Here is a 144,179-nt window from a genome sequence, read left to right as displayed (position 1 = left end):
TCCAGTATTCTGCATTCCTAAAGAATGAGCACCACAGGGATGATCCAAGGTCTTCTCCCAAGATTTGCAATATCTGAAATTTCTGAGACCATGACTTCAGTGGCCTCTGAGTGCCTGAGTAGCTGATTACAGTGAAACAATTATCTGGGATCTCCTGTAGAAGCAGAGTACCCTCGTAATCACTTCCCACAGTAATTTTCTACATCCTTGGACCTGCAGTGGGTGTGATCTTGCAAATTCCTGAGATATCCTCAAACCTTCCTTTTTATGGTCTCTGTGTGAAGCTCTTAGCATAATTTTAGCAGTTGTCATCTCTTCAAGCAAAACTTTCTTGGATCAGGTTTTATATGAGCTTTTCTGGTTAAACTGATAGTTTTAAAAAAAATATAATTATTTTCTGCTACAAGTTCCCACAGTAAACCTGGCTCAATGCTGCCAGAAATATCCATACCACTGACTAAATGCTATTCTACCTTGAAATGTCCTCCCCCAGATTAATCAGTCCATCACTTTTGAATTCAGCCTCACACAAAGACTCAGGACATGGGCAAAATATGGACAAGTTCTTTATATAACCTAAGTGTTCGCTAGTTCAATTTCCAATAGAGTCCTCATTTACCTATGAAACCTCATGAACAGTCTGCATGTCCTATTAGCATTCTGGTGTTCTGAGTTAATACTAGAATTTCCAAAAATGTTACTTGCAATATTTTAAGACTTTTTCAGCCTTCATTTCTAAGCTTTTCCAAAGGCTTCTGAACCACATCATCAGGTTTGTCATAAAAATGACCCAACTTCTTGGCACCAATTAGTTTTACTGAGGTATTATATTGCTGTGACAAAAATATCCAACAAATAAAACTTAGAGGAAAAAAATTTATTTATTCTCATGGTTTCAGTGGCTCAGTCCATAGATGACTGATACCATTGCTCTGGGACAAAGTGAGGCAGCACACATGGGGTAAGGGCCCAGTGGAGAAAATCTGTTTAGTTCATGGTAGAGTCAGGAAGCGAGACAGGATGCAGAAAGGGGCTGCAGAAAAATAACCCTTCCATGGAATACCCTATTGACCCATCTCCTGTACTTATGTCCCACCTGTCCTCATTCATCATTTATTCCATTCTAGGAATGGACTGATTAGATCATGTGTCTTACAGTCTAGCTTTTTCACCTCTGAATATTCTTGCATTGAGAGAGGAGATCTGGAGGAACCTATTATCCAAACCATAACAATAACTTTTCCTAACTCTAAAATCTCTGAAAGCATAGGATAATATTGCCCAAGCATGATCCCTTTCACTGCAGTTAAAGTGTTTTGAATTTATCTCTAAGATTCAAAACTAAAAGTCTTCTGTGCTTTGGCTTTATGGGTTAGAACAGGATTATCAGGAAGAAGTCAACAACTTCTACCAGGTATTATGTCATCATTTGTGGTGGGCAAGTCAAAATGCAAAATATATTTTTTAATTTGAAAGGATGATGAAGCATTCCTAATCTTTTGGACCCCTACACAATCAACCAGTGGAAAATATATCTTGAACCTAATTTCCTGGAGTGTATGAGGTTGTATCTATATTTTATTTCTATAATCATGAATATTGATTCAGTGTGATATTCTGCAACAGGCCAAACTGACCTAAATATTTTAGGAATAAACATTACAAAGGTTAGAAAAGTTTAGTACACTTTTGTAAATATGTAATGAATTATTTCCCAACTAAATGTGAAATATTTTAGATCATGCTCCCTGATAAAGGTGGAAAAACAACGCATTTTCCTGATCAGTAGCTATGTACCAAGTATCTGAGGCCATGCCAATTCTCTCTATTAAAGATACCATAAGGGTATATCAGCTGCAATTTTGCCTATGAATTTTTTGATTTTTGTCATAGTTCATTTTCCACATCTATTTAGTTATTTTGAGAAAAAATAAAGATACATAAAATGATAAGGACTCTTGTGTTTTCTCTTGTGACTGTGGACAACAGGATTTTTCAGAGCCTTCCAATTTGCCTTTTTTGTATAATGAAAATTCTTAATCTCAGTCCTTTACTCTTCCACTATATATAAACATATACACAAACATATGTATGAATTGCACGTACACATATGTATGAATAAATGTTTAAGCTATTACCAAATATGTACATATGCATGGTCCAATTACACATTGTTGGACTAGGAAAATTTCCACTATATATGTACCTAAACCTAATGTAAATCAAAACCAAGCCAGGACTACATTATTTACATTTTTCCTCATAAAATTCCTCTTCAGTAGGGGTGCTGTAGTGTTACAGGAACCCTTCAGGTATTGCCATCAACTAGGAATAAATATTAAAAAGTCCTGAAAATCTGTGGTTTCCTTTTTACCAAGTGTAATATTATTTGAATAGTTATAGTTGCCTGTGGGGTAAACTAGAAGATCATTAGTGTATGCACTTTTCATTGTGTTTTAGAATTCTTCAGTTAATGATTTCCAGGTTTGAAAATTTTTCTACATTCAGAATCTCAGCAAGAGCTTATGGTCAGACTTAAAGGAAATAGTGAAAGTAAAATAGAGAGGACTTATGTACATTTCTCTCAGTTTTTTTGATGACTGCATACTACAAAATTATAGTACAATATCTTTTTTTAATCACAAAATTTAGAACAACCTTATCTTTATGTGCAAGTTTCTCTATATAAGTTGAATTAAACTCCTATATCCATTTGGGGAGAACTGACATCTTTACTAGGTAGTACTCATGCTGTTACATCCATCAGTACTCCATTCTTTATTATCTCTAAATAATATTCTATAATATGAATATTTTAATTATATATTTAGTAGTTGGTGTATATTGGGTTTTAACATCTCTTGTTTGATGTTACTAACATTTATATGAGTTTTTGTGTAGACCTACATTTTTATATATCTTAGGCTTACTTTTTTTTTATGGTGCAGAATATTGAACTTAGGCCCTATGAACATGATGCAAGCATGCTACCAACTGAGCTATATCCCCAACACTTAGGTATACTTTTTGAAGTGAAATTTTTGGTCATATGATAATTTTATGTCTATTCATTTGACAAAATGTCATCTTATTCCTAGGGGGCTGTACCATTTGCCACCATTTTACAACAGCAACATATTATTGTTCTGATTTGTCTATATCCTCATCAACTTTTGCTATTAACTAACTTTTTGATTCACATCAGTTAGCAGATATGAAGTGATATTCAAATTGGTTTTAATTTGCATACCTTTGATGAATAATAAGTGAGTATATTTTCATATTCTAATTATATCAATCATTATCATGTCTATCTTTGAGAGAGATCTATTCAAAATCCTTGTCCATTTTTTAATTGTGTTATCTTAATTATTATTAGTTGTCAAGAATTTCTTACAGGGGCTTGGGTTGTGGCTCAGTGGTAGAGAACTTCTCTAGTATCTTTGATGCACTGTTTGATTCTCAGCATCACATATAAATAACAAATAAAACAAATGTCCATCAATAACTAAAAAATGTCTCTTACATATTCTAGGTGCAAGTTTCTTGACAGATATATGATTTGCATGTTTTCCCATTTTATGTATGATCTTGTAAGATTCTTAGTTGTGTTCTTTGAGTTTTTCAAATTGTGATGTTCAACTTATTTATTTTTTCTCTTGTTATTGTGTTTTTGGTAACATATTTGGGAATCCTTTGTAAGTTCAGTGATATAAATATTTGACTCTATTCCAATTTTTTTCTTTCAAGAGTTTCATAGGTTTAGCTCTTTTACTAGCCTTCTTGAGTTTCTTTATTGCATATGGTATTAAATAAAGGGTTTTTTTTTGTGTGTGTGTGTGTGTCTATATAGTTACCAAAACACTCTTCATTTATTTTTGAATGTTTATAGGTGGTATTTAATTTTTAAATTTTCAACCTGTTGATTAATGGTGTAGAGAAATGCAGTTAAATTTTACATGTTTCTCTTAGACCTTGTAACTTTTCTTGATTCACATTCAAATATAGAACATTATTTTTGTAGAGGTATGTTCAGATTTTCTATATAGAAATTTGTTATCTGAAAATAGAAACTCCAGTGAGTACCTTTCCTGTTGAAATTTTTTGGTTTATTTTCTTGTATATTTCCCTGAATATAAGTTATAGTTTTATATTTAATGGGAATGATGAAAGTGTACATTCTGATGTGGCTTCCAGAAATAGAGGAAAATAATTCATTTTGTCATGCATATAATGTTAGTTTTGTTTCAACTTTACTAAAGATATTTTTAGTTTTCTAAGAATTTTCATCCTAAAAATGTTTACTGTTTCTGAATAATTTAATATACTATTTACTATTAAATAGTTTTCATTATTAAGTAGGTTTATATGACAGATTATGTTGATTCATTTTCAAAGGTTGAACAGGACTGAATCCCTAAAATAAATGCTAATTTGTTCTGCTGTTTAAATAAATTTATACATTATTTAATTGTATTTGTTAATATATTTTTAAGGTTTTTGCATCTATATTATGAGAGATATTGATTTATAGTTTTTTGTTATATTTGTTAGTTAAAATATTATTATATTTCTCTAATTCTGAAATAGAAATAACAATAGATTTATAGAATGATTGGGATGGGTTCCCTCATCTTCAATCTTCTGGGAATATTATGCATAATTAGTATTAGTTCTTCAAAGTTTAAATATTTAGCAATATTTCCCAGTAAAACAATTATATCATTAAGACTTCATTTTTGTGAGGTTTTAATTTTTTTCTTAATTGGCCTAGCAGCATTAAAATCATCTATATTACAATAAATTGTAATGACTTATACTTTTCCAAATATTTTCATATTTATTTAAATCCCCAAATTCACTTGTGAAAATCATTCCACAATATTCTTTTCTTATAGTAAAGAGTATCAATAAAGATATACTCTATTTCATTTCTGATATTAGTAATTTGTGTCCTGCTCTTTCTCTTTTGTCTTATAGAGTTTTCTCAGTTTTATTAATGTTTTACAAAGCCAGCCTTTTTAGTATAATTGCTTTCATCCATTGCTTTTCTTTATTTGAGAAAAACTGAACAAACACATTAAAATACATTAATGAGATACAATGTAAAGTTTGATACATGTATACATTACATAATGTTTATATCATATTAAATTTATAACTTTGTTATGGTAAAAACTTTCAAAATCCTTTCTTCTTGTTTTTCAAAATATACATTATTGTTATCTCTAGTCAGCATATTGTGCAGTAGTACCCTGCAGCTTCTCATTCTTAACTGTAACTTTGTACCTTACTGATCAACCATATCCCATTTCTCTATCCTTACTTTCCCTAGCCTATGATAGTCATCATTCTATTCTCAACTTTTATGAGATCAACTGTTTTCAAATTCTACATAAGTAAGGTCATGGGATGCTACACAGGCCTGGCATATTTGATATAACATAATTATTTCTAGTTTTATTCATATTTTCCCTAATAACAGTATTTTATTATTTTTATGACTGAATAGTATTCTATAGGGTTTATGTACTACATTTTCTTTGTCCATCAATCTGTTGATGGGCAGTTCAGTTCTTTCCATCTCTTGACCATTATAAATAATTCTGCCATAAACATGGGAGTTCAGAGATCATATAAACATACTGATATAATTTCCTTTGGTTATATACATAGTAGTGGTATTAAAGTATTAAATGGTAGTTATATTTCAAATTTTTTTTAGAAAATTTCATACTGTTTTATATATAATGCTTGTACTAATTTGCATTACTACCAATAGTGGGAATACCATAATTGGCATTTGTTCTCTTTAGTCTTATTTTATTCTCTTTAGTCTTTTTAGTGATAACCATTCTTAATGGAATGAGATAACATCTTACTGTGGTTTTAATTTTTATTTCCCTGATTATTAGTTATGTTGAGTATTTTCATATGCCTATTGGACATTTGTATGAGAAGTGTCCATTTAAGTCTTTTGCCTACTTATTTATTTATCCTATTTAGTTCTTGCTACTCTGTACTCCCTAGAGTTGAAGGATTGGTGATAAAGGTAAATCTTTCCTCACTGTTTTCTTCAATGTATCTTTTCTTATTATTATTACTTAAACTAGGCAATGTGTTCTCTCATTTGGCTTCCACTATTTCTTGTGAAAATAGTCTCATGTGTGAGTTACTGTTGGTATGTCTCTTGAAATGATATTGAAAGTTCAGATCTTTTTTAAACCTTGTATTTTGTCAGTTTTTTTCTGACTCTGTTTCAGTTGGAAAAACAAATGTTACCTTGTTATTGTTAGGTGGGTATAAAAGTTCAGGTTTTTAGTTAGCCTCCACTCCTACCTAGGAGGTTCAGAATATTTATTACTTCTGGGGAATGTGGAGAACAGAATCCTGATGAGGCCTTCATTGACACTCTCTTCATGGTAATAAAGAGCTGCTTTGCTTTTAGTCCCTCACCTGGCCTTAACTTTCACCAGGAGGGTGACCTCATTACCAATGAATATTAAAAAATTTACTCCATTAGGTAGCAATTGGTCCATTACATATCCACTGACAATGCTCTAGGGGTGAGTAAAGGACCATGATACCTTAGGACATTAGTGATATCAGTGGTAGAGTAGGACTGGAAAAAGAGAATATGTATGATGAAGTCCTGTCTTCAATTACATGTTTGTAGGTAAGTGCTTATTATAATAAATCAGTGATAAAAGTTCTGGCTTTCTTCTTAGCCATTTCGGGTACCACTTCAATACTGGGGATGCTGTGTCTGGTTATAGCCTGGCATAAAGAATGTCTAGGTATTCCGTTCAGAATTTCTACCAGAGATGGGTATGAAGCCAGTGTTTTGCATGTATGTACATGTGTGTTTTGTTAGCTTAGAATGGCTATTATCTAAGAATATTCTGTCTTGGTAAGTTGCTTCTTGCTTTGGCCTTTGGCTAAAAGGATCAATTAATCAGTCTGTTCTTCCCCCCCCCCCCCCATTTTGGTGCCTCCTTTTTCTTTTTCTTTGTTTTGTTCCTTTTTTAAAATTATTTTTTCTCTTTGGTTATACATGCATTTGACATATTATACATATATGGAGTATAACTTCCCATTTTTGTGGTTATACATGATGTATAGTTATATCTGTCATATATTCATACATGAAGATAGAAAAGTTTTGTGCCATTCATTCTATTGTCTTTTCCATTACCATTCTTTCTTCCTTCCCTTCATTTCCCTTTGTCTAATCCAGTTAACTTCTGTTATTCCCTTCCACCCCCTGCTTATTGTGAATCAGCATGTGTATATCAGGGAGAAACATTCGGCCTTTCATTTTTTTTGGAATTGTCTTATTTCACTTACCATTATAGTACCCAGTTCCATTCATTTACCAGCAAATTGTATCATTTTATTCTTCTTTAAGGGGGAGTAATATTTAATTGTGTATATATTTCACATTTTCTTTATCCAATTATCTATTGAAAGACACCTAATTTTATTCCATAGGTTGGCTATTAAGAATTGAGTTTCTATAAACATTGATGTGGCCTTGTCACTATGGTATGCTGATTTTAAATTGTTTGGGTATATGCCTAGAAGTGGGATAACCAGGTCAAATGGTGATTTCATTCCAAGTTTTCTGAGCTTTCCAGAGTGATTGCACCAATTTGCAATCCCTCCAGCAATGTATGAGTGAACCTTGTCCCCACAACCTTACCAACATTTATTATTACTGGTATTCTTGATAATTGCCATTCTGACTGAACTGAGATGAAATTTTAGTGTAGTTTTAATTTGCATTTCTGTAATTGCTAATCATGTTAAATATTTTCTTTCATATATTTGTTGACCAGTAGTATTTACTTTTCTGTGAAGTATCTGTTCAGTTCCTTTTCTCATTTATTGATTGAGTTATTTGTTTTGATGCTGTTCAGTTTTTTGAGTTATTTATAGCATTAACTCTTTATAGCATTAATCTGGAGATTAATGCCCTGAGGTGCAAGTGGCAAAGATTTTTCTCCCATTCTGTAAGCTTTCTCTTAAGGTTCTTGATTGTTTCCTTTGCTGTGAAAAGCTTTGAATATCCATCCCATTTATTGATTCTTGATTTTCCTTCTTGCTCTTTAGGGGTCTTGTTGAGAAATGCAGTTTCTAAACTGACATGATGGATATTTGGGCCTATTTTTTCTTCTACTAGGTGCAGGGTCTCTGGTCTAGTGCCAAGGACCTATCCATCTGTTCTTGGACTTACTTTCTTTGTACTCGATCTGCACCTGTTTTTCTTTCCAATTTGCCAACTTCTCTTGCCTGACATTTACATGGAAGAAATGGGGTTAGAATCTTTATCATTTTTCCATTCCTCATCAGTCTTTTTCTAACTTCAACTTTTAGAGTTTTATTGTGCTCTTTTTATGTGCATTGTTTACCATTATGTTATATACTTATTGTAAGGAACAAGGAAAATTAAATATTCCTACATGCAGAAGTCCTGTTACAGAATTTGAAAATTAATGGTGATCTCTTTACTGAAGGAACTTTACTCTATTTACCAATCATCCATTATTGGTTTCTTCTGATTGCACAGAATGGTTAAAGCCCTAGTTGACGTTCAGATATTCTGTGTTCCTTTTATTTCCTTATCTCAGTAAGTGCCATTTTAATTTTTTCACTGATTATTACATTATACTTGAGTCTGATGATTGAGACCTTCTAAATGTTCTCTTATTTTTCATGGTCCTGTTCTATCTATCAATATTATTAATCCTTGTTCACTAATGACTTGTGCTACTATTATTCTGACTAATTGAGGTTAGTTACAACTACAATTTAGTAATTTTGTTATTAGTAAGAATTTTGTAATTGCTATTGTCTCTCCCATCAAGTCATTTTAAATTACTTTTCAAAAGAGGTATCCTATGAGACATTCATATAATCAAATCATTTAACAGGAATATTGATGTGATATAATATATTAATGACTTTTGATTCTGCCACAGAAATCTTGTTATTTATCAGACTTAGTTTGGGGCACCACTTTTTAATTCCCATAGATATAATCCTAACATCACATCCATAATCACTTCTTTCCAGGATCTTAAATTTCATATCTTTCACAGAATGCTAGAATTTTACTGAATTCTATTATTTATGTTTTCTTTTCCCCTTGATCCACCATTTCCATAATTCTGTATATATCCTTAGCTCTTGCCTTTACTCTTATTCCTGGCATTGTTATTTTTTTGGGAGGATGGATAGTTAATTATAGTAGATATATGACAGAAAGAAGTCTTTCTAAAAGTGATAAGTATCATGAACCATACCAAGGCAAGTACTCAAAGATATAATCATATCTTAATATAGTAATTGATACATAATTATAATACTTATTTCAAATTTGAACAACTTAGTTTTTTTCTGTATATCATGGAAAAATACTAGAGAAACAATACCAAGCTCATTGAGTTTTATGAGATCTAGTATTTGCTTTAAATTTACTTTATTTTGAATAGAATAAAAGAAATCACTTTCACAGTGCCGTAAACCAAACAAAATATTACAATTCTTAAAATAAGATAAGCATTTATTCTATGTATTTGGAATATGTCAGTTAATGTGGGACAGGTTTTATATGAGAAAAAAGGACTTTAATTTTTTCCAATAGGTTTTAATCCTTCAATTACAAAACTTACAGTTAGTTTTCCCATTCATCTTCTATGATATAAGATATTTTTTCAATACATATTTCTCACTTTTCCTTAATTATTCTTTAAATTAAAAAAGTATATCTTTAAGCACTTTTATTGAAATGAATGTGTGATTCATAAAGCTCCTGTGAAGTGGTTAGTGTAAGTTTAGAAGGAATGGCCTATCATTAACTCTTGAGTATTCCACTGAAAAAATATGCTCTTAGAATGTAACAGAAAATTTAAAAATTGTTTTTTATAAATGTAAATTTCCATTAAAATATATCTAAAAATATGTCAGTTATCATTTCATTTATGGATTTCCATAACATTTATAGTATAACTTCCAGAATTAAGTCACTATTTTAAAAAGTCATCAACAAATATATCAATTTTTGTTCTGATGTACTATGTTAAAAAGAGTCACAATTCCTTTGATTTTAAGGAATTCATATCTGGTAAAGAAAATATGCAAAAATAAGTAATTTTATCTCAATTAGCATAATTCAAGTGGTAAGCTAACATAAGAGTAAAAGTAAGATATGAAGAAATAGAGAAAGAGATGGAGCAAGATGTTAAAATACATCTGAGAAAGGAAGTAAATAGAGAATTGAAATAGAGGATACGTTTCCTGGTCAAATCATAGTAACTGTGGAATTTTGCTGAACTAAGAGTATAGAGATATTATGATGCCATGTTTTGGTGTGCCGAAAATATGTGTAATTAGTGTGAATTAGGCATGTCTCCACTCTACATACTGAGAGAAGAAGAGAAAAAAAAGACCTTGTAGATAAGTCTAAGGAATTTGGATTTATTTTTGAATATTAGTGGTTACCATAATTATGTGATGAAATAGACTGGTGAATTTTGAAAAGTACGAATTTCAAACATTCCCCAAATCATCTGAATCAGAGCTCTTTTGGAATATTGATGAATCTTCGAGAAACCAATTATTGGATTACAGGAACACCATAATTTATTGGAATCATTAGTGAATTCAGGTATCAAGGGTAATTGAAAGAAAAATATCCTCTGATATGTACTTTGTAAAATATACAATATTTTGAAGTGATTGGGAAGAATCTTGTTAGTAGAACTTTAGAGTGAATATGAGCACTGTTGTAGGTAAAGCAGTTGTCCTGCAGTGATATTCAATTCTAAACCTCAGGACCTATAAATATATTACTTAACATGACAAAAGGGACTTTGAAGATATATTTTTAGGAGCTTCTTCATATTGGGAAGGTTTTTCTGGATTAAGCAAGTGCATCCAATGTCCTTATAAAGAGCTTAAAAGTGGCAGAGGTAGGGCTGATGTAATAGCAGAGTAGATCAGAATGATGCAATAATAATAGAACTTAATTCATCTATTCAGACTTTGATGATGTAAGAAAAAAATCATGAGCTAAACATGTGAGAGGTATCTAGAATCTGGTAAAGTGAAAGGAACAAATTCTCCACTTACACCTCTAGAAGGGAAGACAGACATATCAACCCCTTGATTGCAACCCTATGGGGCTCCTTTCAAATTTTTTACCTCGTCAAAAGAAAGGTAATATGCCTTTTTGTTGTTTTAAGTCACTGCATTTTGTGGTAATTTGTTAAAGAAATAATAGTAAACTAGTATAAGCATAGACTTATCTTTGAGATTATTCTAATTTGAATCATTGTTTAACTATTAGTCAATTGTGTGACTTGTTGACCCTGGGACCTACATTTATAACCTCCCTGTTTTGTCCAGTTTTTTTTTTTGCCATTGTGATGAAAAGGCCTGAGAAGAAAAATTGTAGAGCAGTAAAACTTTATTTGTTGCTCATGTTTTCAGAGGTCTCATTCCACAGACAACCCACTCCATTGCTCAGAACAGAAGATGAGGAAGTACATCATGTCAAAAGAGGAAAGCAGCTCAGGATATGAGGAAGCAGAGCAATCTCTGACTCACCAGGAACAAAAATATACCCAAAGATATGCCTCCAGGTACCCACCTCCTCTAGTCACACCCTATCTGCTCACAGTTACCACCCAGTTAATTCATTCAAGTGTCTCAATGCTCTGATTAGGTTAAGGCTTTCATAACCCAATTATTTTATCTCTAGATTTTTACATCATCTCACACATGGGCTTTTGGGGGTATCACATACCTAAATACAAAACAAAAACAAATGCAAAACACTACCTCATTATTTTTTAATAAAAATACTGACAAAATTTGAAGAATAGTACATATTTTTTAAAATAATCAGACATATCAACCCCTTAATTGCAACCCTATGGGGCTCCTTTCAAATTTTTTACCTCGTCAAAAGAAAGGTAATATGCCTTTTTGTTGTTTTAAGTCACTGCATTTTGCGGTAATTTGTTAAAGAAATAATAGTAAACTAGTATAAGCATAGACTAGTTAAGTTCTTGCAATATGTGATGTAATCCTATCATAGTGTAAGAGTTAAAAAAGGAGGATTGCATGTACTTATAAATCATTCATTCAAAAACTGTGGTACACAGCAGTTAAGGGAAGATAATGCATCATGACAAAAATATTTATATATCTCCATTTTCCAATACTGGGCAATATTAACTGAAGAAGTGTTTCATTCATTCACTAGATATTAATGAGCACTTGCTGTGTGAATGTGTAGGCATTTTTAAGTGCCAATGAATTAAAGAGACAAATTACTGCTCTCCCGGAGATCATATTTGGGGACTAAGATACAAAAACCAATTAATGAATATAACATGAAGCAATAATAAGTACTACAAAAGAAAATATAGCAGAGAAAAAAATAAGAGATGATATGGGTGAAATTTTAGAAATAAAGGTAAAAAAATGTTTCTCTGAGATGATCTCCTGATGATAATTGAAATTGGCCCTGGAAAGATAATTTCCTATAGGTCTAAGTTAGGTTAGATGAAATTTTTGTGCTGCCTAATCATTATAATAAAATGCCAGATCTTTGAACCTTGCAATTTGACCATTGTGCTTCCCAGCAAATCTGGTATTTAAGTAAAGACTGAGGTGCTTGAGGCAGAAATTCTTATGAGTACACAAACTGCATTGAAAATTATAAAGTTGGTCATTCATGTAAAAATATTTACTTGGGGAACAGACATGGAGATATAATGTCTGCCCCTTCCAGCAAACTTCTGTAGCTCTCTCATACACACACACCCATGGTTAAAACACATCACCTCTTACTGAAGCCTGAATTGCTGGGTCAGATGTGCATGCATACTGAAGAAAACTTTCAACTCTAGCATTCATTGACCCCTCATATGCATTTTAATTTTTAGGTTCACAAACTATTATTAAAATCTCTTATGTGCCATGATTCCTAAGAGAATAATAATAAAAAAGTCTAAAAAAACGTCTACCAGGAAAATTTAAAAATACTTTCAGAAAAATAAAAGTGAAAACACTAGTTATGAACACTATGGGATATAGAAAAAAAATTAAAAATGGAATTTATAGCTAAATCATATATATATATATATTCAAAAGACAAAACCAGAGATCCACCCACACCTGCCTGCATGGGACGAAGGCTCACATTAGAACTGGGTTGACCTTCCACCAGCAGATATGTACCAGAGCCAGCTTCCAGCAGCACAGGACCACCCCTCCTGACCAGCAGACTACTGCTGGAGGTCAGGGGGACCTAGATCAGCCTACACCTGCTCAGGACCCAGGTTCAGGGTAGGTTTGAGTTCACCCACTCCTCCAAATGGGAGCCTAAGCCTAACCCACTTTCCTATTAGGACACTAAAATTATCGCCATTGGCTTCCCCACACAGTATTCTTTATCATTTTGACAAAATAAAGAGTTTAGAAGTAGTTGCAACTCAGAGCAGACATCCCAAAGAGTGTGAGGTCCACCCCTTCAGCCCCATCTCTATAAGACATTGTTACTTTTTGGGGCACCTCAACTATTATCTTGAGTTACCTCAACTATTGCCACCACCTTAAGTTACAATAGCATACATTGAGGGACACCAGCAGGGTCTGGAAGCCCAAAAACAAGATGAAGTACAGACAATCTGCATGGGTACTACAAGAATGTAGGGTAGAAACTGAAGTATCTCAGATCCACACCACGAAAGGAAGATACATACACAACAAGAAAAAACAAGGGAGTAAAGTGCCCCAAACAAAATAATAGAAATCATGACAGTAAAGTTGATGAAATTTCAGAGAAGGAGTTCAGAAGGTTCATTATTAAAATTATCTGTGAATTAAAGAATGACCTAAATGAGCAAATACCGGCAAAAATTGATCACTCCAACAAAGATATAAGAGAGCAAATACAGGTAGCAAAAGACTACTTCAAGAAAGAGATAGAGACTGAAAAATAACCAGTCAGGACTCCTTGAAATGAGAGAAACAATAAACCACCACCACCACCACCACCAACAACAACAACAACAACAACAAAAAACTCAATAGAAAACTCAATAGAAACCAACAGACTAGATCACTTGGAAGAAAGAATAACAGATAATGAAGACAAAGTATACAATCTGGGAAATAAAGTTGATCACACAGTGATGATAGTATACAGAACATCCAAGAATTATGGGACAACATCAAAAAAACAATCCTAAGAATTATTGGGATAGAGGAAGGCACAGAGTTTCAAACCAAAGAAATGCACAATCTTTTCAATGAGATAATATCAGAAAATTTCCCAAGCATGAAGAATGAATTGAAAAACTAAATACAAGAGGCTTACAGGACACCAAATGTAAAAAATTAAAACAGACCTACACCAAGGCACATTATAATGAAAATGCATAGCATACAGAATAAGAATAGTATCTTAAAAGCAAAAGAAAGAGGAATCATATCACATATAGGGGGAGAAAAATTTGTCTTTCAGAAGATTTTTCAATCCAGACCCTCAAAGCCAGAAGATCATGGAAAAACATATACCAAGCTCTTAAAGAAAATGGATGCCAACCAAGAATCTTATATCCAAAAAAATTAGGTGTTAGATTTGATTAATAAAAACCTTTTATGATAAACAAAAGTCATAAGAATTTACAACTAGAAAGCCTACACTACAGAACATACACAGCAAAATATTCCACAAGGAGGAAATAAAAAACAATGATGAAAATCAGCAGAGGAAGGTATTAAATTAAAGGAAAATATAATCAGAGGAGAAACCAAGTCATGGTAAATACCAAAAATAACCAAAAATGGCTGGGTATACAAATCATGTCTTAATAATAACCCCTGAATTGTTAATGGCCTAAACTCACCAATCAAAAGACGTAGACTAGAATATTGGATCAAAAAAATAAAAGACACAACAATATGCTGCCTCGAAGAGACTCATAGAAAAAGAAATCCAAAGACTATAGGTGAAGGGTAGGGAAAAATCATACCACTGACATAGACTATGGAAGCAGGCAGGATTTTCATCCTCATCTCAAACAAAGTAGACTTCAAGCTAAGGTCAATCAAAAGGAATAAAGAATGGCACAACATAATGCTCAAGGGAATCATACACCCACAAGACTTAACAATTGTAAATATATTTGCCCCAAACAATGGAGTGTCTATGTTTATAAAAAAAAAACTCTTCTCAAGCTCAAGAGTCAAATAAACCACAATAAAATACTTCTGAGTGACTTTAACATACCATTTTTATCACTAGATAGATATTCCAAACAAAAGCTAAACAAATAAATCATAGAACTCAATCGACAACTTAGACTTAACACACATATATGAAATATTTCATCCTTCAATGTGAGAATACACTTTCTTCTCAGTAGCACATGGATCCTTCTCTAAAATAGACCTTGTATCATGCCACAAAGTAACTCTTAGCAAGTATTAAAAAATAGAGATACTGCATTTTATCAGATCATAATGAAATGAAATTAGAAATCAATGATAAAATAAGAAATGTGAGCTACTCCAACAATTAGAGACTAAATAATATGCTACTGAATGAACAATGGGTTGCAGAACTCATCAAGAAGGAGATTAAAAGATTTTTACAGGTTAATGAGAACACAGATATGACATATTGAAATCTCCGGGACACTAAGAAAGCAATTCTAAGAGGGAAGTTAAGTGCATAGAGTTCATTCTTTTAAGATAAGAAAATGCCAACAAATAAATGACTTAACATTACATCTCAAAGGTCTAGAAAAAAAGTACAAATCAAAACCAAAACAACAGTAGAAGAAGGAAATAATAATTAAAATCAGAGCTGAAATTAATGAAATTGAAACAATAGAAACAATTTTTAAAAATTGACAAAACAAAAAGTTGGTTCTTTGAAAAAATAAATAAAATTGAAAGGCCCTTAGCCATGCTAACACAGAGAAGGAGAGAGAAAACTCAAATTACTAACATAAGTGATGAAAAAGGAAATACAGAATATAATTAGAAATTATTTTGAAAACTTGTAGTCCAATAAAATAGAAAATATTGAAGGCACTGACAAATTTCTAGAGTCACATAATTTGCCCAAATTGAATCAGGATGATATACATAATTTAAACAGTTCAATTTCAAGCGACAAAATAGAAGATACCATCAGAAGTCTTTCAACGAAGAAAAGCCCAGGACCAGATGGATACACAGATGAGTTCTATTATACCTTTAAAGAAGAACTAACACCAATACTCTTCAATTTATTTCAGGAAATATAAAAAGAGGCAGCATTTCCAAACTCATTCTATGAGGCCAATATCACCCTGATTTTAAAAACCAGGAAAAGACATTAAACATTTTTTTTCAGTTCAATATCTTTAATGAACATAGATGCAAAAATTCTTAATAAAACTCTGACAAATTGAATACAAAAACATATCAAAAGGATTGTGTACCACAATCAAGTGGAATTCAGAGATGAAAGATTGGTTTAACATATGGAAATCCATACATATAATTCATCACAACAATAGACATAAATATAATAATCATATGATCCTCTCAATAGATGCAGAAAAAGCATTTGACAAAATACAGCACCCCTTTATGTTCAAAACAGTAGAAAAATAAGGAAAAATAGGAACATATCTTAATATCATAAAGGATATTTATCCTAAGTCTGAGGCTAACATCATTCTAAATAAAGAAAAATTTAAAGCATTCCCTCTAAAAACTGAAACAAGAAAGGGATGCCCTCTTTCACAACTTCTATTTAACATTGTCCTTCAAACACTGACCAGAGCAATTAAACAGATGAAAAAAGTTTAAAGGAAACACATAGGAAAAGAAGAACTTAAATTGGCACTATTTGCTGATGATATGATTCTATACCTAGAAGACCCAAAAATTTCCACGAGAAAACTTCGAGAACTAGTAAATGAATTCAGCAATGAAACACGATATAAAATCAACACCTGTAAATTAAAGGCATTTCTTTATATCAGTGACAAATCTTCAGAAAGAGAAACAATAAAAACTACCCCATTTATAATAGCCTCAAAAAACAAACAAACAAACAAACAAACAAACAACAACAACAACAAAAAAAAAAAAACCTTGGGAATCAAGTTAATGAAAGAGGTGAGAAATGTATATAATAAAAATTACAGAACACTAACAAAAGAAATCAAAGAAGACCTTAGAGATGGAAAGATCTATCTTGGGAGGTTAGAAATGATGGTGGAATGTGATGGACATTAATATCCAAAGTATATGTATGAGGACACAAATTGGTGTGAATATACTTTGTATACAACAGAGACATGAAAAATTTTGCTCTACATGTGTGATATAAACTGTCATATATAAGTAAAAGAAAATTAATAAAAAAGATAAAAGCCAGTAATTAACACTAAACTAACACCCACCCTAAAACATTAGAAAAATTAGACTAAATTATACCAAAGTTAGCCAAAGGAAGCAAGTAATGACAAACAGAATTTGGCAAAGGAAGAAATAAGAAAATTATAAAGGAAATCAGCAATATTGAAAGTTCTTTACAAAACTGACATATTTCAAAACTTTACCTATATTCACAAGAACAAAGAATAGAACAGTCAAAATTTCTAACATTGGAAATAAAGAGAAGGCATCATTTCCAAAGTTTTCTTAATGATAATGTGCATGATTAGTGTGAGGAATAAATTTGATAAATAAAATGGATACATTTCTTTTTTGTTAGTTATTTTTATCTTTACTTGAAAGTAGAATACATTTTTATATAATTGTACAACCATGGAATATATCTGATTCTAATTAGAAGAAATGGGTACATTTCTAAGAAAAACATTGAACTATAGAAACTGAATCCAGAAAAAAATGGAAAATATGGACAGATGCAGAAATGTTAGATATTGAATTAGTATTAAAAACTTCGTAAAAAAAATAATCCAAGCTAATAGTAAAAAAAAATGGCATGGTATTGGCACCCAAATGAACATGTAAACCAATGGTACAGAATAGAAGACACAGAGGCAAACCCACATAAATACAGTTATTCATAATAGACAAAGGCACCAAAAACATACATTGGAAAAAAGATAGCCTCTTCAACAAATGCTGCTGGGAGAACTGGAAATCCATATGTAGCAAAAATAAAAATAAACTCCTATCTCTCATCATGAACAAAAATCAACTCAAATTGGATCAAAGATTTAGGAATTAGACCAGAGACCCTGTGCCTAATAAAGTAAAAAGTAGGTCCAAATCTTCATTATGTTGAATTAGGCTCTGACTTCCATAACAATACTCTTAAAAGTGCCAGAAATAAAATCAAGAATTAATAAATGGGATGAATTCAAACTAAAAAGCTTCTTCTCAGAAAAAGAAATAATCAGTGAGGTGAATAGAGAGCCTACATTTTGGGAGCAAATTTTTGTAACATGCAGGTCAGATACAGAATTAATCTCTAGGATATATAAAGAACTCAAAAATCTTAACACCAAAAAAATCCTCAACAACCCAGTCAAGAAATGGGCTAAGAAGCTGAACAGAAACTTCTCAGAAAAAGATTTATATTTGATCAACAAATATACAAAAAAAATGTTCAACATCTCTAGTAATTAAAAAATGCAAAAAAACTACTGTAAGATTTCATCTTATGCCAGTCAGAATTGCAGTTATCAAAAATACAAACAACAATAAACGTTGGTGAGTATGTGGGGGAAAAGGCACACTCATTCATTCATGGTGGGACTACAAATTGGTGCAACCACTCTGGAAAGCAGTATGAAGATTCCTTAGAAAACTTGGAATGGAACCACCATTTGACCCAGCTATCCCACTCCTTGGTCTATACGCAAAGGCATTAAAATCATCATACTATAATAACACAGCCACAGCAATGTTTATAGCAGCTCAATTCACAATGACTAAACTGTGGAAGCAACCTAGAAGCCCTTCAATAGACGAATGGAAAAATAAACTGTGGTATATATACACAATGGAATATTACTCAGCATTTAAAGAGAATAAAATTATTGCATTGCAGGTAAAAGGATGGAGCTGGAGAATATCATCCTCAGTGAAGGAAGCCAATCCCAAAAAATCAAGGGCCTAATATTTTCTCTGATAAGTGAATGCTGATCTATAATGGAGGGATGCATGGAAAAAATGGAAGAACTTTGATGGGGCAAAGGGGAGGAAAAGAGTTGGGTATGAGGGCAGGAAATATGGTGGAATGAGATGGACATCATTACCCTAGGTACATGTATGACTGCACATATGGTGTGATGTTACATCATGTATAACCATGGAAATGAAAAGTTGTTCTGCAATTGTGTACAATGAATCAAAATGCATTCTGCTGTCATATATAACTAATTAAAATTTAAAAAAAAACTAAAGTGATCATACTGTTGCATCTTATCCTATATACTCAATATTTTTAGCTACATACTCAATATTTTTAGAATAATTACTATCAATTAATTTCCAAAAACTGGAACATGAGGAAATATTTCTAATTTATTCTTTGAGGCAATTATTACTCTGATACTAAAAACAAATAAAGATACTATAAGAAAATTATAAATCAACTTAAGAATGTAGATGTAAATATTAATAGCAAACCAAAGCTAGCAACATGCACAAAAATACACACCATGAGCAAGGAGAATTTAACCTAGCAATGCAAACTTGGTCTAGCATCTATAAATCAATCAATATGAACATCACTTAAAAGTAAAGAACAAAAATCACATAATGATGTCTGTATATGCATAAAAACTATTTGGAAGATACCACCGTCCATTCATGACAAAATTAATCAACATTTGTGGAATATAAAATAATGAAAAACACCAAATATGGAAAACTTACAGTAAACATCACATCTAATTGGAATCATATGAAAATATTCTCTAATTCCATTTGAAGTCAAGGATATCTACTCTTGCTACGTCTATTTGACATCACTGCAGGTTCCAGTCAATTTACTTAAGAGAAATAACATAAAATCAATCTCACATAGAGAAGATATCAATTTATTACCATTTGTAAAAGATATAATAATGTATATAAAAATTCCTAAGAAGTATACTAAAATCTATTTGACCTTATATATGAGTTTACCAAGACTATAAGATAGTAATTGATATTTAAAATTATATTGAATTTCTGCATTCTATCAAGGAGAAATTCAAAAACTAAATGAGGAACCAAGCCTCGTTACAATAACATCAACAGGAATAATGTATTCAGGAAGATTTTTAAGAAAATCAGTGTAAAGTACAGTGGTCACAACAAAACACTGTTAAAAGAAATTGAACAGAATACAAGTAAATATACAGATATCCTATATTTCTGGTTCAGATTTAATATTGATAAAATAGAAATAGTCTCATCTAAAGATTCAATACAATCCCTATACAAATTTGTGCTTCTTTTGGCTTGGTAGCAATTGACAAGCTGATTCCAAAATTTCTATGCAATGTAAAAGTCCCAGTAGAGTTAAAACAATCTACTGATTGATTAAAATATCCCAATTTCAAAACATAAGTCATAGAAAAAGTAGTCAAGAATATGTGGCATTTGAGTGAGGACAGACATATAGATTAATCAGATATAATCAAGAGTTCACATATAAATCCTCACATTTGTGGCAAATGATTTTGACAAGGCTTGAAGAAAATTCAATAGGGGCAAAGTAAACTTTGCAACAAATTGTGCTTGTAAAATTGAATATTCACAAGCGGGAATAAATGGAGTTGAATTTCATCCACACACCATACACAATGACTCAGAATAGATTATAGGATTTAATGAAAAAGTCGAGTATTTAAAATTCTTAGAAGGAAATAATGAGTAACTTTGTTACCTAGCACCAAGCCACACTTTCTTAGATATAACACCGAAAGTACAAGTGATAAAAGAAAGAAAATATCAATTAGATGTCATCAAACAAAAAATTTCTGTAATGTTAATTATAAGATCTAAAAAGTGAAAAGTCAGTTCACAAAATTGGATAAAATATTTGAAGACTTTTTATCAAATAAGTCACTTGCATCCAGGGTATATAAAGAACTTTTACAACTTAATAGTAAAAAGATAAATTATCAGTTACAAAAAGGCAATACATTTGAATAGACATTTATTGAAAGTAGATATTCAAATTACTTATAAGCCCCTGAAAAGATGCTAAATCCTATTAGGTAAATGCAAAACAAAACCATGACATACTGATTCATACCCACTAAGGAGGGCTATGATAATAATATTTTAAAAAATCATATTGAAGGTGAGAATGTAAAATTTTTCAGCTTCTATGAAAAGCAGTTTTTTAAAAAAAATATTTTCTAGTTGTCAATGGACCTTTTCTTTTCTTTCTTTCTTTATTTATTTATTTATGTATATGTGATGCTGAGAATCGAAACCAGTGCCTCACACATACTAGGCAAGAGCTCTACTACTGAACCATAATCTCAGCCCCTGGAAAGAAGTTTTGATGTTTTTCTATAGAACAACTTTATGATACAGACTGTCTTTCTTTCTGGAAATAGACTGCATTCTCCCTTGAAAGTGAATCCCTTGCCTTACTCCAAAGCATCTCTCACTTGAGATAACCTCCATTTTCCTTCCCAAATAAACCTCTGTCTATATGCTTCCACTCCAAGAACTACTTTATAGTGTAGTAATTTTGCTTCAGACATATACCCAAAAGAATTGAAAACAGGTATTTAAACAAAAGTTTGTTCACAAATGTTCATAGCAGCATGATTCTCAATAGCTAAATAGTGGAAACAGCAGTTTCCATTAACTGATTAATAAATTAAAAACCTTGATATGTGTACACAATAGAATAGTATTTAGTTGTAAAAAGTGAGGTACTAATACATGGTTTAGCATGAATGAGCCTCAAAAATATTATGGAAAGTGAAAGATAAGTCACAAAATACGATTTATTTATTTTTATTGACATGACATGGCTGAAAGCAAATCTACAGAGGCAGAAAGCAGGTTTTGGTTTTCTTAGGGTGCAGGAATGGGGCAGGTTGTGACAAGTGACTCCTAATAAACATGTGGTTTCTTTCTGGAGTGATGAAACTTTTCTAAAATAAGTTTCATTACAGTTACATACCTGTGAATACACAACCACTACTGATTTATGTATCCTAAATGCATTTATTTGTGATGCATTACTAATAAATTAATAAAGCAGTTTAAATAAGAAAAATATAGTGAATATAGCTTTCCTTATGAAAAAAATTTAGGTCATCAGTTAGCTGGCCACTCAGTTATAAGTGCATCGTGTCTATATTACTCTTCTAGCAATTTTATTCAGAATGTAAATTATTTATTTCCATAACTGCCTCTTTCTTTAGACTGTGAGATACTCATAAATTATGACTTTTTATGTTTTCCTTCTTTTATTTCAAGCTCTCTCCTGGAACATACAAAAATAAAGCATTAGCTTCCTAAATATTTTATGAAAACAAATGTTTTTCCTTGCGCCTTGCTCCATGAATTTCTATTCTGACACATTATCTGTGGGGCCAAAATGCTCAGGCAGCCTTAGTGAGCCAGTCACAAAGTCATGTGGAGCTCATTTTTCTAGAAAATGGAATCTGATCTTCCTATGTGTATAAGAACTATCTTACTCAATTGTTTTCAGAAAGATGATACGCATTATTATTGAAATTTAAAAAAATGTTGAAGAAATTTAAAAATAAGCATCTGAAGCAAATTTTTTACATGATAAAAAGCTAAAGATATAGAGCCAGGTAACATCTGTAATCTGACAATAGAAAACTAACAACAAAAAAGAAAAAAAGAAAGAAAATTATATATCACAGATTTTCAATGAAAATTTTGTTTTCACTAGTGAATATCATATACTCCAAAGAACAGGATTTTATGAATAAGACTTGGTATGTTTATATAATTTTTCTCCAAGAAATAAAATGATGTCCCTAGAATAAATAAAGTATAATTTGACTGGTTACTGTGTTTCCTACTTAGAAGTGTTAATGACCTAAATTTGTGCTGGTGTGAAGCTATTTCTTTTTTCTTAAATGTCAGAGAATCTCAATATCCTTTTTTGGGCCTGAATAATAATCTGCCTTCATTTTCTCTTTACCTACATTTACAGACATTTATATAGCATCAAACCAGATTAGGATAAGTGAGTGATCACCAGAAGGTATCTCAATGAAATAATTGTATCAGTTATGATGAACTAAATAGAGATAGATGTATTTCCTTAAATAATTTTCTTCATAGTCAAATTTTTAATCATCAGAAAAAAATTGGATGGTAACTTTTATTCTTCTAATTTATACACTTCTTATTCCTTGGACATTTTCTTCTTGTTTAGTGATTTTGGACTTAGTTTTCAAATTTTATATAGAAATATCAAAATAAATTTACTCTTATTTCCCTTTAAATAGTTCTCTTATTTGTGCCAGTCTCTTGCCACAGTCATTAATTGTGACCAAAAATTTCAACTGTTTTTTTTCTTACCCTTATCAGCCCTTCCCATGCATATTTCTCTACTACCTCTGGAATATTGAGTTGTTCTATTTTCATCCTGCAGTGTTTTTTATTTTTTTCTTTTTGTTTGCTTTTTGTCACTTTGTTATTTTACTTCCCTATTTCTGATGTTTCTCAGTCTATTCCTCTATGTCAGATCCTACAGCATCTCTGTGCTCTCTATTACCTTATATATATGAGAAACATAGTAGTGTCTTTTGAAAAGTTTCAATAAGCACAGAGATATGTTGTTGAATCCATTTCAAACTCAGAACATTAGTATAAAAACCAAAAGCAATGAGAAGACATAAGATAAGAAAAACATGGAAAAGAAGGTGAAAAAATTTGATGAGAGTAGGATATGTGAATACTGGGAGGAGGGGGGATGTACAGTGCAGTGCATAAGAGAGAAAGTTAAAAAGTGAAAAAGCAATGAAGACACAAATAATTACTCCAAGTGTGGAAGATGTGCCCAAAAAAACAAGAACTGGAAGTGAATAAATACGTGGGAAAGCTTGAAAACTGAGACTGCTTCTAAAACTCTTAGTGAAGGCTGATTGTTCACTCTGTGAGCTTATCAAGAGTTGTACCAAAAGCTTTTGGTGTTGAAAGGCTCTCAGTAGCTGGAGTGGAACCGGCAGCTTAATGGCTGCAGAGCGGCTGCCTGCACTCTGTGCTTTGGCCCTGCAGCCCCCACACAGACACCATTCATAAATGGCCTCAGTATTTCCTTCCTCTGAGAAATTCAATGTGGAAGCCTTAGTTAAGAATAAAAAGCCATTATAAATTTTTTCTCCATGAATATGGATAAGCTTCAACAATACTGTGTTTTTAAAACACACACACACAAACACACACACACACTCACTACATAGTGGAAACTAATAAAGACTTTCACATGGAATTGTTGCCACCATGCATAATTCATAGAGAAGAAATTAGAAGAAAGCAGGCAGACATTGACTTCCTTTAGTTTTTGTTTAATTTTTTTCTGACTTTTAATTTATTCCTCTGGGGGAAAATGCTTCTCTTGTGTTCTATTGATATTGTTTTGTAGTAAGTTTTAAGTGTCATCCAGGTTTCCTTATTCAATCTAAAATCATACTTTATGTTAATTTTACTCTTTATTATTTGTAGTATAATTTGTTTTTAATCATCATCTTTTAGAGAATTTCATTTAGGACTCAAGAACCATTATCCTTCAGTGATTCTACAGTATAATGAAGCATATTTACAACACAATATTTTTCTTAAATCTGTGGATATAATCATCATATGTATTTTCAAAGACTGCTAGAATGTCTTCATGTAACTGAATTAAATATAGTTTAATTAAATTAAGAAAATTAAATTACTCATTACTAGTAATAAATTTAAGCTTTAGAATGCTTTTGAATTGGAAAAGAATTTGAATATCTGGCTTAACAGCTTCATTGTGGTATGAAATTAATTTGCATTATACATATCTCACTTCTTTTCAATAAATGCATAGATGGAAGACAGAGTGAGAGAGATAAGAAGCTCTGAAAAACCACTTTTAAAGTTTATTAATTAAAAAGAATATTTTCCATGGTGAACAATTGAACTAAAACATGATTTACTTATTGAAGAAAAATGTTCGATTATATAATAACATTGAATAACAAATCATGAAATATCTGAAAAACATTATTTTCTACAGGTCATATAGTTTCATTATATTCCAATATTAATGCTAGAACTATTGTTTCTAATGCTAATAAATTCATTTTTAGGGGACTACATAGTTAAAGGAAAGGATAATGACAGGTAAAAACCAGAAGTATAACCTTATATTTCTTCCATTACACCTGTTAATTTTGCTATTCTGAATTTGTAATACCAGGATGATTTTACATCTCATTTCCTGCCAAGTAAATTTTCACAGCAGATAGGATCCACCATCTATTTTTTTAAAAATTGTTACGGATTCCTAAAATATATTTTTGAATATATATAATTTTGTAGTATTGGACAACACATCCAAAATTTCTCCCTACTTGACACCAGTTGCATTCAATTTTATAGTAAGGCATTTGTACCTAATTGTGGTGAGCCGTTCCTGTGGACTGTGGTCGCCATTACATGATGGCGCTGGCTCCGCTGTGGTCTGTGAAGGACAACTCCATATCAGAGAGAGTTGGCGTATTGTCAACTCCTTATCAGAGAGAGTTGGCGTGTTGTTTTCTAGCACCCTGTGAGAAGGGTCCACGTGGCAGCTTCACATTGGGGTTCGCGGTGCTTTATTAAGGCTGGGAGGGGCATCCGAAAAGTAGAAGAAGAATTATTAGAAGAATGTCAAGGGCCTGAATAAACTGCTGAAAGAAGATTCCTGAGTTGCGTCTTCCTTGCGGGCAAGGGGGTCGTAACACCTAATAGCCTTGGTGTGTTATTTTGTATCTTAATTGATCATTGAGTCCACAATATCCAGTAGATGGTAACTATCAGCTCTGAAATAACATTATTAAAAAGTATACTAAAATTGGGTCCTCCAGAAAGCCTCATATATTTCCTCTCAGAAAAAAATTAATTTCTTAATAGAATTTTTGCCATGGAAAGGGCTCAACAATGAGGTTTAGAAAGAAAAAGAAAATTCAAAATTTTAATTAAGAAAGATAAAGAAACAAAGGTATAAGGATATATATGCACATAAAAGCACACAAACTGAAACTGTAAAAGTATGTGGAACACAACAGAGAGACATGTCACAGAATCAGAAAATGTGGAAGTATTTGATGTAGTCATTTATTTCTTAAGAATCATTTATTTAAAACGGTCCTTTTCAAGTTTGCCCTTTATAGGTATTAATATCATACTTATCACATCAGTTAAGCATGTTACTCTAAGATGAGAGAAATTTATCTCTGATAAATTATCCATACATTTCTAATTATAATAGAAAGTGTTCTTATCTTCAACATACATACCAATTAGGTTTCCATTTTGCAATACATTGGAGGAGAAAGAATGGAACACTCTTATTTGTTTAGTTCTTAAGGACTTTAAATATTTGAATATTGTTTACAATTATGTTTGATTCAAAGCTGTGGATGTTACAACCATTCTAGAACTTGAGGAGAATCACTATATTAATAGTTAAATGTTAATATAGACATACTTTATATTATCTTGGATAATTTGACTATATAAATATACACAATTTAAATTCATTTTGTGTATGCATAATTAGTCTTAAAACTATAAATTGCTAATAATAGCTATTTTAATAGCATTGCATAGCATTTGTTTTAATTCTATTGCCTTACACATTACCAAATTGAAGTCTCATTTTAATATTGTAAGTGGTGAAAATGTACAAATTTCTGAAATTAAAACTACTTTTAAGGAGTGTAACTAGCTTATATTCACATGTTAATTATAAAGATTATATAGTCAAGTAACTATAAAAACATAGTAAAGCAAAAGCAAAAACAAAAAGGCACCAATAAGTTTAGTCACTGAACAATGATTTAAACACCTAGTTTTAATTTTTAATACAATTCTAAGTGTATAGTAACAATGAACACCAAATTTAATTAGGGGCAAACTTACTTTAGTCTTTAAGAATCTTTTCTTTGAGGTATAATTACTTAATTTGAATCATGACTTACACTAAACATCTCACACCTTGGTGTGTATGTGAAAGCTCTTTATTCTGTCAGAAGATAGAATGTGTAATAAAAGGAACATAATTTGCACATGATTTATAAAAAGATAGTGATCAAATGAAACCAAATTTGGCAGCATAGGTTCATCACTTTCCAAGAAAAAAAAAAGTGACAGACTCATAAAAATAAGTTTCTAAGCTATGTAGCAAATCTATCAAAATAAAATAGATAGATGCAGCCAATTACCCATGGCTAGAAGGAATTAATCATGAAGACTACAGAACTTACCCCTTGTCAGGATTACTAAATATGAAGCAATATTCTGATTTTAATTTAAATTTATATATGACTTTGCTTACAGAAAGTGACTGTGATTGTAAATATTGTGCTATATATTTTATTTTAAATTAGTTCATTGATGTTATGATTTTAAAATATGAACTCCTGAGGGATGGTTTAATGTAACTTTTCCACAAGTTGTCAATCCATTAGACAGATGAGATTTCTAGATACGAAATCTAAGGTCTAAGCCCTGGTTTGAGAAGGCAATGCTACACTAAAGGACCCTTAGAAATACCTGTGTGAATTCTGAACTCAATGAAAACATCCTCTTCATCTGTAAAAATGTTAACCTTTATTTTAATCAAAAACAGGAAAATTTAGAATCAGGAGAATAATAGAGAATACCCAGCTGACTCAGTATTTTTATAAAGAAAGTAGTTCAAATTTAAGAATGACCTTGTATAGGGCATCAGTAATAAATATACTAAAGATGCAGGAATTTGGCTTCTGACTCATTTGTACATTTCAATTCTTGCTTACATGCATGTAACTGGCAACATTTACTGATTATCTAAAAGTCCAACTTCATGGACTGGGGAACAGTCTACAGCTTCTAAGCTGTACTGGAGAAAACATGGTAAAAGGAGAATGGAGTGGTGTTTGCTATGCTTTGTAGTCCAGTAAATGTCCCACTAAATTTTTATAAATATCTAGAGAAATTTTCTTACATTTTTATCCAGGTAACATGTATGAGGATATTATTATGGAATTGTGTGCAACAGCAGTGTGTTGGGATACATCTAAGTCTTACGAATAGAGGAAAAAAAAAGTAATACATGATAAATACATATGATAGACCACTAAGCAGAAATGAGTGAAAACAACTGTATATATAAAGTATATACAGTCCTAAAAGGATAGACCAAAATATGGGATAAAATCAATGACTACATGAGATACTTAGAATAGCGTTTTATGCAAATATAAACCATGACCAATTAGACAGCTTGTATTTTATGATATGCATGTGGTACTGAGGTTCTTGTACATTGAAGTACCAAATCTATTAGCATGGGCACTGATGGGAGTGCCTTCTCTTTACAATTTCAACTGGAAACCACAACAAAAGGTGTTCCAGGCTCCTGTCCTCCATTCTGTGATGGATCATACTTAAACCACCACAATTGTGTGGAAGCCAGCACAATCCTCCCATTGTCAATTTGGCATCAATATACACCTCCAATTAATCAGATTTAATATTTTAAGAAAACAAAGCATCATTCTGATGATGATATAACTTTTCAATATAAGGACAGTTCTTTTGCACCAAACACATCTCTAAGCACTAAGCCATTTATTTTCTTTTTAAATCACAGTCCTCATACATATTTTAACATATACTGATACTAATAACCTATCATTTATTATTATATAGGAAGACAGTGGGGAAGGAAAAATTAATTGATGACAAATACATGCATGACAAGTAAGCATGAAAATGTCCACAGTTATACCGTATCAGCTGTTGTAATACATGCTCATGCTCATATTAAAATTTTCCTTTTATTTTTATTTTTTTGCCACGAATTCCATCACTCTATTGGTCTAAACCTTTGAATTATTATTACTCTTTTTCCAGTGGGGAACCCAGGAGGGCCTAAATCAATATTTCCTACTTAAAATGGTTCCTGAAGTGTCCATAAAAATATTGGTCTTGCCTTTAAGCAGCAGGTCATTCTTTGGAACACTTTTTAATTCTTTCTTATCAAATTATAATTCTCAGAAAATTGTAGAACTGATTTTTAGCCATGCTATCATTAGCTGAATTTTTTTATATGGCTCTATTCTCTTATAGAATCAGCTAGCTACTCTACCTTTCACGATTTGGGAACATAAATGTTAATCTCTAATATTGGCAGATGTGTGTGTGTGTGTGTGTGTATGTGTGTGTGTGTGTGTGTGTGTGCGTTTTGCTTTTAACTCAGTAATAATTAACACCAGAATATCCTTAGTGACATGTTGGGTTTGTGGCTCAGTGGTACAGCACTTTCCTAGAATGTGTGAGGCCTCTGGTTCAATCCTCAGCACCACATAAAAAGACAAATAAATAAAAGGTATTGTAGCCATCTGCAATTTTTTTAAAAAAGAATATCCTTGGTGAAAATAAGGGCAAACTGGTATGATCATGTGTAATGTTCACCTTTGCTATAGTGAGAATTTTATCCTTAAGCACATTCATCAAAAACTGAATTATATAGAAAGAGAATGACTAATCTTCAAAATAATGTTAATTTTGTTTCTGTGATTATGGAGAGCTTCTTCTGTGGTGGATTTCTTCTGGTGAGCGTTCACATTGGACATGGAAATTTTTTTACTCTACATCTTTCAAAAGGCCATGCAGATATATTTAACTCAGAATTTTAATGTTCAAATAATAGTGCTTAAAATACCCAACTAACAACCATTTTCAGATGCTCATGAGTCAGTGTACATCCATATATCTGATCATTTCTTTTTCCAAACAGAGTTAATAATCATAAGAACTTCTTTAAGTCTTTTCACTAAGGATAAATCCATCCTGTGCTAAAAATATACTGCTTCAAACATCAACTCTAAAATGGTACCAAACTACCAAATGGAGCCACCTGAAAACAACTCCATTAATTTGTTTCCAAATCTATTAGGCATACATAACTGTCCATCTACACTAAAAGCTGCAATTGAAAGAAGTTTGTGAAAATGTATTTTATTTCTTTCAACATTTCTTCTACACAAGCTAAATGGGAATTTGAAAAATGTGAATATTCTTGCTATCCTTGTGTCTCTTAGGTTTTTGACTATGATTCTAATCTTCTCAGATCTTCTGGAATGTGCTTTTGCTTTTGGTTTACTCTTTTCATAGGGACATGGAGTTCCAGGGACTTGTACTTGGCCTTTTCTATCCCATGGTCCTCACTTCATTTATCATAAAGTAATGTTAGGATTCTGACCATTGTGAAATTTAGCTCTTCATGTTGTGTACCTAAGAACTAAAGATAAACCCCAGAATAAGTGATGATATCTATTATGTGCACTTTGAGATGGACCAGAACAAAATATCCATTTATCATCTAACTACTAATAGCCCCTTTCTCTTATGGGTGCAACAGGGTAGAGTTCCTGGTCTCAGGAATAATGTCAGCTGAGAGGGAGTGCTAAAAAGTCCCTGAAAAGTTTTTGATTTTTTCCTTCCCCAAAGCAATTTTACACTGGGAAATGATTTCAGGTTCCCCTGAGGAACTCTGAGAGGAATGTTATACTTTGTAATTGTGGCAATATTTTAAGGTCTTGCTGACATGGTCTTTGCCTCCCTTTCAAGGAGATCAGGGTGTAGAATTGGCTCAAGTCTGAGAATTGAAGTAAGGATCCATAACTCTTTCATTCCGATGTCAAAGAGACCATTACTGACTTCACATATAATCAGAAAAGAAAGACGATTTCAGGTTTTCATTTTTGAGATTCTTTTCCAGAAATCATTTCTGGTAATTACAAATGTGTCAGGAAATGTTCATTCAGGGAAAGGAAATACTTTCTATTAATTAGAAATGATAAATATTTTAATACAGAAGAATAGACATTTATACTATCATTTAAAAGACTGAGTGAATGAAGGTCAGAGAAACTATCTCTAAAAACCTTAGCTTGTCATTAAAATTTTGACAAACAATAATACTTATAGCAGCCAAACAGATGACTCATAAAGCCTCAGCATGAAAAAGAAAATATCTTGAGTCTCCCTAGTTCATCTGCCACTTTTTCTGGAGAATAATGGCTCCTTGTTGGATGATTTTAATCTACAATATGAATGAAAGGAAGTTATGGAAAACTGAGTTCCCAACATTTTTGCAATGAAAAAAAGGCTTGAAAGTTGGCAGTGGTAATGCTGCATTAATCACAAACCACTCAACATAAATAGAAAATGTTATCTATAGGAGTTCCTGGTCTGTTAGATTATATGAAGTTATGAAATTCCATTTTTGCATACATTTGCTTTTCATAGAACTGATCAGTGCATACTATTACTTTAGCATCTGGAATAGTGCCTGCTATTTGGCAGATAACAAGTGTGTATAATCAATTATATGAAATTATATCTAAGTAAAATTTTGACAGAAAATATATCATATATGAAAATTCAAATTATCTTTGTAACTCTTCTGCTCTTTCATTTCTAGATTTAGACAATATACAAAATAGTTTTGACAATATATGAAATTGACTTTCAAATATTTAAAAACCATTTTCTTTTTATTTTTTTAATTGGTACCAAGCATTGGCACTTAACTACAGAGCCATATCCACAGCTATTTTTTATATTTTATTTAGAGACGGGGTCTCACTGAGTTGTTGTGGTCTACACTAAGTTGTTAAGGCTGTCTTTGAGCTCTCTATCCTTCTCCTTCAGCTTCCTGAGTTGCTGAGATTACAGGTATGTGCCACCATGCCAGGCCCCTATTTTTGGGGGGTCTATTTTTCTGTAAGCTGGATTTCCTATGCATTAGAATCATCTCATAATATCTGATTTCAAATAACCATACTGTTCATTTTTAAAAATTTATTTCAATTAGTTACACATGACAGTACAATACATTTTGACACATCATACCTAAATGGAGCATAACTTCTCATTCTTCTGTTCACATATTATATAGAATCACACTTATGTAATCATACATGTATATAGATTAATACTGTCCAATTAATTGTATTATCCTTCCTACCTCCATACCCCCTCTACTCCATTTATTCCCCTCTAATTCAAAGTGTCTCTATGTTTCCCTAGACCCCTGATGATTGTGAATTAGCATCTGAATATCAGATAAAAAATTCAGCCTTTGATTTTGGAGGACTGACTAATTTCACTTAGCATGATATTCTCCAGCTCCATCCATTTACCAGAAAATGCCAAATTTTAAATATTCTTTAAGGCTAAATAATATTTTGTGTATAGCACCTCATTTTCTTTATCCATTCATTGGTTGAAGGACATCTAAGGTTTGTTGAGTAATTTGGCTATTGTGAATTGAGCTGGTATAAACATTGATGTGGCTATGTCACTATAGTATGCTAATTTTAATACCTTTTGGTATAAACTGAGAAGTGAAATAGCTGAGTCAAATAATGGCTTCATCCCAATTTTTCTGAGGAATCTCCAACTGCTTCCCATAATGGTTGCACCAATTTGCAGTCTCACCAGATATTGATAAGTGTACCTTTTCCCCCACATCCTTGACAACATTTATTTTTACTTGTCTTCTTCATATTGCCATTTTGATGGGAAATATGAAATCTCAGGTTTTTTTTTTTTGTTTGTTTGTTTGTTTGTGTTTTGTTAGCCGGCATGGTGAATATTTGGGCCTACTATTTAAGTTTTTATTTTATTTTTTATTAGGCTCAGGGTCTCTGTCTAGTGTGTAAGTCTTTGATCCACTTTGTTGTTGTTTGTACCAGGGATTGAACCCAGGGGCACTTAAACACTGAACCACATCTCTAACCCATTTTTGGTATTTTATTTGGAGACAGGGTCTCACTGAGTATCCCAGGACCTCACTAAGTTGGTGAGGCTGGCTTTGAACTCAAAATCCTCTTGCCTCAGTCTCCTGAGCTTCTGGGATTACAGGCATGTGTCACCGTGTCCGGCCTTTAGAGCTGTTTTGATTTGTATTTCTCTAATTGCTAGAGATATCAAATGGATTGTTCTCAAGTATTTTTTTATTGATTGTATTTCTTCTTCAGTGAAGTGTTGGTTCAATTCCTTAACTAAATTATTGACTGTATTATCATTATCATTGTTATTATTATTATTATTATTTTGGTGTTGAGTTTTTTGAGTTCTTTATATATCCTGGAGATGAATGATCTGAGTTGCCCATGAGAAAGATTTTCTTTCATTCTATGGGCTCTTTCTTCACATTATTGATTATTTCCTTTGCTGTGAAGAAGTGTTTTAGTTTAAATCCTTTCCATTTATTTATTCTTTATTTTACTTCTTTGGTTTTAGGAGTCTTATTAAGGAAGTGGGTTCTTTAGCTGACATGGAGAAGATTTGGGCCTACTATTTTTTTTTTAAGGCTCAGGGTCTTTGTCTAGGGCCTAAGTCTTTGTTCCACTGTGAGCTGAGTTTTGTGCATGGTGAGAGATTGGGGTTTAATTTCATTTTGTAACATATGGGTTTCCAATATTCCTTAGCACTTTTTGTTAAAGAGGATATTTTCCTCCAATGAATACTTTTGGCACCTTTGTCTAGTATGAGTAATTGTATTTATGTGGGATTTATCTGTGTCACCATTGTTCTACATGTCTGTTTTGATGCCAAAACTATGACATTTTTGTTACAATGGCTCTGTAGTATAGTTTAAGGTCTGCTATTGTCATACCTCCTACTTTACTTTTTCTTTTTTTTTTTTTTGCTAAGGATTGGTTTGGCTTTTCTGGGCCTCTTATTTTTTCCAAATAAATTTCATGATTGCTTTTTCCATCTCTATTTTTTTCTTTTTCTTTTTTTTTGGTAACAGGGATTGAAGTTAGGGACACTCGGACACTGAGCCACATCCCCAGATTATTCTGTATGTTATTTAGAGACAGGATCTCCCTGAGTTGCTTAGGGCCTGCTTTTTCTTGAGGCTGGCTTTGAACTCATGATCGTTCTGCCTCAGTCTCCCTAGGAGCTGGTATTAAAGCGCACCATGGTGCCTGGCCTGCTTTTTCAATTTCTATTAAGAGTCTCATTGTGATTTCAATAGGAATTGCATTAAATGTGTGTGTAACTTTTGGTAGTGGCCATTAATTTTGACTATCCAAGAGCATGCAAGATCTTTCCATCTTATAAAGTTTTCTTCAGATTCTTTTTTAGTGTTCTGTAGTTTTCATTATAATGGTTTTTAGCCTCTTTTTAATGATTAATTCCCAAGTATTTTCTTTTTCCTCCATCCTTCTCTCCCTCCTTCCCTACCTCTCTCTCTCTCTCTCTCTCTCTCTCTCTCTCTCTCTCTCTCTTTCTTTCTTTCATTATTTCTTTCTTGATACTATTATAAATGGATTAGTTCTCCTTATTTCTTCTTCAGTGAATTCATAACTGATGTATAGGAAGGCATTTGATTTATGGGTGTTTATTTTATAACCTGCTATATTGTTGAAATCATTTATGAGTTTAGAAGTTTTCTGGTGAAATTTTTTGGATCTTCTAAATATAGAATCATGTCATTGACAAATAGTTATAGTTTGAGTTCTTCTTTCCCTATTTGTATCCCTTTAATTTCTTTCATCTAATTGCTCTGGCTAGACTTTCCAGGACTATGTTGAATGAAAATGGTAATAGAGGGAATCCTTGTTTTGTTCCAATTTTTAGAAGGTATGCTTTCATTTTTTGTCATTTAGAATGATGCTGGCTTTGGCTTAGCATAGATAGCTTTTATAATGTTGAGGTATATTCCTACTATCCCTAATTTTTCTAGTGGTTTGAACATAAAGGGGTGCTGAATTTTGTCAAATGCTTTCTCTGCATCTATTGAGTTGATGATATTATTCTTATCTTTAAGTCTATTGATGTGATGTTGAATCAGCCTTTCATCCTTGGAAAGAACCCTCCTTAATTGTGGTGCATTATCTTTTTAATATGTTTCTGTATGTGATTTGCTGGAATTTTTAAGGAATTCAAAGTTTGTGAGATTTTTCCCATTAAGAGCCTTAATGGGAAAAATCTCACAAATGTAACATCAAGTAAAATCTACACAGATGGAAAAATCACTTTTAACTATTCCTTTTACTGATTTAGACATTACATCTCAGTTCTCAAAATATTTATGAGCAAAAATTGAATCCACCTTGGACAATGGGGCAAGGGAGAAAGGCTGTCATTGAGCTTGTGGAACACAGTTGGTCTCTGAAGGATGCTTATTATAACCCAGGGCTAAACACCTGCAGATGATGAATAATAGTCAAAGAGGTTAAAAGCTAATAGAAAAAGAGGAAGAACAAAGACTGTGTTAGACAGCAACAAGGCTTAATATATATGAATCGATTGCTTAACTCTACCATATAACTGGGAAATTTCATAAATAAATAAATCCTGGGGAATAGAACTTTCAAAAAAATCTGTCTTAGGGGACAATTATTATTTGCTTCCTTAATATCAGTTTCTCTTTCTTCCCATAACTACTTTTCACTTGCTATTTCATCTTTCTCCTACTCTCCATCAACATGACTTGAGACTAAGGCTTTCTTCCAGGGACAAGTGTGTAGCAGGTAATCCAGGCATAAATTCATTCTGAAGTAACATTTCCTGGCCATCTGATTCATTTAGGGTGAACACATAATCTAAATCAATCTGGCCCAATTAACTTTCATTTTAGGCTTTTTCAGACCACCTAAAGAAAAGACCTCCATTGCACTGGATTTTGACCACCTAGGTATCCACATTTCTTGCCATTATTCAGAGCTGCAGTGTAAAGAAAACACAATTGGAGGAAGTAGAAAGAAACCAGGAGCCAGTGCCATCATTTAGGTTTGTGCTTACACAAGTCAATATATTCCCTTGTTACTTAAGCCAGTTTGCATTGATTTTTCTATCACCAAAATATTAAATATAGAGGCTAAATGCATTTAAGCAAGATTATAGAACAGCATGAAAAGCAAATAGACATAGGTTAAGAAAATGCTGAAACTTTTGTTTAGTGAAAGAACAACTTATCATATTCTACCATCCCCTCAGCAGTTACTCATTGAGCATAAACTTCTCTCAGATGAAAATTCTAACAGGATCATGATTTCACTTTGCATTATGTGCCATAAAGTGCCCTGAAATCACTTTAAGTTTCAAATACTGTCTTGAGTCAGATAAAAATATTGCCTAGTCCGTGAAATAATTAAAATGATAACTTGGCCTTCATGTTCAGTCTTTTTACAAACTTTAGAACAAAAGCCACATTTTTTTTTCATGTTGCTTTCTCTCTTTATTAAGTGTAACATCAGAATAGGATGTTGAGAGGCAATGAGATGTAGGATGATCTTTGAGGAAATCAAGAAGAGGAAAACAATTTATTTAGTTGCTGCTGCTAAGACAGACATTGATAGGGAAGAATGCATTTCAAAGGAGGAAGAAAAACAGACTCAGAAGATGGTTAGTGTCTCCACCATTGTTAGCAGTACCTCAAGATAGGTGGCTAAACTTTAGTCTCAATTTGAGGTTCAAGCCCACCTTTTAGATTTATGGTGATAAATACAAGATCAATGGGTGCAACAGGTCAAGTACATTGAATGAATGAATTGAATAATGAAAAGATAACAGCAAGATATTAGGAATAGGGCATTCCATTCCTTTTTAGTGATACAGAATAAACAGAGTAAAAGCATAAGGAGAATAATTACTCAATTTGAAGTGTTATGATTTCCCACAATGTGAAATATGTAAAAAAAGATAAAATCCATATTATAGTTTTATTCCAAAAATTATCTGTCTTTACTAAGAAATGTGTTGAATCTGGAGTTAACCATTTCTGAGAAAGGAAGACACTAATTCCTTTTGAGTTAAAAGATTGTAAGATCTCTGTGAGCAGGTAATAATTTAGGCATACCTAGGAGCACATTGACAGGTACTTTGCAAATAGACTCAATATCTATCTCATTAACACTCTCAAGCCAGAAAACATGAATACTTGCCAGGTAACCTTTATAAGCAAATGCAATGACTATCAAAGATAGCAACATATTTGCTTTTGTTAAAAAAATTACTGTATCTATTTTACAAAGAATAGCAAATTAAAATTCAGTTTTATAATTATTTATTTCCTCAAGCCAGTTATTATTGTGCATGGTTGCATATTTTTCAGCTTTTTAGGTATTACATTGATGTACTTTGTAAATATGAGTTAACAACATTTATTTTTTTCAACTGAGTTGAAATTTTAAGGTTCCACTATTAAATATGCCTCAGTGAGAGAAATATCAATAAGTTGAGCCTAATTGAGATTAAAAAAATGAGAAACTATTTATTCAAATTATGCATATGTCTAATTGAAAAGAACAATTTTTTCCCACAGATGGGAATATACAGGCACTTGTGTATGAAATATATTCTTGAAAAGGTAATTTTGTTATTTTTTGAAAAGATGATATATTTGATTTGAATCAAAAAATGTACTAAAAAGATTACTATAATAAAAATAATAGAAAAAGCCAAAGTTAATTTCATAGCTAGAGTTTAGAGATCACACTGAGGGTTAGTGTACATAAATTATCTATGGGTACATACCAAATTACCAAAAATACTAAATAACATAAAGGCCACATGTGGGCCAGGTGCAATGGTGCATGCTTATAATCCCAGAGGCTCAGGAGACTGAGGCATGAGGCTCCAGAGTTCAAAGCCAGCTTAAGCAATGATGAGCAACTCAGTAAAACCCAGTCTTTAAATGAAATACAAAATAGGGCTGGGGATGTGGCTCAATGGTTGAGTAACCCTGAGTTCAATTCCCAATATCAAAAAAGAAAAAAAAATAGACCACATGTGTATTATCTTCCAGTTTTTGTGAATCAGAAATCTGCATGTGATTTCATTGAGTCCTTCACTAAGTCTCAAAAGGATACAATCAATGTGGTTGCCATGCTGCATCCCTCCCAGAGCCCAGGCTCTTCTTTCAAGATCAAATGGCAGCTAGCAAAGTTTAGTTTCTTATAGCTGTATGGCAGAGTTCCCATTTTCATGCTAATTTTACCTAAGGACCAATCTTAGCTTCAGGGTCTTCCTCAGCTCCTTGCCCTTTCATGTCCTCCTGTCACAGATACTTTTCACAAAGCACCTCACCTATTTGAGGCCAATAAGAGAACATATCTGAACCCCTGAGGGCTCCAGTCCTTCTTTTAAAGGGCCAACCTGTTTCAGTCCTGTCATTCCAAGATAATCACTCATTTGACTAAGTCAGACATGTGATTAGAGACCTTAATTACACCTGCAAAACTTATCTTGTCATATAACACAATGAAAGAACTGTAGGAAATGGCTTCTTAAATATTTTTCATAAAATATCTAATTCAAATTTTAAATATTCCGATTTTTTCTAACATGTTTATATTAAGCATCAAGCTTACTGAACATTGTCATTTGTTTTGAAGAATATTTATTATTGATAAAAAATCATTATTTTTCTTTAAATCAGCTACAGGAAAAGTAAAAAATCAGATTCAAGGTTGTATATTAGAAGTATTTTAAAATACAACTTGTTTCTTCCTTACTTGTGAAAAAGGTTTCAGCATTTTATTCCACATTTGTATACACATCACCTACTTTTGATAAATCTTATGCATATACAGATGAAAACAATTGAGTGAAGCTAGAGATGCTACTGCTGTTATACAGATGAAGCCAAGCCTAGTCTTGTTACTGTCTATAGCAGGTTTGATTAGAATTTCCTGAATATTTTACTGGATGTAATATTCACAGTTAAAATTTAATATAAGAAATCTACTGTGTGCCAATGACCAATTTTAAAAATAATAAATGTTGTACTATGTTATAAATATTCTTTTAATCTTTTTAGAATAGAATTTCCACAAAGGTCTTAAAGAGATTGTTTAATGTGGTAACAACTTACATACTTTACAGGTTCAGCAAAATCTATGAAGATCCTAATTGATTTTTTTTTGTACTGGGGATTGAGCTCAGGGGTATTTTACTATTGAGCCACATCCCCAGCCCCTTTTTGTATTTTATTTAGAGACAGAGTATCATTGATTTGCTTAGTGCCTCTCTTTTTTGCTGAGGCTGGCTTTCAATTTGTAATCTTCCTGCCTCAGCCTCCTGAGCCACTGGGATTACAGGCAAGCAAACATCACGCCCAGCTCCTGATTGATTTTTGTAAATATGTTATTTATAAACTATGTGTGAGCTTCCTCAACCTAAAAGACATGTTATTTAAAAAGTTCTTGGAGAAATATATTCTATTTTGTCCAAACATCAGCCAAAGTATTATTTTGCCAACATTAGTATAATGATTTTCTTATGTTAAAGCAATTTTACTTTTGTCAAAATATCAAACATTTTATATTAATACAATTATTCTGTGATTTAGATAACACTTTTTCAGTCTATTCATCAGCACAACAGTTTTGAAAGAAAATTTAATCATATCCAAATTCAACATAGTGTTATGAGGATTAAATGCACACACTTTAGAGATACTGTTTTGAATACTTCTCTTACATCTTATAGCTAAATTTTGAGCAACTTCCCAAAGATAATCTTTAAATTGTTACTGAGATTGTGCACTTAAAAGCATTTAGTACAGTGCCTGTTTTAGGGTTAAGTGTTAGTAAGTATATATTGATAATATTATATTATCATCGTGTATTTAGTAGAAAAAATAATAATGTTAATGAGAAGTATATACAAGCTATTTATTGTATTTATAAAATTTTACAATTAAATATTATAACACACAATTTTATAAAGACAATTATGACCTGGAGGAATTTGTTAAAATTTAAGTGCTGAATCTACAATAAAAGTAAGGCTATAAATGTCCCTCAGAATTATTAGCACTTAGGTTTGAGATTTCTTATTCAGTGAAGTTACTTAGTTGAGATATGCTAAAAAAACTTACTTTTTTTCTATAGAGTTTAATTTTTTCCAGAGGTGAAATCAGTGTTCTTCTTTCCTAACAAAAGCAATACTATAAACAATTAAAAAAATAAAGTAAGCAATCAGAGATTCTGAAATCAAAGTTGCCTTTGATTGATAAATAATGTTGAATAAAATAAAGCAATGCTCTTTCATGGAACTAAGAGATTTATATTTAATTTAAGAAGAACATAACAGACACTTAACACATATTTGATGAATGAAAATACAAAAGGTGTTTGTGTTGTTAATAAGAAACCTATCTCAGTATGTTCCTTCTATATTATGTATCTGTATCTTTTTCAATATTGAACATTAAGGAATTAGATTTGGTGTAATTTTGTCAATACCATAAAATTATATATATGTACAATATGTTTATATAAGTGTATAATTAATATTGACGTTTTCATGTCAATTTGGTTTTGATTTTAAAAATTTTCCTCTTTATCAGATGGGTTTCTTTATAAAATAATCTAATTTTATTAGGAAAAGGGAAGTAATAGTTTTACCACTTAAACCATTCACATAAAGAATTATTATCACTAGATCCTATCTTTTTGTCTGTTTTACTAGTGTGGAAACATGGGACTCTGAAATTACCAGTGTTTCTTACTGTGTCATCTTACTCTTTAGTATTTATAAATCACCCTGAATATAGTTTGCAATGTAGCTACTATAAATACATTATTATAATTCTATCATGAATCTTATTACCATTGATTAAAACGTACTTTTTCTTTAAATTTCCCATATTTTGTGTTGTGGTTCTCATTTTATATGTTAAAATGTTAATTTGATTATAGTAAATGAGAACAAAATCTTCAGAACCAGAGAATGTTTAATATATGGGGAAAAAGCTCTGATGGTCATCATGAATATTGTAAATTTTAAATAGATTTTTTATCAAATAATTGGTTATGAATAAATAACATGTTAATTTTTTAAATTTTTTTGTTGTTTAGTATTTGCTACAAATTTTTCCTAATGAAAGAGTTATGTCTGTAAAGTTGAAGTTCAATAACACCATCACCATGTTTAATGCGCTTGATAAGACCAGAACTTCTGGAGAGATGAAGTAGCAGTACCTCTCCCCATTCTACCCTCAGAGCTTAATGTAAAAGAAACTTAAAAAGAAAGTGAAACATAGAGAGAAGAGGATAGAAAGGCTTCGACTCCTTGAACTTAACGAAAAAAAATATGAGTTTCCTGTGTATTTCTTTTCATCATATTTTCTTTATAGGATGCTAGAAAAGCTGGCAAGCTGGAAACACCAGTGACTTTAGGGAAAAACATATGAACAATGAAAGGTCCCCACAAGGTTTGCTCTTGCATGATAACAAAACCAAAAAGGGACCCTGCAAAGACAAAAATCTTTTTTGATAATTATTGCTCTATGTCAAAGAAACACCACAGGAAAGAAATGCTATCCAAAATGCCAGCTTTCTATCTGTCACCACACTCTACAGAGGAGTCCCTGAACCTATAAATGTCTGCAAATATAGTTTCAAAGGTTACACCATGTGTAGCTTAGACTTTCATCATTACTCAAGAGTAATGAGGCATAACACACACTCTCAGGTCAATGACTCCCTGGGTGCCTGAATCCCCAACTCATTTGGAACAGATGAAGCACTCTTCCTCTCTGTGCTGAGACGATATCAAATGGGACCTCATGGAGAATCTGTACTTTCACCATCACCCAATTCTAAATAAGCCACTCACCAGAGAAAACACAAATAAAAGTTGGCTACTTAGCCAATAGGGGCTTTAATGGGTAGCCATGATTTCACTCCTACACTAAGGAACCAGGAGAACCTCCCTTCTAAGTTTCAACAGAAACCAGATCCTGAAGCTAGCTCCTGTGAAGCAACTACTTGAGCTCTTAATTTCCCATGAAGGAAAAAGAAAACAAGAACAAAAAGGAAATTCTAAACTTGATGAGAAAAGACATTTAAAGACATCAATATTGAAAGGAGAGGTATCAAAGAGATGTTCTTAGTGGGAAGCAACACCTTATATTTTCTATTCTGAAAAAAGGGAAGGTCAAACCTGAGATCTATATCCAAATAAAAATATCTTTAAAGATAATGATAAAACCAAATAATTCTCAGATAAGTAAATATAAAAAAAGTTGTTACTAGAAAACTTACAGTAAAAATAATAAAAGAAGTTCTCTAAACAAATAAAATTATGACAGAAGTAATACTGGGAAATCAAGAAGAAAAAATTAAAAAAAATTATGAATATATATGTACAAATAAACAATTAGTGCAATTATGTCTGATATATATTCATTTGACAATTGAGGCAAAACCAGCATGCTAATAAAGTTCTCAAAGAATTTACAAAATATTTAAATAATTATACTATAGCTGATAAAAGGTAAAGGTATGATGTACTAGTCTTCTTTCTGTTGCTAGTAAAATAGCACTATAGGCTGAACATGTTTTAAGACAAAAGTTTTATTTTGAATTATGGTTCTGGAGGGCCAAGTCTAATGGGCTGCATTTGGTGATGGCCTTTTTCTGGCAGATCATCCCATGGTGAGAGACAGGGAGTCCACATGCTTATGTCCTCTGCCCTCCTTATAAAGCCAACAGGATTAAATCATGGGGGCTGGTTCACTTGGATGATCTTATTAACATTAATGATCTCCCAAAGGCCCCTCCTGCTTCTGCTAAATGGTGACATCAGTAAATGATGATTTTATATGTATTTTATATACAATAAAATATATTACGCATCTTAAGCATATATGTATATAATTCCAAAATGTGTATCTCCAAAATGCTATACATAGAGAAACTCAGAAATACTACAGATAGAGTAAGCCACAAGTAGACAAGAAAAATAAAATAGAAATAATGAAACAAAATGAGAAAACAATCAAAATTAAATGACAAAACCCTATAACATATTAATGATTACTTTAAGGGCAAATAGTTTAGGCTTTCAAAGTGGAAAATTGTATCTATAATTTACCACCAGCTACAAAGTAAAGTAATGGTCAAACTCTTAATGGATTAGATCACAAGTAGGAAAATTAAGGCTTCCATTGAAATGCATTTCATTGTCTGTTTTTGTATTTCCTGTTTGCAAAGAATGACTTTTACAATTTTAAGTGACTAAAAGATTAAGATAAAATTATTTCATGACACATAGAATGAGTAAAATTCGAATTTCATTGTTTAGAATTTTATTGAAACATAATTACAGTTATTCATTTACATGTTACCTGTGGCTACTTTTTGCACTCTAATACCAGAATCATTTATGATAAAGACTCATAAGCCATAAAATAAAAGATATTTAATACTTGTTACTTTATAGTGTTAGTTTGCTAATCATAGTTTTTGATGTTTTCAGTTCAATGCCCACATACAATAAATGTATGCTCAGAGAATCTTCACCTTCACCCTACCTTAATACTGTATTCTGATCTTCTTCATTTTGTAATCTTGAGTAATAATCAGAAGATTCATTGAATAATTTTAATTTCATAATGAGAATATGTCAATATGGGGATTTTTCAACACAGAATGAGACCATCTCTCTGATTGATTAAACTGATAATGTGAAATGCCTATTTGTGATTACAAAATTTTTTTAGAAATTTGTTAAAAATTGGAAGACAAAAATCTAACCACTTAGCAAAGTATGAGGAATTACACAGATTATCTGTACAGGGGAAATTATAACAATCAGTATGCAGAATTAAGAAAGAATGAATCTGGTCTTCAATTCACTAATATCAGATGGACAACACTTAATTTGCACAAGTGACAAAAAATACAATGAAACTTTGAAGGCAAAGATCAACATTTGTGAATTTAGACTTAGATCTCTTTTAAGTTAATCATCTATTATTAAATAAGCTATTTTCCTTTTATGCTCTTAATCAAAGTACTTGAGAACAGGGATGCAAAAAACATTTTTTAACCACCATGGGTAGGACCATAACATTCAGAAAATTCCTACAGGGCAATATACCTTGCCCTGTATGAAAAACCATTTCTAGTTCTCCTTATAGACATGATACCCCTGATGATCAGGAGCACATCTTTGTTCATTTTTTATGTATATGACAACATAGTAGAAAATACATAATTGGTGCTCAATGAACAACTTGTTCCATGAATAAGAGAGAAGGGAAAATGGTCAAATTCACTGTTTTTTAATAAAGTATCAACAAAAGAATACCTAATTTAAAATATCACTTGTCAGTGTTACAAAAATAAAAATAAATGCAGTCAACCATTCACAGGCTGACATACAGGACTCTGTAGCTTTGTTTTTTAAATCATCTCAGTCAAAATAATTTAAAAAATATTCTCACAATGTTTGAATTGTGTGGAATAAACCTCCTAGAAATGTTTTTTTCTATATTCTACTAAATAGAAAGCTGTATTATTATTACAAAAAGTGTTGATTACAAATAAAAAGGGATTTCTAAAAGCAGAGCAATTACAAAATAAATAAATGACTTGAGTTTTTGCCAGTGAACACTAAGACAGGTGAGAAACAAGGTTTTCTAAATTAATAATACTTTTTCTAAATTAGGTTTACTAAATTCATAAAAATAATCTTTGTTATAAATTATAGGAATTGTTTTTTATAGTTTATTTTTTTAAAAAAATATTTTACCAACATTGGCTAGATTAAAAAAAATCTGTACATGTAGAAAAATTAAACCTATATCCTATTTTTTCTCTTTCTAAATTTTTATTTATTTTTTCAGTTGATAATTTATATAAAAGGAGGACACTCAAAACAGAAAATTGTTTCAAAGTACATTAAAATATAGACCAATTTGTCAATGTAAATAGAACACACAAAGACAAATATTGTTGAATGGCAAATTACAAGGGATATTACTAACAAATAAAATTAAATTTTACAGCTATTTGAAATCTATCTCTGGGGTTGAGATTGTAGCTCAATGATAAAGCTCTTCCTTGCATGTTTGAGGCACTGAGTTCTATCCTCAGCACCAAATCCAAATAAAAAAAAAGGTGTAAAAAAAGAATAATTATTTTTAAAAAATATATTTCTGCTTTAGGATAAGTTCATGAACATGATTCTATACATACTCAATTGAAAAATCATAATGTTACACTTATACTTGTAGGTAAGCTAAAAGTAAATATTAATGATCATACCCTTATTTTATTTCACTGAGCACAGCTTAAAGATTAGTTTTAAAAATGTTTGAATTTGACAGTAAATTGAATTGTGTATATAATTTTCTCCATATGAAATAATTTATTCACAAAGTAATGGTTATTTTGGAAAATGTCTTACATTAGAAAGAATGCTATGTCACTGGGCCAAGTGGCACGCACTTGTAATCCCAGCATCACAGGATACCAAGGCAGGAGGTTCATGAGTTCAAAGCCAGCCTCAGCAACAGTGAGTAGCTAAGCAAGTCAATGAGACTCTGTCTCTGAATAAAACACAAAATATGGCATGGGATGTGGCTCAGTGCCCTTGAGTTCAATCCCCAGTATTTCCCATGCACCCCCCCCAAAAGACTGCTAATTTTATGTCACTATAGCAATTGAAATTCTGGGGGAGTTTAGGGCAAGAGATATCCTAAAGTTAACCGAAGTTAAAAAATGTCCACCAAGACACAGGGATAGATATGGGCATGGCACTAATTTGAGTAAAAACCTATAATGAGCTATGGAGATTGTTTTTGGAAATATCAATTTTGGGCTTCATCCGAGTAGAAAACAATCTATATTGTCATAAAACAATGAGAACCATTCAAGGGAGAATGGGTAGCCCTGGGAAAATATTCAGAGAAGAGAAAAGAGCAATGTCTTCAGCTGATGCTGACCTAGACAGTCCCTTAGCTTTTTTTCAATTCACTTTCCTCACATGGAAAATAAAATATACTATCAACAAACTAATATTATTATATATCTAACAATTTATTTTAAATATTAAATGATAAGATAGACACAGTTTATTTATGTGTGTCAATTTTGTATCTTGATACTTTACTGAATTGATTTGTGAGTTTGTCAGAGAGTGAAGATTAAACACAGCAGCCTGGCCTACACATCCCTTTTTTTTTGGACCTGGGGGACAAGGATTATGACTCATACTTCTACCTAAGTTTATAGAGCACCAGAGCAATGTGTGCAAGGACCCCAGAATAGGGCACAAAGGGTGGAATATCATAGAATTGCACACAACTCTTAAGAATTTGTGTCCCAAAAGCGCCAATGTTCTTATGTTTTGAACATATTTTCTATTTTCAGTCTATTTATATTCTTTTTTGGGTGTGTGTGTGTGGTTTTGCAGTTTATGTTGGTAATTTTGCTGCTTAAAGGCCCCCCAGGCATAGTGTTGAAGTGCTATGTACTGTGCAAAAGCACAATCAAGCTTCCATGTTCCTCCAAGAGGAAATACATATGTTAGAGAAGCCTCATTTGCACACAAGTTGCAGGATGTTGTCCTTGATTTCAGTATGAATGAGTCAACAATCTGTATTAAGTAAGGAATATTTAAACAGAAACAAGTGTAAAATTAGTTTTGTATCAATTGATTGACAAAAATGTGACTAGAGAATCCCAGGAACCTGACCCTATGTTTCCCCAGCATCAACAGCTCCTACTACCTAACTCGGTATTCAGTGCAACATTGGGCAAAGTAATGTAATTAATTCCAAAACCTGGAATCCACTGTATGTGTATATGTGACCAAAAATGGAAATCTTCCCTTACAAGTTGTTCAAGTAGGAGCCCCCAGGGGCACTTCCTTCCACCTTTCACTGATGTTTGCTTTTTAATAATCCTTGTGCTTGGCAGGTTACTTTCTAAATTTTCTAGAGACAGTAAACAAAATCACCATTGTCCAAGACCAGACAGCAAATCTTTCCTGAAAGGTGGCAGAAAACCCACCTCCCAACATGTGGTGGCTGAAGAATGATGCCCCCGTCATGGAAAAGCCAAGGCAGATCATCATCTGAAAGATGGAATATGGCTCTCAACTGCAAATTCAAGACCTGGACACAAGAGAAACTAGCTACTACCAGTGTGTGGCCATCAATGGGTTGAAGATAATTACCACCATTGAAGTCTTCAGTGAGTCTGGACAGCAAAAGCATGTTGATTCATGGATAGGAATGCTCACAGCCACCAAACAAAAGATTGGTTCGCTATTTGCAAATGAAATACACAAATCAACATGAAAGGAATCCAATAAAACCATTCCCCAAAGCTTTCCTCATTGAGCACAGTCCTGGCTTAACCTATTACACATTTACTAGTATTAACAGAATATAGATACAGATGGAGTGGTGTGTAAACATGGAGCCTAGAAAAGAATCCCAGAAACACAAGATGAACTGGATCATTCAGTGGAAAAGCCACATTTCAGCAGGTCAGGTGTCCACGGGGTGGCTGGCTACACTGCAGATAGCCAGGTGAGTGTTGGACTCTGTCACACAGGTCTCAGCTAACTTGCTTTAGTCTGTGCCAAGATTTTGTAAAACTGCATGCACCTCCCTTCCTCATGCACACCTGGCCTAATTGGGGCAAGAGAGCAGAGTGCTTGTCACATGAGGTTAAGGAAATGAATGGCAAGAAATAATGCATTCCTTTTGTCCCAGTTGTGAGAAGTTCCCAGGCTATGGATGCCCTAGACCTGCCTTCCAGGTCTACACCATTGCCAGCTACAATTAGTAAAACAGGCTTTGTGTGTAAAGTTTAGATGAGGAGGGAGAAGGGACTACAGCAACTCCTGAAATAGCCTTCAAAATATTCACATAAACAGACACATCCCTTATTTTTTGTTGATGTTTGTGTTGTTTTAATGATTTCTGAAATCATTGGCGTGTCCTCATGAGCTGAACAGAATCCAAGGCCTGAGGACAACTGGCCACAAAAGAACTCATGGGCTCCCACCATGTTTACCCTCTGCATGACTAGAAAGCAGTTGTATTCTGGATCATGCAGTATTAACAACCTTGTTTTTTGCTTTATAATTTTAGGTGCAAATCACAGCCTTAATCATAATTTTCAGTAAGTATCTGTTTTCCTCAAACCATTTTCTGATACTCCATTTCAATTATGTAAAAATCTAGGTTTTAAATTGAACAGACTCCTGTCTTTGCTGAAATTGCTAAAATTTGGCTGGGCATTACACAAGGATGGAGATGTGCTTGTTTAAGTTTGTGAAACTTTCACATTTTCCATGTTTTCATGTAAAGGAAAAATGTCACAAAAATAAAAAAAAAGTCACAAAAATTTAAAAATAATTGCTTTCAGGGGTTTTGCCCTTTCAGGACAACTGAATGGAGTATAAACATACACACCAGATTGTCAGGACCTCCAGGAGAAGCCTGGTATAAAGTATGTTTGCAAACATGGAGATAGTTCTTCACTGTGAAATTCCAGCCCCACTCACCTGCAGTTTATAATTTTAATTTTATTTATTTTTTGCAGTGGTGGGGATACATCACAGGGCCTTTCACATAGCAGGCGTCTCTATTACTAAGCTACATGCCCAGCCCCTGCACATGGAGTATATAAAGAGTAGGGCACTCCCTACTGTCAGGGTCTCAAGCCACCTTATAAATGAAAAGGATGAGACACACAGCCAGGCACTCATTCCCATAGCCAGCTGCTGACTTAATCTGCCTTCGGAACTTGGGCCTCTTTTATTCCAGCACAATGGCTGACCCAGTGCCACTGAATTAGGAGGTTCTCATCTGAACTGAAAATGCTGTCATTAGGTACAGGGAGAATTACTCATTTCATTGTCATTGTTTGAGACAAGGAAAGACTATGTCCCCTTTGTTTCCCACACAGCCTTCTTGGATAGCTATGGCTTCACATTCAGCTTTTCTGAGCAGTATCATGAACACTGTGTTGTCAATGAACTTCTCAGTCTTTGCTGGTTTCTGTTTCCCTGAGGCCTCCACAGGGTGGTGTGCTGTAGGGCCATGTTGGGAGTGTGGGTAGCCTACTTCAGAAGGTCTCTGCTGAAATATAGTGCTAGAGCAAATCCTTAGTGATCAATCCTACCTAGGATGACTAGGCAGAGAAGTTGCATCAATCACATACTGATGGGCTTTGGGGAAAGCATAGGTCCTTCAGAAGTTATTATTTTTTCTCTAATTTATGTCTTTACACTAATATATTTTATAATGACTATATTTTATTTAATATTATATTATAAATATATAGTAGGGACTGGGGATGTAGCTCAGTTGTACAGCACTTACCTAGCACATGTGAGGCTGTGGGTGCAATACCTAGCATTGCAAAAACAAATAAAAATAACAAATCCTATTATAAATATATACTCTTACAATATATATATATATATATATATGTAATTGTAACAATATATAATTTAAAAATATGTAAATATTTCACTTAGTATTATAAAGCTAATTTATTATATAAGTGTGAACTATTTTCATATATAAGCTACATTATACAGTTATATAATTAAATATTTATATGAAATACTTCATACCATTTTTATGATAATTTTCTTCTCATTTTAAATTTTGGGTTAAATCAGCACATTCATGTAAATAATTTGGGCACTTGTAGTATGGCAAAAGCTTCTTCCCTTGTCAAATTGAACCAGACCAATGTTTGTGTGTTGGGGGGAATATTGTATATGAATGTACCTGGAGAAATATATCTTCTCATTTATTTATGATTTACTAAATAAATGATATACTTAGTTAGCAGTTTGTATTTAGATATCTTTCCATGTCAGTGTATTTTAAATTTCCCTGGTAATCTCTTTTCTTCTTTCTGAACTTGTGCACACAGCATGTGACTATTCCTATAGTGATTGGCATTTCTAATGGGCCCATTTGACAGTGCTACACTAATTTTCCTGGCCATGAGTCTTGGGACCTAAGGATAAATTTCTCTAGGACAGATTCTGAAGAGTAAAACATACTAAGGCACATTGTACATCTTTTTTTTTTTAAATATTCTTTAGTTGTAGTAGGACACAATATCTTTAATTAATTAATTAATTATTACGTGGTTCTGAGGATTGAATCCAGGGCCTTAATCATGCTAGGCAAGTGCTCTACCACTGAGCCACAACCGCAGCCCACATTGTTCATCTTTTTATGTGGTAGTCTTTATCCACAGATTTGCTTTTGAAAGTTTCATTGCACTCAGTCAGCTACAGTCTGAAAATATAAAATGAAAGATTCCAGAAATAATTTATAAGTTTTAAGATATGTGCAATTATGTATAGCATGATAAAATCTCATAATGTTCTGCTCCATCACCTAGAGTATGAATAATCCCTCTGTCCAGTATACCCATACTATATATGCTACACACCCATTAGTCACTTTAGTTAGCCATTTTGATTATTGGATTGAGTGTCATGGTGTCACAGTGCTTATGTTCAAGTAACACTTATTTTACTTAGTAAGAGCCCCATGGCACAAGAGAAATGTTATTGGCAATTCAGATTTTCCAAAGAGACATGGGAAATGATAACTCACTCATTGCTGCAGGACTCTTGAGTCCCTCAGCCTCTATGGAGGGCAATCTGGTAGTTTGAGTAATGTCCATGGAATTAACACTAAGTTACATATCTGGGATTCCATATGTTTATTATGTTTTATTTCTTCTCTTTTAAAATAAAAGTGGCTCATTTTCACTATCATGTGCCCATCTTCATGTATTGCATACTGAGGCAGCAGGAGATTAGCAAGGTGGGAGTGCTTTCTGAAACCTCAGCATCAGAACTCTCCTGATCCCTCTTATTTTGGGGCTTAATAAACATCAAGCAATTCCAAGATTTCGACCATTCTCTACCCACATACTCATGACCCTGAAATCTCCATTTCCAACTCCAAATTATCTCCCCATCTCCAGGCTTGTATATTGAACCACATAATGACCATCTCCATGTGCATGATTTAAAGGTCTTGTGTAGTCAGAGCATCTAAATGGAACTTGGATATCTTCTTCTTTCAGCTCCTTTCATTGCTATTTTGGGGGAAATTGTCACAAGCATAATTCAAACTTCATCCTAATTACAGAAAAGTAGCACTACAAAGAAAACAATTGAAACCTCCTTACTGATATTCCAGTAATTAAAAATGACTTCAGGAGAAACCAGACTGCCTTATCGCTGGTAAGTGAACTCAGGCAAAAGACTGACATTCTGCATTTGCCGTTAAAGTCATTAGACCATCAGCCTTATCAAGTTCAGTTCAATTTGAACAGAGGTTGAAGTAAGAGAGAAGCCAGCCTCAATTTCCTTTGCAATTCCACCTTGTCATGATGTCTGTTTTCTGGAAAATTAGCTGTCCTTGAATCTCGTAGTGAATAAAAAATGTGTCTTAATACTTGAGTGTGTGTTGCCTTAGATCAAGGGTTTTGCCTTATATACCAACAGCTCAAGTACAAGATATATTCCATTCTTATTATACTTTCTCCAATTTTCCCCCTAATAATCAGACTTCCTCTGTAGAATAGGACAATAACCATGCTGGTATAATCTCATGTAACACAGAATCATTCCTTGGTCATTTGTGGCCTTTTCCTTCCAGGATATAATATCAGAGAGTGCATGGTGTCAGTGTGTTCTTTAACAGTGAAGTAAATTTTATTCATTTGGGTACAAACTCTTTTCTCATTATATAGTTTTATTTCCCTGTGACATTAAAAAATAATTCATAAAAAACATCTTCCTAGCATTTTGTTGGGGTGGTATGGCACTTTGGGGAGAATTTGTCATCTTAAGACTATCAAGTGTTTCATTTTCTGAATATGGTACGCATTTCCATTTAATTCAGGTTTTCTTTTCTTTATGCGATGTTTTGTAGTTTGACGTGTGAAAATCTTGTTTATCTTTTGTATTTGAGCCATTTTACAATCTAGAGTGCAGTGCCATTAAGTATTATTGGTTCATAGTGCTGTTACATCCATCTAACTCGAGTATTTTTTATCCTCCCATGCTGAAACTCTGTCCCCATTAAGCATTAACTCCCTAATTTTTCATGGTAAACACCATTATACTTTCTGTCTCTGTGGATTTGACCACTATTTTAGGTGGATTTTAATGTTATTGCAAGCTATTTGTGTGTATTATATATATAATGTGTATGTATATATACACTCAAAACTTGCAATAACATTGCAGCAACAAATTAATATTTTAATGTTGCAATAACATTAAAATATCAGTTTGCAATGTTATTGCAAGATCAATTTGCAAATTATATATATATACATGTACAAAGGTATATAAATTTTATTTGTAAAATCTCGCTCACATAAATATGCAATTGATTCTTGTAAATTGAACTTAATTTTGTGGCCTTGAAAAATCCACATTAGATATAATCATTTTTAAGTATATTCCTTGGAATAGTCTCTGTGAATTATGACATTGTCTATGACTAAGTAGAGATTTTATGTCTTCCTTTCTAATCTATATGCCATTTATCTATTACTTATGTATATCTAAATACCTATCATCAACTTACCTACTTATACCTATTTGTCATATTTTTCCTATTGAGATGCTCAGTGCCAACCATAGAAATGTTGGTAGATGGAGCTGGGGTGGGGCCTCAGTGGTAGAACACTTGCCTCGCATGTGTGAGGCACTGGGCTTGATTACCAGCACTGCATATATAGTAAAGGTCAATTGACAACTAAAAAATCTTTAAAAAAAATGTTGCATAGAAATAGTGCAGTCATCATTGTCTTGTTTCCTTTTAAGAGGATTTTTTTTTATTTCACCTTAAGTAGTATATTCATTGCATGCTTCTTATAAATACTCTTTATATTAGATTATATTAGAAGTTCTTTAATTCATTTATTTGGAGTTTTTACAATTAACTGATGTTGAACTGATCTTTTTATATCGATTAAGATAATTTTATGGTTTCTCTATGTCTGTTTTCATTGACTTTTCTTTTCTTTTTGGTATATCGGATTGAACCCAGGGCACTTAACCATGGAGCCACATCCTCTGTTTTTTTTTAATTTTTTTTTAGAATTTTGAGACAGGGTCTTGCTAAGTTGCTTAAGTTATTGATAAGTTTCTGAGGCTGGGTTTGAACTTGCCATGTCTTTGCCTGAGTCTCCTGAGCTTCTGGGATTATAGGGGTTAGCAACCATGCCCAGCTGATTGACTGACTTTTGAAGATTGAAATCACTATATTCCTGAAGTTAACCCCAATTGATCTATTATGAATTTTTAAAAATACTTTCAAAAATATTGTCTGTGTTTTGTTAGATTTAGTTAACATTATGTTTAATATTATGAGGAGGGTATTGCCCTTATGATTATGAGGTATATTGATCTGCATGTTCTTTTGATGTCCCTGTTAGATGTTTGTAGTACAATTGTGCTAGCCTCATAAAATGAATTAGGAAGTGTCCTTTACTCAGTATGTTCTCTTAAGAGTTTTTGTACACTGCTGATATTTCTTCTTAAATGTTTGGAAACATTTACTAGTTTCCCTGTTTTAATTGTGTGAAGGACATTTTTAACAACTTCTGGAAATTAACTACAATTTCAAGTTCCTCAAGAGATTGAGAGTTCTTCTGAGTTTTTCTTTTTTTTTTGTACTAAGTTTTGGTGTTTTGTGTTCCTTGAGCAATTTGCCTTTTTTTCCATTTCAATATGTTTATTTATTTGTTCATAATGCTTCTTATTGTTAAACACCTGTAGAGTCTTTGGTGATATTCCCCTGTGCCTTCCTGTTATTGGTGATGTGTGTTTTTCTCTTTCTTAATCAATTTTTTTAGATGTTAGCAACTATGGCAACTGTTATTGGTGAGTTGTTGTTGTTGTTGTTGTTGTTTTTTTGGTACTAAATACAAGAGTCATTTAAGATTGAGCTACATTGCCCATCCTTTTAATTTTTATTTTGAGATAAGAATTCACTAAATTGCTGAGGCTAGCCTCAAACTTATAATCCTCCTGCCTTGGCAACCTCAGTAACCGGGATTACAAGTGTGCATTACCACATGCAGCTACATTAATTTTTAAACATTAACTAATGTTAGGCTTTACTTATTTTCATATTATTTATTTTCTGGTTCATAGATTTTTGCTCTTGACTGTAGTGGTTTAATTATTTCAGATTTAACTTGCTCTTATTTCTAAAATTCTTATGGTATAAACTTTTTCTAACTTAAACATTATAGCTCTAAATTCCTAGTTATACCTTCTAGCTGCCCCACAATCTTTTGATATGCTCTACTTTCATTTTTTATATTGTATAGTTCTGCATTTCATTCTTTGGCCTGTCAATTCTTCAGAAGTTTGCTATTTAATATGCAAAAATTTAGAGTTTCTAAATATCTTCTTTTTATAGATTTCTAATTTAATTATGTGTAATTAGAGGATTATCATTTTGATTCTTTTAAATGTTTTGAGGGTTGTTTTATAGCTGCACATGTGATCTGTTGAGGTGCACATTCCTTGCACATTCCTTGTGAACTGAACAGATGTAGGGACTGTTCTGGTTGAGTATATTGTTCTATAGATGTTTATCAGGACAGGATGGTGATTAGAGTTTTTGCCCTCATCAGTTTCTTTACTATTATTTAACTAGTTTCATTGATTGGTTCCATAAATTCCATTGATTGAATTTAATGGGTATTAAAATTCCAGCTACCATTGTGACTTTCTCTATTTCACTGTGGCTTGCACTCTGGAGTTTCTTAACATTCTGTGAAGAATGCTGAGTTTTTTAATTTCGTATTTCTGGGAATTGCTAACAGCTGGCTTGCCACATCCTCAATATTTGTAAGCCTGGATGTGCCAAAATGTGTCTCCCTATCACTAGGATTTGTGCTGAAATACTGAGTGCAAATAGTTGAATCCCTGTCTAGATAACACCACTTTGCAGCACACGATGGCCTTTGATCATCATCAAATGGCAAATAGCACTGTGATCAATGGTACTAATATGCTGTTGAATTGTTGCCAGATAGGAGTCTGAAGATGTCCCTCAGAAAGAAGAAGGGGAGCCTTAACTCAACCCTGGAAGGTTTTTTGTTTATACCGGAGAAAAGAATTTCAGGATGTGTCAGAAAGAGTCGAAAGCAGACATTTATTTGGGAAAGCAAGGAATACACACTTTCAGGGACAGAGAATGTGGACTGTCTTGGAAGCAGACATGCTTTTTGGTTCTCAGATTCTTTTTTTAAAGGGGACTATTTAAAGAGTGAATGTGAGAAGTAGGTGGGGGTGGCCCAGTCTGGCAAGACCAAGATTATTAATCATGCAGCATAGGGTGCTTCACCATGGTCTATTTGTCAGGATCTTTAGATTGACAATATTTAGTCATAGATAATACTTGAAATGTACTCATATCATAGGTCTCAACAATATTTTCTCTTGGCTTTATTTAGTATAAAGAAAATATATTGTATAACCTAGCAATGTACATAGTCAATAGTTATCTGGACCTGCAATACTCCAAGATTTTAGGAACTTTAAAGAAATTTATGTCCAGAGGAAACCAAACTTTGGGAATAAAGATGATAGTGTTTATAAAGCTTATCATTTAAAGTTAGAGATTCTTTCCCTTCTCTGTTCTTCTCATTTTTACCTACTCATATTTCTTCTAAGCTATTTCTGAATCATCTCTAATGGCTGAACTTTGAATTATTAGCCTTTGGTTCATTTGGTTTATGGAGTAGTCTGTTAACGAATGTATAAGTGTCTTTTTCCTCCTGACATGTTTCTCTTTGTTGTTCTCAATTCATATACTCATCCACTGCTGTCTGGGAAAACCTAGTGGTCTTTTTATGGTAGGAATAACAAAAATGTTAAACTTAAGATCCATCTAACATTTTGGGGGTGACAGTACTGAAGACTGGACCCAGACATGCTTTATCACAGAGTCATAGCCCTAGTTCTTTTTTTAAATTTCTTATTAGGGTCTTGTGAAATTCCTTCCTGTCTCTAAGTTGCTGAGGCTGCCCTGGAACTTGTAATAGTTCCCAACTTCCTGACTTGCTCGAATTATAGGCATGCACCACTATGCCTGGATCATCTAACTAATTTGACATTTTACAATTGTGAAAATGTAAAATCTGTCCTGAAATTAAGCAGATCATTTGTGCCAATTGTGAAGATAGTGTCACTGTTCACACACTCATGGTGGACAAAACGGGGCAAATTCTAAAATAAATTTCTTCTAAACCTGTCACCATACTTGGGTAATAAAGTTTATTCCAAAGTGGCCTCTGTACTTGGTGCACTGAAACCATCAAATAAATTGTAGCCCAACATAATTTTAGGAATTAGCTTGTAACCAAGCAACTAAGATTCTGCCAACCACAGCACTGCAGCTTAGACAATCAGGTGCTATGGACTAATCTGACCATGTACATATAGTCAGAAATGCTGACTGCAGCCAATCAGATGATTTCTGATAGGGCACTTTCTTTTCTCTGGTGGTGAGTGTAATCTGCAGAAGTGGTAGGGTTAATCATCTTGGCTCCCAAGTACAACCTGGTGCTAGAAGCTTTTTTTTTTCCTTTTTCCTTGTCTTTCTTTAGGCAAGCTTTGCCAAATTAAGTTTTCTCAATTTTTCTTAAAAAACAATTCCCATCTAGGAACCACCGTGAGGACCTGCCTGTATTCCTTGTGGCATATGGGGTGACTCAGAGACTATTTTCTGACTATCTTTGAGCCATCTAGGAGTAGACAGCTGCAGTAACCAGAACTCAAGAAGAGGCTGCCTTGGGAATAACTGCTTTCCCATTACAGAGTTCAAAGATAAACCACAGCTTGAGAGGCTTGGGGTGGGGAGGGAAAGTGTGACAGCAAGAATACTACTTGATGAAACAGTCCAGGGGAAAACTGTGAGGATGAGCCAGAGGAAATACAGGAATGAGGCCCAGGAAACCACAGGGAATGCCAATGAAGGAGTCCCCTCTGAATGCATGTCTAATCCAGATAGAATCCTTATGGAAACAGGGAAGAGAGCACCCATCAAGTGATGTTTTCTTGTTTTTTTACTCTAGGGTAGATGTTGGATTTGAAGTGGTCAGAAGACAAGATCACTAAGCCTGACTGCTGGAAGAGGTAGATGTACCAAATGCAAAAGGAGAATTATATTTTCTACTTGCTGGCTAGGCTTTGCAGGATTCTGGCTAAACTGGCTGTTTCTGAGACAGAAACTTTATATTTCAATGCAGTGTCCTGTATTGACTATAATCCTGAGACAGGCAGTGTAATTACTGCAATGAGATCTCATTCCATCCCTGTAGAGAATCAGTGGATATTTCCTTATCTAAACATAAGCAGGTAAGCCATGGGGCCCCTAGATTTCACCCAAGGATTGGAACAGGTGTGTCTATGCAGTGTGGAGAGAACAAAGTCAGTTTTGAAGACCTCCATGAGCACAGCTTGTTCAGAGTCAAAGCAGCAGTAACTGGGATTACAGAAAACAGTTCTTTAACATCAAAGTAAACTAATAGAAACACACAAAGTATCATGTTCAAAAGACAATTTGAAAAAAATAATTTAAAGAATTCTCTTTTTCTTAGAACTGTAAATCTCTAGTTTGTATTAAACATTAGCTTTTGTGCTAAAAAATCAATTGCTTGATTCTGGAAACTATACATCACAGTTGTGTGTATTTATTTAACAAGTAAATGTTATGCAGTAAAAATAAAAACAATTGTAATATAAAAGTCCAGTTAAGTTAGTAATAATAATGAAATAAAATTTAAAAAGTGCCACGTCCTGCTAACAGGAACCGAGTCCTGTGAGGGACGTCAAGGTTAAAAAAAATAAATAAAAAACACAGGACACCAAGGTTCTTCATCCAGGAGGAAGTGTGCATGCGCTTTATTATCAAAGTTTGTTCCCTTATATACCTTCTATAACTGCAGTGGAAATTTAACCAAAACAGGGGAGGAATAACACCTGCTACTCTTGGGTTACCGTGACCGTCCCTTATCAGGAAGCTCCAAGAAGGCCAAGATGTTCCCCAAAAGGCACATATGTCTGAGGCAGATAAACATGAAACCGCAAGCCTGCATCATGACCCTGTGAGCTGGTCACTTTGACATGCAGAACAAGAAACTGGGGGCTGGGCGGCCCCAGGGGCCAGGAAAGGCCTGCTACCAGCAAAAAATGATAATATCAAAATTATCCAATAGGAATTATGCATTTTAATATTGTAACTCATTTCCCCTTCATTACAATATCATTAACATTCATTCTCATTTTAGGAAGTGATGTTTGGAGACACTGAGTGACTTATCAAGTCATAGACCTGGAATGTGGAAAGTTTCACTCCAGGGATCACAGTGTACAAAAAAAATTTGGGTACCGAATGAAGTTTTTCTTGATGTTGGAATTAGGTATGTAAAGAGTTACTAGCAATGGATTATGACAGGAATATAAAAGGGTGGTGGGATGGTCTTGCTTGCAAAATTTCAGTGGATGTCTGTGTGGTTGAGTGGTTGCTGTCATAAAATGGTAGAGATTATGATAACATGAGGGAGCCGGTGGCAGCAATTTCTGGTACTAAACAAAATTGGGGAAGAGCTACAGACATAATGAGAGTGAATGAGGGTGAGAAAAGCTGACACAAAAATGGTCTGGACTGCAGGGGTGTGCCAGCCATGTTTCCTAGAGAGCTTAGCATTTTCTAATCCCCATTCACTGTGGCTGGAACAGCATTATTTTATAGCTTTCTGGATATAGATTCACCTGTGTAGTTGTGTAACTGTGGTTCTCATAAGCATGGGCCACAATTTTATGGGAAGATGGGTGTTCTGATCAGGACAACTCAGCCCAGCAAGGCGAACATCCCTGAATAATCTGTGAGTATCCACAGAGATCTTCACCTTTTTGGAAAATGCAGCAATCTACATTAGCCCTGGAAATAATTACAATTGATTGTATTACAAGAATGGTTATGAATGTGACTGACTTTAGAGAACACAGTCGAAGCCATTGTGATGGTCTGGATCTGGATGTCTCATACTGTTAAGGTGGTGAGAAGAACAGAATGTATAGCTATGTCTGGGAAAGCTGGATGAATTTTTTCCTGTGGGAGTTCTTTAGAGGTCAGAGTGCTTTATACTGTTAACAGCATTGTAGTCTATGAGGGGAATTGATTCTAGAGATAATATTGTAAAATGCCTCCCTGGACAGGGCTGGTGGCAAGAGAAGGAACAGAAACATGCCCCCTCCTGCTTTTGACTGGTCTGTTGGCATTGCTATCTGTAGCACTTGTCCCCTAAGGAGCCTTGTTGTGCCTGTCCAGCTCTCTCCCATTCAGAATCTTCCACTTGTGTCCATGAGGACCCAGCAGTGCCTGGCCCAGGGCCATATCTGCTTTTCCTCTTAAAAGGAGAATGAAAGGCTCAGAAAAGGCCTGAGGTGGCTATACCCACACCCTGAGGGCCACTCAGTTCCAAGTACAGGAAGGATCTTGATAGGCATGGAAGTAGAACTCATGCTATGTTTACTGGTTCAGTGGTGCCTCCTGGAGCAGGACCCCTACCAGGGAATGAATGAGGCCCATGGAACAATGTCCAAGTCTAACTGTGTATGGGGCACAGCATGGAACACAGTAGAGAAATGGATCCCCTCTCTGCTTTGATGATTTTCTGCTTTCCCATGTGGACAGGCTCTGAGAACAAAAAATCTGGACTGGAAGCAGAGCAAGGTTCAAAAGGGACCAGTCCTGATCTGTTCCCTGACACAGGAAACTCCAAAATTTTGAGTTGGTCACCTATGGGTACAGATCATGTCTGATTGCATTTTCCCTTAGAAGTATATGGGACAATCAAGGACTAGAGCTCTATGACTCTAGGCTGGCTCCTTGGTCATTTTAAGTCCCAAATTCTTCCAGGTAACATTACTAGAGCTATGTATGTATAAATGTCACTAGGCTACAAGTCACAAGCAGAGTGCCCTAGTCCTGGCTTTTTCATCAATTGTCAACTCATTTTTTTGGAATTCAAGAGGCAGTGGTGTATAGGCTTATTAATATACCCTTCAGATATCTATCTTTTCTACTTGAAGGATTTGCTTCCTTTTGCATTTGTGTCAGAACTAAAGGGGCTTCTCAAGACCTGTGGTCTGGGAGCCAGTGCAGAGGGAGGCCTCACTTCCTCTCTTGTCAGGGACAGAAACTCCCCAGCAGGCACAGGTACACAGCAGGAGCTACTTGACCAGATTTCAAATCAGGGCTTCACTCTTCAAAGTCCAACCTGCAGGGGACTAGACTGAGAGGCCTTTGCTAGGCACCACGCTCTGGGTGGAAAGTTCCATGAGAATCTACCTAGCAAAGGTACTGAATGGAACACCACCTTCACCATCACCATTTCCCATGAAAGAGACCAGGCACCTGTAAAGAATAACAATAGTACAGAGGAGACAGAGACAAGATGCAGAGTCAAGGAAGGTGGCAGAGTGGCTTTGAGACCAACAGCCAAACTTTCTTTATAATCAATAGGTTATATTAGGTCATTAGTAACATCACCACATTATTGTTTAGAGTATCACTAAGGTTGTTTATTTTGTAGTTACATTTCACAGTTATAATATGCAATGTTAGGAGCTTTGTGCAGTTCTCAAGAAAGTCCATTGTCTGAAGTTACTGTTAGGCAGGCAGATTCAGGAGCACCAGAGCTTGGTGAAACATTGTAGTTATCAAGCAAATAAGTTTTTTAATTCCCAGGAGTTATGTGCCTAAGATTAAGGTAGAACTGATAAGACTCCAGCATAGAGGGCATTACTATATCAACTGGGCATACTATCCCTTTGCAAAGAAACTTTTCCATGCACCAAGCATGCCACAGCTCTGAAGTCATCAGGGACCCCGATCCTAAACACAGGACTCCTGCAGCTCCACCTTTTTTTTGTTTTTTAAGGCCTTTTTGGATGAATAATATTTGTTTTTTGTTTAATGCTGGTGGAGGCTAAAAATAATAGGGTAGACATTAAGAACAGCAAGCACAAAATAACAATCCCAGCATTAGTAAATAGCCACCTATGAATAATTGTTTGACCCAAGTAAAGTTGGGTAACCATGAAGTAAGCTAATCTAATAAATCTAAATCTCCATTGTCTTTTCGGACTTCATCAATGATATCTTTAAAGTAATCTAACTCCTTTGAAATAGAATTACTGTTATCACTTAAATTCAAGCAACACAAATTAATGAACTCCTGACATCCTTATAATGTAATAATAAAAAATAATCAATTGTAGCCTGATTATCAAGTATGGTTTGATGGTGTTGTTTTGTTCTACATTAAGCATATTAATTGCCATAGAGGTATGATTTTTTTATCATAGCACAGGCCAGTTTTTTAGCTGTTTTGGAAGCCCTAACAGCTAGTCCAGAAATACTCACTAAGGAAAATGTTAAGTTATGCCTTAGAGAGAAGGTTTACTGAGTTATCACAATTTTTATCAAGGGAAATAGACCTTTATAGAAACATTGCACTGGATGGTGACCTATTAAATCCTGTGGGGATAGTAAGAACACAGTCTGCTAAGACAACAATGAATACCATGAGATATTTTTGTAGGTATGTAACAATTTTAGCCAAGTAAACCCAGATATTATGATGAATTTTGGAAGTCAAGGAGTCTGACTGTACTGAATTTCCACAGCTGAGGTACAACAACAGAAAAATGTTATCATTAAGACTAAAGCATTTACAGAATTTTGTTTGAGTTTAGCAATCAAAGAAGTAACAAGTCTTCTGGAGTACATTTTAACCCCATTTGAGACAACTGTGGAACTGATGTCAGACCAGGACAGAAAGAAAAGACCACTGACTCCAATTAAAATCAAATTAAAGCAAGCTTATTATTTTGACTGGCCAGGCTGCCTCTCTCACCAAAAACCGTGGGAACAAGACAGCACTAAAGCTCTCTTCCAGCCCAGCTTTATACTGTACTCACTTCCTCCCTCATCAGGGACAGAAACTCCCCAGGAGGCACTGATACACAGCAGGGGCCAGTGGCACAGAAAGTTACATAAAGGGAGGTTACAGATAACAAAACTCTGAAGAGCATAATACAAAGGCTAGTTTACATTTTTGCTGGCCCCAAGATCAGAATTTATGAAGGTCATTATAGCCTCAGAGAAGGTCGTTATCTGGCCAGGGAAGGCCAAGATTTGTGAGGTGTCACTAAAGTTTAGAGAGAGCTGCTATCTGGTCAGACAGAGCCAGGCATGAGTGACTTCAAGGTACAGGCAGGAATTCCAAGCAAGTTTGAAATTTGTAGTAATTTATAGTAAAGCTGAAATTAGCTTTTTATGGCTTTGTGACAAGATGTCTCCCAATTTTAAGAGGGAATCAGGCTGGGTCTATCGCTAATGCTGTTAATGATTTTATATCCCCCCAAGTTACTGGAAGTCTAGAATCTTGGGATCCTCTTTCAGTATATCTTTTATTTTGAGGAGAGTGATCATTGTGGGATTCTCCTCATCCACAATCAAACAGAACTTGGGAATCAGGCTCCTGATCTCCATTTATAATTGATAAGTCTCACACACCAAGCTAGAATCCAAACTGGTCCTATTGGTGTAAGCATAGCAGTCTATCCTTTCCCCTGTGTGATCAGAGACATAGATTCATGTTGTCCTGAGTCTGGTAGAAACCTATATATTACATAAATTTTTGGTGATGGCTGTTTGGGAATAAAATGTCTATCCAAAACATATAACCAATTGTGATAACCAATATAAACTTTGTATTGTATTTTGAGTGCATTAACTATAAATATAACAACATCCAAAGCATTATTAATATGAGAGAGCCTAGATCCCCTTTCTTTCCTTTTTTTAAGGCAAGTTTTAAGAGTGTGGAGTGTTTGTTTCACCAAAGCCTGTCTGGTAGGATTATGACAAATTTTATAATTTAAAATTATATTTTATTGATTACAAAATTATGAAAAAGCATGAGATATACATGTAGGGCATATCCATTTTTAAATGAATAGGCTTGTCCATGGTGGCAAAACAAAGTAACAAATGAGAAATGTAAATAGATACCTTATTAGACTTTTGGGAACTAACCCAGATGAACTTAGAAAGAGTATCAATAAAAATGTGAAGAAAGAAGTAAGGAGTCTGGGGTTGTGGCTCAGTGGTACAGTGCTTGCCTAGCACATGCAGGGCACTGGGTTCGATCCTCAGCAACACATAAAAATAAAATAAAGATATTGGTCCAACACAACTAAAGTAAAATATTTTTTAAAAAGAAAGAAAGAAAGAAGAATGAAAAAGAGGGAAATAGATAACATTCATTTGTCAAAGTGTATTAGAACATAGGACTTGTGGATTTACAGAGTTTTACATGGGGTCTCAAAAAGTGAGAACAGTTGTTTACTATAGCATGAACTGTTGAGAAGAGATGGAAAACATTTTTTTAGTGATCAAGCATTTTGATGAAAAAATCCATAGTATTTAACAGTATCTGAAAATAAAGGACAAAGGGATTTCACAGCTTTATCTGTATGAGCATTACCTTCCATCAAATGTCCAGGAATCGTGGTGTGGCTGTGTATATGAGAGAGGAAGATAGAAGGCATATGACACTGTAAAATAGTTTAAAAGGTTTAAAAAAAGAGATAGTAAGTTGGAATCCAAATGAGGGCATAATATGGCTATAAAAATATGAGGAACAAGTTTAGTTATATAATAAGAATCTGTAATAATGTTTAAAGTAGTAGAAAATAGTCTCTTAGTGCCAGGACAATTGTAGCTAACTCAACCAGTTGTAGAGAGATTTGAGATAGGGTATAATAATTAGTCAATTTATCATGAATAAGAACAGATATTATTTTTCTTTGTTTACTTTTATCTGTATACACCTTTAATCCATCTACAAGAGGAATGCAGAAATTAAGGAAGAAAAGAAATGTATAACCTTGTTGTAGGTACAGATAAGGCAAGGCACCAAAGATAGCATGAAACAGTTTTATTTAGCTGCAGTCAGGTTCAGAGGGCACAGCTGCTGGTATAATCAATCAATCCCCTGAACCCCAAGTTTACGTAGTTTTAGAATTTTATACCCAGCATATAAGGGGAGGGGCTCAGAAGTTTACAGTCTGCAGAAGTTCACATAAAAGCAGGTTTGTTTTTTTCTTTTTTCTTTCTTTCACTATTTGTGCAAGTTTCAAGAACAACACATGAGAAGGGGAGAGCTTCTTCTCCATATTTCTTCCCAGCCAGTGGCCAAGTAAAACAGGGCAACACGAAAATTGGAAGTTTACCTACATTAAACCCTTTAAAGAGACTCTTTTCCTGACAGTCCTAAAATCAGCCATGGTGAAGATTTCTGGAGAAGCCCAGTTAAGACTTTTCTATGGAGACAAGGGTGTGCCACTACAACCTGATATAACAAAGAGAATTTTTCATCATGAGGCATGTGGAAATCAATTGGTGCTAAAAAATGTGTTAATACAGGGGCTGGGGTTGTGGCTCAGCAGTAGCACACTTGCCTAGCATGTGTGAGGCACTGGGTTCAATTCTCAGCACCACTTACAAATAAGTGAAAATAAAAGTCTATCAACAACGAAAAAAAAAGTTAAAAAAATGTGTAAATACAACTTGATAGTAGAAAAAAATATATAAGTATTGGAGATAAAATGTGTTTTCATAAGTAAGGAATAAAACATGAATGCCCATGTCTATTAAGTATAAAATCTAGTATGGTCATCATACTAAATTAATTGAGTATACATGTCAGTAAACGGAAAAATATCATAGACAACATTTGACCCAGCTATCCCACTCTTTGGTTTGTACTCAAAGGACTTAAAATCAGCATACTATTACAACCACATCAATGTTCATAGCAGCTCAATTCACAATAACTAAACTGTGGAAGCAAACTAGATGGTCCTCAATAGATGAATGGATAAAGAAACTGTGGTATACATACACAATGGAACATTCTCAGCATTCAAAGAGAATAAAATTATGGCATTTTCAGGTTAATGGATGGAGTTGGAGAATATCATGCTAAGCAAAGTAAGCCAATCTCAAAAAACCAAAGGCTGAATGTTCTCTCTAATAAGTAAATGCTGATCCATAATGGGGTCAGGGGAGGTATGAGAAAAATGGAAAAACTATGATTGGGCAAAGGGGAGGGAGGGTGGGGAGGGTGCATGGGGGCAGAAAAAATGGTGGAATGAGTGGACATCATTACCCTAGGAGCATGTATGATTGTATATATGGTGTGATGCTACATCATGTAAAACCAGAGAAATAAAAAGTTGTACTGTAATTGTGTACAATGAATCAAAATGCATTCTTCTGCCATATATACCTAATTGAAATAAATTAATTAATTAAAAAATTGGCTAAGAGTTACAAGTGTGGATTATGACTGCATGATCCTTAGAAAATAAGAGCGTACAGCAGCCAACACATGAGCTGTCAAACAGTGTAAGGCATGTGTTCATCTGTACAGAATTATGTATAGCAATCGCTTTACTTAAGTGGACATGTAATTGACTCACCTTTTCATTATTTAGCAATTTTGTACAAAAAATAGTAATTAATTTGTAAGCCCTACCAGAATATTTCCTAGCTTGTAGTTTTTCAAGAATATTACCTTGTTTTTCTTATTTTTTTTAATTTCATGTGGTTCTTGTTTTCATATGTGTGGATCTATAATTAGAATTGCAGTGTTTAAAGCTTTAACTTTTAGGAAAGAGGAAAGAAGAACTCTGCATGCTGGGCCAAGAGGGGGGCCAGAGCTTCTGGAGGAAGGGGCCTTATGGAGAAGGTCATGTGGCACGCATCAGGGTGAGGGGGTTTCTTCATATGGGGTATGCTATTTTGAAGAAAGGAAGTATTTCTCCCAAGACTTGGAGTAGGCAAATTACAAATCAGTTTAGCTTTGTGTTGTACACTAGTTTACAGAAGAAAATATATGAATATAATGTTAAAAAGAAAACACCAACAACACAAAAGCTTTTATGATGGATTTTGTAAATAGATTCAATACGGGTGACCTGTTCTTTAGCTGTGATCTTACCACTTCAAATAGATGTAATTTGAATAAATTTTGTATGGTAGAGGATCAATAAAATGATTTTTTTAAGAGTTCAAAAAAAAGAGAGCACCCTAAGAAGGCCCATCTCTGACAGCCACCTGAAAGCTCTCCTCTGCACTAAGCTCTGTTTTTGGACCATTCAGCTCTAACTAATTCAATCCTTTTCACCCCATGAGAGCAGGGAAGTGACTTGCATAGTCATCTAGCTTTGTCCTGAAGCCTGAAATCTTCAAAAAAATTGAATGTTTTATATTGAGGTAATTTCAGTTACACACCAAGTTAGAAATGGCGATGAGAGACCTCTGTGCCCTTTACCCAGCCTTCCCTGTTGACCTCTTGAAACCCTGTGTTGTGGCCCCATCAGGTGCTCACAGCTACAGTTAGGATGCAGAAGGCCTCCAGTGCTGAGGGCCACTCCTCTCTTCCTCTTGTTGTCCACCTTTGCCCTTCACCAGCCTTCCCACATCCTTAACTGCTGACAGCCTTGATGCTGCCCTCCGCTGTATCATCTGATCATCTCACCAGTGTTACTTGACTAGACTCAGGCAGTGTGTAAGCTTTTGGATTTTTTAGTATGAATTTCTGAGGAATCATCCAAACTCCTGTGTGTTGACAATTTATTTTTCTGTGCTAAGTGTTGTCCTGGGCCTTGTGTGCACTTGTCTCTTGGCTTGACCATTTGCTAACTCATCTTAGTTCAGGAATCCCCAGGATGTTGAATGACCTCCCTTTATATTATATTCTCTTTAATCAAGTCTTCTCAACTCTTTTGCCATTCTCTGAAAGGACTATCTGTTTTCATCATTGTAGAGTTTTAAGAATACCTTAAACACTCAAGGTAATAGTCCTTTGCTCAAAGTATGGTTTGCATTTTCTTTTTTTCTTTTTAATGTGGAGATACTGTGGATTAAACCTGGGGCACTTTATCACTAATCTATAATCCAGTCCTTTATATTTATCATAATTATTTTTTTGAGACAGGGAGTCTCACTAAGAGCTGAGGCTGAGATGATCCTCCTGTCAGCTTCCTGAGTAGCTGGGAAGACAGGCATGGCCACTTGCTTGTATTTTTCTCTCATTCTCTAACTTGTCTTTTCATTTTTATTTATTTTATTTATTTGTTTATTTTTGGTATTGGAGATGGAACCCAGGGGCACTTTACCACTAGCCACATTCCAAGCCTCCTTTTTAATATTTTATTTTGAAACAGGGTTTCAATAAATTGCTTAGTGTCTCACTAACTTGCTGAGGCTGGCTTTGAACTCATGATACTCCTGTCTCCGTTTTCAGAGCCTCTGGGATTACAGGCAAGCATCACCATGCCCAGCTGTAACTTGTCTTTTTATCCACTGAACTGGTTAAGCAGAAGTTTACCAGTTTATTAATCTTTTCTTTTCTAGATTGCTTTTCTTTGTCAAATCTGAGGATACTTTGCTTAACCCTTGGTCTGAAAGATTTTCTTATTTAGTTTTGTTTTCCTAAATGTTATGGTTTGGTTCCAGAACATCCCCCAAAGCTCATGTAATTGTGCAGCATTGTTCAGAGCTGAGAAGATTGGATTACAAAGGCTCTGACCTCATCAATTGCCTTCTGTTCTGCATGAAGGCCAGCAGGCACACTTTCCAGCTGGTGTCACGGATGAAAGAGGGCATGACTAAGTAAACATAGACCATCTAACAAGTCTGTGGCTTCTAAAAGGTGGCAGAGAGGACAGGGATTCTCCGTGAGCTGAGACAACCCTCAGGTTCTCTTTGGAGGGAGAGAAGGTACCAGCTGAAACCAGATGTCAGGAGAACCTTGTGCCCTCCCTGTGCTCAAAAAGGAAACAAAGAAATGTGGATTACAATGAAACAAAAGGTGTTCAGTGATATCTCCTCAGACCCTTCGATCCCACCTCCACTTCCCAGGGCACCACCTTCTTCTTCCCTCAGCCCTCACACTTGCTTCCTCTGGGCCATCCTCAGGAAAACCCTCCTGGGTCATCCTCTGTCCAGCCTCTATAGTTAGTCTTGGCCCTCTTTTCTCTGTGATGACTGTTGATGTACATTCCAGGGCCCACCTAACAGAAGACTGGTGTCGGGGGGAGTGGTGATTCATATTTGGATTTTGATGATAGGAATGTTAAGACCACTAGGCTCCTCTCCAGCCTGCACCTCCTCAGGCTCAATAGGGAGAAGCTCCTTCTATCACACATCAAGCCCCTCTGGCCCACTCTTTGGAGCTAGACTTGAAACCTGCTTTGAGCTCAAATCAAACCTTGTTTCTAATGTGAACTTCTCCTCAGTTGAGGTGCTGCTGTTGAGGAGTCCAATTTGCCAGAAATGCCTCTCTTGCTTTTCCTGGCTTGTCTCATTCAGACCCTTCACTTTCTGGACATCTAAAATTATATACAAGTCACCATATTCATTAACAACATGTGAGGTGATATGATAGATGGTTTATATAAACCATGGTGGCTGTTCCTACTAGGCGTGTATCAGGGATGGTGTGCAATGGATGGAAGAGGTTGATAAATGTAATTAAACTATACAAATAAAGATAAGGCCATGGCTTTGGTAATCAAGGTCATGCACAGTTTTACCTATAATTGAGATGGTTGTCTATTTCATTCCTGGGTGGTGCACTTATTCTTGGAGTGGCATCGAATAGGAGGAGTTACCCAACAAGTAAGACTGCTACACTACCTGGGCTGTGTCCATTCTAAATCACACAGATGGTCAGAAAAATAAGCTTTACTATGATGTATGGCCACAAGGCTTTCTAATCATTGCATTGTGTTGGATTGGCACAAAAATGCTCATGAACAAATAAACTGTTTATCCCTAAGGACTTTTACCAAATCACTAAGAAAATAAACTTTTCTGTCACCACAAGTGTTTTTGCTTCAAACACTACTTGTTGTACACAAACTACTCAAATTCTTTTTATTATAGACTTATTTTTATTATATTTTATGAGATATACTTTCCTTCAAAATCATACTCTTCCCCAAACTTTATCTAAAGATGAGCTAGTAATTCAAATCACTGTGGACTACTTTGCAAGCATTCATGCATGGCGATCTTAATACCTGAGGTGAGGTCTACATTGCCATGAGAAACTGGAGTGACACATGCAAGTAAGTCTTTACTGGAGTTGGTAAAATTTCTACTCTGTTCATGATTTATATTTCCACATTCATGGATATTTAAAAAAAAGGCCAAATATTTCATCAACATACTCGCTTTCAATAAAATACACAATTCTATGTTACCTTTTCTCTATATTTTCTGTTCACAGTTTTGAAACATTTTGAACTCATTTATTTCTACTGCTTTGAAACCATCAACTCATCCAATAAAAAAATATTTTCTTCTGCTCCAGATTAACCATGCAAGTCACAAGTAAATCTGGGGTTGGAAATATCCTAGAAATATCAGATAGATCAAAGCTATTTAAAAACCTTCAGTTACTTATGTAGGCTTTTGTGTGTGTGTGTGTGTGTGTGTGTGTGTGTGTATGTGTATGTGTGTGTGTAGGTTACTAATCACTATGGTGGACAACTTCTGAGTTCTGATTATGCATCACTACTACTTTGTATCACAACCCTCATTTTGGATATATCTCAAAAGATAACTTTCTGCATGATCTTGAAGCAATTACACCTCAGGGCAACATTATAGCAAAGCACTTTCAGTGCTTGAGTTCTCAACAGGAAAAAAAGCATGTCTTGATCATTCCCCACAACTACATATTTTTTAAAAATTAGTTCTACTGATGTATAATTTATTTACTATCACATATACACATAAATCTGAAATTCTGTATTTTTCAAATATATTCAGACTTTTGCAATGATCCTCACTACAATACTTCATTAAAAGAAAAAAAGAAATAGTTCTTAAACTCATTAGCAGTCACTTTCAATTCCTCTTTTCTCCAGCCCCAGTCACCACCAATCCATTTTCTGCCTTATGGATTTGCCTATTATCTTATGATCGACACAGGACATTACATTCTATCTTTTGACTGGCTTCTTCACTTGATGTATGTCCTCAAGGTTCATTCATATTGACATTACTCACTCCATCCCAAGGGTGAACAATATTCCACTGTGTAGCTATACCACATTTTATTGATCTTTTCATCAATTGATAGATATCTGGATTATTTATAAATTTTGGATATTATGAATAATGCTGCTATAACCATTGTTGTCTAAGTTTTTGTGTGTGGAATCATATTTTCATTTACATTGGTTACATAACTAAGAATGGAATTATTAATCATATAATAATTCAAGGGATTAAACTTTTGAGGATATGCCATACTGTTTTCCAACCAGGATGTATGAGAATTTCAATTTCTCTACAATGTGGCCAAAAAATGCTTTTCAAGTTTTTTTTTATTATTATAGACATCCTAATGATAATTAGGAACCTGTGATTTTTATTTGCATTTCCCTGAGGGATAAACATGCTGTTTAGTACATTTTCACATATCTAATGCCATTTGTAATATTTTTATTTTGGTAAAAATATAGTGTTCTCTTTATTCCTGATGGTAGTAATTTGAATCTTATTTTTCTTGTTCAGTATAGCCAAATGTTTAAAATTTTATTCATCCATTTAAAGAGTGTCTTTTAATTTCAAATAATTTTCTCTAATCATTTTATTTCTGATTCATTTAATTTTCCCTAATCTTTATAAATTCCTTTATTATATTTTCTTTGGTTTTAGTTTGCTCTTGCTTTTCTAGTTGTTCAAAGTCACATTAGGTTTAAATTTGAGATCTTTCTGCTCTTATAATGTAGGTGTATATAGCTAGCCTTTTTACTCCCAGATTGCTTTCACTGTATCCTAACAGTTTTAGTAAGCTACCTTTCATTTTCATTCATTGAAAAGTACTTTGTAACATTTTTTTTTCTTTTAGATATTAGTTCTGTAGGAGCATGTTATTCAGATCACTGAATTTTTCAAATTTCCTCATGTTAACTGATTTCTACTTTTCTTTCCTTTTTTTTAATCTTTGGAAAATATACATTGTAAATTAAAATAATTTTCAAGAGCTAAGGATGGGGCTCACTGGTAGAATTCTTAGCAGGTGTACAGCCCTGGGTTCAATCCCTAGTGCCACAAATACATAAAATAAATATTTTTTTTCAATTTACCATGGCATTTTATGGCCTAATAATATATAGTCTTTACTGGAGCGTATTCCAATGATGCCTGAGAAAACTATGCATTCTGCTTGTGGTGGATGAAATAGAAATGTCTGTTGATACTCATTGAAATCTCCTATCCTTCATACATCTCCTGTCTAGTATTTCTATCCATTTTTTTAAATCTAGAGTATAGACATACCATCTACCATAGCTGAATTTCTATTTCTTCCTTTATATATTTTTTGATTTAACTTCATTAGATTTGTGTCTCTATCATTAGGTATATATAAATGTATAATTGATAATATTCCTGTCAATTTCTTTTAATGAAAAATGGCTTATTTTCTTCATGTAAAATGTCCCTCTGTCTCTGGCAGTGTTCGCTTGAAAGTCTGATGTTTCTAATGTTTGTACTGTCACTTCAGTTCTGTTTGGGTTGTTGGTTCAATGTATTGTGTATCTGAATCTGGAATGTGCCTCCTGTAAAAATCATATAACTGGATCACCGTATTGATGATGTTGTTATACATTTTTATAATCTGGTTTTTGTTTGAGGTTATAATTATTGATCAGGTAGGGTTTATAGCTACTCCTTTTTTGTTTTCAAAATGCCCTGTCTTTTTATTTCCTGTTTCTTCACATTACCTTTCTTAGTCTTAAATAGACATTTTATTACAGGGATTTCATTATTTATTATTTACTCTACTGTATTTTAAAAGTTATTTTTCTTTTAGTTTTTTTTCCATAGGAATTAAAGATAATGTTTTGATTCAAAATATCCAATTTGGATTAATACCAACTAAATTCTAATAGTATACAAGAACTCTGACCCCATAGAGCATGTTATGGTTCACGATGTTGTGAACCCCAAAAGTTCAGGTGTGAGACAATGAAAGAAGTTTGGAGGAGAAGTGATTGGGTTATAGGCTTAAACTAATTAGTGAATTAATTCCCTGATAGGGATTAACTGATTGGTAACTGGAGACAGGTTGGTGTGGCTGGATGAAGTGGTTCATTGGGGGTATGGCTATTGGGTATATATTTTGTATTTGGAGAGTGGAGACTCTCTCTGTGCTTCCAAATCACCATGTAAGTTGCTTCTCTCCACCACCTTCTTCTGCCAAGATGTTCAACCTCACCTTGAGTACTGAGGAATGGAGCCAGCCTTCTGTGGACTAGGAAATCTGAAACCATGAGCCCTCAGATAAACTTTTCTTCCTCTATAGTAGTTCTGGTCAGGTACTTTGGTCATAGCAGTGGAAAAAGCTAACCAAAAGAGAGCATCTGTTCCTTTGTGCTATTATCTTAAAAATTACCAATTTAAATAATATAAGCTAATCAATACCATTTTACTGATATTACATTGTTGCATTTATTATACATCAGATAGAAAAAAAGTTATAAATAAAAGTACATTTATACATTATATTTTCCATTGCAATTATGCTTCCCAGATTCTTAATTTGTAAGTTTAGATTCAAGTCTAATTTAGAATTTAATTCAGGTCTAGCCGTATGAGGAAGTCCCTTTAGTATTTCTTATATACCAGTAGTTAGTGACAATCTGTCATCTGAAAAACTAATTTAAGGGCTAAGATTGTAGCGCAGTGGAAGAGTGTTTTCCCAACACATGTGAGGCACTGGGTTTGATTCTCAGCATCACATATAAATAAAAAATAATAAAAGGTATTGTGTCCATCTACAACTAAAAATATAAACAAACAAATAAATAAAAACAAAGCTAACATGGATAGTCTTATGGTTTTATTCTGTGAGCATGGTTTTGCTGGATATAGAATCCTTGATTGATATTATTTTTTATTCAGCCCTTAGAATTTGTCCCCTATAGCCTTTTGTTCCACATTGTTTTCAGTGAGAATTCTGTGTTTAGTCTTATTGACTTGTTTTAATCAACTGTTTTTTTTTTTCCTGCTGTGACCACAAGACCCAACCAGAACAATTTTAGAAGAATGGTTCTATTAGAGCTTATGGTTTCAGAGGTCTTAGCCCATAGAAGGCTGGCTCCATTCCTTAAGGCTCAGGATGAAACTGAACATCATGGTGGAAGAGTGTGGCAGATGGAAGCAGCTCACATGGTAATCAGAAAGCAGAGAGACTCTACTCTCCATATACAAAATATATACTCCAAAGTCATGCCTCCAGCCACACCTCACCAGCTTTCACTCACTACTTAATTAATCTCATCAGGGATTAATCTACTGATCGGTTTAAGGCTATGACCTAATAATTTCTCCTCCAAACATCTTGCATTGTCTCACTCATGAGCTTTTGGGGAACACCACATCTAAACCATAACATTGACTATCCTTTCTTCATGATGAGTCTTTTTTTTTCTTTTTTTTTTCAAGATTCTGCTTTTACTTTTGAATGTTTGATTTTGGTGTAACTGTATGTAGGTCACCTTTGAGTTTATCCTTCTTAACTTTTGGTGACCTTGGGTGTGTAACATTTTTCACCCCTATGGGAAGTTTAATGCTATTTATTCTTCCTTTCTTCTGTCCTATGTACACTGCTGTGTATAAGATTTGGTATGCTTGCTGGTGCCCCATGAGTCTCTAGGGAGCTTTTCACTTTTTATTCTTCATTTTGGTTATTTGAAATTTACCTATCTTTGAATCTGCTGGCCTATTTTGCTGCTTGAATTTTTATTTTTGGTCTCAAGATAGAAGCCAAGAGTGTATGGAACCCAGAAATGATTTACCACAATGCTATTATTTCCTCTGATTTTTCTTTTTTATTTCTCTTTTCTCTTGCTTTTTTTTTGAGACAGTTTCTAGCTTAGTTGCTGAGGCTCTCCTGAAACTCGTAATCCTCCTGTCTCTTCCTCCTAAATCACCAAGAGTACAGGTATGCTCCACCATACCTAATTAGTTCTCTAATTTTTTATAAAAACTCTACTGAATTTTTTATTTTAGTTATTGTACTCTTTAATTCTAGAAATTCCACTTAAAATACATATTTCATCTTAAATTATTTGTTTAGTGAAATATGATTGTTATACTTTATTCATCTTTCCTTAGCTTTGTTTGTTTTTAGTAGTGTTTTGAGACCAGTAAGTAAGGCATCCTACCATTGGCTGAGGAGCTCTCTGTGTGTAGGTTGAAATCATAATTTCAGTGTTCTAGTAAATTATAATGTGCCTTAGCCTTTGCCTTGTGTTAAGGCAGAGTCCCAGATCATTGATATTAGGGATGCCCTTTCCTGAGCATACACTTAGTTGTGTGTGGTCCTCTACATCAATAATACAAAGGCTTCAAAGTCACTAACAGACATATTGCTTCCCGGATTTTCCACTTATGCTTTTTGAGCAATGACATTTGTCTCAACTGGTATGAAGCCTCAAGTAGTTTTAATGTTTAGCAATTGTTTTTTATCGCTTTGCTGTTGTTGTTTGTTTGTTTGTTTGTTTTATGATATGCTAGAGATGGGTTCTTTTCCTTTGTCAGGTCAAATGAAGACAAGGTCATGAATGAGGCTTTTCAAGGTAAGGCCATGAATGAGGCTTTTCTTTCTGGAAAAGAAAGGTCAAAATAGCAACAGTCGATTGCAGATGCAATTGTTTTGGAAAGGGCCAGAGCCATTCTGAGTTCTCCAGTGTCTACTAGAATGATGTTTTCCACAGTTGCCTTGGTTGCAAGGCTGCTGGTTTCAAAGCTACCACAAATCTGTGGCAAGGATGATGTTAAGAAATTCAGTCCAGACACCATACCATTTTTAGCTGTTTATTTTCTCTTGGATAAATGTTTCTCAAATCCCTTCATGCACTTAGTTAATTCCCAAATCTCTTTTAAAAATGATTTCAACAAATTCTGCCAGTGTTTTGACAGGATGGGATGATCTCAGAAGGCACTCAGTAGAGAAACCCCTGGTTCCTGATGGCACTGCTAATAAGAAATGGAGAACTGGTATTCCATCATTTGAAAACACGAGAATATAGGGCTGTCTGTCTCACCTGTCTGCATCTATTAAGTTCTATGCAAATCTGCCTCTGGCTTCATTTCTTTGTGCTCTGACCCAAGTTTTGAAATACGTAGAAAAGAAACTAACTTTCACCATAACCTTGTATTTTACCTTAACATATTCTGACAAGGATTTATTTAGAAAGGCCACCTTAACTCATTTTATTCAGTGTCCCAGATATTATGTTTGACAAATGTCCTATTTATAGGATGGCCATGTAAGAGATCCTATATTGTTTCAGTGTCCTATTTATAAGACAATCTATTTTCATTCTGAATATAATAAATGTATATAAGCTCTACATTATGATTTCCAATCTATTTTAATTCACCTGTGTCAAGGATCAATTTCATTGAAATATGCACAGAATTGAAATTTTGGGACTTATTGAGTTAAAGTTATTATAAAACTTAAACCTTTATAACACAGTAAAACACATATTTGCTGATGGAGGATTTTAGCCATCTCTTCCCCCCAGGGAAATTTTCTCATTCTCATAATAACATAATACATTAAATTACAGACAAATGTTATTGTTCATTATAAAAATCAATAAAACTAAGAAATAATATAAATTTTATAATTGAACAGATAGTTGCAATAAATAAAGCATTCCCTGATATTGTGATCTATTCCCTTAACAAGGAATGCATCCTTTATGATCATTTGCATATAATTTAATAATCTAAGCTAACATGGTTTATTTTTCTGGAAGCTCTTATCTTTAGTTCTCTTTGTTTACCTGATTTAACAAGATTACTGAAAAATTTTAAAATGTGGACTACTATATATACCACATGGTTTTGTTTTTCACTGTTTATTTGTCTAGATCTACTGGTAAGATGGCATACTTTTTTGTCAACATAGTTAGAAAATTTTATGTGGATTAATGTTTTTCTCTTATATTTTTGCCTGGTACTATTTATCATTGACAATAAAAACAGTCAAGACATAGTAGTAGAAAATCAGTCCAAACAGTTAAATGCACTTAAATTTGATTCTGAGAATCATAATTAGTAGTAGATAAATACAAAAAATACACAATTTAAAAAGTGTGAAAAATTTATGAATTTGTGTCCTCATCTCTAGAATAGCTCCATATAGCATGACTGTGTTGATTAAATTAGTTTATATATAACAACAAATGTGTAACCTCCAAACATAGATATTTTCTCTTTCTTTAACTAAAATTTATGAATTCTAGAAATGGTAAATAAAAAAGGGAAAAATTGATTTTCTTAGCTGACTAAAAGTGAGACTTGAAATAATATTTTAAAAAATGATTGGAATGAATTATATTCAAAGACTCTGGGTTCCTAATTTCTATTATTTTTTTCAACCAGTGAATTATTTGTTTTTGCATTTCTTTAATGACAAGTATCAATTGAATCTGCACTAAGTGTCAGCCACTGAGGCCTTTTTATCTATTTGTACTGCTAGAACAAATAAAATATGTTTTGGGAGGCTAATACAACAAACATTTATTTATCCCAGTTCAGGAGGTTTGAAGTCCAAGATCAAGGCTCCAGGAGATTGGCAGGGGCCGCTTCCTGCTTGACAGCCATCTCCTTGCTGTGTCCTTTCAAGGAGGAAAGAGGGCAATAGAGGTATTTATGGGTTTTTTTTATGCAGCCATTAACCCAATTCAGGAAGGCTTCCCTCTCAGAATGGAGGTACTTCCTGAAAACCCCACCTCCTAACAGCATTGTAATGGGAGTTAGGATTAAAACCTACACTTAAATTTGGAATCTGAGCCCCATAATGATAATTAATAGTAAAACCCTAATATGGGTTTTGCAAAGAAACAAGTGTCCTGTCCCTTGCCTAAGGACATAACAGTAATGAAAGGGGATGGTTTCTGCCCTCTAGAAGATTTCACTCTAGTTGGAGTATTAGACAATAACAGCACCCAAAAGCCTCCTTTGTTAAAATTAAAATAATAACAAATGTCTACAGGCACATAAGACCAATACAGACAAAGATGTAAACTAACTATAGGAGGAGACTTCATGGAGTGTGGTCCCACAAGACCTTATGAGGAGGGGACATTTAAATCAAGACCTAAAGAACAGGAAGTGGGAGTTGCACCAAATCCTACAGAGCAAAGGCCAGGCATAAGAAAGTAAAAGGGGCCACGTGCAAAGTCTCAAAAGAAAAATCTTGGCTTCAACATGAAGCAGGAAGGAGGTCAGAGGCATTGGACTATAATACACACTTGGTAAACTGGTGTGAAAAAAAAAAAACACCCAAAACCAAAACCCTGAAATTTGGCAAGAGCCAGATTAGGCAGAATCTCTTAACCAAAGGAGTTTGGATTTTGTCCTAAGTGCGGTGGGACAGCAGGGGTGTGACTTGAGCTTATTTATGTTTCATAAAGATGATTCTGGATGCTCTGTTGAGATTGCCTTGGAAAAGGCCAAATATGCATACCGAGGGACACAGCCTCACACCCCACATGCTGCCTCCAGAGCGCTGTGAGGGATGGAAAAAGAGCCAAGATCCTGTCATATGGTGGCACAGAAGCTTGTGACCTAATATGAGCCCTCCAAGGGTCTTTGATCACCAGATGGTCGAGAGACCACCTTTTCTCTCCATGCTGCCTGCTTAGTCTCTGCACAGCAGCTGCCCAGAGCCTGTAACAGCATGTGGGGCTACACAAAGGATGGGACCTAGATAGCAATGCCAGGTTGCTGTACTTCAGGGACGACTACCTAAATGTGATCGTTTTCATAAACAAGATACAATTTTATATTCAGTATGTGAGATGGTCCAAGTGTAAGAATGCTCCTGGGATGAAATAGCCAATGAGTATGAACAATTCAGTTTATCTAAGAATATGTATTTTCTAAGAACATTATCGAATGGCTACAGGTTATAGACTTCTTTTACTTATTTGTATTTGTCACATTTGGTTGGTGCCAGGTATCTTGTGAGCATTTGTGCTATCTATAAAGGATTATAACTCCTCGATGTCTGCTGATCTCAAAAACTGAACCAATTGATCAATTAGGATAATCTTGACCTCCCTTCAGCATTCTTTAATCATCCCACTAAAGGGTTTCAGAGCTAGAGCTGTGTTGTCACATTATGCTTCCACAGGAACTGTAAAGAATCAGGAGACCCGAGAGTGGAATGAATTTAACCTTTAAGAAGAATGTTATTGATATGCTGAGTCAATGTGAGCAATGACCACTTCTGTACAGTAATTAGTACAGGACTTCTGTTTTGTGCTTGCTTTGGCTTGGATGGTAACAACAGAAAAAAACACAGAGAAAATTAAGGAAAATAAATGAAAAAAGACAGTGACATAAAAGCTTCCTTTAGATGATTTGATACTTGTACAAAGATACTACTGGACTTCTTGCTTTATTTTTTTTTGTTAAAAAATAAAAAACAGACCATAGAATTGTTGACCCTGCCAAAATCTATCCATTTATTTAACAAGATGTCAAACAGAGCCCTTGGTTTTTGCTAGAGATCTGACAGTTACAAATTTGCCAAGATCATGTGGTGGACCACTTGATGTCTTTCCCATGTGTTGGTAAGAGGCAGTTCTAGAACACAAGATAGAGGATCCAGGCTGAAACTGCAAGTCTTTGTGGACTGTCAATTTTCCATTTTTAAATTTTCATAGAATGTCTGTCCCTTTGCTTATCTGAGAGCAGTGGAGGAAATGGTTCAAATTTAAAAGGCCAAGGTGACATTTATAGCCAGAGAATCTGCTTGTACTTGTAAAACCAAACAAACAAGGACCATTACAATATAACACCTTGAGGAGTCTGTTCCTAAAGGATCCCAATTCATTTCCTGAAGTGTTTTAAGACCTTATTGTTGATTCAGGATAAAACCACCATAATGCAGTCTGGCCAACTCCAGGGGGAGTGGGTCTCAACAGGATGAACAAGTCATGTTCTTCTCTTGTGGAGGACCCTTTCTGATGAGGGTAAGCTGGGGTTGGAGTGAGTGATTGCTCATATCCCCCTGTACTTTGTCTGGCTTTGCTTAAGGAAGCTTTTATTGTTATTCATATTTAACATTGACTGAAGGCCAACAGTGCTCTAGGTAATGAATACAAGATTGAGCTAGTTCTGGTCTTTGTCCAACTGGATAATTTCCAATTATACAACTACAAAATGCAACTTGCACTGTATAAATATAGAAAGAAATAGGACAATTTGGGAGGAAAAAAAAAAAACAAGTATTTGTTACAGTTCATTGACCTCTTGCAAATCCCAGACGAACTTTCATTATATCTTAAAAATCTTTCTAAAGACAATCACTCATATTCTCCAATTTGGCATGTATCCTTAGCTCTTTACACTTACGTTGGAGCTACTGGGAATATATGCTGAAGGTGGTATAGTAAATTACTGCAAGCTTAATGAATTACTCAAATGTAATCCATATGAAGGATTATTATTAGTTTCTTTGGAAAAGCATCTAGAGGTGACTATAATCTTCTCAAAATTTTACTTATTCAAATTTTTCAGAATATCTTGTTTAAAACAAAAATTAAAGGAAACAGAAGCTGATACTAAAATGACATACTTTTTTTTCCCTGATATTCTTCCTAGAGGAAGAAATTATTTCGTGCTAAGACTTCAGAGGATGAATATTGGTTCTTCTACTTGCTCTATATCTTTGAAAAAGGATTGATTTACATCCTTTCTTTTTCCAATTTGCTCCTCTAATTGATATAGCACTGGATGAGAATAATCCATTAATAGCCACAAGTGCAGTTTGAAGGGAAGTGGAGCCATAGAAAGCATTAAACTATCAGAATGGATGTATTTTATTTATTTATAATTATCCTGAAAGAAACAGGTTGTAGACATCCATACATCATAATCTTTTATAAGATTTTGATCCTAAAGCTTTGTGAGTTTCCTTGACACATTATGTATTTTAGGATTTTCTTGATAAACATTGAAAATTCCTGAAAGTATTTCATCTAATGCCAAATCTTTTTAGTGACTCTTTTTTCTTTTACCTTTCTTCCTTCCTTTCTTTCTTCCTTCCTTCTTTCCATTTTATTTTCTGGCCTATTTTTAAGGCAAGGCACATGTGTTTTCCTTTCTCAATGTGAGTCTGTAGGGAAAGAGGTTGTTCCTTTCTAACCTGGGTGTCTTTGGGTCTAGAGATCCTGGCACAGTAAAATATTTTGTTGAACTGATTGGATTTTTCTGATGGAATTTTACATTTATTTTGAGAAGTGCTTTACTTTAGAAAATGTAATATCTTGATTCCAATTTAGTTTGGCTTAGAGGTGATTAAGGGTTTAACAAGCAAGATAATTAGAAAGTGATTTTGCCCAATATTATATGGACAATGTATATAGAATACCTTCTGGTGAATTATGGTAATCATATGGAATAAACCTTTGTCATTTCAGCTGCCATCACTTTTTCTCTTTTAGAACCTACAGTTAAAAAAGGAACATGTTAATTATAAAATTATTGTGCTAAACACTAAAGAGTCAAAGGTCAAAATGAAAGCACCATGCAAATTCCTCACCCAGAGAAAAGTTCCATTTACTTCTGAATCTGTATACTTCTAGCCCAATTGACCTTTATTCACATTTAGTTTATATGGAATCATACTAGGCATGCCATCTTATTATAGGCTTTCCTAATGTAAGTGCCTTTTACATGCCAATAAATATTCTTTATGACAATATTTTTACATCTTCTTATTTAATCAGGATTTTATCAAACCAATTTTCTACTCTGTGACAATTATACTTTATAAAATGTTCTCTATCACAATAGAGTGATAAACATCTTCGTAGCTAGATCTTTGTGCATATCCTTCACTAATAATACACTTTAAAAAGTATGCCCAAATATATGTTTTTCACTGTCACTAATGAGTCATAAAAACATTAAAAATATGGATCTAAAATAATCACTGCATTTTTTTATTTTTGGAACAGCAGTTCATAGCTATAAATCATAAAAAAATGTTTACCTAAAAAAACCACATTGGACTGACAGATTTAATTTTGTAAATTAATGTCTCCACCACAACATCTTGGTTGCCAACTTCTATTTCAAATTTCTAGCCTATGCAATTGATTCGTCATCAAGCATTAACCCAATGCCTGCCACATGCCAGGCTCTGTTCTAGGATTAAAGAGAAAAAGATCATAATGTTTCTGTTGAAACTGCTCATAGTTTCATAGGAATAAATTTATTTGTGTAGAAATGAAGTAAATTTGTGGAGGAAGAGCGAAGTTAAAGCTTACATTTGTAGTAGTCTCAGCAAGAACACATCAAAATGAATTTGTAGTGATGAAATACTCATACATAATATAAATAAAATAAAAGGTACTGAAGGACTAATTTAAAATTATTTAGTAATTTCTTAATATTAATATTACCTTTAATTTTTTTATCATTATGGCTAGACACTAGAATCTCCACAATGCTTAGTATTTAACATTCAAACTTAAGTATCAGCAATGCATAATGAAGTATAACAGGGTTCTCTGTAGGCAATAAAATGACTGAATGAATGGAGATGTGAAATGCCAAAACATATGCAATATAAAAACATAATTTTCTACTATTGACATACCAAATAATAATTGATAAAACTCTAAAATATAACCCAACTCATACATCTTTTAAGATTTATGTCTATGTTGGAAAATTTCCATCTATGTTTTGGTTTCCATCCAAAAGACAACAGCTAGTAACAGAAATTTAAGTGTCATATTTTGGATTGTGCCTGATTTTTTTTTCTTTGCCACATTCTGAACTTGATATATGAAATAATGAATCTCAATACATGTAGACTTTTGCCATTGATTTATGTACAATTTCATAAGAATGCTTTACCATCATCTATTTTAAATTTTCTCTAAAAGTTCCTGGTAATTTGCTTTTTAAAAAGACTTTAAGTTCAGGCCTCATAATAAGGACCACTTGAAGTATAGAAACATTTTGATGTTCCATAGCCCTAGAATCAGCAATATTTTCACTACCATATTGATTCTTTCTAATCAATGTGGGGGAGAGCAATGTCAGTTTTCATTTCTTTGAACTAAAGTGAAAAATTGCATGGGCAGAATAGTTCAACAAATAATGCTCACGTGCTATTGGCTGTCGAAGAGTTAGAGAAAGCCAGGATCAGCTCTTTGCTGCACACCACACTAAATCAACCAGATCAGGTGGCTCTTGTCCATTAACAAATGCTTGTATCTATGCTATGTAGACACAGTTATTTTATTATTTTCAGAATACAGAATACTACATGCTTAGTAAGGGAAAGGGAAAGCCACTTTCACAATGTGTGCTTTGACATTTCTTAGGATAAGTTTTTGTCCGTGGGTTTACAGGAGTGAATTTAGGTTCTTCCATCTCAATAACTAGGGGTTTTGTGAAGGCTGAATATAAGTTCTGTTGGCAGGCCAGGTGTGGTGGCACATGCCTGTCATCCCAGTAGCTCAGGAGGCTGAGGCAGGAGGATCTTGAGTTCAAGGCCAGCCTCAGCAATTTTGTGAAGCCCTAAGCAGCTTAGCAAGACCCTGTCTCTAAATAAAATACAAATACAGCTGGGGATGTGGCTCAGTTCTTAAAGGTCCTTGAGTTCAATCCCCAGTTCCAAAATAAAAAAAAATTCTATTGATCTGTTGAGAGAATAGTAAACTATGGATAATGTGACTGTAGTATGTATATCTCGATTCTACTGTTTTAGAATTTGAAGGAAGGATAAAATGTGGCAGAAAAAAATAAACAATAAACACAGCCAAACACAGCTATTTGCTTTTCTTTTTAGAAATATTTATGGAGTTATTCTCCATGAGAAGAAATAAATTTGTATTTATATTCAAAAGTAGTTCATCCTAAAGTCTATTTCTCTGAAGAATAAAGAAAACCTAAGAGATGATGCCAAACTCAGATTCTCCCAAAGTCTGCTGAGTAAACACTGCCGAATATAGATACTTTGAAATATTCATTATGGTAATCTAGAAATAAGTATTTCCACATTTTTAAAAAAATTCTCTCTGCATGAAAGTGAGCAATAATTTTTCCTCCTTGACAAATAACGTCATTAAAATAATCACCAAATACATATTCTATGCTCACTAGTCTTGAGGCACTGGCTAAATATTGAAGAGAAAATATATTTTTAAAAAGAAGTTTCATGCAGCTTAAGGCCTAGATCTCATCACAGGATCTTACAGCCTAATTTCAGAGAAATGAGCTGAACAGAACAAAGATGCCTATGAGTATATGGTAATTTAATGAAGTATCATATACTGTAAATGATGCATGTAATAAATACTCAGGGAAAAAAGTGATCTCAAAGGAATTGAAATATTCAGAACTATTCAGAAGTCTTCACAAAAAAATATTGTATGGAAATTTTAAAAAGGAAACCCTTCAAGAAGATTGCAAGGGGATAATTTGTATGAGAATGATAGGTAGAAAAATAATTTCTAAAAATCAAAACTTACCATGATCTTAAAAGGAATTCACTGATCAATTTTTGTAGAAGACTTCTTGGGTTTGCTAGTGTTTGGGGAATACTGGATTACTTTATCCATATGGGAATAAACTCTGGGGAGGTTATTGAAGATACATGAATATACATTGACAGGAGTGTCCAGTTAGGAGAACAATGATATTGGTCAGATGTGAAATCATGAGACCACCACCAAAGAAGTAGAGATACTACCAGGGACAACTAGCTAGAAGTGGGAGCTTTGGTGATGGTCAACTGTGAGTTTAATCGACTAAGACACCTCTATCTGAGGAACCATTGGAAAGTTTCATTTTCCTAAATGTTGATTTCGAAACTTAGATAGAAATGATGGGTTTTAGAAACTTAGAAAGATCCTGAAGGTGAAAGTGGTAAAGACAGAAGATGGTGACTTTGATTATGATCTTGTGGGATGATGTGAGTAGGTTCCAGCTGGACTGCTGCAGTGCTCAGAGTTATTTGAGTATGAATAGATGTGTATATCAAATCTTCAGATATGTAAATAATTAGATCATTAGACATTTCCACAGAGTCTGTCTCTACCAGTGTGTTTCCAACATCGTAAGAAGGTAACACAGGAGCCACAGGGGTGAGAAAGTTCTCTGCAGGAATCCAAGAGAAACACTCCTCACTACTGAGCTTTGTGCATGGATTCTGTGTGAATCAGGAAGAGTACAGACACTCAGGAGAAGAGATAGAGAATGAAGGGGCAAGGGAATTGAAGAAAGGAGAAACTATGCTACAATGGAACCTCAGCTTAAGAACATTCACCAAAGAGTTGCTTTTGTCCCCAGTTAATAAGGAGAGCTAAAAATGACCTCAACTTTTCATTAAAACTTTTCATTAAAAAGCTAAATATGACCTCAGCTTTTCAAAGCAGACCTTTAAGTGAAAAAAAATACATACAACATAAGTAGAAAAGGAATTATCTACAAGAATAATTTATTCAAACTGACAAATAACTCACTTACTGTTATAGAGCATTTTTTTGGTCTGTTCTTCTATGTGAGAATAGGACAAAAAATAAATAAATAAAAACAAAGACCTAAAGAATGTTAGACTATAGCAATGTACAGATCTCAAATATATATCTTATATATTTATTTGCAATATATAGTTTGTTTTATTATGTTAACCAGTCCTCTATACAGCAAAAAAAACAAGCAGTCTTAATCTAAAAAATATATATTTAATGTGTTATCTACTATTACATGGTAAATTTAAAATATGGAACTCAGAATCATACCAAAGATCAGCTTTTGATTATGTACAATCTTATTATTTTAATAAAAAAATAATTCAGAGCTAGTTGAACAATAGTGACATGGTTATAAATATAAACATAAATCTATAAATTCAGGGGGAAAAATCAAATTACTAAAAAAATTTTAGTACTTTGATTATTATTAGTCATTCCCTTAGAAAGTCCTAAGGACTTCTTGAACAGGTCAAATTCTTCTGTTATTTATGCTCTCATAATCTGTTGTACCTCCTCTTCAAAATAATAACCAGAGTTTATATTTTAAAACATAATTTAATCTATTTAAATAATAATTTTCCCCCAAATGAACTGAAAGCACCATGAAAGCAAGATACTTTAATGTCTGTTGTTGCTCATTCGTATAACCAAGATATCATCTCAGCCTCAGCACCATAGATACTTCAGGCTTAATAGTTCTTTATTATGGGGACAGGGTGGTAAAGTATCCTACGCATTGAAGGCCTGTAGGTCGTCTGGCCTGTTCCTATCAGAATTGCTGTGAGTAGAATTTGGAAACAGATAAAATATATCTCTAGACACTGGTAGGTGTCCCTTTGCCGATGTCTTGGGGGGCACCACAGCTTTGTAGGTTCAAACAGCAATTCTTTATTCCTGCTCTCAGACCGCCTCCACACAGGTCCAGGGGCAATCGCGTTCTCCGTCTGCCCACACAATTCACCTACTCCACGAGGCTATCTCCAAATCCCATTTTAATCTCATGAGAACTCAACAGGAACAAGCAGCAGGAACACTCTAATCCCAGCAATAATCTTCAACCTCTAACTTCCCTAAAACCCATTATCTTAAACTGGCAACGCCTTAAACTCAAGGGGCCGGTTACTTCCTCAAACCTGATCAGCGCTAAACCCAGATCGCCTTGGTCCTTGAGCAAGGTCACCTTATTAAAGCATGCATGCAATGTCCCATTGAATGTCCTCTAAGCAGCATGGCGTATGCTTGGCAAGAAAATTTTGATGCGTCATTCCTACTTGGTAATGGCCCTCAGCATCTCCCCCCTTCTGATTAATTAAACAATAAGCAATGTTGCTTAGGACCGTGCCTGGTAGGTTGTCCAATTCAACATGTGATTCTTACCCGTCATGGGAGAACTGACCTTTACACGTCAGTTTCCTGTCTTAGGTTGAATCCACTGCAACCAGATCAACCCATCACTGACTACTGGTCCAGCATTCATCCATGCTTGTGGATAGGCCTAAGCACCAGTGGGGGGGTGAGGTTCTTGCCTCACCTCTGTTGGCCCCCAAATTTAACCTTGGTGCCAGTGGGGGGTGAGGTTCTTGCCTCACCTCTGTTGGCCCCCAAATTTTAGACCATCACTAGTAGAAGGGAGAAAGATACAGAAATGCCACGACACCAAGCCAATTGATGGCTCCTTTGGAAAAATTGCGTCACTTGTGACACCATCAGCAAAGATGCCAGCATTACCACAATTAACATGGGGTGCGGTGGCAAAGAAATTGCATCACTGGTGACACCATCAGCAAAAATATGCCAGCAGTACCACAATTCGCTGCACCAGATGATAGTTCACAATGCATGCAACTGATATATAGTCCAGGCAAGTTCTGCAGGCACTTCAAAGTGGAAGAGTCTATCAATATGGCCATTTCCTCCCAAAGTAAATCAAATCCTTCATTGAGCATTACTTGTTGAGTTATATTCATTGATGCATCAGTTTATACAGTTTACTGTGGTAGCTATCATAGAAGCTGTAGTTTGGTTTTCTTAGTCTTCACCGGCACTGGGATGGAGATGGGAATTCTGGCAATGATGTTAAAGAGACATTATCCTGAACAGAATTACTAAATATAATGAAAAGGAAAAGTGAAAGTAAACAAACAGATCTGTTAACCACCTTTAAAAACAATCCTTAACAGCTGTTTACCTAATTTAAATTATTAAGCAAACAGATTTTGAAAACAATCATTAAGAGCTGCTTACCTAATTTAGATTAAACCACTTAAATCACATGAATAAAAAAAAATTCGGATCCATTTTTTCATGAGCGCTCCTCATATAAAAATATGGACATACACACATACTGACATGCAACATAAAACAGGGCACACATAACATACAACACATAAGACAATAATAACGGCCTTGTAGCTTTACCTAGGTAAAATCTCCATTGCAATGTTTAAAAACTCCACAGTCAAAAAACAAAACAGTCAAAAAACAAAACTGATCAGAAAAACATTAACCTAGGTTTGTATGAGCTCAAAAAATAAAATAGGACTTTATGATGTGGGAAAAATGCGATAATAAAATAGATATTGAAAAAAGGCACCGTGGTTAATCACTGTCACAGATGTAAGAATAGCCAAGCTGGAGCTCTGGATATCAGCTGTTATGGATTTAAGTCAAATCATCTTCTTTTTCTGTAGAAATTGTTTTGGTTAACCTCTCTGGAATCCAAATCGGCTGCTGTTCTCCCTGTTGGAACACAAAAACAGAACCCCGACTCCAGACATAACTGGGTCAGGACCTTTCCATTGTCCTGTTAGAATATCTTCCCAAAGTACCTTAGGCTTATGTACATTTTTTGGATACATATGTCTTTCCGCAGCACTAAATCCTGATGAATCCAAATTTAGAAAGTTTAGAGTAAAAAAAGTTTACTTTTTTTTAGAGTAAAAAAAGTTTACTTAAAAGTTTAGAGTTAAGCATTTCTTGGAGAGGGTACAAAGTTGGCTGTGATGAGGGTCATTGAGCTAGTTCATAGTGGGTTGTTAATAACTATTGCTTAAAGGAATGACTGGTAAATCATCACTCCTTAAAAACTAAACAAATTGTACACTGAGAACAAAACTTCTAGAGAAATAAAATTCCCCCTTACACTAAAGAATGTATATCAAGGCCCCCCAGGGATGTCTGCAAACATAGATACTACTGTACCTGATATACAAGCACAGCAGTACTGAAGTAGTTGATGTGATAATGGAGATAGCTACTCACTGACTAACAGGTAAGTAGTGCATACAGTGTAGACACACTGGACAAAGGGATGACTCTGGTTCTAGGTGGGGAAGACCAAGATGTTTCATCATGCTACCAAGAACATAATGGAACCCAACTTGAAAGTGTTGAATTTTTTATTTCTAGAATTTTTTCTTTAGTATTTTTTTTACTATATTTGACCCTAGGTAACTGAAATATGAAAAACAAAACTTAGGACAAATAGGGGCAAATGTAAATGAAACGTAAATGAAACCCATATGTAGTCTCTCTTTATCCATACACTAAGATCCTTTACAATATTGAAAAGTTGAGAGGCTCTGCTATCATTTTATAAGAATTCTGATTTTATATTTTGACTCTAATCTTTATTGGCCTTACCTATATAAAACACAGAGGATTCAGAGAACTTGAGAAATGTAGTTAAGGAGGTAGTTGACTGAATTTAGTTAAAGATACAGGATGTAGATGGATTTCTGTGTAACCTGAATTCTAATGTTAGTGATGGAATCAATCTGACCCTGGAAATACTCCCATTCATTATGTGTAGGAGTAAAAACTCCCTTCTGAGCCAGAGAATATTAAGATAAAGCATGATTTGCTTAGCTATTCTTTCAAGACCTTATTTCTTTAAAATTGCAGCTGTTATTTGGTGCAGAGTCTTAGTTGTATTAGAGTATAGCTTTTTCTTTGTTTATTTAAGTACATGGACAACAGTCATCCATAATGACCATTTGCAGTACCCAAAGACATTTACATCCTTATTTCTTCTTCTGGTAATTTCTGTTATTCATTATTTTTGAAGCATATCTTATGGGTCATGGTAGGGCAACAGGAACATTATTTATTGAGCTCTAATTCTTGTAAGTGACTGTGCGATGGAAAATGTCAAGTATTATATACATCTCAATTTGCAAGAAATTAGCATGGACAATATTAGCCTGAAGTTGTACCCAATTACACATTCTCAAAGCATTGTCTAACCTTCCCTTTGCCCTTACAATAATCCTCTTATGTAGCAAAGGAAGGTATGTCAACTGCATTTTATAAACAAATAAATAGCATCAATATAACACATGAAAAACTTTATGATTAACCTTTGTTATTCAGAATAGATTCATTGCCCTACTAATTAAATTGAACACCTCTGATAGAAGTCAAATTCAACTGGTTGGCTTTCAGAGATATTTAGATATATTATTCTGTGTTATAAATCAATGGAAAACTAGAGCAAAGAACAGAATTAGTAGCAGTAAACTATAGTTGGTATATCTCTGTCAAGCAAACCAATATACATAACAAAATCTGATGTTAAATTGGGAGCTTTAGTAAATGTAGTAGAGAACCACGTGTGTATCAAATGTGCTTTCTGTTTCCCAATCTTACTTGGATACATAGTCTTTCCTCTGATATGTAGCAATTTGGGTCATATTAAATTATTAGTGATAACTTTTTTTAGCAAATTAGAAAATACAGAAATTTTAAGACAGGTGCCAAAAGATGAATTTTATCCCAACTCTGGTTTAGTAGAATGGTATTTCTCTGATTATTATTATTAAATAGATAAAGCACAAACACTAAAAATTTTTAGTGCATTTAACCTTTTGAAACAGAATAGTGATGAGAGTTCATGTGTGGCTCTTGAACTATGAGCTAAAATGCAGTGGTGATGTATGTCTGCCCTCAGAGAATTCTTGCCCTTCTCCTCAGTTCCTCTTAATGATAGAAGGTGATCACTGCAAGCTATGTTTCACAGCCTCCTTTGCCAGCTGTCTCTCTCTGGGTTTGGCCAGTGAAAGCTACTCACGGTAGACTGGATAGAATCAGAAAAGGAGAAATCTAGATGCTTCTCCTCTCTCACTGCTTTGGGCATCTTCAGTAGACACTGGACTGGCCATTTCTGGGTTCTAGTAGCACTGCTCTCTCTATTCATCCAGCCCTACTGTTCCCTGACACTTAAGAATTCTGGTTAGCTAAACATTTCCTGGATTCTGGTATTCTACATAGAATGAACAAACCCCTCCATTAAATCTAACACTTCTAAAAACAGATAGTAGCTTCTGTTTTCTTATTTAGACCCTGACAGATTGTGGGGTGTTATTACTTTAGTCTCCTTTGGGAAAAAAAAGGATGGCTTTCAGAAGATTCTTAGCCTGCAACTTCTTGGGCTTCACATGATAAGAAATTTCTCCAATGAAAGTGTAACTGATGTGATTCTGCAATCTGTATATGGGGTAAAAATGGGAGTTCAAAACCCACTTGATTCAAAGTGTGAAATATGATATATCAAGAATTATGTAATGTTTTGAACAACCAACAATTTAAAAAAAGTAAAAAAAAAAAAAGAAAAGAAATTTCTCAATGTGGACAGATCAGCCTCAGCCACAGGCTTTTTTGTTTTATTTTTCGTCCCAGTATGGGAGATCCCAAGACTTTGCATATTGTAGGAAAGTGATCTACCACTGAACTACACCCCCAGCCTATTTTTAAAGTTTTATTTTGAGTCACAGTCTTATTAAATTACCCAGGTTGGGCTAGATCTCTGATCTTCCTGCTTCAGCCTCCTGAGTAGCTGGGATTATAGACATGCACCACCATGAATGGACCACTGAGCCATATTTAAAGGCTCTAGATGAAATTAGAATGCAAGATATTACAAGGTGGGAGAAACTCCATGATACCAAAGAGAGTACATGAAAACTTCCTAAATACTGGCCTTTGCTATGTCTTTCTTTATCTACTGTTTTCTTTCTCATTAAGTGTGAATTTAAAAAAAAGGTTAAAACAAAAGAAACATTTATAACAACAAATAAAATAAACATTCAAAAAGTGGTAAATGCAATTGTGGTAGATACTAGAATTAAAGAAAAAAATATTCCACAAAGAATCCAGTGGGGATTTATGTGAATATAAATCACTTAAAAGCTATTAATATTGCACCATGTGTTAAGGGAGATAACTGAGAATTTCCCCTCAAACAATGACCTCCCAGATATGGAAGAACACAGTTTGAGATTATTTCAGGTTGAAGAGCCCTCAGGTTCAGGCAGGAAGCTGGCTGTTTCATGCCTGGAAGTGTGGCAAGTTCCATGAAAATGCTGGTTGTGCTTCCAAGGTGGCAGAACTACAGGAAACAGGGCAATATCTGTCCTTGACATACAATTCAATCTTTTTCTCTACTGCCACTGTGTTTGATTCTCGAATTTTCTAAACTGGACTCTACCTTCTTAACTGGGCCTTGTATACTCATTGGCCTGCCCTATCTTATCTGACCACTCCTCTCTAAACTTGACTGAAAGCATCAGAACATGTAATCAGGGTGCGGGAATAGCATAGTTCCCTATCCTGGGAATTTTCTCTTTTGGAACTGGCACCTTTTCATTCAATCTCATGATCCTAATTACAATCCATGTATCAATGACTCCTGAATCTTTATAGTCTGCTCTGATGCTTTTCAGAGATTTTTAACTCTGTTTAGTATTCTCACATGGCATATAAATGCACTTGGCGTAAAGCCTCAGTCTCACAGCTACTTCTAAAGCCCTACATTGAGCTCCTCTGCCTCTCCCCTCTCTCCTGCCCCCTGCATTGTACCTGGCCTGCTTTCTCATTCCCACATCACTACCTGAGCTCCACCACTCTTGCTTCAGAATGTCCTCCCACCTGATGACCACAGAGTGGCATCTTCTGCTTACTCAAATCTCAGTGTAGATAGCACCTCTTCCAAAAGATCTTCCTTGGATGACCCATCTGAATGATCTAACTTTCCCCCCTTATTTCACAGAATGGCACTAATCACACTTAGAAAGCATACTTGGTAACTTATTTCAGCTCCTCTCCCCTGTGATAACATAAGCTCCATTAGAGCAGGGATCTATTCTGTCTGGTCCAACACTTGTTTCCAGGTCTTAAAACAAGTGTAGGCACACAATGGTGAACACAATTGGCTGAATGAATGAAACCCAGTGGAGGAGAATTCAAAAATAAGTTGGCACAATAAACTGGAAGTTAGCAAGCAGCAGGGTCTCTTTCACACTTCTTCACTCCCAAACATCAGCCTTCCTTTTGCCCCCAAATGCTCATTTTGAGAATGATGTGCTGTGGAAAGACATTTGAAACCACAGAACAGATTTCTACCTAGGCCGACTTATTCTTTAGATTAAAAAATACACAACTCTTATTCCTCTGAGTTTTAAACAACTTATAATTCAGATGCACCTTTGCCCTAATAGCCTCTTAAACTAATTAACAGAAACCTTCCGATATATTTGTTCTCTCTCTGGTCTCGAAATTGTCAATTATTATTATCTGCATTTCAGATGTGTATAGTGTACTGGTCTCTTGGGTACAAAATGTTTCCAAGTAGAACATACACAACCAAAAATCTGTGTTGTGTAATGAATAAGAATGAGATGAACATCCAGAAAATATGTACAGAGAAATAAACCTAATCATGTAAACATCTTAATTATCGAGTATCAGGTAAATACATAAACTTTTATTTTGCTAATAATTATGTTCTACTTGCTCATACATGTATGAATTACTTTTTTTTGTGTGGTTGCTGTGATTCTTCCGGTCTTTGCAGCCACCTGCCCATCTCTGGATGACTGTAATGTGGCAATTAACCAGCAGCTTCTTAATGACCTAATTAAGCCATAATGATTGAAGTACAAGGCATTTCCTGGGGATTAATGGCCAACTGAGAAGAGTTGATGGCCCATGGCATAGCTGAGAGCCATTAACCCCAACCAACCATTAATCCTGTGAAAATACTATATACAGAGGTTATTATAAGCTGGAAATGAAAACAATGAAGTATGGTCTATTTACATGCAGTAAAATTATACTTGCTAAATATGGTGCCTAACTAAAGAATAAATATTTGAATTGCTCTAAAATAATCATTCGAACTTTAAAATGTATTGCAACACTATAGTGGTATTTCAATAAATTAAGTGAGCATTTCTTATTACCTTTGGTTGCAAATTTTAGTAAACAATTGGATCTATGTATGTCAACAGGAAGAAGGTTTTGCCTCCAAGACCTGAGGTCAGAAACACTTGAGTCTCAGGAATGATAAGAACTAGAATTTAGAAAGATACACAGAAGCTAAACTATGCTCTATAACCCACCTCTCTGCTTTTCCAAACATCTACTTTGTTTTTTTCTCTTTCTCACTCTACAAGTTAACTACCTTAGCTTCAAAGACTTATGAAAAAATAAATAAGGCTTGCTTTCCATAATGTCTTTGATGGGATGTTATGCACTAGATCAAATAAATTAGATCTCTTTCTCAAGTCCAAGTATATATTCCTTAATTAGGATTTCTGACCTATATTGGATCAGGCAACTAATTAAAGTTGAATCAACAGTAGCTCTTTGTGTAAATCTGTGCATATACACCTTGTTAAAAGTGAATAAGTAGCAAATAATGGCACATACATACACATAGCATCATTTGTCAGTAGGAAAACACATATTCAAACTACAATGAGATTCTACCATGTGCCTATAAGGATAATTAAAATGAAAAAAAAAAAAGATTAACCATAGCAAGTGTTGGCAAGGATAAGAAGAAACAGAAACTCATAAACTGCTAGTGGGAATTTAAAAGGGTAAAAACATTTTGGAAAACAGTTTCAAAGCTTCATCAATAGTAGTTATATACACAGTGACCATAAGACCCAGCCAATCCTAGGGTATTCATCCAAGGAAATGAAAACATGTCCATGCAAAGACTTGTCCATGAGCATTCATAATAACTTCATCTGTAATAGTCAGACTACAAAAGCAATTCAAATACTTATCAACTCCCAACAACATGCACAAATCTCAAAATAATAATGCTGAGGAAACCAAGTCAAACAGAGTACTCACTGTATGATTCTGTTTACAGAGAATTCAGGAAAACATACACTAATCTATATTGAGAAAGAGTAAATTAGTGGTATTTGGGGTTTGAAGTTACATGGAAATGATTACACAGGTGATTAAGGAAATGTTGGAGTGGTTTGCTTATTTATTGTCTTGACTATTGTTTCAGATTTACTGGCATAGACTTATATCAAAACTTGCCAAATGGTACATATCAAATGTGTACAATTTATGTTAAGTCAATTATCCCTCAGTAAAGCTAGATTTGAAAAGGCAGTTCTATTCCCAGTAGAGGCAGAAGTAGTCATAACACAATGGGAACTTGACAAGAGATCAGTTGCCAATCTCAACACTTCATGTGCAAGATATTTAAAGACCTAAAAGGTCAGCTCTTGTTAAGTACTTGTCTGTGTCTCACTTGTAAGGCATTTATAATCTATTGAAGGAAATGCCTTTTTTCTTAAAGAGAGCAGACAAAATATTATATATAATCAAGAGCATAAAATATATATGAAAAGTGTTTTAAAGCAACAATACATAATTTCCAATTGAGAATTTAAGAGAAGGATGGATAAAAAGATGGCATTTGAAATGAGACCTTGAAAAACATATGGCGTATCAGTTGGCACAGGCTGGTTAGAACAGCATTATTGGGGACTTAGAGGTAAGAAAAATTGGTGTGTTGATAAAAAAATACTAAAATAATCCAGTTTCTCTGTAGCATGGTGTGTGAGCTGGGGAGTTGTAATAGAGAAAGGCAGAAAGGTATGTGAGAGCTTATATTGTTCAGTCCCTTAAATATATCAGTTAGGCTTATATTTAATTTGGGATTTCTGCTCCAAAGTAAGATGTAATAGGTTGAAGCAATCATTTCCACTAAAACAAATGAATGAAATATAAAAATCACATTTTTAGGAACAGTTTGGAGCTGTGAAAACAGCTTCGCTTCACTCCTGGGATTGTTGGTAGCTGTCTTTCCCATATAGTTTTATAAGGTTATCCCTCTGCGAACTTATCTGTGTCCTAATGCCCTTCTCTTTTAAGAACACCCAATTGTATTGGGTTATGGCCCATTCCACGGACCACATTCAAACTTAATTACCTAGTTTAAAACCCTGCATTCTAATATAGTCACATTCTGAGGTACTAAGTAGAGGTGAGGACTTTAATATATTACTTTGAGGGAATACAATTTGGCTCATAACACACACTCTCAAGGAAAATAACTTACTGGTGAATGTTTTAACAATCACCAGTTTTCAGAACTCCAAAGTTTTGAAATAGCTTGCTGTGTAACTGTATATACCTGAAGCACACGCATATTGTTGGGGTGAGCTCTGAAAGAAAAATACTGAAAGATATAATAGAAAAGCTAACTTCAGACATAGAAAGATATAATACAAAAATATGTTTATTGACTCAAAAATAAAAAGAGAAGTGAAATAAAAAAGATGTACTAAATTGTATTGTATTGTATTAGACTAAAGTGCAACTACATCAATGATTACATCAAACATAAATAGACAAAATATGGCAATAATGAAATGAGACCTTGAAAAACATATGGCATATCAGTTGGCACAGGCTGGTTAGAAGAGCATCATCGGCGACTTAGAGGTAAGATAGATTGATGTGTTGATAAAAAGAAATAATGAGATGAAGCCTGTCAGATTGGATTTAAAAAAAAATACAAAACTCTAACATGTTGTCTTTGTAAGAAGCATAATCTACACGTAATTACACAGACAGATTAAAAGCTCAGGACCAAATATCTTTAATAATAAATCATAGCAGACATGTAAAAAAAATTAATACCATTTTTTCTCATACTATTTCAAAAGAATGAAGAGGAGGGCATTCTTCCAAATTCAAAACAGAGGCCAGTGTTACCCTGATATCAAACCCAGACAAAGGACACCACAAAAAAGAGAAACAAATGGGAATGGAGGGATAGAGGGGGGAATGGGAATGGGAACAACACTAGAATGAATCAGACATCACTTTCCTATGTTCATATATGAATACATAACCAGTATAACTCCACATCCTGTACAGTCACAAAAATGGGAATTTATACTTCATGTATGTATGTCAAAATTTATTATATTGTCATGTATAACTAAAAGGAACAAATAAAAAAGCAGAAACTGCAGACTATTATCTCTAATGAACACAGATGTGAAAATCCTCAAGAAAATATAGTCAACTAAATTCAACAGCACATCAAAATCGTTATGCTCTATGACATCCTGATGAATTCAATGTGCTACATCAATAAAGAATAAAAATGATCCCCTCAATAGAGGCAGAAAATACATTTGATAAAATTCAACCTCTCTTCAAGATGAAAAAAAAACTGTGAAAAAATTAGGTACAAAAGGAGCAAACTTCAATGTAAAAGGGGTCATATAAAACCAGTTCACAACTAACATCATGTTAAATGAAAAAAACCTGTAATTTTTCTAAGATCTGGAATAGACATGGATTCCTGCTTTCACTTGTCATTTGATGTGGTACTAGAAGTCCCAACCCGAACCTTAAGTCAAGATGCTCTGTATAGGGTATCCAAATGAGAAAGGAGGTAAAACTGTCACTGGAGACAACATAATCTCATACACAGAAAACCCAAAAGATCACACCAAAAATAATGAAAAATAACAAACAAATTCACCAACTTACATGTATGTAAAACAATTAGAACAATAAAAAAGAAATGTCAAGCAAACACAAAATGAAAAACTTAGGCTGTACATAACTTGTTAAAACATAATCAGCTTAAGGAAAATATGATGCATATTCATTTATATCTATTACTGAACCATGTACTTATCTCCCAAGCATTTCAAAATTATACCATAATCAAATTATCTATGATTATTTTGAAAGAGCATTTTTATGCTTATATATTATATATGTGTTTCATATCAATATGTAGATTAATATATGTACTATGTTTCTTACAATTTTTTTTTTATTCAAAAATAATTTTTGGGCTCCTATTATGTACTAGCAATTATGCATATACTAATAAAAACTATAGCCTCTGCTTTCTCATATAATTACAATAAAACAGAAATTTGAGCTCAGAGCAGGGAATTGAAATTATTCATTTCACCTATGGAAAATTGAGCAGGTGATTTCAGAGAAGCCTGGATGACATCATTACTTTTTCTCAGATAAATACCTAAATGTTTGCCACATTAATGTGCCACTGGATAAAAAATGTTTGTCCAGATTCACTAGAAAGATCAATATGAAGACAAAGTTGTTTTACAGGCTCTGTATTTTTTTTTCTACATAAACTGTCAATTCATATGGTAAGAATGAAGGTCAAACAATTCCAAAGAAATTTTTCTCTAAACTTTCACAACATTAATACACGCTAGGTGAGCATTATTCTTTCGCACATTTGTCAGACAACTGATCATGTTCTTGTAATTTCAGAAATTATGTGAATTCTAGAAACTGGGTAGAGATCAACACACCAAACTTTTATCTTCAATTGAAATTTAATATAAATCAAACAGTATTGAAAAATGTGTCAGGTTTCATTGTGATGAGAGTGAGCATATTAATACCACTGTTTGGTTTGAGAGTGTTCTTTAATTTCATACCTGCATGGTTAAAGTCCTCTAAAGCAGAATGATCTGTGATGAGCTTACAAAGTGTGTAATTTCCTTTAGAGAAGATTTGAGGACAGTCATATTAGAAATCTCACTTATATTCATATTCTCCATATCAGCACAGCTGCATAGACTTCCCTTAGGTAAAATTTTGACTTATTTTGTTTTGCTTTCATGGACAGACTTGGTAGACCCTGAATAGAAGGCTGGTGCCAGACATAGGTAGTGGATCTTCAGTGGCATGGAGCCCAGGTGAATGTCCCACTCTGGGGACTTCAGCCCTTTGACACTGACAACTGTCTTGCAGTGTCCTCATCTCATTAAAGGTTAATGAGTTTCCTTTCAGCCTGTAGCTGCCTGATATACTATGTGGGTCATAAAGATGATATGAACATGTACTTGTCGTGTGATTGTGGACTAACCTGTATTCATTATGGAGGCATAAATTCAGTGCTCTGAGGCCACTTCCATTCTGGCAATGGAAAAATAGTCTAAGAACATCCAAATAAAGACTGGGACATTGCTCACAAGCATTCTCCAGGGGCAAACCTGATCCATTACCAGCTGGAGAACAAATTTCTCAAAGCTAGTAACAAAGTTACTTCCACTTTCACTAGAAGACAGGAGACTCACAATTTTATTATGTTCTGCAGAAAATTTGATTGAAGAAGCTACAACTGCAACTAAACCATGAAAGGAAGTTGTCAGTGCTTCAATATCTCTGTATTCAATTTACCACTACCATATAATTGGTCTTGGCAGAGTGGGAGGTGATTGCAAAAAACAAAAGGACGTGGATCACATCTTTCCTAGACCTGCTATGGAAAGTGAAATCTGAAACAAAGTTTTGAATAACAATCACTGACATTTGAGAGTACAGAGATTCTGCAGACACATGTATAACTATAAAAAAGATGACTGGTAGGACAATTTTCAGAAATTAGACATAAACAAATGACTCTAATAGCTGCTCAAACTAATGCTTCACTTAGAATATTTGTCATACTAATTAGTTTTTTAAATAGTTTTAAATTTTTATTAACATAAACATAGGGATGGGGTTGGTGCTCAGTAGTAGCGCTTGCTTGGCATGCATGAGGCACTGGGTTCGATCCTCAGCACCACATAAAAATAAAATAAAGGTATTATGTTCACTTACAATTTAAAAAATACATTAAAAAGACATAAACATACATTTTTTTCCATTTTAACCATGTTCAAATATATGATCAAGTGCCAGGAAGCATTTCTTTACCTAAATTATAAGATATATCTGCATTGTGTCAGATTCAGGAACAACTGAAATCAATACTTCTCTTATAACTACTTAAAAATCAAGTATTTGGGTAACTATTTAAAGGCACTAACCTGGATATGACAATTAATTGGAGTATGGTACTAATTTTTATTAAATGTAAGTCTTATATGCCTGAAATAGACTTTTTATCCCCAAACTTGTTATTTTTTCTCTCTAGAATTATAATATTGATTTAAACTACAAATGCTTATTTTATACTTTCTTATGGTAAATATTCCCAAGACAAAGAAAATTTAACATGATTTTAGTAAAGAACAAAAAGCACACAGTTCACATTTAATAATCAAATATAAGTTTGTTAAACTAAATAAGCACATTTGATAATTAAGTTGTAATTGACTTTTGGGAGTAAAACAACCAGTGGAATACAGCAAGATTCCAGGTAATTGAACCCCATTATAGAAATGTGTAGAAAATTATTACACTCACTAGGCTTTCATTGTTATCTCCAAGATTCATAATGGGCCTGTGGCATTTTTGGTACTTGTTTTAGCAGGAATTCCCAGATTTCTCATCAGACTTAGAGTAATGTCCTTAATTATTGGCATATTTCTGATCACTTTGAAGGAAAAAGAAAACATCCTTTCTTTCCTTTTCAAATGAAGCGTTTCCCCTTCAAATGAAAAATTAATAGCTTAGATTTATATTTCCAACATTTTTATGAATTAGATACATGATACTGAAGTGAACAATAGATTTGTCAAAAATATCTGCATTGGAATTATTTGCAATTAAAGTACTACATGGTTATGAATCACCCTTCTAAACCTTCGAAGTTCAATGCCACCTTTTCCACATAGCGTTAGTTAGTGCCTACACATACATACTCTTTCTCTCTAGCCTATTAAAATAGAAAACTCATTTACGTGAAACCCAGAAATATGGAAATACCCCTGCTTGATTTTCAAACAGAGTACAATGTTTTCCATCTCAAGGTCAGCATTCAAGTGGTGTACTGTTAGGACATTAAAAGATTTATAAGTCATAGCTAGCCTTTAGTAGATCCTTCTGTAAATCAAATAGAATCTTCTTGGTTTATCAGTCAACAATGGGTTCTTTTTCCCTAAGCTAAAGACAGAGAAGATTAGCAAAATAGAAATGAGATGAATATATCTGCATTTCATTGATGACAGAAGGAAGTGCTGCATTTTGGGGAAAGACTTATTCAGTAGGATGAGTTTATATGGAAAACAAATGGAGAACTTGGTTGTTTTTATAACTGCGGAAAATAGTTGGACAAAATTCTTCCGCTGAGGATACATAATTTTAGGAAATAGAGGGATGTTAGGTATGGGTATAAAGATGGCAAATTGTGCAAAATAGGTGAAATAGGGCTGACATTAACTCTGTTCTCCACTCACCAAGCCATGAATGCCAACTCTTGACATTAGCAGCATCTTGTGTCTACATTATGATGAGAGCCACATATATTTTCAGTAGGCAGACTACTCATTTAAACACAAGTCTTTAGCAGCCAGGTTGCTCTACAGAGTTTGATATCTGACCAAGACACCAATCACAAGCCCAATTAATTAAACAGCACTGGACAAACATGAGGCATATGAGGCTCACACTTAACTCAGTGGCCACTGGTTCTTATCTATCTTCTGCTCAGTGGCCACTGGTTCTTATCTATCTTCCGCAAATCCTACTCTTAAAACTATTTTGTTATACAATGGACCTTCCTAAATTATGGCAATTCCATAGATATCCAACCACAAGGGTTTATCTCTGTCTACACATTGGGCATATGTTCCTCTGTCTCTTGCAAAGTCCCTTCTGTGTTATGACTTTGTTTCTTAGTAAACTTGATCCTTGACTTTATTCTTTCTTTATCATCAGATTGTTTGTTTTGTTTTGCAGTCTTCAACCTATTCCTGAAATGATTCAGAAAATCTGGTAGGCAAGAGAGAAGTGGATTGACTCTACTGGTTACAAGCAAATAAGGTATCTTCTATGCAATTTTATGAAATGTATCTTCTTCTATAATGTCTGGGTCATCACTGTTGTCTTTAAAGATTTCTGCCTGAATTAAGTAACATGGTAACAAGAAATCTACAAAATGGGGTATGTGATATACCATAAGCCAGGCCTCCAGGGACCACCTTTGATATCCTTTGGAAACTAGTGGCTCTTACCTCTACTCTCTGCTGGGTGTGTGTCCATTGCATGTTAACATACAAGCACAAACATTTTCCTTCTCTATCTTTATTCTAGATTCTAACTTTTAAGTGGCTATGTTCAATCTTATCTTTGAAACTATTGCTAAAATATGACTTACTGCTCTGCAAGTTGTAAGGCAGTACTCCTACATACTTATGCCAAAATCTGACCTCTGGAATTCCAGTCTGGATCTAGCTTTCCAGGAATGGTTAACTAAAAAGGAATTCAGAAATGTGCTAAGAAGAAAATAAGAACCAACTGTGTCTTTTCAATTAAAAAGATTGTACATGCAGATTTGAAAATTAGAAACTGGTATCTCTTCCATGGCAACATTTTAAGTGTTTTATTTATCACACTTATATATAGAAACAACACAGTCTTTTGAAAATATGATTTTGTGTGTGCATGTGGTAAGTTTTAGCTTTTTTGGTGGTAGGTCACCAAGTGGAACAGGGATAAACCTCAGGGTATCAAGATTGCTGTTCAATTTCCTGTTCACTGTTACACAGGCATAAATTCTCTGTGTCTCTCTGTCCTTGTAGAGATGAAAACAAAAGTCATTCTCTCCTTAGAAAAATATGGTTGACTAGGCATCACTTATATTTTGTAATTTTGACTTTGTAGAATTAAGAGTAAGTCCAAAAGTTAGCAAACAGAAAGATGAAAATAAATATTAGAATATTAGAAGACTGTGAATATTAGTATGTGTTATAGCATATACTAAATCTTAAAATATCATTTATTTATTATTTGGTGCAAGATAAATGTTTTCATAGCAATCTAGAAACACTGAAACCTTTGCTGGGTGAGTATCCACTGAATTAGTGGTTATAATAATTATAAAATGAACATTTAGAAATTCAGTGTTATCTTTGAACTCTGGCCATGTATATACTCCTGAGGAAGTTACATTACTTCTCTGTATGATAGACTAAGAAGTAAAATATCAGAATCATCTGAAAAGGTGACTAACTTGTGGCTGAAGTTATTAATAAGGTTACCAATTGTTTAATCTGAACCTAAAAATGAATCAATATAACCAACTGCTTGAGATTGGAATGATATAAAGAGAAAATTATCATAGAAAGAAACTAGAATATGGGCTTCAGAGTGAAGCAGTTCTTGTCTTGTCAGTACCTGGTTATGTGATCAAGGACTCACAACCAATAGCTGTGTCATTTACGTCATCAGTGGAATGTGGGAAGTGACAGTTACTTATTTATGACAGTGAGGATATAACGGATTGTCTAGTTTAGTGCCTGTCACACAATAAATGCTAAAATATGAGCCAATAAATTACACTATTGACATAAAATAATATAATATATAGCAAAAATTATACTGTGGATAAGCCTCTAGATTGCTTCAAGTTTATCTAGTTTTTATATGTCTACACAATTTTATTATCTGTTTTATATATATAAATCATGATTCTCTTCATTCAAGCAGGTTAATAATAATGTCAAGCAAAATACATTAATCCATTGATTAAAACCTTAGAAATGTTTGAATATTATCTTATATTCCTCTTTTGTAGGTGAGCTCTGCCATTGATATTGTAATATTTTAGCTACACATAAATGGAAAAATAAATACAAATTCTCAAATGGAAAATGTCTTTCACTTGACCTTCATATTTTAAGTGACCAGAAACTTGCTATTTCTCTGAATATTCTCATGGATTGTTTATTGAGCACTTGTTTAAAAATCTACTGAAGTACCAAAAGAATCATCTGTTGAGCCAACACCTTATTAAGAATTTGCATAATAATTAAGCTGCACAAGTGTTTCTGGAAAGAAATATATGTAGTCTGACCATAGTATTATGCAAATTTTGTTTTTACAGCCATTTAGTTTTTCCATAATATTTTCTGCCACTTCACAAGCAGTGAATTAAGCCATGTCAGTGCTGACAACAGCACTCAGGAGCTGGACTCTAAAGCCTGCAGGTCCAGCAGAAATGTATGGTTGCCTTAGGGGCATTCTACCTATTAATTTAACATTCTAAAACTAATTATGTATGTCAGGGTGACCTCTGTCTAATCTACATTCATCAGAGAGTTCGAGCCCTCTGTCTTTATTGTTCCCATAATAAAATAGCTATTGATAGACATATAATTGACTATGTCGGAAGTGAACTCACCCTACATGACTACATGCAAATGGTGTACAGTCCCACTAGAATAAAGATAAGCAAAAAATAATCCAACTATCTTCAGTAATTAACTTTAGAGGTTTCACAATAACAGTAGGAAATATATTTCCCGTTGGCTTAAAAATGAAAGTAGAGAGTACATAGGAGTCATATCTGGAGTAATTAAAAAGTTTTCATGGAGTAAAGTTGGATAAAAGAAATATACCCTGCACATCTTTATGTAAATAATGCATATCATACTTTCCACTTATGATGGTTTGGATACGTTTGGTGTCCCCCAAAACATCATTGTGAGAAAATGTAAGAAGATTTGCAGGTAGAATGATTGGGCGATGAGAACCTTAACCTAATCAGTGCATAGGGATTAGCTGATGGTAACTGAAGGCAGGTAGGGTGTGGCTGGAGGAGGGAGGTCACTGGGGGCATGCCTTTGGGGTTTATATTTTGTCACTGGTGAGCAAAGCACTCATTTTTCTGTCCCTACCCCACCCCCCCTCATTCCTGATTGCCATATCCTGAGTCACTTTGCTCCTCCACACTCTTCTGCCATGATGTTCTGCCTCAGGAGGAGATCCTTTGGGGCCACAATTCACAGGCTTCATTCCACCCCTGGCATTCCAGAGTTGTGTGACATCAGGCTAGTTTTTAAAACATCATGCCTAAATTTCTTCATCTGTAAATTAAGCCTACCTAGAATCATGTAAGTTTATTATAAGAATTTACATTTAGAACTACATTAAGAAAGAGTCAATGTAGAATGCATGAGGCCACTCAATTTGGGTTTGAGGTGTGGAAGTGCCTGGACCATAATGTGTTGAATGAGAAAATGTTTAATTATGTCTTTTAAAAACTCAAAAAATACGAGTCTAAAAATCAAGGCTAGAAAGGCATAGCTTGAATTCTATGCCTAGTTTGTAAAAATAGGCAAGTTGTTTAAATGTTATAAAGCCTTATTTTCTTGTAATTAAAATTCACATAATACTACCTATCTTATCTGGCTATATAACAGTAAAATTAAATCACATGTGTCAAGCTCTTCAAGTAGTGTCCAGTGTTCAGGAAAACTTTAAATCCATTTTCTTCAGGTGCCTAAGTGTTTCCTGCCTAATACCTACTTCAAGTTATGCCAGATGAAAATCAATGAACTTCTCATTACTACACTCATAACTATAACATGCATAGTCAGCACACTTTTTTAGATTCCTGACCTAATTCATCTACTTATCAAAACAACCTCAATGGTGTGTTATAATATTTTTATGGAATATGAGTATGTAAATTCTAAACTTTAATAGGTGTACATTATGTCTCTATGTCAGGATATTCTCTGGGTGAGTTCATCCTCTGGATTTAAATACCAACCCACAATGGCTACCAACCCCAGTTGCATCTCGAGCCCTAACACTTCATTCAAGCTCCAGACTCACATTCAACACTTAAACTAGCAAATTTTCTAAATTCATCATTCAAAAACACAATTTTATTTGTGTGTACTCCAGAGATACCTACTTTTAAATAGGTTTCTACATCTTAATAAAATATACCACCATTTATCCAATTGACATAAGGAAACTATAGGAGTTATGGTTGATCCCTCTCTCCACCTTTGTGTCAGATCTAATTGATTCAGGACCCTTTAGCAAAATCAGAATCTAATAAATTATTACTAATATATCACTTTTTCCTTCATTCCAGCTAATATCTTTTTTTCAGCAGAGACCGCAAGAGCCTCTTGCCTGGTTCTTGAACTTACACATTTCTAGCACAATCCACTCACACACTCTACTCACCATACAATAGGCAGAGTCATCTTTAAAAAAAAAAAAAAAACAAGAATGGATTTGTCTCTGCTCAAACAATAAGTGGATCAACAAATCCTTCCATCATTTGTTTTTTCCTTACTTCTCTGTGTTCATCTTTTCCATCTCTGTGTGTCATATCTGAAATAGCTAATTTCCAAACCATAATTTTCTTAGCAATTTTCCAAATATAAAATTGTATTTTTACTACCTGGTTTCCAGTATATTATACATCTCCATTTAGATTTTATTTTGAAGGCCAAGACCTTGGCTATCTGGTCTTCTACTGGATATCTGGTGCCAGAGGTGCGCCCAGCATAGGAGATGCTCATCAGTGGGCCTTCACATATCCTCATCCTACTTTACAGTAACTTACATCTCTTCTAAACACTTTTGATTAGATTACATTGTCTTTCTAAGATATCTAGAAAATTACTGTTACAAATAACACCAATTGCTAATGTCAATAGGAATATTAATTAAAAGATAAATCCTGTGGGAAACTCAATTATTTTAACTACTTCAACAACACCTTATTTTAAACAATATATTAACTCTAATATGAATAATACACTGTCATATGCTAGGAAAATTGAAAAAATTAACAAACAAACAAAATCTCCTTAGGAGAAAACACTAAGGTTAAATAGGTGTTGAAACAATGATTTGAGGATACCATTCCCCCAAAATTACAACTATTGTTCTTTCTCAAACTTCTGAGCCTCAATATCTAGGTTAGTAAAATGGAAGAGATGATTCACCTATCTCTTTAAATTGCCATAACCCTCAAAAGGATTAAAATTTGTAACACACAAATATAACAGTAATTATAGAATCTGATTGAATTATGATTAAAAGTTGAAGGATTTTATGTATTAACAAGCAACAAACCCCCAAACATAACTATCTATCTAAACAATGTGAAAAGATGAAGAAGCCTAAATTCATTTATTTATTCCTTTTTTCACCAGGCACTCTGTGGGAATATATAACACACAGTATCTGCATGAAATATGTACAATTATGTTCTAAAATAGTCATCATTTATCAATCTTTAGTAAATTATATAGCACAAAGAAAGAAAACATCCATATGAAATGATTTGCACTAGAGTTTAAAAAGTGAAACCAATTTGAAGTGGGTCATTAGTACATCCTCTATCCAGGAAGCTTTATATCAATATTTTGAAACCTTTGCATTGTAACCAGATAGGTACGGTCCTGGGGTGGGATTTCTTTGACACTTTAAGAAGATTCAAAAGACAAAGTGCAAGAGAAAGCATGCATAAAAGATCTAAAGTGGGAACCTTTCCACCAACTGTGTGATATATCTAGGAATGTATATGTAAATAAAGAATGAATCTGGGCTGTTAAGCTAAGACTATTAACACCTTATTATGAATTTAATAAAGTAAAAACATGAAGGATGAAATTTGAAGTCACAGAACAATTCATTCTGAATATAGGAAAGGAGTATTTCTGTACAGATCCCTTATATTGTAGCAGAGTTCTTATATTTCTCTGAACATAAATTGCCATAAAATTTGGCCTGGGCTTATAAATATCAGTAATACAAAATATCAAATACAAAAGGCTCAGATTTTTTTGATTTGATTATTATAGTTCCCTTTAATCTATAGAAGATATAACCTTTTGAAGATGTCTAACAGAATATTTTTAAGCAAAAGAGATTATGTGTTTCATTTTTATACACTTTATTACTTGCACTTTTTATCTACCATTGTGTTTTAAACACAGGAGGCCATAAACAGAGTTTTATTGAAAAAGAAACACATCAAACAATTCAAAAGACTTTTCAATTAAGAGCTTTTCCCTTTTACTTTGCATCACTGGTAACATTTTCCAAAAATAAATGCTGCTAACTCCGTTTCTTTTAAATGTCTTCCAGAAATGTTTTTCATATATGAAGACTAATGTGCAATACTTCATGTGTTTACAATTTTTGTACACTGGGGACATGCACTATAAGCTATTTTTTCCACTACTCCTTTTTTCTGCATACATAGCCGATTATCCATATCATCAATATTTATCCACCTTATTCTTCAAAAGAAATCAAAACAACTGTGCAATATGCTACCCAATTTTATGAGGTTTTTTTGCACTGTTTAACCTGTCAATTGTATATATCAATGATTTTTTTAATTCCATCTTTTGTTATTACTTATTATGCAGTAATGATAAATGTTTTCTCAATTTTTTTGTACAATTACAAAGACCCATCTCTAGAATAAGTCAGCATAAGTAGAATTTTGAGGTTGCAAGTGTAGTGCATATAAATGTGGAAACACTTTTTTCAACATTTTTTGAATACCTGTCTCCCTATGAATTTAGTGACATGTCATATGCTAAACCTAAGTTCATTGTCATAACTGAGAAGTCCATCATACAGTGTTATGTTTTAACTAACTGTATGTGTTCAAAGAATTTGTATGTTTTTAATCTATATAATTTTACTATTCTCTGAACAACATGTTCTTGTGCTTTGGACTTTGAATAGTTTAGCATTTTATTTAGTGATTTCTAAGAAAGTGCTTTTGCAAAATAGATTAAATATTTTTCACAGTTACTTATTTTTGTGAAAACCTTCAAGTGAGAATTTCCTATTTATTATATTTCAATTCATTGTTTTCTTTTTGAAAACAAAATTTAGAAACTGCTTAGAAAGTGTTTCCTCATGTCAAGTAAATATAAAATTAAATTCTCCCATGTTTTCCTCTAATAATTTTATGTGTTTATTTTTAACTTTGGATTGTCATTCATCTAACATTTTAATATTATATAAAGGTTAGCATCTATTTTATATTTTGTTTTGTTTATGTATACCATGAGCCAGACTTGAATTTTTTTTTTTGAGGTGATTGAACCAGGGGCACTTAACCATAGAGCCCACATTCCCAACCTTTTTTTTGTATTTTATTTAAATAAAAATAAATAGAAACTTTTATTTAGATTTTCTATTTACTTAAATAACAAACAAAATATTTGTTTATATATATATATATATATATATATATATATTAAAATACATTTTGTCTAATTAAAATATAAACCATTTAACCTTTTCTTATCATCACAATGTTGACTTAGTCAATATTGGAAGAAAATATATCTTCATATGACCATCACTGCTGTCAACTTTTACTTCATTATAATTAACAAAGTTAAACACCGTGCTATAATAAAACCTACAACATATAATTTTGTTATTTGCAACAGGAAGTCTCAGAGATTTAGTAAAGTACTGAAGCACTTAACTTTATAAATGAAAATCTCAGGTAAATAAATATACATGAACTTGGCTGTTTATAGGCACCCATTGTGTGATGCCTAGAGCATTTTTGACATTTTGAGCTACTTCATCTTAAATTGATTATTGTCAGTCATTAGATTTTGAAATATCAACATGGTTCAATCAGTACCTGACTTAATATTTACAAAATCCAGCACTAGTGTAGTACTTTTTATGACATTGCTATCTTCAGTTTTATAGGGATTTGCCTTTCATAATGAATTTTCATTATGGAGTTATTGCATTTGATTTGTAAAACTATTATCTTATGTTAGTAAATCAAAAATCATTATTTCCATTCATACTAAAGCTCATAGAAATTAAAAATTTTACTCAGGCAAAAAAATTAATAAGTAGCAAAACTATAATATGATTTACAGTTCTTTTCATATGTTTCAATGTAACCATATTCTTATTTCAATATTTCAAGAGTCTATGCCTCAAGGTAGTTTTTATTACCCTCATTACTTATTGCCATGGTGTGTGAGCGCATGTGTATGAGCTTGAGCACAAGTATGCATTATATTGGGGAAAATTATTTTATTCGTTTTCTTGTATGAAAGAAGGAAAAAAGTCTACATTAATATGGAAATTTAAATTTGAGAAAGTAAATAACAAACAAAATATTTGTTATTTTATACGGAATTCTTCCTTAACTTTAGCTTTCTTCTTTGTTCAGGAACTTTGAAGAGCTGATTTTTTCCTCTCACATAAGTATCTAAGTAGTTTCCTTCCACTTAACCTTCAAAAAACTGTAAGATCAGAAGTTCTCCCAATTTCAGAAAAATAAGAATAGGAAATAAATAAGCAGAAAGTTTGAGAAAATTTGTTTAACCAAAATAGAAAAAAGTAGACATTAAAAAAAATGAATGCCAACCATAACAGAAGGCTTTGATTTTCATCACTATGTCCATAATTTTGGTGATTGTTGTGTGAATTTTCCACCTCTAGAAATTGTTGACTAAATATGTTACCCAAACATGAGCACTTTTATTTATATAAGAACAGATAATTCTGGGGAATTGATTATGATTCATTTGCAAAAAAAAATTGATAAAGAAGTACAGATAAATCTTTAGAATCCAGTTTTTAAAAATACAGAAAATTGTACATTCTGCTCATAAAATAATGTAATACTCTTTAGGGTAGCTCTGGAAAAAAGATGGCCACCTCAGAAGCAAGGGCTTCTTTCTTACTCCCCTGGGACTCTACTAATGCCTGACTTTTAAGATATTAACTATTCTGTTCATAGAGTTTTAGAACTACATATAATGCTAATAACAAAATGCTTTTGTGAAATCCTGGCATCTTTCACTTTATGGATTCTAACACAAATAGCAGTATGGAAAAATGTGTGGTGTTGGGGGTGAAGAAAAAAGGAATATCAAAGCAAAAATTCATACAGGATAAATTTGCAAATAGGTAACAAAGACTTTATTCAAGACTATCACAATAGCAGAAAGAGAATAGAACTAAATTTTAGCCCAAATCCATTAAAGAGAAAGAGCTAGAGAATATTTTCATGTCTGGGTGGGCAGATCATTAGGTAGTCTGTGTTTGCTAATTGGTCTCACCCAAAAGGGGAAAAAAAATCTCCTCTCTTCTGAACAGAAGATAGTTTCATAAATTGGAGCAAGACTCCTATTTTTAGGGGCCCTATCTTCCTTGATTCCATTTCAAAGGGATGCCTCTGAGGTCCTTAAACAAGACACTTTAAGGTTGGAAACCTGGCAAGAGCTTTTATAAAGATTTACCTCTCAAAGAAATCAAGACATAATTTTAATCGCAAGTTTTCTAAAGTAGACATTCTAAGAAAAGGGATCTTAAAGGCCTAGAGTCAGGAAGACATCAATCTGAAGTTCCTCAAGTTGAGGAGAACATTAAGTCCACCAAGGTTGTGGGTATAATCTTTCCTGTCTATCTATATGTGTTCATTTTCATGATCCAATTTTTTACATTTCTTCAAGGCAAAAAAAATTATTATTACTCTATTTGGATTTACAAAACTTACTTATTATTGTAATGTTTCATAACATAACACATTTTCAAGAATTGTATTAGTTTTTCTTTTGGACACCAGCATATATGCATGGTGATGTCCAAAAGGAGAACAATTCTCAATTAGAAAAGAGTACACAGTTTTGTAGAAGAGGCTTATCCATTTTCACACTAAACATGGGAATGCTGAGCACTATTGTCTTGTTGTTTTTGATCTCGTGTAGCTGTATCGCTCTACATCTGTATCACTCTCCTACCTCTTTCCCATTCTATTTCTCTCACATTTGAGTCATCATAAGAAAGATGTGTCTTAATTCATAAGTCACTGACTAACTATGTGTGCTACTGTGGAGTAAGGATATCAGTTAAACCACATGTGGATGCTGGATTCTTCTATGTTCTGCCTAACAATGACAGACTTGGGTCCAAGTAAGGATCTGCCCTCAAAGCCTGCTGCAGTCTGCACTGCATACTGACTGTGTATGTAAGGACCTACTTTGAAGGGAGTTATGCTTTTGAAAGAAATAGTATTAGTTAATTTGGTCAAATGCATTTCTAAACAGAAGGATGTTCAATACCACTGTGAAGGAAGAACTTCCTTGAAATAAAGAAGAAACCAAATTCAGGAGGTTAGAAGTAGAAGGCACAAGCCCAAAAACAATCATAAAATTTCTAAGGGAAAGTGAGGAGAAAAACTGAGACAATAAAGAGATCATGCACTACATATGCATATAAGTATGTACACATATGTCTACATACACATACATGCATATATGTATAAAATTTCCAAACTCTTAATGTTAACTGATATTCCACATGTAGTTCAAGTTTGGCTCTTTCTCATTTATTATAAATAAAACAACATCCAGCATCACCAAAGTTTGTTGATTGTTGGCATTATTAACATAACCACAGTAACAAGCAAGAAACAACAGGATTTATGTCATATGAATTTTTGCAAATGTGTATTGTAGCAGAAATCATTCTTATCTGTCTCTAGTGCATGCATTGTGTGCCAATACTCTAGTAGTTCTAATGGGTCTGTGCATACTAAGAACCTGAGCAAAATTTCCAATTATGCATGGCTGAGTGTCATTTCTGCCCTGAAGTCCAGTGTGTTGTTGAAAAGCTCCTCAAGCAATTCTAATGTACCCCTGTGGCTAAGAGATACTGTTTTAACTTGATATTTTACAAAAATACTAAAGTATAAACTTGTCAAACAGGTGCTCTTCAGTGATCATTTTGACAGGAAACCACATGAAAGTTTTTCCTATCTATGAATGTCCTTAATATTCATACATTGTGAATCAAAACTAGATATATTCATCCACAATACCATCAAGTTATTGTAAGAACATTAAGATATATTCATCCACAATAGCATCAAGTTATTGTAAGAACATATCAACACTCAAAACTCCTCCACTATAATTTTAAATCATAATCCCATTGAAACTGTCACTTTTAAAGAAAAAAGTTAGAAATTGCTAATCAAAATCTATATGAATAAGATGATTATAGATCAATCACAGCTTTTCATAAGCATTTTCGAATGCCAATCTTGATTGGAACATCTACAAAAGATATTTAAGAAGAGTTCCATGAAACACATGTACTTATTTTAACAGAAAGAATTTTAAATTGATGCAGTTTCCTTAAAATGCAGAGATAACTATAAATTCATTAAGTCAAATGTTTATATTAAATTAAATTAATAGAGGTTATTGTCCTTCAGTTCAAACAAATTCAAGGATAACAAATAATTAATGTAATATAAATAATTCATGTATTCACTTGACACATATTTATTAAGAACCTACCCAAACAGATAATTTATCAAAATTATGGCGATCCTAATGCCTATTAAAATATTGTATCATCTCTGCCTTTAATATTTTATCTTCTAGCAAAGGAAATATTCTAGTTACATTTTCAAATGTTAATGTCACTATATTTTCTAAGATAGATGATTGGCAAATACAAAGACAAAATTATTTAACCTAAGAGTGTTTTTTTCACACACTTGGTAAAAAAAAATAGTAATGAGGAACTCTACATAGAGAATAAAAATAAATTTTTCATCTAATATTACACAGGTATAAAGAAAGAAAATGTAATTCTAAAACTTACAATATATATTAGTTTATACTGTTACATTAATTATAATTTAAATTTGTGTATTTAGGACATTAAGTGCTTTTCATTTCAACCCTCCATGCTTATTTTCTCTGAGTTAAATTTGCATAACTAGCTCAAAAAACTGTTCATTAGAAACTCATATTTTATGTAAAAACTTCAATATTATAATTTTTTGTTTAAAATGAAAATGTCTACAAAAATCCAACTGTTTAAGAATGAAGATGATGGATTTTCAAAAACAAATGCCCTATTATATTGATGATACTGCAATTTGAATGACATCTCAAATTACAAATTTCAATCCAAATAAAATTAGCAGGTCATGGAATCCTCAAAATCAATTACACTATCAGAAGTACCTTTGAAATCTGTAGAAAAAAAGGTACATTTTCTAAAAGGGAAAGTTTGGACAATAAAAGTAAAATTCAACGGACAAAAATGTCAAGAAAGAGGAAAATTTACCTATCTCATCACTATTAGCTAGACTACTCTCAAAAAAAGAAAAATGGTGAGGATGCCACTACAGTCTGAAAAATTATCACATCCAGAAAATTAATATCTGTAAATTTCAAGGTTGGCATTCCCTTAATGTAAGTTTTAGTAGTGACAATTATAAATACACTCATATGCATGAATGTTAAGTGCTTTTAGCAATCAAAGTTTACTCAAAGTCTTCCAAGATTAGAAATCTTTCATTATCAGTGAAAAGATACCTGAAAGAGACATCAAGGGCTCCAATCCAACTGAGATGAAAGAGATAAATTAAACTGCAAAGAGAAATCAGGATTTCAAAAGAAGTGTAGAAAACTTAGCAGATGCTCTTAGTTCAGTAGCATTTATTTAGGGCCGTAAAAACAGAGATTTGTATTCTATAACCAGTTTTTTTTCTTTTTTTTAATATTTATTTTTTTTTTAGTTGTAGTTGGACACAATACCCTTTAAAAAAATTATGTGTGGTGCTGAGGATCAAACCCAGGGCCTCACATGTGCTAGGTGAGTGCTTTACTACTTAGCCACAACCCCAGCCTTGTATAATCAGTTTTCTAAAATAACTTTAACACTCTTCCCTTTACTATCTTCTGTGATTTCTTTTTTTCTATCTCTAATTAATTTTGCACAGGTTCTCTAGATTACTCTCCTTGAGATTCTTTCATTCTACTAATGTTCAAGAAATATAGACCTTTCGTTAGAATTGTTTTCATGGCTTTGATGCATCCAGTATTTCTCTATCTTCATAATATAGCTCAATTTACATTGTTCCAGAAATCTCTCCTTCATCTGCTGAAATCCTTCCTATGCGTTCTTTGAGCTTCAGCTTAAATCATGATTTAAACTTTATATGTTTATTATTTACCTTGCCTAACAGTGTCTTACAGAGGTATGGTTTGCTGAAGTAATTTAAAATTTAAGTGTCTGATGTTTCTCATTAATGATATGCAATGAGTCTTAGGATATCTATATGATAGTAAGTCACCTGGAAGCATGAACCACATCTTAAATATATATGCTGTAGAATGGATGATAAAGGGAAAGACGAAGGTATTCTTTCTCATTTTGTAAAAAAAAAAGTGATTCAAGAATTCCCATTAAAATATATACTATACAATGAAGGATTACAAATTAAAAACAATGGAAAGTGTTAAGAATGAAAACAAGGTACTATTTTCCTAAATGGACAAACCCAATTGCTTAAAACAAGTGCAATTTATATTTTAACAGTTCTAGATGCAAAAATGTGAAATCTAGGTGTCAGTAGGCCCATGGTCCCTTTGAGTAAAACACTTTTTTGTCTCTGTGCCTCATTTCTGATGGCAGTGGTGAGCCCTCTGCATCACTTGGCTTACAGCTGCACCACTCTAATCACTGTCTCCATAGCTTTCTAAATATTTATTCCTCTTTTTCTAAGAGCACTGCTCCTGTGTTCTTAACTTAATTGATTTTATCTGTATTGCCTTAGCTTCCAAACAAATCATATTCTAAGGCAATAGGGATTAAGATTTTGACATTATTTTTTGAGGTGACACAATTTGATCAATGACAGGCAATAAAAACAGAGATACAAAAATGACTCTGAATTTAAGGCATGGACTACAATATGAAAAATCCAGCCCACTTGTAAGAGTTGAGATATACATACCTTTACCTTTGTATATAATGAGAAAATATGAACAACCATTTTTTTCAGAATTTGGAAAAGTCAACAATACAATAATTGTATCGTTTTGGGCCTGTTCTTATGAGAAAGATTTATATATTTATTATTGATGACTTGTTCTTGGTTATTCATTTTGATAGTAATTTGGCATTTTATGTGACATATTGATGATGGCACTTTTTAGAGACCTTGGTTGATGTTGCTTTCTAATTGTCAGGGGCCTACTCCTACCACGTAGATTTTTATTCTAGGATCTAGTCCTTTCTACACCATGACCTTTCTGATTTCTCAACCAAAACCTGATCTTTACCAAGGTACCTTATGTTAGACTGACTTTGAACTATTATATCTCTACTCAACTCTCCCGTTTTTCTCTTCTCCTATTCTCTGCTTGGTATCTTTGAGCTCTGCTTATTGAGAGGTGAGCAGAAAGAGTTTTATATACTTTCTTGTGGCACCTTCCTTTAGTGCTTTCCTTCTTATCATCTTGTTCCTGAAACCCAAGCCAGCAGGGCAGCAAAGAGGTATGATGTTGTTGATTTTCACACTTTTCTTTTGAGTTCTGTATACCTTCCCTGTGATTTTGAGATTGCTATCACAGATAAATCCAGGGTGCACCCTAATGGCATACTTCATTTGCTTCTCTTCTTGCAAGGGCACTCAGCCTGTATTGTTGATTCCCCGGTGTCTCCCTGAGGTGCCTACATAGGGTTTTCGTTGTGGTTGTTTTGTTTTGTTTTGATTTTGTTAGTAATTTTTCAGTTGTTACCTGAAAGAGTAAGTACAGTAGCACTGATTTGATCATGGTCAGAGGTAGGACCTGCTTTCATTTTAATGCTTCTAATTTAGGGGACAGATGCCTCCCTCAGAGAGGAGTTGAATATTGTTAGAGCGTAATGGAGACAAACCTGTGGGTAGGAGGAAGTGAAGTTTTGTAACTAGAAGGGAGAATATAGCATAGGTATTTTATTGCTTATCAAAGATCACCATATTATCCAATTCTTTATTGTGAGATTTGGGCCAATTCTGACAAAGCCATATGAGCAGAAATAACATGAGAAAAGTCTTTGCAAAAATCTCATAAACAATCTTCCTCTGCTGAGAAGCTCCTGATCTGACAAGATGATTCTTGAGTCATTAGTTACAGGAAATCAAGCCATCAGCATTGGACCTTAAGTAAGAAACATTCCTTAATTGTGTTATGTCACTGGGATTTCAGGATCTATTTTGTAAACACAGCATATATGTAAATGTACCCTGATTAATACAAAAACTCTGGACAAAACCTCTATATATTTGTTGCAACTTCTTACTTAAGAGAAAGGAATGAAACATTTTTATATATAAAAGGAAAAAATTGATTCTTGTTATTAACTCTTGTGCTATGGGTGTCCTATTAAGGAATTTGGAGCCCGACTCCACAATATGTAGATCGGAGCCAACTTTTTCTTCTATCAGACGCCGAGTCTCTGATTTGATATCAAGCTCCTTGATCCATTTAGAGTTAACTTTTGTGCATGGCGAGAGGAAGGGATTCAGTTTCATTTTTTTGCATATGGATTTCCAGTTTTCCCAACACCATTTGTTGAAGATGCTATCCTTCCTCCATTGCATGCTTTTAGCCCCTTTATCAAATATAAGATAGTTGTAACTTTGTGGATTAGTCTCTGTGTCCTCTATTCTATACCATTGGTCCACTCGCCTGTTTTGGTACCAGTACCATGCTGTTTTTGTCACTATTGCTCTGTAATATAGTTTGAAATCTGGTATCGCTATACCACCTGATTCACACTTCCTGCTTAAAATTGCTTTTGCTATTCTGGGTCTTTTATTTTTCCATATGAATTTCATGATTGCTTTATCTATTTCTACAAGAAATGCCGATGGGATTTTGATTGGCATTGCATTAAACCTATAGAGAACTTTTGGTAATATCGCCATTTTGATAATGTTAGTTCTGCCTATCCATGAACAGGGTATATTTTCCATCTTCTAAGATCTTCTTCTACTTCTCTTTTTAGGGTTCTGTAGTTTTCATTGTATAAATCTTTCACCTCTTTTGTTAGGTTGATTCCCAAGTATTTTATTTTTTTGGAGGATATTGTGAATGGAGTGTTTTTCCTCATTTCTGTTTCAGAAGTTTTGTCGCTGATATACAGAAATGCCTTTGATTTATGCGTGTTGATTTTAAATCCTGCCACTTTGCTGAATTCATTTATTAGTTCTAGTAGTTTCTTTGTAGACCCTTTTGGGTCTTCTAAGTATAGAATCATGTCATCTGCAAATAGTGATAATTTAAGTTCTTCTTTTCCTATTTTTATGCCTTTAATTTCTTTCATCTGTCTAATTGCTCTGGCCAGTGTTTCAAGAACTATATTGAATAGAAGTGGTGATAGAGGGCATCCCTGTCTTGTTCCAGATTTTAGAGGGAATGCCTTCAACTTTTGTCCATTCAGAATGATGCTAGCCTGAGGCTTAGCATAGATGGCTTTTACAATGTCAAGGTATGTTCCTGTTATCCCTAGTTTTTCAAGTGTTTTGAACATAAAGGGATGCTGTACTTTGTCGAATACTTTCTCTGCGTCTATTGAGATGATCATATGGTTCTTATCTTTACTTACTTAAACTAAAAAGTTTTTTTCTCAGCAAGAGAAACAATAAGAGAGGTAAATAGGGAGCCTACATCCTGGGAACAAATTTTTACTCCTCACACTTCAGATAGAGCCCTAATATCCAGAGTATACAAAGAACTCAAAAAATTAGACAATAAGATAACAAATAACCCAATCAACAAATGGGCCAAGGATCTGAACAGACACTTCTCAGAGGAGGACATACAATCAATCAACAAGCACATGAAAAAATGCTCACCATCTCTAGCAGTCAGAGAAATGCAAATCAAAACCACCCTAAGATACCATCTCACTCCAGTAAGATTGACAGCCACTATGAAGTCAAACAACAACAAGTGCTGGCGAGGATGTGGAGAAAAGGGTACTCTTGTACATTGCTGGTGGGACTGCAAATTGGTGCGGCCAATTTGGAAAGCAGTTTGGAGATTCCTGGGAAAGCTGGGAATGGAACCACCATTTGACCCAGCTATTGCCCTTCTCGGACTATTCCCTGAAGACCTTAAAAGAGCATGCTACAGGGATGCTGCCATATCGATGTTCATAGCAGCACAATTCACAATAGCTAGACTGTGGAACCAACCCAGATGCCCTTCAATAGATGAATGGATAAAAAATTGTGGCATCTATACACAATGGAGTACTATGCAGCAATAAAAAATGACAAAATCATAGAATTTGCAGGGAAATGGATGGCACTAGAGGAGATTATGCTTAGTGAAGCTAGTCAATCCCTAAGAAACAAATACCAAATGTCTTCTTTGCTATAATAAGAGCAACTATGAACAGAGCAAGGAGAAAGAGCAAGAAGAAAAGACTAACATTAAACAGAGTCATGAGATGGGAGGGAAAGGAAGAGTAAAGGGAAATTGCATGGAAATTAAGGGAGACCCTCATTGCTATACAAAATTACATATAAGAGGTTGTGAGGGGGATGGGAAAATAAACAAGGAGAGTAATGAATTACAGTAGATGGGGTAGAGAGAGAAGATGGGAGGGGAGGGGTGGGGGGATAGTAGGGGATAAGAAAGGTAGCAGAATACAATAATTACTAATTGGGCATTATGTAAAATTGTGGATGTGTAACCAATGTGATTCTGCAATCTGTATTTGGGGTAAAAATGGAAGTTCACAACCCACTTGAATCTAATGTATGAAATATGATATGTCAAGAGCTTTGTAATGTTGTGAACAACCAATTAAAAAATAAATAAATAAATAAAATAAAAGGAAAAAAAATTGACAAAAAATTTACTGCCTAGCAAGGCAGTTTTACTCTTATATCTCCTGCATCTCCCAAGAAAGCAGACATAGAAACTAAAATGTTAAAAAAACAAACAAATAAGTAAACAAATAGCAAAACATACTTAAAGTGTTCTAAACAATAGCAGCTGAAGAGGAACCCTTTCAAATCCCAAAATTCCACTGAGCTGTGCCAAACAACCAACAGAAACAACACCTGTGTATAAAATTAACTACATGAGACAAAATAAAGAAAAGACAAAATAATTTCTGATAGCTATCATGCTGATGAACCCAGAAATTGCTATAAGTTTTTCATTCATTCAGAAAGAGAAGACACACTGTAGTAGAATCAGGTATAAAAATCTGAGAAAAATTGCTGAACAGCAGCAGAGGGGGCTGGGTTGTCTGCTTTTCATGGGTGAGTTCAAGAGGACCTCAGGGATGTTATGCTGAGGCTGTGTGTTTGAAAGGTGAAAGCCCATACTAAATAGAAACCTAGGGAATAGAATGCAAATTAAACAACACAAAGATGACAGAGTGCTGGGGAGAGACAGAACAAGACAGAAAATACTAGTAACAACAAGGAAGGAAAACAAATAGGTTCTCAGGTAGTATGTATCTCAACTATTTGTTGCTTTGGTACAGAATGCTCTGAAGCTACAAAGTTTGAAAACTGTCTTAAAAAATTCTCATTCACAAGAAGGTAATTTTGAAAATATAAGAAAACTCATAATTTATAGCACAATAGGATGTGTTTGAATTCCATGCAGACTCATTATATGTAAAAAGAAAACTACAAACAGTTGGGCAGCTCTGGAGGCTGAGGCAAGAGGACCCTAAGTTCAAAGGCAGCCTCAGAAACTTAGCCTGGTCCTGAACAACTTAACAAGACTCTCTCAAAATAATAATAATAATAATAATAATAATAATAATAATAATAATAATAATAAATTAATTTAAAAGAAAAGAAAAAAGATGGGTTGGGAATGTGGCTCAGTGGCTAACTCTTCCTGAGTTCAATCCCTGGTACCAAAAAAAAAAAAATTAAGAATAGGATAAACTTCTTGAAGACAGCAAAGAGATACCAACATGTCATGATCGCCTGACCAAAAATGTAAATCCCTAGTTTAATATTCCAAAATAAACTAAATACAATAATGCACTAAACAAAGAATAAATCTGAACTATAAAAAAATAAAAGTAAATGAAAGAGAGTTTGAAAATAGAGGTTTCATTTCAGAGGCCAGAAATGATTTATAAATCTATTTCAAATAATTTCAGAAATGAAGACAAACTTAGCAATGAAAAAGAATATATATCATATTTTATAACAAAAGAAATAGAAAATGCAAAATTCAAATTTAAATAGAGAAAAAAATATAGAAAGACATAAAATGAGAGGCAAAATTGTAGAAAAAAAGATAAAATAGTTCCAGTATATTTATGAAAGACAAAAATGAAAGCAAAAGAAAAGCAAAGAATAAAGTATTTATAGAGAATTTCTTTCTGAAATGAAATAAGAATTATAGATTCATATCAAAAAGGAACATCATGAGTCAGGAAACTTTCACAAGCAGTTCAAATCAAGACATGTTATGGCAAAATGATTTGACTACAGTTCCAAATGCTTTCACAAGCCAATAATCTAAAGACAATTCTAACACAACTTCAAAAATTCCGTAGAATTAAAAAAAATCCTTTAAAATTCTAGTTATGAGGTAACTACAATATTAATTATAAAATTTGATAAAATTCCACATAAAAGGAAACTAAAGACCAATCTTGGATAAAAATATCAATAAGATTTTTCAGTTTATAAATTCTTATACTTGCTATGAAAATAGCATTATTGTGTTTTTTTTGTTCATGGAGCTAAAAAAAAGTGCTTTTTAATGTTTATGTGGAAGGACATAAACAAAAATAAAGAAACACTGAAAAATCATGGAAGAGGGCTGGGTTAGCTGGCCCAATAAGTGTATTTTTTATATTTCTGCATAAATAAAACATAATGGAAATGCTGGAAATGAATGTATTTGCAAACAGAACTTTACTATATTAAACATTTAACATCAGATACCAGTAAGAAAAAATATACTTTTAATAATAATTGGTGTTGGGATAAAGGTATAATTATGATAATAAACAAAATTATTTTCATATTGTACACACAAATGTTACAAGATAATGTGAGTAATTTATCGAAAATTACAAAAGTAGGGAAAAATTCTTTCTTTATTTTTTTCAGTGCAGATGTTTGAACCCAAGGGGTGCTTTACCATTGAACTACAGCCCTTTTTATTCAAGACGGGGTCTTTCAAAATTTTTCAGGTTGACCTTGAACTTGTAACACTTCAACCTCAGATTGCAGAGTACCTGAGATTACAAACATGCAGATTTTTAACTGTAACTCAAAGAATAGAAGCAATAAAAGATAAAATTAATGATTTTAATCACAAATAATTTGTGAAAAATTGATGACAAATAAACGTTATAAACAAATTGACAAATTTCAAATTTTGTATTTTGAAATATTTCTTTTAATAAAAAATATTAAAAGTCATCACATCTACTCATTAAATAAGAGTATACAATTCAGAAATTTTGCAATATAGACAAGCAAGACAGTCATGTATACCTTAAGAGTAAATAGAAAGGTTAGGTGTTGCTATGCCAGCACATAACAAAATTTGAAATAAAACAGATATTAGTATGGCTCCTGCCTAAGGACAACATGAAAATTTGTGAAGGATTCTCTATCATTCTGAATTCTTGAAATAATAAATTTCCTACAATGTGTAATTTAATAAATTATATATATATATATATATATATATATACACACACATATATACAGAGAGAGAGAGAGAGAGAGAGAGAGAGAGAGAGAGAGAGAGAGAAAGTAAAAAGGAATACAAGGACATCTTAAATTATTTTCAGTGATCATATTTTAAGTAATAATAATGAAAACAAATATGATATTCTTTTGATGTAAAAAACAAAAGCATACAGCTCTTCCTATTAAGTACACTTACAAAAAGTAAGATATAACCTAAATCAGCCTTCTAACATGGAACTACTTTTTCACAGAAATAAAAGGATCTACATGCCACTTTATGTTACACAAAAGATAAAGTGAGAAAAATTCTTGAATATGCAAAATTTTATGATTAATGCACTGAGTTTCTTTACTAAATAAAATGTTAAGTGGAGGAAACAACATAGTAAGCTTATAAATTGAAAATAATTAAAGCTATACCAATAAAATGTGACATGCATAATTACTTTCCTGAATCAAACAAATTTCAAACCCTTAAGTTAATAATTTGAGGAGATATTGAAGAAAATTTGAGAAAGAGCACATTTTATAACAAAATTGTAATTACTTGAAAGTATAAAATATTGAAATCATGATTTTTAAAACTATCTTTTTTATAAATACCAGAGGGATCTATGGGTGTTATATTCAGAATTTTAGAGAAAATTTATCTATAACGGGGCATTGGAAAGAACATTGATTTAGACTTAGAAAAATATAGTGATGTGTTGAAACTTGATTTTAGATTCGTGAGTGTTTATTTTGCTATTTTAACATTTTTATGTATTTATACTATTTCATTATATTTTTAGAGTGGTATTAATGTTAATATCAAAAACTAAATAGTATTACATGAACAGATTTCATTTGTCTAATAAATGATTATTTCAATTCATTTACAAACCTGGGAATAAGAAGAAACAATGAAAGAAAACCTAATTTTTTTCCATGTTTTTATTGGTGCATTACAGTTGCATATAATGATGGGATTTATTGTTACCTATCTGTACATGTACACAATATGATAACATACATTGTTCAATGTCACTCCTCAGCACTTTCCTCCTTCCTCTTTTTCTCTTTCCTCTGCTAATCTCACTTTGATTTCCATGAGATCTATCCCTATTTTTCTTTTTCTTTTTCTTCTCTAACTTCCACATAGGAGAGAAAACAGGACTCTTGACCTTCTGAGTTTGACTTCTTTCACTTAACATGACGGTTTCTAATTTCATTGATAAAATATACTATATTTTAAATATTTTTCAAACTGGAGAACCTAAATTTGTGCATGCTTCATTTACCTTCTTTCAAAATCTTGTTTTATACTGTTTCAACCCATTGTCCAAAGCACTCACAATTTCTTATTTTAAAATCAACATGATTGAGCGTCTAAAAATTTGTTAACAAACTAAAATGTTTGTGATAAAGTAGACATTTTTTGACTTTCATCCTTGCCTAGAAAACTAATCTTAAGGATGAAGCATTAACTGCCAGGTACTCTTTTAAGGTACATTTTCCATTTACTTTCTGCAAGGAAGAAATGTGACCTTCATCTATGTTCTAAATAACACAACTGTGCCTTGGTGATGTGTACATCAGGTCTTGTGGGGGAAAACACATGCCTCTCTGCATGTTCATCAACCTGCTCAGCCTGTTAGCAGAAAATCTAAAAGCAACACAGGGGAATGTTAATTGGTTAAGCACAGAGGGTAGAAATAAATGTAAAAAATTATTAAACAAAACATTATGTTTATATGAATGATATAGAGATAACAGATTTTTGATGTTCACCTGTTAAGCTCTATGAGGTATAGCAAACATCCAAAGATTTTCATTCAGTTTAAATGTACAACCCAGTGATTTGGGGGAAACTGTCACTTAACTCCCACCAAACCAAGGTTCAGAGCACTCCTGTGAGCACCAGAAAGCTCTCTGTGTTTGCTCTCTCTTGCCCTCAGTTAATGGCCACAGCCTCACTATTAGGCAACCAGTGAAATGCCAGCAGGTTAACTCTGTTTTTGCCTTTTCTAGAATTTTATATGAATTTTATACAAAACACTAAGAATGTAGCCTTTAGTGACCGGCTTCTTTTACATAGCTCCTCACAATGTAATGTTGGAAAACTTTGTGTTGTGATACATGAATAACTTATAGTATGAGGGAGAACACTGAAAAGCAGAGTAGAAGGCTGGGCATCTCTTTCTAACAGTCCCATGTCCCATTTTTATGAATTAAGCTCAACTTTTATCCGACAAGAGTAGGAGGAGAATGGTATTAGTGTGCCTTCTTCAAGGCTGGTGTGTGGATATAATTAGAAAAGGTACATAAAGTGTTTTCTAAGATGTGACAAGTTATGTGGATAAATTCAGAAAGGATTATCAGAGATAACAGAAATGACAGTGTTCTAAAGATGTTACTAAACATGAATAAATGCCTACTAAAGCATAAAATCTCAAAAATTTTACTTTTTTTCCCTTGGGAGACAAGATTCATCTGGAGGGATTCTGAGAGTGTATTGTATAAAATTTAAATAAAATAGGGGAAAAATTATTACTACAGGGATGGGGCTCAGCAGTAGAACAATTGCCTGGTATGTATGACGACCTGGTTTGTTTCTCAGCACTACATATAAATAAATAAAATCAAGGCTTATTAAATTTTTTTTAAAAAATCCTAAAACTGTAGTACTAAAATTATAAGACAAAAAAATATTAAACCTATCTAAATAAAGCAAATTTCTAGCTCTAGATATAAACTTTATTGTTTTAATTTTTTCATCATCAATATTTTCCAAGAATTTATTTTACACATATCTCTGTGTTCTAAAATAAAGCAATGAGCTTTTAATGAAAAAACTTTCTGCTTCCTATCCTGCACTGGGGATCTAACCAGGGGTCTCATGCAGGCTAGGTAAACTCTCTTCCACTGAGCTGTCTCCTGCCTGCAAACTTCTGCTCTTTAACCAACAGTAATAAAAAAGAAGAGGTCAACTATAATCTCAAAGAAAATATTTGTCAAACACATTTAATAACTAGTATATACAAAGAGACCTAAAAAATCACTAACAAGGAAAAAAATAGCATAATAAAAATTTATCTATAAATATGTGAAAAATTACTCACTATATAAGTGATGGAGTTAAGATAAACACTTGTGAAAATGTTTTCTATCAGTTGTCATTAGAGATGAAAATTAAAATCACAGTGATATGCCACAATTTACCTAATCAAATGAAAACATTGACAATGGTAAACGCTTACAATAAGGCAAAGCATCTGGTCCTTTAATAGTCTTAATGGAAAATAAGTTTTTATGTATTCATATAATACAATACTTTTTCAGCATTAAAAGGAATCAGCTATCATTCATACTATGACATGGATAAATCTCAAAAGAATCTTCTGGATGAACTTAGACCCAAAATTCTACATTCTATATGATTTTATTTATTAAACATTTTTAAAAAATCAAACCTATTGGGCCAGAATTCAGATCAATAGTTGGCAGGGATGAAAGCATTGATAGTGGTAGAAAGTTTAATTATAAATGGACTCAAGGAAACACTTTGGAGTGATTAGCATACTCTGCAGTATCATAATGATAGTGGATATATGGTTATATCAATTTGTCAAAATGCATAGACCTGGACATCTAAAATGGGTGAATTTAGTTCTTTGCATATTGTACTTAAATAGGCCTGAAAATTATAAAATTGATTAAAGTTTATTATTATTTTTAAATATTACGCAAAAAAGCTTTTTTTATTTCTTTCTTTTTCTCATTTTTCTTGCACAACACTAGGTTAATTATTGCTGATCTAACTAGAGTTTCTTAGGCCAGCATGGTCGATATATATTGGGGAAGGAAAGACCATTTGCCATTTGTTTGTCTTGGTGATGCTGCCTGGAACACCTGTTTTAAACACATTTTCTTATTTACAGCAGTATAGTTCATACAATACTCTCAGAGTGGAAAAGTATCAGGTCTCTTGGGCTAGATTTGGATGTGACACACCATTAATTCTGCTCCATTTTATTGACTACAGTAAATTATAAAGCTGAGCAAAGTTCAAAGGGGAGGAAGATACATGTTGCCTCATTAGGTGAATTAGAATAATTTTTGCAGTCAACACAGTAAGTAAATATATCATCAGTATACATAGTCATTTGAACTTTTAGTGCTTCCTGTCATTTTCTTCATATATACAAATACCTACACAAACATGCAAACTATTATGTTAAAAAGAAATTATGACAGAATAAACCTTACAACTTAATTTCTAGTGAAATCCATGTGTCAATAACTAACTCATGCAGCTAGTCAAATTAAAACTTTTACTCACAATTTTTGAGACATTGCACAAAAATAAGTCATTTTAGTATAAAATGTATTAGTAAGTGATTTTTGTAGCAGAGAGCTTTCAAAAGGAATGAGAGTTAAGATAAGAGACAATCTAAAATTTTATTTTAGGTCAAAATAAATTGTTTCATGAAAGAAAATGAGCCTGAATTGTGTACAGAGTAGCATTTACATTAAATAAGAAAAAAAATCATGAAAACATTTGCTACATATAATTTGTGAGACCATGAGAATTCTTAAAATATAACAATTTATAGGTTATATATTTAAATCAAAGCTTTGCACATTCTCAGCAAGCAATCCAATATTGAGCTACAATCCCAGCCAATTTTTTTTTATTATGTAACATGAATCATGGCTACATAAAGGCATAAACTATTCTCAGTCATTTACACATATTAGAGAATTTTAAATTTAAATATTGCTGCTGGTATACAATAAAACCTCTATTATATATGAGAAAACAAGGGCACAAAAGACACCAACAACATTTTAAAGAAACTTTTACTATGAAATAGAGCCAGAATTTGAACCCAGGAAGTCCAGCTTCAGATTAAAAACCAGTTTCAGTAAAGCCTAAAATGAAGTGGTTTTTTTTTTTTTTTTTTTTTGTTTTGTTATGTATTGTTTTGTTTTTTAAGAAATACTGTCCCATGTAGCAAAATTACAGGATGATGAAAAGGAGACAAAGTCAGTACAACACATTATGGGCTTAGCTACCTCTGTAGGTGGCTGGAGTTGATAAGACAATACAATCAGATGCGTCTTTTGCAGAAACATAGGGGAAGTGTCTTATCCACTGGATCCCAGCTTTCATTGGTAAGAAGAGTCTGAAGGATATTAAAGCCCCTGTAATAGTGGGTGGCATATGAGTGAGTCTCAATTGTTTTCTTGAGGAATCACAAATTGCAAAGGTCAAAAAATAGTCCCTAGATAAGAAAAGGTAAGGTTGCATTTGAGCAAAATGAAATTAATTGTTAACCTAGCCAACTTTTCTAGATGGTAGAACCTAGAAATGGGGCATAGGCAAAAAAATTAAAATAAAATAAAAAATAAGGTTCTCAATTTAGAAAATAAAAGGGTGTTCTGAAATGGTATCTAACTTGTAAATATATTTTCATAAGATTCATTTAAAATAAAAGCCCTGTTATAAAAATGTGTCAAATACATAAATAATACTGATACATAGTTATTTTCTCATGCTTTTTCTGAATATATTATTCAACATGTAAATTATTTGAGTCTAAAACTAATCATGATTTATATTAATTTTCTTATGAGAACTATAAATCAAAAAGGGAAGACTGCTCCTTACCAAAAAGTAATGGGAGGGAAACATATATTACCTTCAGGTTAAGTGGTTCCCTGGACTCCATGTAATAGATTAGGCCACATGTTATCTTCACTTTGAGATAGAAGATATTTTAATACCCAAAGACTTACTGTTGCTTATTCATTTTTAAAACACAAATTGATAAAAATTATCATTAAATGAAAGAAATTTGACTTCTTTCTCCTCTTCTGCATAGAAGAACATATTATAAAGAATGCATACAGATTAACTATATATGGAAGTTAATTTCCTCTACCAACATACAGTCATGCATTTTATTTTGTATTAATATACTATATCAACGAAAGAAGACAGACTGTGTGCCCTTTGACTTGCACTAGATGTTTTAAGAGAGAGATATGACCAGACCTTAAACATAGCTAAGGTATACAACCTTCTTAAATTACTCAAGCTGGTTCCACAGTAGATTAAAAGTGCCTTAGACAAACAAAAATGTCCCTGAATGCCACAGCTTGCTTTAAAGAAGGCAGAATTATTTTAAATGTGTTTTTACTTTCCCTTAAGTTAAGCTACTAAATCTTGAGAGAATGAGAATAAAATGTCATGTTTGTTGATTTTTTTTTCTGTTTCAAAATAGAGAAATAGGAGGACAATGTCTAATGCTTCTAAAATGTTCACTTTCTGCTTGACTGATTTGCATGCAAAATAATTGCTTGAAGAAGAGAGGGGAAAAACAATGAACTTTTCAGGAAAAACACTTTTGTTTTTAAAAGACAAAGAACAATACACGAGAATGGCTTTATTAAATATATCAATCAACAAGCTAAAAGCCCCAGATGTGTACCTGGCACTGCATGCCCAAAGACACTCAAAAGTATCAAATTACATTATGTTTTAAATATTAGTATAATCTGAATTGGGTCCTAGCAACATTCATTTGAGAAAGTATTCACATATACCCTTACACACAGAGAAAAATTACAGAAGCTACCTCATCTACAAAAGAATGGAAGAGATTTGCCTCAACTGAGACATAGACCAGGCACAAACCAAAGTTATCATTCTCCAATCATGACCTGAAAAAAAAATATTTAAAGCTGTTATGGAACCAAAAATTATACATGCGGAAAGTAAGTATTGGGCCCAAAGAAAAAGTATTAAAGACTCAGAAAATTAAATATAAACTGAGACAATTCCACATAACTCTGGCTAAAGAGTTTTTAAAAATGTATCATTGCTTTGTGGTACTGGGGATTGCACTCAGGGATTCTGAACCACGGAGCAACATGTTTTTTTGTTTGTTTGCTTGATTCTGTTTTTTTGTTTTTGTTTTTATAGACAAGTTTGCCAAGGTAGGCCTAGAATTTATTATCTTCCTGCTTCAGCATCCTGAATTGTTGGGATTATAGGCATGCTTCATCACAACTGGCAAAATATAAATATTTGTTAAGAAGAACTTCTTGATCCAGAATAAAGGCATATCTACTAATTTGACATCCATATGCAAAAATTTTTAAAACATGATATTTCACTTATATAAGATAACAAAAGTGATATGACAGTTAAAATTCAAATGTACAGAAGGCAATTTATATTTCAGATAATTTACTATTTGGATGTTCTAACACTACTAATTTTTGCATGTTGATTTTGGCACAATGAGATTTGCTTAGTTCATTTATTAGGTTCTAATAATTTTGGGGTGGGATTTGGGAGTTTTCTATATAAGATCTCCATTACAGAAAAAACAATATTTTAAATAAAATATACCAAAGATTGGATGTTCACATACAAAAAAAAATGAAACTAAGCCTCTATCTCTCACAAATTAAATTAAAAAAGTCCAATCCAAAATGGATTAAAGACATAAAAACAACACTGAAAACCGAAACTACTCAAAGAAGACAGTAAACATGGTTCAGCACAATGATGTGGGCAAGGATATTTTGGAAAAAAAAAACTGTTGTAAAAAAGGAAAAATAGAGTATGGATTACACCAAACTGAAATTCTTCTGCATAGCACATAAAAGCATCAACAGAGTGCAGAGACAGCCTACAGAATGGAAGAAAATATTTCAAACTATACATCTGACAAGAGTTGATATCCAGGGTATATAACAAATTCCAAACATTTAATAGCAAAATAACCTAATTAATAAATGAGAAATAGACCTAAACAGACATTTCCCAAAAGAAGATGTAAAAATGGTCAATAGATATATGGGGAAAAATATCAACATCAGTAAGCATGAAGGAGATGCAAATCAAAACTACTATGGTATATATCTTTTCACCTAAGTGAAAATGACTGTTGTCAAAATGACTAGAGCTAAGTGAGGGTGAGAATGTGGAGAAAAAGGAACACTTATATATAGTTGATAGGAATTGAAATTGATACATTCATTATGTAAAACAGTATGGAGTCTCCTCAAAAATAATAAAGAATTGCCGTATGATCCAACATTTCACTACTGATTATACAGGTAAAAAAATATGAAATCAGTTTTCCAAGGAGAAGTTTGCACTCTTGTGGTTATTGTAGCACAATTCACAATAGCCAAGATATAAAATCAACCTAAGTGTCCATCAACTGATGAATTGATAAATAAAATGTGGTATCTATGCACAATGGAATATAAAATGCCACAAAAAATGAAATCCTGTCATGTTAGCGACAACATGAATGGACATAAAATTCCCTATATTAGATGAAATAAGACAGGCATAAAAAGTCAAGTACTGAATGTTCTTACTCATGTGGAATTGAGGGATGGAAAACGTTTAATCAACGTGTATTAAGTTGCAGTTAGAAATAAAAAAAAATAGTCCTAGTGTGTTATCGAAGAGGAGATTGTCTATAGAAAATAATATTGTACTGTACATTTCCAAAAGCTAGAAAAATAGATTTTGAATGTTTTTTTCCTGTGAAGAAATGATAAATATTTGAGGAAAGAGATGACTAATTTGATTAAACATTGCACAATGTATTGTGTATTGAAAAATCACAAGTTACCACATAATTATGTACAATTTGTATGTCTTTATCAGCTAAAATGAATTTAAGTAAGCAATTAAAGGATTTGAAAGTTGTTTAGTACTCCAGGACAATTGTTCTAGTCTTCAAGGAAGAGATGTATTGTTTTTATGAACTAGCCAAAAAAAAAAAAAAAATACACATTATCTCTTCCTCCATGGCTACCAACCTCAGTAGACTCAAGATGGTGTGGTAGGGTGGGTGAGGATGGAATATAACATAGAAACTCCATTCCTTGAAGGGAAGAATGTGAGAGTCACTATGTAAGAAATCATTATCACCATCTTAAAATATCTAATCTATCTGTCTTCTGACAATGACATCATCTCACATGAAAATGTATTTGTGCCCTACTTCAGTACTCCTGAGTTTTATCTTTCTATAGCCTTAGTTTGATATTTTTAGGCCATCACTAATCAAGTATCTTCAGGTTCAGATGAGTAGCCTCGGGTGAAATTACTTGGATATAATTCTTTGAATATTATTCTTCTGAACATGAAGTCCCATGAAATAACAAGACAGGTAATATAATTTATTCTCCCACCTCCAACAGACCTTGGTAAAACAAACACAGAAAAACCAATATACATTATTTTTTAGACAAAAGAATAAAGAGGGAAGGACACAGCAAACACTTGTCCATAGCAAGTCTGAAATCTACCTGAAAGTATGGAACAATACCTATCCTTGAATGTTTTCATGGCTCTTGACTCTAGTGGTCATTTGCATTGTTGTTTTCCACAAAAAGAATGTATTTATATATTTTTTCTGCTTGCTTCCTTGATTTTCTTTCTGTAACATTTTGGAGATAGAAAGAGGTTTTTTTGTTTGTTTGTTTGTTGTTTCCACTTTTTACTTTCTTTGTCTCTGTCTTAGCTTTTTTTGCTGTTGTGACCAAAAGATCTGACGAAAACAATAAGAGGAGGAAAAGTTTATTTGGGGGCTCACAGTTTCTCTTAGTCCATAGATAGCTTTATTCCTTGGGGCATCTGATGAGGTAAAACATCATAGTGGAAAAATGTGGTGGAAAAAAGCAGTTGGGGACATTTTATTAGGAAGCAGAGAGAGCTAATCTCAGCTCACATAATATATAACACAAAGGCACACCCCCATCAACCCACCTCCTCCTGTCACACCCATGCTTACTGAGTGGTGACTGTAATCAGGGGATTACCACACTGATTAGGTTAAGGTTCTCATAACCTGATCTTTTCATCCCTCAACTTTCTTGCCTTGTCTATACATGAATTTTGGGGGTAAACCTCACATCTAAACAGTAACAGTCACTTATAATCTAACCTGACATGATCCTCTTAAACATTTCGTGAATTTCTTATGTTCTCATTTATAATCCACTACATTAGAAAAAGATACATATATAAATATCTCCAGTATACTGCTCTCTGTATTGGGTTCCCTGGGAGTCTTCCTTTAGACAACACACATTGAATCTTAAAATTCCTGTTGTTTAAACCAAAGGCTCTATAAGGCAGTTTTTAGATCTTTAGAAAATCTTCTTTTTATTTGAAAAAGTTGGTAAGACAAGACTATAAATATTTACAAAGAGTAAATAAAGGATGTCATAGGCACACTGGAATTAGAGATTTTCTCCCAAATCATTTATTAATGTGAGATGTTTGTAATTGTTTTTGTTGTTTACTTGTTCATTTTTCCAGAAGTACACATGGGGATTAAGAAATAGTCTTATTTTTAATGCAAAAAATAATGTTTCTTTTTTTATTTCAAAGTTTATTCTTCATCTTATTTCTTATCTTTTTGTCTTTGTTAAATTGAATGAGAATGAGCTACATGTAACCTTTAATATTGTACCTGAAAATATCCTTAGCCAAATCATCATTTCATTGAATCTTCTAATTTCTCTTTTTACTGTTGGTGACAAAATGTTGTCAAATTTTCACCTCTATGTATTTCCACAAATTCCAATATTTTCTTTATATTTTCTTCAGTTGTCTTGAGAATATTTTAAAATCAATCTCTTTAGTCATTTACAAACACCCTCCTTGAAGCATTTTATTATTTAATTTTGCATCTCCTTAAGTCTATTTTGTTTTGTCTGCTTCCTGACCCCAGAACCTCAATCAGAAAAAAATCCAGATATTTGTTAAGGCAGTCTCCACTCCTTGGTTTACCATTTTTTTTTTTCACTTAAATGTAAGTATAGGGAAAAAAATTATCTCCAAACTCTTGAATGAAAAAAAACAATTTATCCATCATAAATTCAATAATCAGAAAGGTTTTATCTTGACAGCTCTGTCTCAGGATCATTCATTAGGTTGCAATATGATGGTGGATAATATTAGAACAGGGTGGAGAATTTGAAATATCTCGGGGGGGGTTGTGGATAGACATTGTTTTTCCTTCCTGTAGTCTTAAATCCTAATTCATAGGCTGTGCTACTCAGATTTTCATTGCCATGGTCAAAATACCCAATAAGAACAACTTAGGGGAGAAAAGTTTTATTCTGACTCTCACATATTCAGAGGTTTCAGCCCATGGTCAGCCAACTGCACTGCTCTTTCCCTCAGGAAAGGCAGAACATCATGGTGGAAGGTCATGGCAGGAGGAAACTGCTCTGGTCTTAGGAGCCAGGGAGGAGAAGGAGAGCATGCAAGGAGCCAGTGATGAAATGTAAACCCCAGAGCATGCCCCCAGTGGCTTATTTTCTCCAGTCATGCCCCACCTGCTCACAATTACTACCTAGAAATCCATTCAAATTATTAATCCATCAAATGGATCAATTTACATTTAGCACTCATAATCAGGTCACCTCTTAATATTTCTGTATGGTCACATACATAAGCTTTTTGGGGACACCTCATGTTGAAACCATAACATAGGCTTTCATAGTTCCACTCAAAATTGCACTGTATCAGAAAAATAAAAGATTAAAGTCTTATGGAAAGTAAATGGTAAAATGTTACTTATTTACAGAGAAAATGATCAAACATATATAAAATTCAATGAATCTATAAAATAAAGACAGGAATTCAGTTATTGGAAATGGTACTGTTGAATGTTAATAGCTAATATAAGTAATCAAAATTATAGAAGGTGCCTATAGAGATTTACAAGCTGATGCAAAAAAAATGTATATGAAGAAATCAAAGAATATTTAATAACAAATAAAATTTAAGACAAAAACAAAGTTGGAGGTCTTATATTACCTGTTAAGAGGCTTAATAGAAAGTTATTAAATCATTACTATGTGAAAGAATGTGGAACAATAAAATTTAAACATTTTTGAGAAACCTACACCACATACACACACACAAACACACAATATGATTTTCAACACACATGGCAAAATAATTCATAATTGAATTATACTTTATATAAAGCAGTGAAGTAAAACTTGATGACTACACTAAAAAAAGAAAAAAGAAAACAAGAAATAACTATACTCTTATATAAATTTCCACTTTACACAAATATGAAATTAATCATGTACACCATTGTGAAACTAAAAGTGTATAACTTACTTTAATTAGTGTCATATGTATAATATTCAAAATATACTGTCATGTATATCTAAAAAGAATTTAAAATTAGCTGAAATGAATGTGGTTAAATATTACTCGTGTTGTTTAACGTCATAGCAATTCCCTTTAAAGCCTACAAAGCATTTTACAGTATATGTTCATTCATATAATGAAATGCAAATAAAAGTAGAATAAAATAACACTCTGAAATTTCTTGGAGAAAGTGTAGAAGAAAATTTCATAATTAGGGTAAAATTTCTTTCACAGGATACAATGTACACTACAGTAACAGGGAAATAAATTAATCTTTAACAATCAAATTTCACATTGTGAAATTATTTTAAGAAAATGGGAAAGTTAGGTACAGCTTTAGATTGTAAGAGAATAATCTTTTATCTGAAGAAGGACATATAAATAACATATAAATAGATCTTTCTACTCAAAAATATGTAGTAAAATCATAAATAAGAAAATATAAGTAAAATTAAATCATTTAAAAACTTGAACATACATCTAAATAGGTACACAATTTTAAAATTAGCCTGTGAAATATTACTTAATGCTAATTATCAGTAAACTTAAATTAACCTTTAATGTGATACCTACACAATCTCTAGAATTAAACTACAATGACTAATAGCACCAATCATTAGCAAGTATATGGGACAACTTCATTTATTGTTATTGTTTAAAATCATATAATATTTTAAGAGATACCTGATAATTTCTTATAAATTTAGAAGTTCATTATATTTAAAAATGGGGAAAATGAAGGGGAGAGGGGATAAGAAAGGAAAGACATGAAATTAAGTTGACATAAATCTCATATATATATATATATATATATATATATATATCTCACAGTGAATCTTGCCATCATACATCCCCAAGAATGAGGTCTTAAATAGAATATATTTCATGCTTTTATAATTATATCAAAATAGATTCTACTGTCACATATAACCAAGAAGAACCAATAAAAAATAGAAAAAGTATATTCAAGAATGTACTCAACATATAACTGAATAATTCCTTCCTGTGTACTTGTCTGAGAAATTAAAAAACAATAGGGCCAAAATAAATGTTTTTAAAAATTAGGCTTATAAGAAAAAGTCAAATAATTTTAATCATTCACAACTGGAAATGAACCAAATGTCCATCAAGTGAATGACTACTGTGTTATATCCATATATTGGAATATTATTTACTGAATATAAAGAACAAAGCATAGAACATGACTGAGTCTCAAGAACATTCACTCAAAGTGAAAGGAACAAGAATTTAAAGAGTGTCTACAGGCTGTAGATAAAGTTAAGTGCTAGAATACTTGCCTGGAATGTAGAGACTCTGGGTTTGATCCCCAACACACACACACACACACACACACACACACACACACACATACACACACATTTACACTAGTATTACTATTTAAAATTACAGGGTTATATGCATTTATTGCATGCAGAAAACTGGTTTATTTAATTATTTTAAAATTATACCTTGATAAAATGTAGTTAAAATTGTCTAGGAAAATTAGAGTAAAAATATGAAAAATAATTCCAGTATCTGGCTTTCAGAAAAAACAAAGTAGAAATAGGGATAAAGCACATATAAATAGAGGGATGAGAATTTTCCACAGTAGAAGAAACCTCAATTTGAAATAGCAAGCTAAATGTAATGTAGTATAAATCAATATACAGCAATATATTTGTTCCAATATGACTTGCCTTTATATATAGCACTTCCTCTTTTGCCATTTGTCTTCCATTTCAATACAATCAACTCTATTCATGGAATATACATATAAACTTTTTTTTATAAAATGAAGTTATTTCTTTGATTACTAATAAATATGATTCATTCTGTTTCTTCAGAGGAAGAATACGCTAGTTTCAGTCAGTGCCTTGTGAGAGCCATGGCTTTGATTCATTAATTCTGCTGCTCTTTCATCTTAACATAGGATGTGAGCATTAATGAAATTCAATAAATATATTGTTGTGTTCACTGAGCAAAATATTTGGTAACTTTATTTAAATAGTCCATTCTTCGGGTGTTTTTTGGGTAGGCAAAATTAAATCATGTGCATTATTACCCATTTCGTACACAAGAGCATTAAAATTAATATTGTAATTAAATATTTTACTCATTTAAAACTGCATATGTGAAAGTAATTTATATGATGATGATTAAAATCAATATATCATAATAAACTTTGACAAGCATTACGCAAATTATTCCAAAGTCAGGTCATTTTTCTAATAGCTAATAATCTATTATTGAAAATTTCCCTAGCACATTCTGTATCCAGAAATACCTTTGTTCACTGCTGAGGGCCATTACCAAGTAGGAATGACGCTTCGAAATTTCCTTGCCAAGCGTACCCCATGCTGCTTAGAGGACATTTGATGGGACATTGCATGCATGCTTTAATGAGGTGACCTTGCTCAAGGACCTAGGCAGATCCGGGTTTAGAGCTGATCAGGTTTGAGGAAGTAACCGGATCCTTGAGTTTAAGGCATTGCCAGTTTAAGATAATGGGTTTTAGGGAAGTTGAAAGTTGAAGATTATTGCTGGGATTAGGGTGTTCCTGCTGCTTGTTCCCGTTGAGTTCTCGTGAGATTAAAATGGGATTTGGAGATAGCCTCATGGAGTAGGTGAATTGTGGGGGGAGACGGAGAATGCGATTGTCCCTGGACCTGTGTGGAGGCGGTGTGAGAGCTGGAATAAAGAATTGCTGTTTGAACCTACAAAGGTGTGTGGTGGCTCGTGATTCTGGTGCCAAGCCGAGACCTTGGCATTTTGGTGGCCCGTACGGGGATGTCTGAAGCTTGGGGGTAAGTGAATTTGCTCGCTCCTGAAGGAGAGCAAAAAAATGGGTGACCATTTCAAAAAACAACGTGTTCTTGTTTTGATTTATTTTGTTTTTATTTCAAGTTGCCTGTTCCTAGAACTTTCTCAGGCAGACTGGCGAAAATGGTTGACTCAAGGTTTGAAGTTTTTCGCCTCCAAGGAAGAAAAATTGTTAGAGGAAGGAGGCACCCCAATAAGACCAAGAACAGCTAGGGCATATGTTGATACAGTACAAAAATGTAGCCCATGGCTTTTTAAAGATGAGTTATTAAGTATATCAATAGGACCATCATGGTATCCTGTAGAAGGATTTTTCTTGAACAAGAAGGAGATGGCTAGTTCTGTTTACTTTAATTGTCTAAGATCTTGGTTTCTACAGACAGCTGATTAATTTACAAAGCTAAAGTGTTAAAATATCAACCACTAAATATGAAATCAAGTACTCTTTACTTATTAAGTTCCATAAGGTAATATATTTAAACATTATGTGTGTTTTCATAAATTGGTAAATAGAAAAAAGTTTATTGCTTTGGTCTGTGTCTTTGCTAAACAAGGTTACTAAGAGTTAAGATTCTATCATGTGTAATTTATATACAGAGAGTATAAGAAGTTTCAGTTGGGTTTCAATTACAGTATAATAGTACCTTAGAAAACATAAAAGTATTTCATCTTATTAAAGTGGAGTAATTTTATAAGGGTTGTTTCAGAATGTGAATTTATAAAAAGCGTTAATGGTTAAAAAAGAGATAAAAAGATTCAAGATGTGGAAATATATTTTAATATAAAAGGTTAAAGGTTAAATAAATGTTTCTAGATTAGATAATCTCTGTATGGTAAAGTAAAAAGTTGTAAATGCCATTTAAAAAGATTTTGAGGAAACTAGACTTACTTTAAAAGCTTGAGAAAGGAAGAAAGAAGAAAAAGGTATTTGTACATGGCAGATTGAGACAAAGCTTCTCAATGGAGTAAAAAAGAGCCTTTGGTTGAAGGGCAGCCATGTAAACTAACATTAAAGCGATTTATACAGAATCTAAGCCTCGTTTAAAAGAGTAAAGCGGTAGGTGGTGAAAAAGTACATTTAAAAGTACAGTATAGAAGATAATTGGAAGGCTTTGAAAGGTTAAATTGAAGGTGGTTGAGATACCTTCATGGCGGAAAAAAGATTGCTTTACTCATTAAACTATTAAAATGTACTTATTAAACCAAAAAGAGGGAGATGAGATAATCTTTGTGTGGTAAAGTAAAAAATTGTAAAATGTCTAAATAAGTTGCAAAAGGCTTTAAAAGGTTAAATTGAAGGTGGTTAAGATGCCTTCATGATGGAGGGAAAAAAAACATGAAAATGGGAAGATAATAAGATAAAAGATATTTAGATAAAGAAGATTAAAAATTTGAAGTGGAAAACTTCAAAAACAGAAGTACAGGAAGGTAAAAGAGAGAGAGAAGATGTAGAAAGATAAAAAAGATATAGGAAGATAAAAAAGATGTAGAAAGACAAGAATTTTTAAACCCACAAAATAGGAAACAAATGAAAACTAGGAGAGAAAAAATCAACTAAGGGTAAATATAAAAACCTTAGAAGAAAAGTAGAAGATAGAAATAAGATAAAAAAAATGGTTGAAAATGTCAAGTAAAGGTATTTCAGATAGAAAATGCAAAAGGCTAAGACAACTATGGTTTAAAACCATATCAAAAAATTAAAAGGACTAAAATAATTCTAAAAACTAAGGCAGAATGCTTTTGAAAGACTTAAATTTTAAAGGATCCTAAAGGGGTATATATCCCCCAAAGATAAACTTAAAATAACCCTTTTTACTCTAAACCTTTTAAATTTGGATTCATCAGGACTTAATGCTGCGGAAAGACATATGTATCCAAAAAATGTACATAAGCCTAAGGTACTTTGGAAAGATATTCTAACAGGACAATGGAAAGCTCCTGACCCAGTGTTTCTCTGGAGTCAGGGTTCTGTTTTTGTTTTTCCACAGGGAGAACAGCAGCCAATTTGGATCTAGAGAGATTAACTAAAGCAATTTCTACAGAAAAAGATGATTTGACTCAAATCCATAACAGCTGATATCCAGAGCTCCAGCTTGGCTATTCTTACATCTGCGACAGTGATTAACCACGGTGCCCTTTTTCAATATCTATTTTATTATTGCTTTTTCCCACATCATAAAGTTCTATTTTATTTTTTGAGCTCATACAAACCTAGGTTAATGTTTTTCTGATCAGTTTTGTTTTTTTGACTGTTTTTAATTTTTTGACTGTGGAGTTTTTAAACATTGCAATGGAGATTTTACCTAGGTAAAGCTACAAGGCCGTTATTATTGTCTTATGTGTTGTATGTTATGTCTGCACTGTTTTGTGTTGCATGTCAGTATGTGTGTATGTCCATATTTTTATATGAGGAGCGCTCATGAATAAATGGATCCGAATTTTTTTTTTGTTCACGTGATTTAAGTGGTTTAATCTAATTTAGGTAAACAGCTGTTAATGATTGTTTTCAAAGGTGGTTAATAGATCTGTTTGCTTACTATTGTTTTTAAAGATGATTAACAGATCTGTTTGTTTACTTTCACTTTTCCTTTTCATTATATTTAATAATTCTGTTCAGGATAATGTCTCTTTAACATCATTGCCAGAATTCCCATCTCCATCCCAGTGCCGATGAAGACTAAGAAAACCAAACTACAGCTTCTATGATAGCTACCACAGTAAACTGTATAAACTGATGCATCAATGAATATAACTCAACAAGTAATGCTCAATCAAGGATTTGATTTACTTTGTGAGGAAATGGACATATTGATAGACTCTTCCACTTTGAACTGCCTGCAGAACTTGCCTGGACTATATATCAGTTGCATGCATTGTGAACTATCATCTGGTGCAGCGAATTGTGGTAATGCTGGCATATTTTTGCTGATGGTGTCACCAGTGATGCAATTTCCTTGCCAGCGCACCCCATGTTAATTGTGGTAATGCTGGCATCTTTGCTGATGGTGTCACCAGTGATGCAATTTTTCCAAAGGAGCCGTCAATTGGCTTGGTGTCGTGGCATTTCTGTATCTTCCTCCCTTCTACTAGTGATGGTCTAAATTTGGGGGCCAACAGAGGTGAGGCAAGAACCTCACCCCCCCACTGGTGCTTAGGCCTATCCACAAGCATGGCTGAATGCTGGACCGGTAGTCAGCGACGGGTTGATCTGATTGCAGTGGATTCAACCTAAGACAGGAAATTGACGTGTAAAGGTCAGTTCTCCCATGACGGGTAAGAACCACATGTTGAATTGGACAACCTACCAGGCACGGTCCTAAGCCACATTGCTTGTTGTTTAATTAATCAGAAGCCAGGAGATGCTGAGGGCCATTACCAAGTAGGAATGACGCTTCGAAATTTCCTTGCCAAGCGTACCCCATGCTGCTTAGAGGACATTTGATGGGACATTGCATGCATGCTTTAATGAGGTGACCTTGCTCAAGGACCTAGGCAGATCCGGGTTTAGAGCTGATCAGGTTTGAGGAAGTAACCGGATCCTTGAGTTTAAGGCATTGCCAGTTTAAGATAATGGGTTTTAGGAAAGTTGAAAGTTGAAGATTATTGCTGGGATTAGGGTGTTCCTGCTGCTTGTTCCCGTTGAGTTCTCGTGAGATTAAAATGGGATTTGGAGATAGCCTCATGGAGTAGGTGAATTGTGGGGGGAGACGGAGAATGCGATTGTCCCTGGACCTGTGTGGAGGCGGTGTGAGAGCTGGAATAAAGAATTGCTGTTTGAACCTACAAAGGTGTGTGGTGGCTCGTGATTCTGGTGCCAAGCCGAGACCTTGGCATTTTGGTGGCCCGTACGGGGATGTCTGAAGCTTGGGGGTAAGTGAATTTGCTCGCTCCTGAAGGAGAGCAAAAAAATGGGTGACCATTTCAAAAAACAACGTGTTCTTGTTTTGATTTATTTTGTTTTTATTTCAAGTTGCCTGTTCCTAGAACTTTCTCAGGCAGACTGGCGAAAATGGTTGACTCAAGGTTTGAAGTTTTTCGCCTCCAAGGAAGAAAAATTGTTAGAGGAAGGAGGCACCCCAATAAGACCAAGAACAGCTAGGGCATATGTTGATACAGTACAAAAATGTAGCCCATGGCTTTTTAAAGATGAGTTATTAAGTATATCAATAGGACCATCATGGTATCCTGTAGAAGGATTTTTCTTGAACAAGAAGGAGATGGCTAGTTCTGTTTACTTTAATTGTCTAAGATCTTGGTTTCTACAGACAGCTGATTAATTTACAAAGCTAAAGTGTTAAAATATCAACCACTAAATATGAAATCAAGTACTCTTTACTTATTAAGTTCCATAAGGTAATATATTTAAACATTATGTGTGTTTTCATAAATTGGTAAATAGAAAAAAGTTTATTGCTTTGGTCTGTGTCTTTGCTAAACAAGGTTACTAAGAGTTAAGATTCTATCATGTGTAATTTATATACAGAGAGTATAAGAAGTTTCAGTTGGGTTTCAATTACAGTATAATAGTACCTTAGAAAACATAAAAGTATTTCATCTTATTAAAGTGGAGTAATTTTATAAGGGTTGTTTCAGAATGTGAATTTATAAAAAGCGTTAATGGTTAAAAAAGAGATAAAAAGATTCAAGATGTGGAAATATATTTTAATATAAAAGGTTAAAGGTTAAATAAATGTTTCTAGATTAGATAATCTCTGTATGGTAAAGTAAAAAGTTGTAAATGCCATTTAAAAAGATTTTGAGGAAACTAGACTTACTTTAAAAGCTTGAGAAAGGAAGAAAGAAGAAAAAGGTATTTGTACATGGCAGATTGAGACAAAGCTTCTCAATGGAGTAAAAAAGAGCCTTTGGTTGAAGGGCAGCCATGTAAACTAACATTAAAGCGATTTATACAGAATCTAAGCCTCGTTTAAAAGAGTAAAGCGGTAGGTGGTGAAAAAGTACATTTAAAAGTACAGTATAGAAGATAATTGGAAGGCTTTGAAAGGTTAAATTGAAGGTGGTTGAGATACCTTCATGGCGGAAAAAAGATTGCTTTACTCATTAAACTATTAAAATGTACTTATTAAACCAAAAAGAGGGAGATGAGATAATCTTTGTGTGGTAAAGTAAAAAATTGTAAAATGTCTAAATAAGTTGCAAAAGGCTTTAAAAGGTTAAATTGAAGGTGGTTAAGATGCCTTCATGATGGAGGGAAAAAAAACATGAAAATGGGAAGATAATAAGATAAAAGATATTTAGATAAAGAAGATTAAAAATTTGAAGTGGAAAACTTCAAAAACAGAAGTACAGGAAGGTAAAAGAGAGAGAGAAGATGTAGAAAGATAAAAAAGATATAGGAAGATAAAAAAGATGTAGAAAGACAAGAATTTTTAAACCCACAAAATAGGAAACAAATGAAAACTAGGAGAGAAAAAATCAACTAAGGGTAAATATAAAAACCTTAGAAGAAAAGTAGAAGATAGAAATAAGATAAAAAAAATGGTTGAAAATGTCAAGTAAAGGTATTTCAGATAGAAAATGCAAAAGGCTAAGACAACTATGGTTTAAAACCATATCAAAAAATTAAAAGGACTAAAATAATTCTAAAAACTAAGGCAGAATGCTTTTGAAAGACTTAAATTTTAAAGGATCCTAAAGGGGTATATATCCCCCAAAGATAAACTTAAAATAACCCTTTTTACTCTAAACCTTTTAAATTTGGATTCATCAGGACTTAATGCTGCGGAAAGACATATGTATCCAAAAAATGTACATAAGCCTAAGGTACTTTGGAAAGATATTCTAACAGGACAATGGAAAGCTCCTGACCCAGTGTTTCTCTGGAGTCAGGGTTCTGTTTTTGTTTTTCCACAGGGAGAACAGCAGCCAATTTGGATCTAGAGAGATTAACTAAAGCAATTTCTACAGAAAAAGATGATTTGACTCAAATCCATAACAGCTGATATCCAGAGCTCCAGCTTGGCTATTCTTACATCTGCGACAGTGATTAACCACGGTGCCCTTTTTCAATATCTATTTTATTATTGCTTTTTCCCACATCATAAAGTTCTATTTTATTTTTTGAGCTCATACAAACCTAGGTTAATGTTTTTCTGATCAGTTTTGTTTTTTTGACTGTTTTTAATTTTTTGACTGTGGAGTTTTTAAACATTGCAATGGAGATTTTACCTAGGTAAAGCTACAAGGCCGTTATTATTGTCTTATGTGTTGTATGTTATGTCTGCACTGTTTTGTGTTGCATGTCAGTATGTGTGTATGTCCATATTTTTATATGAGGAGCGCTCATGAATAAATGGATCCGAATTTTTTTTTTGTTCACGTGATTTAAGTGGTTTAATCTAATTTAGGTAAACAGCTGTTAATGATTGTTTTCAAAGGTGGTTAATAGATCTGTTTGCTTACTATTGTTTTTAAAGATGATTAACAGATCTGTTTGTTTACTTTCACTTTTCCTTTTCATTATATTTAATAATTCTGTTCAGGATAATGTCTCTTTAACATCATTGCCAGAATTCCCATCTCCATCCCAGTGCCGATGAAGACTAAGAAAACCAAACTACAGCTTCTATGATAGCTACCACAGTAAACTGTATAAACTGATGCATCAATGAATATAACTCAACAAGTAATGCTCAATCAAGGATTTGATTTACTTTGTGAGGAAATGGACATATTGATAGACTCTTCCACTTTGAACTGCCTGCAGAACTTGCCTGGACTATATATCAGTTGCATGCATTGTGAACTATCATCTGGTGCAGCGAATTGTGGTAATGCTGGCATATTTTTGCTGATGGTGTCACCAGTGATGCAATTTCCTTGCCAGCGCACCCCATGTTAATTGTGGTAATGCTGGCATCTTTGCTGATGGTGTCACCAGTGATGCAATTTTTCCAAAGGAGCCGTCAATTGGCTTGGTGTCGTGGCATTTCTGTATCTTCCTCCCTTCTACTAGTGATGGTCTAAATTTGGGGGCCAACAGAGGTGAGGCAAGAACCTCACCCCCCCACTGGTGCTTAGGCCTATCCACAAGCATGGCTGAATGCTGGACCGGTAGTCAGCGACGGGTTGATCTGATTGCAGTGGATTCAACCTAAGACAGGAAATTGACGTGTAAAGGTCAGTTCTCCCATGACGGGTAAGAACCACATGTTGAATTGGACAACCTACCAGGCACGGTCCTAAGCCACATTGCTTGTTGTTTAATTAATCAGAAGCCAGGAGATGCTGAGGGCCATTACCAAGTAGGAATGACGCTTCGAAATTTCCTTGCCAAGCGTACCCCATGCTGCTTAGAGGACATTTGATGGGACATTGCATGCATGCTTTAATGAGGTGACCTTGCTCAAGGACCTAGGCAGATCCGGGTTTAGAGCTGATCAGGTTTGAGGAAGTAACCGGATCCTTGAGTTTAAGGCATTGCCAGTTTAAGATAATGGGTTTTAGGAAAGTTGAAAGTTGAAGATTATTGCTGGGATTAGGGTGTTCCTGCTGCTTGTTCCCGTTGAGTTCTCGTGAGATTAAAATGGGATTTGGAGATAGCCTCATGGAGTAGGTGAATTGTGGGGGGAGACGGAGAATGCGATTGTCCCTGGACCTGTGTGGAGGCGGTGTGAGAGCTGGAATAAAGAATTGCTGTTTGAACCTACAAAGGTGTGTGGTGGCTCGTGATTCTGGTGCCAAGCCGAGACCTTGGCAGTTCACTGAGATTAACAAAAATAACAAGGCATGCCTTGAATGAAAAAATAAAGTGTATGTTTTCAAAGAAAACAATTGTTCATAGTTTTGTGGATCTTATGTGTTTCCTTTTGAAGCCTCCTTCATTGGTGTTCAGAGAGTGTTTGAATGTGAACTGTTTTTTAACTCAGT

General features: G+C 33.6%; 1 pseudogene; it reads left to right on the top strand.

Moving 5' to 3' along the window:
• Positions 1 to 121,094: 121,094 nt before the first annotated feature.
• On the top strand, positions 121,095 to 121,195 carry LOC144372277 (U6 spliceosomal RNA; annotated as a pseudogene).
• The last annotated feature ends 22,984 nt before the right edge of the window (positions 121,196 to 144,179 follow it).

Source organism: Ictidomys tridecemlineatus, assembly GCF_052094955.1.
Source record: "Ictidomys tridecemlineatus isolate mIctTri1 chromosome 6 unlocalized genomic scaffold, mIctTri1.hap1 SUPER_6_unloc_1, whole genome shotgun sequence".
Classification (NCBI taxonomy): Eukaryota; Metazoa; Chordata; class Mammalia; order Rodentia; family Sciuridae; genus Ictidomys; species Ictidomys tridecemlineatus.
This window is presented reverse-complemented; position numbering and strand designations above follow the sequence as displayed.